This window comes from Papio anubis, chromosome 5 (genome assembly GCF_008728515.1).
Source record: "Papio anubis isolate 15944 chromosome 5, Panubis1.0, whole genome shotgun sequence".
Classification (NCBI taxonomy): domain Eukaryota; kingdom Metazoa; phylum Chordata; class Mammalia; order Primates; family Cercopithecidae; genus Papio; species Papio anubis.
The window spans coordinates 64,037,113-64,159,008 of record NC_044980.1 but is presented as its reverse complement, the minus strand read 5'-3'; the positions used below and the strand labels follow the sequence as shown (position 1 = coordinate 64,159,008).

Here is a 121,896-nt window from a genome sequence, read left to right as displayed (position 1 = left end):
GAAAGAAAGAAAGAAAGAAAGAAAGAAAGAAAGAAAGAAAAGAAGAAAGAAAGAAAGAAGGAAAAAGGAAAGGAAAGGAAAGAAGGAAGGAAAGAAGGAAGCAAGGAAGGAAGGAAGGAAAGAAGCATCCCAAAAATTCAAAGGAAGTTTTCAAGGAAATGCCACATCGTGGGACTGTAGCACGTATGTCCAAAGGGGATGGAAAAGGAATAACAGCTGGGCGCGGTGGCTCACGCCTGTAATCCCAGCACTTTGGGAGGCCGAGGGGAGCAGATCATGAGGTCAGGAGATCGAGACCATCCTGGCTAACACGGTGAAACCCCATCTCTACTAAAAATACAAAAAATTAGCCAGGCGTGGTAGCGGGGGCCTGTAGTCCCAGCTACTTGGGAGGCTGAGACAGGAGAATGGCGTGAACCCGGGAGGCGGAGCTTGCAGTGAGCCGAGATGGCGCCACTGTACTCCAGCCTGGGCAACAGAGCGAGACTCTGTCTCAAAAAAAAGAAAAGAAAAGAAAAGAAAAGCAATACCATTCATACAATTCAATGTGTCCAGGGCAGGCTGGACTATGGGGAGATGGAGAGATGTACAGTCACACTGAAGAAAGACAGGGAGGCCATGTGGAACCCCAGGGGCCACAGAGACACAGGGAAGCATCAGGCTAAGGCCATGAGTTAACACCACAAAACAGAAAGGCACCAGACACTTAGGCTCTTGGTTAAGTAAGTTGGGCTTGCTCATTAAGGACCTTTTCTTGAGACTCATTCTTTATAATTTATTCATTTCACAAACACTTCCGTAGATTTCACAAACACTAATATAGTTCTTACCATATTAGTAACTCCTTTAATTCTAACAACTCTACGAGGAAGGGACTACTATTAGTCCCATTTTACAGAAGAGGAAACGGGCACAGAGATATTAAGCAATTTGCCCAAGATCAGGATGTCTGAAAATGTTGATCTGGGATTCAAATACCTTTCAAGGAAATAAATAACACCTCTGAAAGATGTCACCCATTTTCCCTTAGAAAAATCCTTTAGAAATCCCCTAGGAATTTCTCTAGGAAGAGAAATTTGTCCTAGAAAAATCCTAGGAACCTGCCTGAGTGAAAAAGGAAAAACTAGCACCAGAATTGATAGTCCACTTGCCCATCACACCGCCAGGATACAATCTCTAAAATGATGACACATTTAAATGCGATAGACGAATATGAAATTGGTCACAGATGAACACAGGATTTTTTCCATTCTTAGTAAAGGCCCTTGGTACATCTGAATGTGTTTAAAAATGTCTGAGTAAAATCATTAATGTTGCATACTGGTTAAACCAACTGGAAGCTGATTCGGGAAGCGCTTGCTTACCTACCACAGAGGCTAGCATCAAAAAGGCAGTAAATAAATAGTAAACCTGCTATTTAAAAAAAAAAAAAAGTAGTTCCCCAGCCTGACCAACACGGTGAAACCCCCTCTCTACTAAAAACACAAAAATTAGCTGGGTGTGGTGGTGCATGCCTGTAATCCCAGCTACTAGGGAGGCTAAGGCAGGAGAATTGCTTGAACCCGGGAGGTGGAGGTTGCAGTGAGCCGAGATCATGCCACTGCACTCCAGCCTAGGTGACAGAGCGAGAGTTCATCTCAAAATAAAATAAAATAAAATAAAAAGTGGTTTCAAATAAGGGTTAAGAATAACCTTGTACATCCCAATTCATTACTTTATCATATTCTTGAATTCTTTGCTTTATGTGAGAAAGTTTATTCTTTAGGTAATCACAGCGTTCTTTTTTTTCCAGAAATGTAGGATCCTGTAAAAGAAATATAAGCATTATTTTGGATCTTGGCTTCCTCAGTAAAAAAAAAAAACAGAAACATACATTGTCACACAGGAAATGATCATACACAACGAAAGTCTCTATAGCAGATTCCGAACTCAGAGTAATAGTTAAGCTCTTTACACACTTTTTAAATGTACTTTTTTTTTTAGAGCAGTTTTAGATTCACAGCAAAATCAAACAGAAGTACAAAGAGCTGAGGCACCTTTCATTTTACTATCTGATGTACATAAAAAAGTAAATAAAGCCAGGTACAGTGGCATGTGCCTGTAGTCCCAGCAACTCAGGAGGCTGAGGTGGAAGGATTGCTTGAGCCCAGGTGTCTGAGGCCAGCTTAGGCAACATGCCAAGACCCCATCTCTTTAAAAAAAGTAATAAGTATAGAAAATATTAACAAATGGTCTCTACAGCCTTGACTGATTTTTTTTTTCCTTTTGAGACAGGGTTTCACTTTGTTGCCCAGGCTAGAGTGGAGTGGCGTACTCTGTCTCCCAGCGCAACCTCTGCCTCCCAGGCTCAAGTGATCCTCCCATTTCAGCCTCCCAAGTAGGCAGGGCTACAGGCGTGTGCCACCATTACCGGCTAATGTTTGTATTTTTTTGTAGAGACAAGTTTTCGCCACGTTGCCCAGGCTGGTCTCAAACTCCTGGGCTCAGGTGTTCCACTCGCCTTGGCCTCCCAAAGTGCTGAGATTACAGTCCTGAGCCAGTGTCCAGCCACCTCTACTGATTTTGAGATTAAGTTAGAGCTGGAAAGATGTAAAATCAGTTCATCTTTTTGAAGGAACAGGTGGAGAATTCCTGATCAATGCTCATTTCCCTAGGTTGCTAAATCAGGACACAGCAAAATGTATTCAGAACAGACATGACAAGAAATGGCATCCAGCAGCCATTTTCCCTTAAAAGGAGCATCTCACGAAATACAAAAAGGAACTATGTTAGCTAACAGAATCTAGAGCCTGTCAATGATCACATATGTACCTGGATAAGAATACAGTTTGAGAAAGAAAACTGTTTTACTCACATTCTTTTTTTTCTTAAACTCTTCATGGATTCTTGAAATTCTCTCATGTTCCTAAAAATAATATATTGTATACTTAAGTTAAAACATTTGCATTTACTCAAATCATATCTCAAAGCACACTGAGAATTAGAACAAAAAACAATTTTAACTACGAAAATAATGAAAACAGTGACACACAAAAATTCATTTCACAGGCAAATATTTGAGGGCTTACTATCTGCTAGGCCCAGGCAATAAAAGAAAGGGCCCTGACCACATGCAACCAGACCCAAGCCCCAGGCCCTTAGGGAGGATACACAGCTTGCCCAGGGTCACACAGCTGGCAAGCTCAGTTTCCTTATTGGAAAAATGGAAATAAAACCATAATGACCTCAAAGGGTTGTAAGAAGGTTCACTTATTTGAAATGATCCTTATAAAGTGCTTGCCACATAATAACCACATTAGTTATGATTATGTACATCCTTTTTGGAAAGTTCATCCCCTTTGGAAAGTTCTTTTTCGAGTTATTAGGTGTTGGGGTTAAGCAGTTTGACAGTATGTAACTTTTGAAAATAGCTAATATAAGGCTCCTTGTAACTTTTTCCTAAGTTTTATAATAAATATGAACTTTGTTAAGGAATTGAACGGTCTATCCAAAGGGAACAGATTACTACAGCAATGCCCTCATTCATCCATGCACACCTATGCATAGAGATTGTCAGACAAAGCAAACCTAATAAATAAATATAATAACTTACAGGTTTTTTTTTTTTTTTTCTCCAAGACAGTCTCCCTCTGTCACCCAGGCTGGAGTGCAGTAGCATGATCTCAGCTCACTGCAACCTCCCACGTCTCTGGCTCAAGCTATTATTGAGCCTCAGCCTCCCAAGTAGCTGGAACTACAGGTGTGCGTCACCATGCCCAGCTAATTTTTGTATTTTTAGTAGAGATGGGGTTTTGCCATGTTTCCTAGGGTGGTCTCGAACTCCTGGCCTCAAGTTATCTGCCCACCTTGGCCTCTCAAAGTACTGGGATTACAGGTGTGAGCCACTGTGCCCAGCCAATAATTTATAGTTCTAAAAGCTTGTCCTACACCTGTAATCCCAGCACTTTGGGAGGCTGAGGTGGGTGGGTCACCTGAGATCAGGAGTTCGAGACCAGCCTGGCCAACATGGCAAAACTCCCTCTCTACTAAAAATACAAAAATTAGCCAGGCATGGTGGCTCACACCTGTAATCTCAGCCACTCAGTAGGCCAAGACAGTAGAATCACTTGAACCCAGGAGGCGGAGGTTGCAGTGAGCCAAGATCACACCACTGCACTCCAGCCTGGGCAACAGAGTGAGACTCTGTCTCAAAAATAAATAAATAAAATAATAATAAAATAAAAGCTTGCCCTGAGAACCTTTTCCATCACTGATCCATATCCTTTTCCCAGTATATTTTCTTTCTTTCTTTTTTTTTTTTTTTTGAGACAGGGTCTTGCTCTGTTGCCCAAGCTGGAGTGCAGTGGTGCAATAGCTTACTGTAACCAAAACTTCTTGGGTTCAAGTGATCCTCCTGTCTCAGCCTCCCAAGTAGCTGGGATTATACGGCACATCACCAGGCCTGGCTAATTTTTATTTTCATTTATTTATTTATTTATTTATTTATTTATTTATTTATTTATTTTTTATTTATTTTTGAGATGGAGTCTCATTCTGTCGCTCAGGCTGAAGTGTAGTGGTGCGATCTTGGCTCACTGCAACCTTCCCCTCCTGGGTTCAAGCGATTCTCCTGCCTCAGCCTCCCAAGTAGCTGGGATTACAGGTGCCCACCACTACGCCCAGGTAATTCTTCGTATTTTTAGTAGAGATGGGGTTTCACCACGTTGGCCAGGCTCGTCTTGAACTCCTGACCTTGTGATTCACCCATCTCAGCCTCCCGAAGTGCTGGGATTACAGGTGTGAGCCACCATGCCCGGCTGCTAATTTTTATTTTTTTATGAGTAGACATGGTCTTGCTATATTGCCCAAGCTCATCTTGAACTCCTGGCTTCAAGCAATCATCCTGCCTTGACTCCCAAAGTGTGGGCGTTACAGCCATGAGCCCCCTTGCCCGAACAATTTTAATTCTTCAATCTCTTTTACAGACTGAGATCATCAGTATGTTTGTGTTTTGAATGCTTGCCAGCAGTTTTGAAAATAAACCTGGTGATTTAATTGCAATCTGTAATAACAGATCCTGGACAAGGAATAAACTTACTGCTGGGGTTAGCACTGCTGTGCTGGAGATGCAGGCAGAGATGAGCTGTAACATCCATCTAGATAGAGTCTGTCACTGAATTTAAGGAGTGGTGAGGACCAGAGGGATTGTTTGGGGCAATATTTCTATTTTATGGGCTCAGAAAAGTCATGTGACTATTTTTCAGGGGTGCACAACCATGTCTGTGAGAGAACCTGCCTCCAAACAGGCCCACTGGACTTTGAAATGCCTCACATGCTTCCATGGGGACATGGTGGGAAAATGAATGAGTCTGTGGACTCCTGCCCAGGACAAAGCTCAGCCTGTGGCCAAGGAGAAGCTAACTTTTGTAATACGGTTAATATTTCTACTTTAGATAAGGACTGGAGGATACACTGATAATAATAACCACGGGCCTGCCATTGGGTTACTTACAAGCCCTGTCTTGTTAAAAATCACAGGTAATGGCTGTTGTTGATACTGGGTGGAAACATCATGGGAAGACTTGGTCTCAGCCTGTACTGTCATCAGGACCCTCTTGATTTCCCAACTGCAGACCACGTGCTGCAGCCCTTGTCCATTTTAAAGCACACAAACCAGATACCACTGGGTGTTGGCTCAAAGATTACAGGTTAAGATTTTCTTATTTTTTTTTTTTTTTGGTGAGACGGAGTCTCGCTCTGTCACCCAGGCTGGAGTGCAATGGCACAATCTCATCTCACTGCAACCTCTGCCTCCCAGGTTCAAGCCATTCTCCTGCCTCAGCCTCCCGAGTAGCTGGGATTATAGGCACCCTCCACCACGCCTGACTAATTTTTTGTATTTTTAGTAGGCACGGGGTTTCACTATGTTGGCCAGGCAGGTCTTGATCTCCTGACCTAATGATCCACCCGCCTCGGCCTCCCAAAGTGCTGGGATTATAGGCGTGAGCCACCGCACCCCGACTGTTTTTTTTTCTTTCTTTTGAGACACAGTTTCGCTCTTATTGCCCAGGCTGGAGTGCAATGGTGATATCTTGGCGCACTGCAACCTCTGCCTCCAGGTTCAAGTGATTCTCCCACCTCAGCCTCCCGAGTAGCTGGGATTACAGGAATGCGCCACCACACCTGGCTAATTTTGTATTTTTAGTTGAGACGGAATTTCTTTTTTTTTTTTGAGATGAAGTCTTGCTCTGTCGCCCAGGCTAGAGTGCAGTGGCGCGATCTCGGATCACTGCAACCTACGACTCCCAGGTTCAAGCAATTCTCTTTTCTCTGCCTCCCGAGTAGCTGGAATTACAGGCAAGTGCCACCATGCTCGGCTAATTTTTGTATTTTTAGTAGGGACGGGGTTTCACAATGTTGGCCAGGCTGGTCTAGAACTCCTGACCTCAGGTGATCCACCTGCCTTGGCCTCCCAAAGTGCTGGGATTACAGGCGTGAGCCACTGCACCTGGCCGAGATGGGGCTTCTCTGTGTTGGTCACGCTGGTCTCAAACTCCCAACCTCAGGTGATCCACCCGCCTCAGCCTCCCAAAGTGCTAGGATTACAGGTGTGAGCCACCACGCCCGGACTCGCAGGTCAGGATTTTCTGCATTATTTCTCCCAATAAGCCTGCTCCTCCCAACCTGCACTGATCCAGATTCCTGGGGCCTCATGGCTTCCTGCACTCCTTTGACGGCCTCTAACCTAGGTCACCCTTCTTAGACCCGTGGGCCTTGCTTATTTTCCAAATGGTACTGACATTCAACCTCAATATTTGCTGAATTTCTCTTGCTTCCTGTACTGGTGTCTCTTAGCCAACACCATTCCATTGCTCCAGGGTTAGGAAAACGTCACTGCAATACACATTTGGCTTAGTTAACTCATAATGATAAGTGATTTAAATGTACACTTAACAGAGTCTGTGGTCGAAACAAAGATACCCAACTTCTCAGGTAAAAAAATTATATATATGTGTGTGTGTGTGTGTGTGTGTGTGTGTGTGTGTGTGTTCCCACACATAAATTTGACATTTAGTTTTTTTGGTTTTTTTGATAAATTTGACATTTAGTTTTTTTGGTTTTTTTGGCCCAGGCTGGAGTGCAGTGGCACGATCTCAGCTCACTGCAACCTCCGCCTCCTGGGTTCACGTGACTCTCCTGCCTCAGCCCCCCGAGTAGCTGGCACTACAGCCATGTGCTACCACAGCCAGACCAACATTTAGTTTTTACAAAGTTTTTAAAATTTAATTATACATGTAATAGATTAATACAGCCTCTTTTAAAAAGAGAATATTACACAAATATATTCCCACCAGCATTATTCATAACAGCCAATGAGTGGAAATGTCTATATAGACATTTGGAAAAGACCAAATGTCTATCTCTTGATAAATAGATAAACAAAATGTGGTATATCCATATAGCAGAATATTATTCCACCACAAAAAGGAATAAGTATTGACTTATGCTAAAATATGGATGAACCTTGAAAACATTATGCAAAATGAAGAAGCCAGACACAAAGGATTTATATGAAATGTTCAAACTAGGCAAATCCATTCAGACAGAAAGTAGATTACTGGTTGTCAATGGCTGGACAGAGCTGAGAATGGGAAATAACTGCTAATTATTAGCAGTTATGTAATGGGTAACAGTTTCTTTTTTTTTCTTTTCTTTTCTTTTTTTTTTTTGAGACAGGATCTCGCTCTGGTGCCCAGGCTGGACAACCTCTACCTCCTGGGTTCAAGTGATTCTCCTGCCTCAGTCTCGCAAGTAGCTGAGATTACTCAGCCCGCCAATGCGCCCAACTAATTTCTGTATTTTTAGTAGACATAGCGTTTCACCATGTTGGCCAGGCTGGTCTCAAATTCCTGACCTCAAGTGATCTGCCTGCCTCAGCATCCCAAAGTGCTGGGATTACAGGCATGAGCCACTGCCCCCCGCCAATACAGGATTTCTTTTTGGAGTGATTAAACTGTTCTGGAATTTGAGTGGTGCTGATTGCACCACTCTGTAACTATACTAAAATTCACCGAATTGTATACTTTAAAAGGGTAGATTTATTATATGTGAATGAGATCTCAATTAAAAAGAGTACATCTGGGCCAGATGCAGGGGCTCACGCCTGTAATACCAACACTTTGGGAGGCTGAGGTGGGCGGATCATCTGAGGTCAGGAGTTCAAGACCAGCCTGGCCAAAATGGGGAAACGCTGCCTCTACTAAAAATACAAACATTAGCTGGGCATGCACCTATAGTCCCATTTACTTGGGAAGCTGAGGTAGGAGAATCATGTAACCTGGGAGGGAAAGGTGACAGTGAGCTGAGATTGCGCCACTGCACTCCAGTCTGGGTGACAGAGCAACAGAGCAAGACTCTGTCTCAAAAAAAAAAAAAAAAAAAAAAAAAAAAAGAGTACATCTGATTTAAAAATGGCACAGGTGGCCAGGTGCGGTGGCTCACGCCTGTAATCCTAGCACTTTGGGAGGCTGAGGCGGGCAGATCATAAGGTCAGGAGTTCGAGACCAGCCTGACCAACATGGTGAAACCCCATCTCTACTAAAAATACAAAATTAGCTGGGCATGGTGGCACATGCCTGTAATCCCAGCTACTTGGGAGGCTGAGGTGGGAGAATAGCTTGAACCTGGGAGGTGGAGGTTGCAGTGAACTGAGATCATGCCATGGCATTCCAGCCTGGGCAACAAGAGCAAAATTCCATCTCAAAAAATAAATAAATAAATAAAAATTTAAAAATGGCACAGGTTATAAGGCATTCCTATTTCAATACTCCTATTTCAAAATGTGAAAAATGTGGGGGGTGAGGAAGAGCACTACAAAAAAGCTTAAGTCCCCTCTAACCACCATTTCTACTCCTGGTTTTCCTCTATGTCATAATCACAGCTACCAGTCTGATGTGTGTGCCCAGCAGCTCACATTTGTAGCATATCTCATATCTGCTCTTTTTTTTGTTTTGTTTTTTGTTTTTGAGACATGGTCTCACTCTGTCCACCAGGCTGGAGTGTAGTGGCAAAATCACAGCTCACTGCAACCTCGACCTCCTGAGTTCAGGCAATCCTCGCACCTCAGCCTCCTGAGTAGCTGGGTCTACAGGTGCATGCCATCATGCCTGGCTAATTTTTATATTTTTTGCAGAGATGGGGTTTCACCATGTTGTCCAGGGTCTTGCATGCCTGGGTTCAAGCAATCTGCCCGCCTTGGCCTCTCAAAGTGTTGGGATTACAGGCATAAGCCACTGTGCCTGGCCATTTCTGCTCTCCACTCTTACTCAGTGGGTGCTCTGCCTTTGCGCCTGGAGTGCTAACTGCTGGGCTCTGGCTTAGCAGGGGAATGCAATGCCCCTGGCGGCTTCCCTACACTCACTTTCTGAATAAACCTTTGTGAATTATCCTAGTTTGAATGTGCCATCTGTCTCCTTTGGGACCCTGCCTGACTTGGTATGTATCTTAGGCAAATTTATATTTTACTTAAGAAAATAAAATGTGGGTAAGCACAGAGTGAAAAAACAAAAAGAAAAAATACTGTTTAATAATTAAAGACAAAAGATATTAAGTTACATAATTTGAATTGTCATCTTGACTAGACACCTTGAGGATCTCAAATGCTTTCCTAGACACAGAAAGCACATGTAAATGGTTATAAATTTTTTTAAAAGCCAGATTTTGGGGGCCAGGCGCGGTAGCTCACGCCTGTAATCCCAGCACTTTGGGAGGCCGAGGCGGATGGATCCCGAGATCAGGAGATCGAGACCATCCTAGCTAACATGGTGAAACCCCGTCTCTACTAAAAATACAAAAAAATTAGCTGGACACGGTGGCAGGCGTCTGTAGTCCCAGCTACTCGGGAGGCTGAGGTAAGAGAATGGCATGAACCCAGGAGGTGGAGCTTGAAGTGAGCTGAGATCACGCCACTGCACTCCAGCCTGGGTGACAGAGTGAGACTCCATCTCAAAAAAAAAAACAACCCCAGATTTCATGCTGAATGCAGTGGCTCATGCCTGTGATCCCAGCACTCTGGGAGGCCAACGTGGGTGGATTACTTGAGGCCAGGAGTTGAGACCATCCTGGTCAACATGGCGAAACCACATCTCCACTAAAAATACAAAAAAATTAGCTGGGTGTGGTGGCACATGCCTGTAATCCCAACTACTCGGGAGGCTGAGGCAGGAGAATCACTTGAACCCAGGAGGTGGAGGTTGCAGCAAGCCAAGATTGTGCCACGGCACTCCAGCCTGGCAACAGAACAAGACTCTGTCTCATAGATAAAAAAAAAAAAAAAAAGCCAGGTTGTATTCATCCTCTAGATTTCAGTGCTCCTCCTAGGCAGCTGCACACACTAACCTGTCGGCTTTCCGAATGATGGGGCAATCTGCTCATCACTGCATCCAGCTCATCCAACTTCCTCAGGACGGCCTGAACTTCTGCAGACAGCTCTTTGTACTCTGAAAACTGGTCTTGGAACACGGCTTTATAGCGTTCTCGCTCATCATCTGTCTGAATCACAGGGTATTTTCTGGGGGAAAAACATAAACCAAAGATATAATCGTTTCACTAAAAGAAGCTGAATGGGAAATCGGCTTAGCTTATTCCTTACTGATCATATTGTACCTTCAATTCAATACATTACCTCTCAGGTAACAACTATTTACATACATGATTTCAAGCACAGAGTATTAACTTGGAGACAAACTGGAAAATGAAAGGACCAAATGGGGCCCCTCAACTTCTACCTTGAGGAAGAATTCAGACTGATACTCACGCCACATAGTCGGGCATCACGATAGGCTTAGGAATGTGGCCTGGGGGGATGTGTCCACTCAGTAGTTCAGGTTTCATTTTTGCTGTTCTCAATTCCTTGAAATTAACTTCTGAGTCTCTTTGTCTGTCACCACTGGTGGCCATTTCACACTGCAGTTAGGGAGAAAAAGAGGATTTATTAATAAATATAGGTAGAAAAAAATCCTCTGAATTTATTCTTAGAAAATGGGGAGGAAGATCAGGTGGGCTGTCTCAAACCTATAATCCCAGCACTTCCGGAGGCCAAAGCGGGAGGATCACATGAGGCCAGGAGTTCAAGACCAGCCTGGCCATCATGGCAAGACTCTGTCTCTATAAAAAGTTTAAGGCCAGGCACAGTGGCTCACGCCTGTAATCCCAGCACTTTGGGAAACCGAGGTGGGCGGAACACTTGAGGTCAGGAGTTCGAAACCAGCCTGGCCAACATGGTGAAACCCCATCTCTACTAAAAATACAAAAATTAGCTGGGTGTGGTGGTGGGTACCTGTAATCCCAACTCCTTGGGAGGCTGAGGCAGGAGAATTGCTTGGGCCTTGGAGGCGCAGGTTGCAGTGAGCCAAGATTGTACCACTGCACTCCAGCTTGGGCAACAGACTGAGACTCTGTCCAAAAAAAAAAAAAATCTGGCAGGTGCAGTGGTGTGTGCCTGTAGTCCACTAGTAGCTACTTGAGAGTGTTGGAGGCTGAGGTGGGAGGATTGCTTGAGTCCAGGAGGTAGAGGTTACAGGGAGTTGTGATTGCAGTACTGCACTCCAGCCTGGGCGACAGAGTGAGACTCTGGCTCAAAAAAAAAAAAAAAAAAAAAAGAAGAAGAAAATGGGGAGCAAGACAGGAGGAAGAAAAGTGGAAATAAGAGTTAACATTTCACATCACAACTACATGTTTTATATGAACGTTTCTATAATAGCTAAGGGAAGCACATTTGGGATATGGTAATACACAGTAGGTAAAACACACTCCAGCCCCAATCGTGTACACGTCAAAGGTAGATGATGCAATGCCAGACACACAGTCTTAAGAACTTACCTATTTGGAATTTACACCCCAACTAGCCATAAAAAAATAAAAAATGTAATTCAAAAAAATTCAAGGATAAAAATGGAACAAGGCTACTTAAATAGAAAGAGAAAGTAATGATACTGGCAATTTGGGATCATTTAATTGTAAGTAACCACTGAGTGGATTAGAAAAGGAAATGAGTTGGCCGGGTGCAGTGGCTCACGCCTGGAATCCCAGCACTTTGGCAGGCTGAGGCCAGTGGATCATGAGGTCAGGTGTTTGAGACCAGCCCGGCCAGTATGGTGAAACCCCATCTCTACTAAAAACACAAAAATTAGCCAGGCGTGGTGGTGCCTGCCTATAATCCCAACTACTCAGGAGGCTGAGGCAGGAGAATCGCCTGAAACTGGGAGGCAGAGGTTGCAGTGAGCCGAGATTGTGCCACTGCATTCCAGTCTGGGCGACAGAGCGAGACTCCCTCTCAAAAAAAAAACAAAAACCGAAAACCAAAAAAACAGAAAAGGAAACGAGTTACATTGTTTTCATTATATGAAGAGGGAAGCAAACAAATTTACTATCAGAAAGAAACGCTTCCTGATGTTCAGTATTTTTATAGTATTTTCATTTTTTAGTATCTTTTCTTTCTTCTTTTTTTTTGAGATGGAGTCTTGCTCTGTTGCTCAGGCTGGAGTACAGTGGCATGATCTCAGCTCACTGCAGCCACCGCCTCCCAGTTCAAGCAATTCTTGTGCCTCAGTCTCCCAGGTAGCTATGGTTACATACAGGTGTGTGCCACCATGCCTGGCTAATTTTTGTATACATATTATTTTCTTTGAGATGGAGTCTCGCTCTGTCGCCCAGGCTGGAGTGCAGTGGCGCAATCTCAGCTCACTGCAAGCTCCGCCTCCTGAGTTCACGTCATTCTCCTGCCTCAGCCTCCCGAGTAGCTGGGACTATAGGCTCCCGCCACCACGCCTGGCTAATTTTTTATATTTTTAGTAGAGACGGGGTTTCACTGTGTTAGCCAGGATGGTCTCAATCTCCTGACCTTGGGATCCGCCTGTCTCAGCCTCCCAAAGCGCTGGGATTACAGGTGTGAGTCACCGTGCCCAGCAATTTTTGTACTTTTAGTAGAAACAGGGTTCTGCCATGTTGGCCAGGCTGGTCTCAAACTCCTGGCCTCAGGTGATCTGCCCACCTTGGCCTCCCAAAGTGCTGGTATTATAGGTGTGAGCCACCACACCCAGGCTAGTATCTTTAGGTCATTAAAAAAAAAAAAATTTTTTTTGAGACAAGGTCTTGCTCTGTCATCCAGGCTGCAGTGCACTGACTCGATCATGACTCATTGCAGCCTCAAACCCCTGGGCTCAAGCGATCCTCCCACCTCAGCCTTCCAAGTAGCTGGGACCACAGGCGTGTAGCACCATGCTGGATAATCTGGCTAATTTTTAAATTTTAGGTCTTGCCATGTTGCCCAGGCTGGTCTCAAACTCGTGGGTTCAAATGATCTGCCTGCCTTGGCCTCCCAAAGTGCTAGGATTACAGGTATAAGCCACTGTGACTAGGCTTAAAATTTTTTTTTTTTTTTTTTAGAGACAGGGGTCTTGCTGTTTTGCCAAGGCTGGTCTTCAACTCCTGCTGCCTCAGGCTCCCAAAGTGTTGGGATGACAGGCTTGAGCCACCATGCCTAGGCTAGATTTTTAAATGTAAGGAGGATGTTGCTGGGATCGCAGAGGAAAGGCAGAAGATGTCTTCAATTTGCCCAAGTGGTCCTAACCTGTGATTCTCTGAAAAGGGCTATAAGAATCCTAGATGCAAGAGATGATGGTTTGAGCCATGCTGGTTTCTTTCTTTTTTTTTTTTTTCCTGAGACGGAGTCTCACTCTGTCACCCAGGCTGGAGTGCAGTGGCACGATCTCGGCTCACTGCAGCCCTGCCTCCTGGGTTCAAGCAATTCTTCTGCCTCAGCCTCCTGAGTAGCTAGGGAGTAGAGGTGCACGCCACCATGCCCAGTTAATTTTTGTATTTTTAGTAGAGACGGGGTTTCACCATATTGGCCAGGTTGGTCTCGAACTTCTGACCTCGTGATCCGCCCGCCTCAGCCTCCCAAAGTGCTGGGATTACAGGCATGAGCCACCATGCCCAGCCTTTTTTTTTTTTTTTTTTTTTGAAACAGGGCTTTGCTGTGTTGCCCAGGCTGGAATGGCACAATCTCGGCTCACTGCAACCTCCACCTCCCAGGTTCAAGCAATTCTCAGTCTCCCGAGTAGCTGGGACTATAGGCGCAAGCCACTATGCCTGGCTAGTTTTTTGTATTTTTAATAGAGATGGGGTTTTACCACATTGGTCAGGCTGGTCTTGAACTCCTGACCTCAGGTGATCCGCCCACCTTGGCCTCCCAAAGTGCTGGGATTACAAGCGTGAGCCACTGTGCCAAGTCACGCTGGTTTCTCAACAGCAGAGCTCTTAGAGGCCCTTTTAGTAAAAATTGTGTATTCAAAAGAGAGAAAGAGAACACAAGGTGAAATGGCCTAGAGAGGAAGTCTCAGACAGAAAGGAGATAGGATTGGAAGATCCAGTGGATTCTACTCTAGAAAGGGCAAAAATGGATGCTCAGCTTTGGGGTTGAGAAAAAACTTTCAGGGACTCCATTGGACAGTGCCTAGAACACCAACCAAGTTGATGACATTGGTGGATGCCAGAAGAGGTGTTTCCATTTTATCCATAAAGAAGTGCCAGGCCCAGTGGCTCACACCTGTAATCCCAGCACTTTGGGAGGCCGAGGTGGGCAGATCACGAGGTCAGGAGATCGAGACCACTCTGGCTAACACAGTGAAACCCTCTCTCTACTAAAAATAGAAAAAATTAGCCGGGCGAGGTGGCGGGTGCCTGTAGTCCCAGCTATTCGGGAGGCTGAGGCAGGAGAACGGCGTGAACCCATTAGGCGGAGTTTGCAGTAAGCCGAGATCGCGCCACTGCACTCCAGCCTGGGCAACAAAGCGAGACTCTGTCTTACAAAAAGAAAAAGAAAGAAAGAAAATAAGTGAGGTTGAGGCCAGGTGCAGTGGCTTACATGTATAAGTCTAACATTTTGGGAGGCTGAGGTGGGAGGATCACTTGAGGTTAGGAGTTTGAGGCTGCAGGGCGCTGTGAATGGTCCACTGCACTCCAGCCTGGGCATCAGAGCAAGACCCTGCCTCTTAAAAAAAAAAAATCAAAAACAGAAGTGAGGTTCAGAGAGGTCAAGTCAATTCTCCAAGGTCACGTAACTATTAAGTAGAAAGGCCACAATTAAAACCCAGAACTGGGCTGGGTGAGGTGGCTCATGCCTGTAATCCCAGCAGTTTGGGAGGCCGAGGGGGGTGGATCATTTAATGTCAGGCATTCAAGACCAGCCTGGCCAACATGGTGAAACCCTGTCTGTACTAAAAATACAAAAACTAGCCGGGCGTGATGGTAGGCGCCTGTAATCCCAGCTACTCAGGAGGCTGAGGCAGGAGAATCGCTTTAACCTGGGAGGCGGAGGTGGCAAGGAGCCGAGATCGCGCCACTGCACTCCAGCCTGGGGCACAGAGCAAGACTCCGTCTCAAAAATAAATAAATAAATAAATAAATAAATAAATAAAACCCAGAACTAGACCAGGTGCAGTGGCTCATTCCTGTAATCCTAGCACTTTGGGAGGCCAAGGCAGGAGGATTGCTTGAACCCAGATGTTTGAGACCAGCCTGGGCAACACAGGGAGATCCTGTCTCTACAAAAAAAAAAAATATATATATATATATATGTGTGTGTGTGTGTATATATATATACACATAAATATGTGTGTGTATATATATAGTTTTTTCTTGAGACACAGTCTCGTTCTGTTGCCCAGGCTGGAGTGCAATGACACGATCTCGGTTCACTGCAACCTCCGCCTCCGGGTTTAAGCAATTCTCCTGCCTCAGCCTCCCGAATAGCTGGGACTACAGGTGTACACCACCATGCCTGGCTAGTTTTTTGTATTTTAGTAGAAATGGGGTTTCACCATGTTTCCCAGTCTGGTCTCGAACTTCTGAGCTCAGGTAATCCACCCACCTCAGCCTCCCAAAGAATGGGATTACACGCATGAGCCATCATGCCTGGCCAAAAAATAAAAAATTAACTGGGCATGGTGGCATGCACCTGTGGTGCAGGCTACCTGGGAGTCTGAGGTGGGAGGATCACTTAAACCTAGGAGGTCAAGGCTGCAGTGAAGCCTGGGTGACAGAGTGAGACCCTGTCTCAAACAAACAAACAAACAAAAAACAAAAAACCCAGAACTATTTGGTTCATTGATACTTTTTTTTTTTTTTGAGACAGTCTCGCTCTGCCACCCAGGCTGGAGTGCAGTGGTGAGATCATAGCTCACTGCAGCCTCGAACTCCTGGGCTCAACCTATCCTCCCTCCTTGGCTTCCCAAAGTGCTAAGGTTACAGGTGTGAGCCACGGTGCCTGGCCTGGTTCATTGATACTTTAAATGAATAACATAAAGAAACTTGTTTACTTAAATGTATATTGTTCATATCCTAAAGTTGCCTGAAGTTCTAGTAGCACACTAGAAACAAGCTTGTGATGGACAGGGCAAGCAATGCCATACTGCTACTGGAAAGTAAGATCGTGCTTGGGAACACGATTCCTCTTTGGTGCAGTAACCTCCCTCCCCTCTACTGATCCCTTAAGCCTTCGAGAAATGCTTGCTGAACTAAACTGAGAGAGGCTTGGGAGGGCCCCTACTTCACTGCAAATAAAAAACAAAACAGGATTTTAAAACCTTAATCTTCATCTTGCCAGGAAGCTTTAAAAATCCTTTGTTTCCTGATTTCCTTACCCTGAAACTGGCTTTGGTTTAACATTAGCTCATTCTAAAAACCACTAGCACTTAACTCACTATTTAAATAGCACACCCTTTAGATTGGATTAGGTGTGGAGGCTGCTAACCAGCCCTAGGGGAAGGTTATGAAAAGGAAAAGTTCTCCAACCATGGCTCTAGGTGGGACAGAAGCCAGATCACCTAGACGCAGAAAGCGTGCCTCGCCACTCGGTCCCCAAATCTGCAAAAACATGAGTGGCAAGCAGAGTACCCTGAGGAAATGAAATTAAGCCAGGATATTTTTAGGGAACACATTTTGAAGTTAGTATTTATTCTGCTGTATTTCTTGCTGATTATGATGCCATTTCTTCATCCTAATGAATTCCTATATATTTAGTCTTGAAAATGAATAATGGCATTAAACATTAGGGGGAGCTTTTTTGGCTTGAATAAATGAATTTCTAGTTCTCTTTAACTTCTGTTTTCTTTTTTTTGACCCCCATATGGACACATGGTTTAACTCCTAAATGTTTAACAATCCAGATCTCATGGCACTGAGGAAGCTGCTATGAGTTTGTTGATCCTCTGGATCTCAGCAGCAGCCCCAGCATCAATCTCAGATCTCCTGGTCAAAGTTGCTTTGGGCAGAGGGTCCATCATTAATTTGTTTTCTACGTAACATTTTTTCAAGGAAGAACTAATCATTTTTCTTACTTGCCCATCCCTAATTCTAAGACTTACCTTTTAATATAGAAAGAGACCCTGAAGAAATCAGAATATTTCCATATAGACATTTCATCTGCTTTAAATTTATTTTAATTAACTAATTAATTTTTGAGACAGAGTCTCTTGCTATTGCCCAGGCTGGAGTGCAGTGGTAACGATCTTGATCTCGGCTCACTGCAACCTCTGCCTCCTGGGTTCAAGTCATTCTCCCACCTCAGTCTCCCAAATAGCTGGGATTACAGGCTTGTGTGACCACACCCGGCTATTTTTTTTGCATTTTTAGTACATATGGGATTTTGCCATGTTGCCCAGGCTGGTCTCAAACTCCTGACCCCTGGCGATCCACCCACCTTGGCTTCCAAAAATGCTGGGATTACAGGCGTGAGCCACCATGGCTGGCCTAAATTTTTTTTATTTTTATGGTCTTAATTTTTACTTTTGCTCTTTTTGGATGAACCTTCCTGATCATCGGTTTGGAAAACTCTTATTAGGAAAAAACTTTTTTTTTTGAGACAGAGTCTCACTTTGTTGCCCAGGCTGGAGTGCAGTGGCACGATCTTGGCTCACTGCCACCTCTGCCTCCCAGGTTCAAGCCATTCTCCTGCCTCAGCCTCCTGAGTAGCTGGGATTACAGGTATGCACCACAATGCCTGGCTAATTTTTGTATTTTTAGTAGAGGTGGGGTTTCACCATGTTAGCCAGTCTGGTCCCAAACTCCTGGCCTCAAGAGATCCACCTCCTTTGGCTTCCCAAAGTGCTGGGATTATAGGCGTGAGCCACTGCACCCGTTCTCTATTGGGAAGAAATCTAAAACCACATATGAGACAAAGAATTAAATCCTCATTAGGCTTTTATGGGAAGGCTGCATTAGGCTCCAGAATGGGAAAGGCCACTCTTAGACAGTATTCTTGATGACAGACATGTCAAAGGAGAGGGGAAAATGGCCCAGCCCAGTGTCCCAGAGTAACATGACCATTCTTTGCTTCTAGCAAAAACTAGTCTAAGTAATGTTATGAATATAATTATTAAACTTTTCAACTTAAAAATGGGCTGAATATCTGTCAGGTTAGAAATAGAGAGAACTAAGGGAGGCTGAGGCAGGACAATCACTCAAACCAGGGAGTTGGAGGTTGCAGTGAGCTGAGGTCGCGCCACAGCACTCCAGCCTGGTGACAGCGAGACTCCATCTCAAACAAACAAACAAACAAAAACGGGAAAAGAAATAGGGAGAACTAGCTATGTGTTTCAGTATGCATTTATTTCTCCAATTCTTGATTCTCTCTCCCTTTGAGTGTGTAATATAATAATGCACAGGCCCCTGACCTCAAACCCATACCATCACGTTCCATGCCCACATTAGATTCTCGCTTTTCTAGCTTATAATATAAACCTGCACAGCACTTAAAGCACAGCTTTCAGAATTTGTTGCTGTCTCTATGTGATCTTATCTTCTTTCTATTATTTCTTTTAAAAGTGATCTTACTTGCTTTTAAAAAATTACATTAATTAAAACAAAATAAGAAGGCACCCCGTAGTATTAGACCAAAGAACAGACAGGAAACTGAAGCTCAGAGAAAGCAAACAGTTTCCCCAGGATCACAGAGCTAGTAAGGAGCTGACCTAGTACTCAAATTTAGATTGTCTGATTCTAAAGTTCACTTGCTGGCTGGGCGAGGTGGCTCACACCTGTAATCCCAGCGCTTTGGGAGGCCGAGGCAGGAGGATCACTCAAGACCAGCCCGGGCAACATAGTGAGATCTCTTCTTTACTAAAAATTATTTAGAAATTAACTGGCATGGTGGTGCATGCCTGTAGTCCCAGCTACTTGGGAGGTTACAGTGGGAGGATTGTTTGAGCCCAGGAGTTTGAGGTTGCCCTCAGCCTGGGTGACAGAGGAATAACCTGTCTCCCCCTCCAAAAAAACTAAATAAATAAAATAAAGTTCATTTCCTCTTTGTCATGCTAGTCTGCCAATTCTTTCCTGCTATGAACTAGGAAGGACACAGGTGAGAATCACACCCAGTGAAAAGCTGGAGGTCCTGATCTTTTCTTTTCTTTTCTCTTCTCTTTTCTTTTCTTTCTTTCTTTTCTTTCTTTCCTTTCTTTTTCTTTCTTTCTTTCTTTCTCTCTCTCTCTCTCTCTCTCTCTCTCTCTCTCTCTTCTCTCTCTCTCCCTCCCTCCCTCTCTCTCTTTTTTTTTTTTTTTTTTTTTCTGAGTCAGGATCTCACTCTGTCACCTAGGCTGGGGTGCAGTAGTGTGGTATCAGCTTACCACAACCTCTGCCTGCCAGGCTCAAGCCATCCTCCCATCCGAGCCTCCTAAGTGGGACTACAGGTGCGTGCCACCACACCTGGTCCTGATAATTTTGACAAAGGTTCTCATTGGTGAGTCCAATAGAGATTCGTTGATTAAGTCATGAAGTTCCCTCTTATAGAGGTCTTCTTTTAGGAGTATCCACAGTGATCCATCTCCAGGAAAAGATACCTCTAAAAGGATGCTCTTTGGCTTCAGCTCCCATATCTTGAAAGACTAGAAGTTAACTGGATTGATATGATATCCAGTGGAGTCCTAGGAACGGGAGTTCTCGTATCTGCTAAGGTTATTCCCAATTATTCTGGGACCTCTCAGTATCTGGGAGCCTACAATACACCCTGGACATTCTGAGCACCAACCTTCCAGGGCAGCTGGAAGAGGTACCCGGAAAGAGGTACCCTAGAACTGTCTGGCAGATCCTCCTAATCCTGCCCCACCGATGGAGCCTGCATCAGGTACATGCTTACCAAACAATGACCCTGACCACCCTATCATTTGGGGCAACTTCCTCCAACTGATCCAGGCCATTCAGGTTGACTATGTACTAATCCTACCTAGAGGGAATGCCCAGGTAGCCCATAAATTCCACCCTGGCCAAAAATGACCTCTATTTCCACATCATTGCCACAATGCAGCCCAGTGAGACAGCCCTGTCCAGCCTAGTGCTGAGCAGTCAACATCTACAAAGTGTAGACTTTTAACCTCCTAAAGCAAACAGATTCTTCTCTTCCAACCCAAGGATGTGTGAAACACACTTTTTAATCTTAGTACTCTGGGCTGAGCATGGTAGCTTATGCCTATAATCCCAGCACTTTGGGAGGCCAAGACAGGCAGATCACTTGAGGTCAGGAGTTTGAGACCAGCCTGGCCAACATGGTGGAACCCCATCTCTACTAAAAATACAAAATTAGCCAGGCATGGTGGTGCATGCCTGTAATCCCAGCTACTTGTCAACACATTTTCTAACAAACTGTATTAGTCAGGGTGTGAAGAAACCTGTAGCACTGCTGGAAGTGGAAATTGGTAAAACCTCTATTGGATCGTCTGGCAATCAAAATAAAAAGATACATCCTTCTGATGCAGGAATTCACTTCTCAGGATTTATCTGTCAAGTGTACTTGTACATATATGGAATGAAGTACGTAACAGTATGTATTTGTATGTATAAGGTTATTCACTATAGTGTTGTTTTTAATAGTGAAAGACTGGGCCAGGTGTGGTGGCTTATGCCTGTAATGTCAGCACTTTGGGAGGCCAAGGCAGGTGGATCACCTGAGATTAGGAGTTCGAAGACCAATCTGGCCAATATGGTGAAACCTCATCTTTATTAAAAATACAAAAATTAGCTGGGTGTGGTGGCGGGTGCCTATAGTCCCAACTACTTGGGAGGCTGAGGCAGGAGAATCGCTTGAACCTGGGAGGTGGATTGCAGAGAGCCGAGATTGAGCCACTGTACGCCAGCTTGGGTGATAGAGCTAGACTCTGTCTCAAAAAAAAAAAAAACAAAAAAGACTGGAAACAACCTAAATGCTTATCATGGTTAAATAAGTTATGATACATCCACATAATGCAATACTATACAGTTATAAAAAAATACAGAAACTCTTTACATATTATTAAGGAAACATCTTAGAAATGTACTGTTAAGTAAAAGTAAAACAAACAAGGGCTAGAATGTGTGTAGCATACTACCATTTGTGTAAAAGGGAAGGGAGAACAAGTAACACAGGCAGGGGAACAGGGAAGCTGGGGTGTAGAAATGAGATGATTTTGTATTATAGACCCTTTTGAATTTTCAACCAAGTAAATATGCTCTCTTTTCAGAGAAACAAATTCAAAGATTGAGTTCTCAACTCCTTGCTAAGAAATAATGTCTAGTATCTCAAAAAATGAGGGTAAAATTTTCAATGAGGGTAAAATTATGGTTATTAAAATAATTACATATATGTAAATAATGATAACAGCATCTCACTGAGTCCTCTCAGCAAACTTGCGAGGTAGGAACTATTACTATTGCAATCTCACAGATGAAGAAATGAAGGCATAGAAAGGTTAAATAATTTGTCTACTGCCACACAGCTGGTAAATTGTAGAATAGAAATTCCCCGACACTACAAAATTTGGCATCTTTAAAAAAAAGTATTATTGGCTGGGTACGGTGGCTCACGCCTGTAATCCCAGCACTTTGGGAGGCCGAGGCAGGCAGATCATGAAGTCAGGAGATTGAGACTATCCTGGCTAACATGGTGAAACCTCGTCTCTACTAAAAACACAGAAAATTAGCCGGGCGTGGTGGCGGGCTCCTGTAGTCCCAGCTACTCCGGGGGCTGAGGCAGGAGAATGGTGTAAATCCAGGAGGCGGAGCTTGCAGTGAGCTGAGATCACGCCACTGCACTCCAGCCTGGATGACAGAGCAAGACTCCGTCTCAAAAAAAAAAAAAGAATATATATATATATATATATGTTATTATTATTAATTTATTTTGTAACTGTCCTGTGACTGTCGTAAAAAATTTGGCATCTGAAAGCAAGGGGAGAAGGATACAAAGAACAGCACAGAACTTTAAACACAAGTGAAGAAAGTTTGGGAGAATCACTTTCATTTAAAAAACAATTAAATTTCGGCTGGGCACAGTGGCTCACGCCTGTAATCCCAGCACTTTGGGAGGCTGAGGTGGGCGGATCACAAGGTCAGGAGATTGAGACCATACTGGCTAACATAGTGAAACCCCGTCTCTACTAAAAATAGAAAAAATTAGCCGGGCGTGGTGGCGGGCACCTGTAGTCCCAGCTACTCTGGAGGCTGAGGCAGGAGAATGGCATGAACCCGGGAAGTGGAGCTTGCAGTGAGCCGAGATTGCGCCACTGCACTCCAGCCTGGGCGACAGAGCCAGACTCCGTCTCAAAAAAAAAGAAAAGAAAAAATTAAATTTCAAACATATGTTGGTTTATGTTGGTTCTCCTGAACCAACTTTGTTAACTTGCATAAATTTTCATCTAACAAAATTAAAAGAAGCTATAGATAATGATTGTTTAATTTGGTCCTTTTAGTATCTGGGAAAAAGCTCAAAGTCCTAATATGAACTTGATGTAATTGCTACACTTCCTTTTCTTTTTTTTTAAAGTCTCACCCTGTCACCCAGGCTGAAGTGCCGGGATATGATCTCGGCTTACTTAAACCTTCACTTCCCAGATTCAAGTGTTTCTCATGCCTCACCCTCCTGAGTAGCTGGGATTATAGGCGCGTGCCACCATGCCCGGGTAATTTTTGTATTTTTGGTGGAGACAGGGTTTCACCATTTTGGTCAGGCTGGTCTTGAAATCCTGGTCTCAAGTGCTCCGCCCTCCTCAGCCTCCCAAAGTGCTGAGATTACAGGGGGGAGCTACCACGGCTGGCCAATAGCTACATTTCACAGATATATGATACTACTATGTAGATAAATAGACCTAAGAGAAAAGTATTAATAAATCTAAAGTATAATGTGAAGTAAACTTTATTCTTACCATTTTCCTTTTCGATGACAATGATGGCTCATTTACCTGGAACAAAAAGAGTTCAAATAGTTTTTCAAGGGCATGTGACGCTACTTTGCAAATATTTTCATCCATTTGCATTTATAGCTCAATCCCAATTTTAAGAGGTCGATCCTCTACTTGATGGGTGTTTCTCATCCTCTTTTTGCCTAGGTTTTGAAGGGCCAGTGGAGAACTGAGAAGAGGGATAACTGTAATTCCCTGTCAATCAGGGGCATACAGAGGAGTAGGGAATATGGGGATGGTGGAAACTGTTAGATAAACCACTCTGAATTACCCTCAAATTTTATTTATTCTTGCCTCCCATTACTTTGCATGATTAAAGAGTTAGGACAATTACTCTATAAAATTAACAGAAAAAAGCCCTGGGCTATTACATCTTCTAACCTTTAGGAAGTTACAGCAACATATAGACAGGCACAACTTTCAACATCAGGTGACTGAAGTCTAATTAGGCATTATGAAAAGTCTCATAGACGTAAGTTTTTGTTGAGAAAGGAAGAAGAAATAAAAGTATTATGTTGATCATTCTATTCACATAGAATTTTCAAATATTAAGATTTAATAACTTATGCAACTAGCATAAAATTATGAGGAAGTATGTGAGTTTCACTATTTGGATTTCATATTGATTAGAATTAAAATTTTTTATTTTGTACACAGAGATGTACATTTGAGAAATAAATTGTAACTTTAAGAACAAAAATTTAATATATGTGAAGGTTTGCTACATAAAAAAAAGGTAAGAAATATGCTTAACGTGCTAAGACAACTTTTTAGAAATAACTTGAATCTATGTAGAGTTCCAGCAAGATAAATTATTTTGTGACAATCAAGCTAGGCAAGGTGGCTTATGTCTGTAATCCCAGCACTTTGGGAGGCTGAGGGGAGAGGACTACTTGAGGCCAGGAGTTTGAGATCAGCCTGAGCAACACAGCGAGACCCTGTCTCTACAAAAAAATTAAAATACATATATAGAGAGAGATCACATGGACACATGTCAAAGTTCTTTGTATAACATGTAGCTACTTGTTATAAAACTATTTTTTTCCACCAAGCACAGTGGCTCATACTTATCATCTCAACACGTTGGGAGGCTGAGGCAGGAGGGTTGCTTGAGCCCAGAAGTTCGAGACCAGCCTGGGTAACATAGTGATACCCTGTCTCTACAAAAAATATTAAAAAATAGCTAGGTGTGGTGGTGTATGCCTGTGGCCCCAGTTGCCTGGGAGGCTGAGGCAGGAAGATTGCCTGAGCCTGGGAGGTCAAAGCTGCAGTGAGCCATGATTGTGCCACCGTATTACAGGCTGGGTGACAGAGTGAGACCCTCCCTCAAAACAAACCATCATCAGCAACAACAAAACGATTTGTTTCCCATTCCACTAGGTGTAAAAAGAAAATTTAAGGCTGGGTGCGGTGGCTCACACCTATAATCCCAGCACTTTGGGAGGCCAAGGTGGATGGATCACCAGAGGTCAGGAGTTCAAGACCAGCCTGGCCAATATGGCAAAACCCTGTCTCAACTAAAATACAAAAATTAGCTGGGCATGGTGGCGTGTGCCTGTAATCCCAGCTACTTGGGGGGCTGAGGCAGGAGGATTGCTTGAACCTGGGAAGCGGAGGTTACAGTGAGCCGAGATTGTGCCACTGCACTCCAGCCTGGGCAACACAGTGAGACTCCGTCTCAAAAAAAAAAAAAAAAAAAGAAAATTAAAAACACCAAAAGACGGGCCAGGCATGGTGGCTCACACCTGTAATCCCAGCACTTTGGGATGCCAAGGCAGGTGGATTACTTGAGTCCAGGAGTTTGAGACCAGCCTGGACAACACGGCAAATACTCATCTTTAAAGAAAAAAAGAAAATTAAAAAAATTTTAAAACCAAAGGGCTACTTGTTGTTATGCATCAGATTCAAGCGAAATATTAAAAACAAAATACATATGTCAGTGTATGCTGTTATAAGGACAGGATTTAATTTTTATTTATAGTTTTGCCCAATATATACCATGTGCAACTGTATAGTATCTAAGAAGTCTTAGGAAAAGTGGAAAAGCAAAAATTCATAATATAGTTAACTTAAAATTACAAAAGAAATTTAAGGTAAATACTGAAAATTTCAGTGGCATAGGAGAGTCTACTACACACATCTCCTTGGAAGAAAGCAAAGTATCAACTTACTTCAGAGAATAATGTAGCCAGTGGAACATACTCTAACATTTGCTACTGTTCAACCAAAATAATTTTAGGTAGGGCTTTTATATAATCTCATCCTTCAGTGATTATTATTTTATTCTTATTGTTCTCATTATTATTTATTCTCATTATTATCCTATTAAGTTATAGAAATACAAAAACAACGTAGGACTTCCATTCTCATTTTGGACCATACGTCTTCCCAAAATAAAGACAAATTATCAAAACCACTGGGCAAGTTTTCACAGAGTATGTTCATTACAATTCAATCTCTCAGTACTTAAAAAAATCAAACATGGTTTACCATATTCTTATTTGGCTTCATTCAACTCACTGGGAGAAAGTAAATCATAACATTTAAATGAAAAATTAGGAGTTTTTATTAAGTTTTACCATATTAAAGAATTAAGATTGTTCTCAAACTTACTTTAATGATGAGACACTTATTTTACTGACTATATTCTTCTCCTTTGTAAAAATTCAGTAGCTGTGTCTTTTCCTTAAGCTTCAGACAGACATAATAATGCAGCCAACAAACTATATATCACACATCTGGTGTCTACTTGCAATGTTATATAACAGCCAAACACCAGAGTGGGTTATCCCAGTCAAAGCATGTCAGATATTGCACTAGGACTTTTGAATCTCAAACCATTAAAAAAAAGAAAGAAAGAAAGAAAAGAAAAGATTTCTATGAAAGCTTTCTGTTTTGAGCACTATACTTTAACAAGCGAGCAAATAACAGAAAAAACAAACATACACACACAAATGAGGGATTACGAAATCACTTACCTCTTGTTGTTCCATATATTCTCTATGTCTCCGAGCTGCCTCATGCCTCCATAACTTCAGGCAAACCAAAGCACTAATGAGATAAACTATCATGGTAACAAATAGGAAGATCATTGCAGCTATCTGTCCTCCTTCTACCCGGCAGAACACTGAGTTCACTGGTGTATTAAATAACGGATAGTAGCAGAGGCCACCTCGGTTGGTATCATTCACATAGACTATGGCTGCGGCCATATACAAAATAAACAAGGCAACGTTAATTCCAAATTCAGTTAGGGGCCACCAATTAGAGTCCAGAAGAATGGTCCGGTAATACATGGACATTCCAAGAACCAGAATAATAATGGTGGTGATCCAAGCTAATCCAGCAACCACAAGTATAAAAGGGGTCTTAGGGCCACTGTAGTAATAGCCCCCATACATACTGCCCAGTCCACCAACGCCTCCCATGCCATACGGTTGTGAATATCCAAACAAGTTGTACCACTCACTGTCCTTGTGAATGTAAGCTGTGACACAAGCAAAGACACCGGCCCCCAAAAGCAGCTCCACCACTCCCAGTATTCTCAGCAGGCCTGCCCACGACTTCATGTAGGAGTACCTCAGGTTATACTCCTCCACCTTCTCACTGTATGTTCGCACTGTTTGTGTGTGTCGGTCTAGAGATCCATAGGGATCCTGGGGAAACACTGCGTCAGCCTCTTTCTGGGAACTAAAGGTTCCTCCTGACCCTCCGTAGGGATCTTTGCAGGAGTTGGGGGGCGAATGGTGGTTTGGTCTTGCTGGAGAGGCTGGTGGTGAACACTCCACTCCATCGGAGATGTATCTGATATCAGACACTGGCTTATCCCATTCGGGGTCCTTTTTCTTCCCTCTGAAGAAGTTCTTCCAGGAGTCGGGGACAAAGCGCCTTACTGGTTTGAGATCTGGCACTACAGCTGGTTCCTCTGTGTCACTTGAGTAGAAGTCTGGCCCAAATGGTGGCTGTAATGGGAGAGGGGGTGGTGGCAAGGGATCAGCGCTCACTGCCCGCTCACTGTCGTGAAGAGTTGGGCGGGTTCTTATGGTGCTATCTTGATAGGGCAGGTCGCTTGGGACCGCATCGTAGTGCCTGTCCCGATTCCTGGATCTTCCATCATTTGATGACATTTGTGATTTTCACACCTGTGGCCAAATTTAAAGTTATCACTTATGATTAGTTACTTATCCTCTCAACGATGCTGATTTTATTCACGTAGTAGCAAAAACTATTTAGGAGACCAACAGGATCATGTCTAATTATTATGATATACAAAAATGATAAATATGAGACTGGGCATGGTGGCTCATGCCTGTAATCCCAGCACTTCGGGAGGCCAAGACAGGCGGATCATTTCAGGTCAGGAGTTTGAGACCAGCCTGACCAACATGGTGAAACACTACCTCTACTGAAAATACAAAAACTAGCCAGGCGTGGTAGCATGCACCTGTGATCCCAGCTACTCGGGAGGTTGAGATATAGATCGCTTGAACCCAGGAGGCAGAGGTTGCCATGAGCCAAGATTGCGCCGCTGCACTCTAGCCTGGGTGACAGGGCTAGACCCTGTCTCAAAAAAAAAAAAAAAAAAAGACAAATATGTATATTTTAACACTATAGATTTTCTATATTTTAAACAATTATATTACCTAGGGATACAGTCATCATTCTATGCCATTTTAAATGCAATCAAGATTTAAAATGTTAGGCTGGGCATGATGGCTCATGCCTGTAATCCTAGCACTTTTGAGAGGCCAAGGCAGGAGGATCACTTAAGGCCAGGAGTGGAAGATCAGCCTGGCAACATAGTGAGACCTGTATCTACCCAAAAAATTTTTAAAAATTAGCCATGTGTGGTGCTGTGCCCAGTCTCAGCTACTTGGGAGGCTAAGGTAGAGGAGAGAATCACCTGACCCCAGGAGTCTGAGGTTACAGTGAGCTCTGACTGCACCAGTGCACTCTAGCCTGGGTGACACAGCGAGTCTCTGTCTCTAAAAAGGGAAAAAAAAAAAAAAAATGAAAACTGAAATATTTATAAATGTAATTTATCTGTGAGACCTATTAAACAATAAAATAAAGAACAAAAGTGACAAAACTTTAACAAAACAGAACGCGAACACACTCCCAAGTAGAGTCATTTCCTCAAACATCTAAATCAAAATACTAAGAGTTTGAGTGTAGCGAAATTTGATGGGTCAGCAAATATTCTTCATTTTCACTTGGAATAGCCTAGGAGAGGCAGTCTGTTAAAACAAAGGGAGTGCACAGCCCTTCCCCTTCCTAAATCAACAAAGTCATTTTAGAGGACTTGCTTCTTCCAGTCTAAAATATTAACAATGGAAACTAGATGTAAAAAAAATTGAATCTCAGAGACAACAATCACCAAAGGCTAAGGCTCCCCCAAGGCACAATAGAGAATGGCAGCAATGACCATTAATATTACTCTTTCCAGAGCAATTCAGGTGATTTACTGTCCCCAAGGAGAGACTCAAGTATCTCAGAAGGTATTTAATCCACTTCAAAAATAAAGCAGAAAATGCACTTTTACTAAGCCTATTGATTCATGAAATCAGTGCTCTGCACCCATACACAGGAAGAAAACCATTTGCGAATTAACTACTAGGGTTAAGGTATGCCGAATTTCTCTCTCAAATTGTTTGTAAGTATTTTGCTTGAAGAATTAAAAATTTTTTTTCATTCACACCCTGCCAACTCTCATTATTGAAGACTTAAACTGGGCACATGGTATTGTACTTGATACTACGGTCTCAAAATTAAAATGGATAACCCCATCTTTTTTGTTATTGTTTTACTTATTTATTACTTATTTACTTATTTAATATTTTAAAGACAGGGTCTCACTCTGTTTCCCAGGCCAGAGAGTAGGAGCATAATCATAGCTCACTGCTGCCTCAGCCTCCTGAGTAGCTGGGACTACAGGCGCTGCCACCATACCCAGCTAATTCTTTTTTTTTTTTGAGAATCGCTCTGTCGCCCAGGCTGGAGTGCAGTGGCTCGATCTCAGCTCACTGCAAGCTCCGCCTCCCGGGTTCACGCCATTCTCCTGCCTCAGCCTCCCGAGTAGCTGGGACTACAGGTGCCCACCACCATGTCTGGCTAATGTTTTGTATTTTTAGTAGAGATGGGGTTTCATCGTGTTAGCCAGGATGGTCTTGATCTCCTGACCTCGTGATCCACCCGCCTCGGCCTCCCAAAGTGCTGGGATTATAGGCGTGAGCCACCACACTCGGCTGCTAATTCTTTAAAATTTTTAATAGACATTAAGTATCACTGTGTTGTCTAGGCTGGTCTTGAACTCCTGGGCTCAAGTGATCCTCCTGCCTTGGCCACCCAAAGTGCTGGGATTACAAGCGTTAGCCACTGCACCTGGTCTGATAACCCCAGCTTTATACTGTTGAACAATTTGGAAATTCCTAAGGCTTTATTTTATTTTACTTTGGAAAACAAAGACCCTTCATTTAACCTGCCTTGCACCAGGCATGCTGAAGGTATACTGGTGGACAAACTAGACTGAAATCCTTGCCTTCATGATGCTTTAACTGGGGGAGTGCCGGGCGGATTGACAGATGATAAATGAAATATACAGTATGCTAAAGAACAAAGTTGAGAAATGGGGTAAAGACTGCAATGGTGACAGGATGTTACAATCTTAAACCGAGTGACCAGGGAAATCTTCATAGAGAAAGGGACATCTGAGTGTAGAACTGAAGGTGAAGGAGGAAGCCCGGCCATTATCAGGGACAAGTGTTCGGGCAGATAGAACAGCTAGCGCAGATGCCCTGAGGCAGGAGTGCCTGGTATGTTCAAGAAATATTCAGGCATGGAGGCTACTGTGGCAGCAGCAAAGTGGGTAAGAAGGTGAATAGTAGAACTGAGGCCATCTGAATCATGTAGGGCCTTGAAAACCACTGGAAAGAAAGGACTTTGTCTTTTGCTGGGAGTGAGATGAGAAGCCACTGGAGAATTCTGAATAGAGGAGTGACATGATTTGACTAATTTTAACAGTATCACTATGGATGCTGTGTTGAGAGTACACTTCAGAAGGCAAGAGGTAAAACAGGAAGACTGGCTAGGCCATTGAAATAATCCAATGGATCTCTGAGATCGTGAGAAGAGGTCAAATGCTAGATAGGTATTTAAAATTTTTATTATAGAAATTTTCAAATATAATAAAAAGTAGAAAGAATAGCATTATGAACCCTTGTGTATCCACATCCAGCTTCTACATTTATCAATTTATTGCCAAACTTGTTTCATTTATACTCCCCATACTATTTCCTCTGCCGCTGAGTCCTCTGAAGTAAACCCCAGACATCTGATCATTTTATCTGTCTATACTTCATTCTCCACCCCTCCCGCTTAGCCTTGGGGAGCAGCAGACTGAAGAGTGTTTCAGATGCGTTAAAAATCCAGGAAGAGATGTAAGGGGGCAAGCAAGGCACAGAGAATATGTACAGACTGGAGACAAGAGAATGGGGTGGAACCCTAGGGTCTTCTAATAGGGCACTCTGACCTTAAAGGATTAACTCTGATGGACCCAGCAGGGTGCCCAGTGCAAAGCAGTTCTGTATATTATAACAATCATTTATTTTTGTACCTTTCTCTTTTATTTCTTTCTCTAAAAAAAGTGTAAGTTCTAGAAATGCTATTACGACTCTAGTTTTTGAAACACATTCCTAAGAAATGTAGAAGCAAAAGCACAACAAATGATTTTAGCAAGTTTTACACAGCATTTACAGGATACACCATGCTTAATTCAACTCACTGGTAAAAATAAGATTCACTGTAATGGATTTAACTCTTCACCTGTGAAGTGGCTTATTTGAATCAAATCACCTTATCCATTTTTAAATAAAAAACAAGCAATTATTATAGAGTTGTGGAAAAGCAAGTTAATGTGATTTTTAGAAGGGAATGGTTAGCTGTATTTCATTACATCTTAAATATCTGGATACCCCTACTGTCTTTCAGGATATCACTGAGAGTCCGTTCTGGTCCCGCAGGCCGCGGCAGCGTGTGTCTTTGTCCCGCTCAGGCCCCGGACTCTTACTTCATTCTCGTACACTCATTTTGGAAAGCCGCGGCAGCGGCAGGAGAAATGGCTCCCCCAGCTAAGTGTCACAGGAATCATGCCTGGTCACCTTTCCACAAACAGAACCACCGGTTTACCTGGCTTAAAAGTTTTGCTGGACCCAAGAAAGGGGTAGATTTCGGATACTTCTGCGCTTCCAAGGGATCGGGAAAAGTTCTGTGGTTCTAACTAACCCACGACTGCCCGGGGGTACCGAGCATTTTCGCTGTGGGGTATCCCCCGCGCCAGCCTCTGGGCGCCCGGTCTCACAAATCTCACTGCGTCCTGGGCTCTGCCCGCGCCGGCTGGGCGTTCGTCTTCGCGTTTCTGGCTGAAACCCACTGTCTTTGGAGATTCCGCCCCAACGAGGCCGAAACTAAGCCGGGAGATCTCCCAGGTCAGGAGCACCGGGATCGCCCCAAGGTGCGCGCCGCGCCCCGCCCCGCCTCGCGCCCGGAAGGACGGCGGCTCGGCCGCACCTGCGTCTGCAGAGCGAAACCCGGCGGGACGCGGGCCTCCCCGATCCCTGGCTCCGGCCTCCCCCGCGGGCTATGGCAGGCTGAGTGCCGCCGAGCGCGGGCACCCTTCGGTCCCCGCACACCTGGGCTGGGGGCCGCCGGGCCCTCCTCTCCCGGTCACGTGGCCCCACTTACCTGCGCAGTCCACCCCGGCCCCACTTACCTGCGCAGTCGCCAGGAAAAGCGCGCACGCCGCCCGGGACTCTGAAACCGGTATCTGACTCCGGGGCGGGGGTGGGGCCGGGCGGGACGAGCCCAGCTTTGCCCGCCCAGCTCTGCCCCGCCCGGCTCTATCGGCCCGACTCCCACTCTGGACCCAGGCTGATCGGTGCCACCGGCCGGCACCTCGCGGCAATGACTACACACGGGGCTCTTTTGGAAAGATAGTTACAGTTCTCATCGCAGCTTTGCCGTCCTCTTCCCTATCTTTTGAAAAGTCTGACACGGGATGAGGGAGATTCGTGCACTGTGCCTAAGGATCTAAGGCAGACAGTGCATGCTAGGTAATTTACGTTAAAAGACAGGAGAAACAAAATGAAATTCAACATTTTAATTGTGATATAAATTATGTAAATACTTTCCAAAAAGTATCTAAGATATTCCACTGTACAACACATCAAAACTATATATGAGAAGCTGAAGACAATGAAGTGTAAATAAGGCACACAGTTTACACTCATAATTGCATCCTGAACTGTGGTATAGTTCATATTTACAACCCCCCATAACGTTTTTGCATCCTGAATTAGTCCTTCACATTTTGATATTTGGCATAATGTTGAAACACACTTTATACACACTGACCGCTCCTTAAACCACTCACAGATTTAATAAATACTACAGAAAAAATTCAGAGATTTGAAGGCTTGATCTTCCATTTACTTCAAGATGACAGAAGAGTAGGTTTCTTGTGATGAAATACTACAAGAATGAAGAATTAACAAACTGTTGTGTAATTCATCAGAAAAGCATATTAACTCTGCTGAAGTACCACTGAATGAAACAAAAATGAATCTGTGAAGTAGGAATCAGATTAGCAGGCTGGCTTCTATGTCCCATCACTCTCATAGTCTTCTATTATTATGTTTTCTTCCATGTCTCCTTGGGCTGAAAAGGGCTGGGGCTGGCTAGCAGGCAGTTCACTGGCACTATTCTGACTCAAAGGAAGAGAACAGGTTTCCGGCGCAGTGGCTTGAGTGGGTTCACCCAGAGATTCCTCTGTAGAATGTCCTCCATTAAGCTGGGCTTCATCTCCGCTGTCAGGGTCTATCATTCCATGTTCCCTGTCAGTCAGGGCTTCCATTTTCAATCTGTCACATTCATTGCAGGCATTAACAAGAACCAAAGGAGGAGATTTTTAAATTACACCATGAGTGTGATGATTATGAAGCCATCTTTCATTTACCTACATTGTGCTGTTCAGCTAGTCCCTTTAACTACAAAAACAAAATTACAAGGTAAATGACAAACTGTGAATAAGTTCCTACAACTTAAAATACAAAAAGGAGCTGAACACGGTGGCTCATGCCTATACTATCAGCACTGTGGGAGGCCGAGGGAGGCAGATCACTTGAGGCCAGGAGTTCAAGACCAGCCTGGACACATGGCAAAACCCCATCTCTACTGAAAATAGAAAAACTAGCCAGGCATGGTGGCATGCGTCTGTAATCCCAGCTACTCAGGAGGCTGAGGCAGGAGAATTGTTTGAACCCAGGAGGCGGAGGTTGCAGTGAGCCAAGCTAGTGCCACACTGAACTCCAGCCTGGGCGGCAACAGAGCAAGACTCTGCCTCAGGAAAAAAAAAAAAAAAAAACCAATCCAAACCACAAGAAAACACCTAAAAATAAAAAGAAATAATGTCTTCAGTAAAGATTTTTTCTTTTTTTTATTGAGACTGTCTTGCTCTATCGCCCCAGCTGGAGTGCAGTGGTGCAATCTCAGTTTACTGCAACCTCTGCCTCTGAGGTTCAAGCGATTCTCCTGACTCAGCCTCCAGAGTAGCTGGGATTACAGGCAGGCACCACCACGCCCAGCTAGTTTTTGTATTTTTAGTAGAGATGGGGTTTCACCATGTTGGGCAAGGCTGGTCTTGATCTCCTGACCTTAGATGATTCACACACCTCAGCCTCCCAAAGTGCTGGGATTACAGGCATGAGCCACTGCGCCTGGCCTACTACTGTCATCTTCTAAACTGGCAAAGATACTTTTAAAACCCAGTGGTGGCAAGGGTTAGGAGAAAAGAACATACTGATACACTGTAAGTGGATATAAAATTGGAAAAATTTTCTTGCCAACGATTTGGCAATAAAGAAGAAAAGCCCCAAAAGGTATATACTATTGATTCAGCAATTTCATTTGTAGGAATTCATCCTAAGTAAATAGTATTTGAAGTGCATGATAACTTATCTACAAGGCTAGGATAGTAAAAGTTGAAAAGAAGCTAAATGGGCAAAAATAAGGTATAGGTTGAATTACAGGAAATTAAACATCTATTAAATATTAAGTACTAATATTTAATAAATATTAAATACTAAACATATGATGGTTTTAAATATGGTCTACATAAATAAAAGATAGTACCAGTCATTGTAATATACACCATGGAAAATACTGCCTCTCGTGGCCAGACGGAGTGGCTCACGCCTGTAATCCCAGCACTTTGGGACGCCGAGGTGGGCAGATCATGAGGTCAGGAGATCAAGATCATCCTGGCCTACACAGTGAAACCCCGTCTCTACTAAAAATACAAAAAAAAAAAAAAAAAAAAAAAATTAGCCGGGCGTGGTAGCAGGTGCCTGTAGTCCCAGCTACTTGGGAGGCTGAGGCAGGAGAATGGCAAGAACCTGGGAGGCGGAGCTTGCAGTGAGCCAAGATCGCGCCACTGCACTCCAGCATGGGCGACAGAGAGAGACTCTGTCTAGGAAAAAAAAGAAAAGAAAAGAAAATACTGCCTCTGAAGTCACATCAAGTAGGTAGTTGAACCAATAATAAAATAGTGAAGATTCTCATTCAGTTTAGGCTTGTGTAAAAGTAATTACTTTTGCAGCAACCCAATACAACTCAGGAGCAAAAATGCAATAGAAGATACTTGTCTTTATTTTGATGCCATAAACTTAGGGGGTCAGGGAAAGGAGCCATCAAAGAGATCTGGTCCTGCTTTCATTCAGAGGGATGTGAGAAGAAAAGCAGTGTTTATGAAATGTATAAGCCCTGATCACATCCCAGTGGGACGATGCTTCAAGATCCATCATGGTCTTTCTGTGATAGGAAAGATGGGCTCCGCATAGCTAAGCCAGTAATCAGAAAAAAACATTAACACTACAAAGGACTTAATGAATCTTTGAGGATAGACAGGGGGAAAAACCTCACATCACAAGAGTTTTCCATTTGGGACCAGAAATAGGAGAAAAGGTAGAAGGAGTCAGAGGTGCCATTTCTATCACTTACTTTTGTCCACGCATCCAGTAAGCAAGATTTTTTAAATCTTTTTTTTTTTTTGAGATGGAGTTTTGCTTTTGTGTTGTTGCACCCCAGGCTGGGACGCAAATATGTAATCTTGGCTCAATGCAACCTCGACCTCCCAGGTTGAAGCGATTCTCCTGCCTCAGCCTCCTGAGTAGCTGGGATTACAGGAATGTGCCACCACACCCAGCTAAATTTTGTATTTTTAGTAGAGATGGGGTTTCACCATGTTGTTCAGGCTGGTCTTGAACTCCTGATCTCAGGTGATCCACCTGCCTCGGGCTCTCAAAGTGCTGGGATTATAGGCATGAGCCACCACGCCCGGCTATTTTTAAAATCTTTAAACAATTCCTGAGCGCTTAATTCGATCTTACAAATAAGCTAAGTCAAACTGAAGTATATGTTTTGTGTTAATCACTGATAATGGCACAGAAGCTACTTTCCAATAAAATGAATCTCATATACACACACACACACACACACACACACACACACACACACACATATCTATTTTTTGCTTGTCTACATTTTCTAAAATAAGAATATATCAAGGACACTGCTCCTTCTGAGGCAGTTCCTAGTCATTGCAGGTCTTCAAGCATAGGCTAAGAACATCTCTCGACAGGAAAGCTGGAAAGGGGTTTCTAGATTTGTTGAATTGGAGGATTTTAAAGATTCCTCTGCCTTTGTGATTCCCTGATTCCATTTAATCTGGTATAGTCCATTGGAAATAAGTGAAAATATGCTTTATATTTAAGAAAAGGAAGGGTCTATAATATAATTATGTTTATAAGTTACTAGGTACAGTATGTCTTTCTTGGATGTTACAGATAACAGTTATTAATTCATATTGAACATACTCAGTAGACATTTCATTATCAGCTTTTTGGAAATTGAGATGATCAGCTTACCTTCCAAAGTGTCGCTTCAGAGGGAGCCTTCCAATATCTTGGATAAAAGAAATCTGAGCTGAAACAGATTTTTTAAAAGTTGTAAACAATTTTCCAAAGAAAATATACAAATGGCCAATAAGCACATGAAAAGATGTGCTTATTCTAATCTTTAGAGAAATGCAAATCCAAGCCATAGTGAGATACCAATTCACATCTATTAAGGATGACTGTTATAAAAAACCAGAAAACAAGAAGTATGGGTAAGGATGTGGAGAAAATGGAACCCTTGTGCATTGCTCATGGGAATGTAAAATGGTGTAGCCGCTGTGGAAACCAGTATAGTGGGTCCTCAAAAAATTAAAAATAGAATTACTGTATGATCTAACAATTCCACTTCTGGGTATACACCCCAAAGAATTAAAAGCAGAGTCTCCAAAAGATATTTGTATGCCCATGTTCATATCAGCATTAACAATAATCAATGGGTGGAAGCAACCCAAGTGTCCGTCAACAGATGAATGGATAACCAAATGTGGTAGATACATCTAATTGAGTATTACTCAGCTTTAAAAAGGACACATGCTGTAACACAAATGAACTGTGATAACATCATTCTAAGTGAGACCAGTCACAAAAGAACAAATATTGTATGATTCCACTTATATGAAGTATTTAGAGTCATAAATTCATAGAGACAGAAAGTAGAATGGTGGCTGCCAGGGGGAAGGGAAAAGGGGAATTAATGCTAATAGTTGTAGAATTTCAGTTTTACAAGAAGCAAAAGTTTCGCAAACTGGTTGCAGAACAAGGTGGATATACTTAACACTACTGCACTGTAAAATTCAAAATGGTTAAGGTGATAAACTTTATGCTTTGTATACTTTATCACAATTAAAAATTCATAAAGAAAAAGAATGACATAGTCAACTTTCAGGATGACAGCATAAGCTCTTGTGTACCCACTCCCAGACATAAGCAAAATTGGTGAAAATTTTTAAAAATCAATCATTTAAAGTCTCTGGAAATTGTCCTAATAGCATACAGCAAATGAGAAGAGATCTATTCAAGAAAATCAAACAGGAAGAATCTGAGGCATCTGAGCCACTCCCATTCTCTCCCTCCTATTCCCAATCCTGAGCTGAGAGGGCTCAGCTTGATGAACATTTTATTCCAGGTGGGTGTAGCCAAGAACTAACGACTCCTTCCTACTGGAGTGTAGCAGGGTGATTGGGGCTTCCTTTCTCCACCCAGCCCTACTCACAGGATAAGAGGTTCTAACCCAAAGGCACTGTCCCCTGTCCCAACTGCAGTCTCCCTTATCCCAGTTTGTTACACAGCAGATGGTACACACTGGGAGAGGCAAGCCAAAATAATCAGAGGCTACCTCTGCAGCTGGGCACCCAACCAGAATAAGTGGCTTAGAGATTTTGCCCACAGGAGAGGCAGTCCATAGCAAAAAGCTCTGAAGCTTTCCCCAAAGGAACTGACATTATTTGAAACATAGTGTGGGGAAATTCAAGCCTAAAGGGCACCCCTGAAACCAGCTCCTCTTAAGTAAGAACAAGCTAAACATAAGCCAACTAGTTCATAAGAAACAACCAGGGAAAGAGACAACTAAGAAGAGCCCTCCTGGTTTCAGAACAACCCTCAGAAACTGGCTTGAAAGCCTACAACTGCCCAAATTAAATTGGATCAGACTGTGGAGAAATTTTGTCCTAGAGCACTGCTGAAAACACGGCAATTAGATAGTAATTAGGGAGTAGTCAGGCTCACGTCTGTAATCCCAGCACTGTCAGAGGCCAAGGTGGGTGGATCACTTGAGGTCAGGAGTTCAAGACCAGCTTGGCTAACATGGTGAAATGCCATGTCTACTAAAAATAGAAAAATTAGCTGCGGATGGTGGCATGCGCCTGTAGTCCCAGCTACTCAGGAGGCTGACGCATAAGAATTGCTTGAGCCCGGGAAGCGGAGGTTGCAGTGAGCCATCGTGCCACTGCACTCCAGTCTGGGTGATAGAGTGAGACCCTTCCCCCACCCTCCAAAAAAAAAAAAGTAATTAGGGGAGCCAACAGCATGATACCAAAGGAAGCAGAGAGCTATACAGAGATATCAGGGAAAGACACAAAGTGAGCTCTGCTAAAACCACCATCATCCCAAGTAAACTGTGGGCACAGCCAAGGATGAGCTCTCTGAAGAAAGAGGGAGGAAGGCTTCATATTGCAAAAGACAGCCTTCATTACATGAGTTTAGCCAAGTTGCTAAACAAATAAACAAGCACACAACAATAAAAACAAGCCCCAGAGGAGGAGAATCAATATTCTCCAAAATTGCTACAATATGTTCCCTAAAACATCTAGTTTTCAACAAAAAATTATGACATGTAAAGAAACAGGAAAGTGTGACCTACCCACAAGAAAAATATGGGCAAAAGAAACTGCTTTTGCGAGGGCTCAGACATTAAATTCAACAGAAAAATACTTCAGTAAGCCATTATAAGTATTTTCAAAGTAGAAAAGGAAATCATACTTAAAGTAGTAAAGAAAGCTGTGATGACAATGTCTCATGAAAAAGAGTATCAACAAAAAGACAAAAATTATAAGAAGAACCAAATGAAAATTCTGGAGTCAAAAAGTACAATAACTAAAATGAAAAATTCACTAAAGGGACTCAACAGTAGATTTGAACCAGAATCAAACTTGGACATAGGCCAGGCATGGTGCTCATGCTTGTAATCCCAGCACTTTGGGCGGCTGAGGCAGGTAGATCATCTGAGGTCAGGAGTTCAAGGCCAGCCTGGTCAACATGGCGAAACCCCATCTCTACTAAAAGTACGAAAATTAGCCAGACACAGTGGCATGTGCCTGTAATCCCAGCTACTCAGGGGGTTGAGGCAGGAGAACTGCTTGAATCCAGGAAGTGGAGACTGCAGTGAGCTGAGATGGTGCTACTGCACTCCAGCCTAAGCAACAGAGGGAGATTCTGTCTCAAAAAAAAAAAAACAAAAAAACGATTTGGACATAGATTGACATAGAGAAAACAGAAGAAATATGAACAAAATCTCAGAAAGATGTAGAGCACTTTCAAGTGAACATAACCTAATGAAGGACTAGAAGGACAGAAAGAGGCAGAAAAATATTTAAAGAAATAATGGCTGAAAATGACATAGTAAATAAAAGCGGAAGAAACAGTATAAAAATTTGTAAGAAAAACCAAAACATCTTACTTTTACTAATTTTTATAAACTTTTTAAAGTTTGCACATCTAACACTATGAGGACCTTTGGATACTTACCTGTTAAAAATTCTACTACACAGGCTGAAGCAGGCGGATCACCTGAGGTCAGGAGTTTGAGACCAGCCTGGCCAACACAGTAAAACCCCATCTTTACTAAAAATACAAAAATTAGCTGGGTGTGGTGGTGTGTGCCTGTAATCCAAGCTACTCAGGAGGCTGAGGTAGGAGAATCACTTGAACCCGGGAAGCAGAGGTTGCAGTGAGCCAACATGGTGCCACTGCACTCCAGCCTAGGAGATACAGCAAGACTCCATCTCAAAAAAAAAAAAAAAAGCTACTACAATCAGAGTTATTTTAATTAACAAACAAAATTGTATATATTTACTGTGGGCAACATATTGTTTTAATACATACATTGTAGAATGACAAACTATAGCCAATTAACATATATATTACCTCACAGAGTTATTATTTTTGTGGCAAAGTGGCAAAGACACTTTACATTCACTCTCAGCATTTTTCAAGAATACAATATATTGGTTGGGTGTGGTGGCTCACACCTGTAGTCCCAAGCACTTTGGGAGGCTGAGGTGGGAGGATTGCTTGAATCCAGGAGTTCAAGACCAGCCTGTGTAACACGGCAAAACCCCATCTTTAGAAAAAAAAAATACAAAAATTAGCCAAGTGTGGTGGTGCGCACCTGTGGTTACCAGCTACTCAGGAGGCTGAGGTGGGAGGATCACTTGGGCCAAGGAGGTTTAGGCTGCAGTGAACCGTGATCACACCACCACAATCCAGCCAGTGATACTGTGACTCAAAAAAAGAAACAAACCCCCACCCCACACACAAACTACTACTTATAGTCACCATGTTGTAAAACAGAACTCTTGAATTTACTCCTCCTACGTAACAAAATTTTGTATTCTTTGATCAACATCTCCCCTATCACCCAAGCCATGGTAATCCCATTGTGTGCAGTACTACTATGAGATCAACTTTTTTAGCTCCTATATAAGTGAGAATATGCAATAGTTGTCTTTCTGTGCCTGGCTTATTTCATTTCAAATAAGGTCTTCCAGGTTCATCCATGTTCTTGCAAATGACAAAATTTTGTTCTTTTTTATGGCCAAATAATATTCCATTGTGTATATATACCACATTTTCTTCATCCAATGGACAATTAGACTGACTCCATACCTTGGTTATTGTGAATAATGCTGCAATAAAACATGGGAGGGAGGCCAGATATCTCTTCAACATATTGACTTCATATATATATATATTTTTTTGAGATGGAGTCTGGCTCTGTCACCTAGGCTGGAGTGCAGTGACATGATCTCAGCTCACTGTTATAACCTCCAACACCTGGATTCAAGCAATTCTTCTGCCTCAGCCTCCAGAGTAGCTGAGACTACAGGAGTGTACCACCACACCTGGCTAATTTTTTATATTTCTGGTAGAGACGGGGTCTCACCACGTTTGCCAGGCTGGTCTCAAACTCCTGGCCTCAAGTGATCTGCCTGCCTCGCCTCCCAAAGTGCTGGGATTATAGGCATGAGCCACTGTGCCTGGCCTCGACTTCATATTCTTTGGATATATGTCCAGTAGTGGGACTGCTGGATCATATGGTAGTTCTATTTTTAGGGTTTGTTTTTTGAGACAAGAGTTTTGCTCTTGTTGCCAGGCTGGAGGGCAATGGCGTGATCTTGGCTCACCACAACCTCTGCCTCCCAGGGTCAAGCGATTCTCCTGCCTCAGCCTCCCAAATAGCTGGGATTACAGGCATGCACCACCATGCCCGGCTAATTTTTGTATTTTTAGTAGAGGCAGGGCTTCACCATGTTGGTCAGGCTGGTCTCGAACTCCTAACCTCAGGTGATCCTCCCACCTTGGCCTCCCAAAGTGCTGGGATTACAGGTGTGAGTCACCATGCCCAGCCTATTTTTAGTTGTTTTTTTGTTTTGTTTTGTCCTTTCAGTAGAGACGGGGTTTCACTATGTTGCCAGGCTGCTCTCAAACTCCTGACTTCGTGATCCGCCTGCCTTGGCCTCCCAAAGTGCTGGGATTATAGGCGTGAGCCACCGTGCCCGGCCTATTTTCAGTTTTTTAAGGAACCTCCATACTGTTCCTCAAAACAGCTGTGCTAATTTACATTCTTACTAACTCTGTAAGGATTCCCTTTTCGCCACACCCTGGCCAACACTTGTTACCATTTGTCTTTTTGATAACAGCCATTCTAACTGGTGTAATATGAAATCTCATTGTGGTTTTAAAGTGTTTCCCTGATCATTAGTGTTAAGTTTTAATGTTAAGCAGTTTTTCATTTACCTATTGGCCATCTGTATGTCTTCTTTTAAGAAATGTCTATCCTGTCCTTTGCCTTCTAAGACAGCATCTCACTCTGTGTCCCAGGCTGGAATGTAGTAGCATGATCTCGGCTCACTGCAACCTTCCCTTTCCAGGCTCAAACCATCCGCCCACCTCAGCCTCCAAGTAGCTGGGACTATAGGTGTGTGCCACTACACCTGGCTATTTTTATCTTTTTTTTTTTTTTTTAAACAGAATTTTGCTCTTGTTGCCCAGGCTGGAGTGCAATGGTGCAATCTTGGCTCACAGAAACCTCCGCCTCCCAGGTTCAAGCAATTCTCCTGTCTTAGCCTCCTGAGTAGCTGGGATTACAGACGCCTGCCACTGCACTAAGCTAATTTTTTGTATTTTCAGTACAGGTGGGGTTTTGCCATGTTGGCCAGGCTGGTCTCGATCTCCTGACCTCAGCCGATCCACCCACCTCGGCCGACCAAAGTGCTGGGGTTACAGGCGTGAGCCACCGCGCCTGGCCAATTTTATCTATTTTTTTGTAGAGACAGGGTTTCACCATGTTGCCTAGGCTGGAATTGCCTGTTTTTTAATTGGGTTGTTTTCTTACTATTGCATTCTTTGAGTTCCTTATATATTTTGATTATTAACCCCAATCAGATGTATAATTTACAAATATTTTCTCCCACTATGTAGGTTGGCTCTTCATTCTGTTGTTTCCTTTGCTGTGCAAAGGTTTTCCAGTTTTGAGGTAATCCTATTTGTTTATTTTTGCTTTTGTTGCCTATAATCAGGATCTTTAAAAAATAGCTCTTTGATATGAACAGCTTAGAGATGTGATCCCCGAATCAGAATTTTTAATTAGTGGATAAATGATAACAGTTAACTTCACCAGCAATTTTACCATCAGTTTCTCTTTTGTAATGTGTATTTTAAGGGCCATATTTCATTAATGATCACCTGTCTGTGGTGCTAATCTTCAAAAGAGAAAACAGAATTTGTGTCATATTAAAAATATTAGTAATATACCATATAACTTAACAAAACATCTCAGAAATTTTATTTTATTTTTTTGGAGAGGGTCTCGCCCTGTCACCCAAGCTAGACAGGCTAGAGTGCAGTGGGGTGATCACAGCTCACTACACCCTTCACTTCCCGGGCTCAAGTGATTCCCCTACTCCAGCCTCCCGAGTAGCTGGGACCACAGGTGCAAGCCACCACACCCAGCTAATTTTTAAATTTTTTTGTAGAGACAAGGTATCACTGTGTTGCCTAAGCTGGTCTCAAACTCCTGGGCTCAAGCGATCTTCCCACCTTGGCCACCCAAAGTGCTGGGATTATAGGCATGAGCCGCCATGCCTGGCACAGAAATTTTAAACAGAGTTGACCTTATCAGTGATCAGAAGAAAGGATTAAAGAGTAAATATCTACTTTGATACAATGAAGTGTTTTTATCTTATAGCTTTTGTGAGTATTGATACTTAAAGTGTTTAAAATGTTGTGTATTCATAGGCAAAAATAACGTTTATGCAGTGGACATGATGAATCTGTTGGTCAGAATCCAGATATCTTTCCTCTCCTTGCCATTTTTTTTAAGATCACTTCTGTGGTATTTCTGCCAAAAAAATACATATCCTGAATCCAGTCATGAGGAATCACCAGACAAATCCAAATTGAGGGATAGTATACACCGTAACTGTCCTGTATGCCTCTAAAATGTCATGGACAAAGAAAGACTAAAAAACTGTTCAGATGAAGGGAGACTAAAAACACATGGAAACTGAATCACTAAATGCACGAGGTTATCTTTCATTGGCTTCTGGACAAGAAATGGGGAGTTATCATTTTACAAAGGATATTACTAGGGCTGGGTGCGGTGGCCTGTGCCTATAATCCCAGCACTTTGGGAGGATGAGGCCAGAGGATTGCTTGAGGTCAGGAGTTCAAGACCAACCTGGTCAACATAGCGAGATCCCGTCTCTATTAATTAAAAAAGGACATTATTAGGACAACTGGCAAAATTTGAATGGGGACTATAAAATAAATGGTATTAATGCTAATTTCCTGATTTGATGTGCATACTGTGGTTATGCAGGAAAATATCCTTGCTTTTTAGCAAGGGCAGACTTAAGTTTTTAAGAATAATGGGATATCATGCCTGCAATTTACTCAAAACTAGTTTAGCAAAATAATACATATATGTGCATGCTTATAAAGAGAGAGAATATAATTAGGCAAATATGGTAAAAAATGTAACAATGAGGAAACTTAGTGAAGGATATACAAGAATTTTTTTGTACTATTCTTGCATCTTTACGTTTAAAATAATTTCTATTTTTTTTTTTTTTTGAGATGGAGTCTCGCCCTGTTGCCCAGGCTGGAGTGCAGTGGCGCCATCTCGGCTCACTGCAAGCTCCGCCTTCTGGGTTCTTGCCATTCTCCTGCCTCAGCCTCTCGAGTAGCTGGGACTACAGGCACCCGCCACCACACCCAGCTAATTTTTTATATTTTTAGTAGAGACGGGGTTTCACCGTGTTAACCAGGATGGTCTCGATCTCCTGACCTTGGGATCCACCTGCCTCAGCCTCCCAAAGTGCTGGGATTATAGGCATGAGCCACCGCGCCCGGCCTAAAATTTCAAAATAAAGTTTAAAAACTAGTGGTCGGGTGTGGTGGCTCATGCCTGTAATTCTGCACTTTGGGAGTCCAAGGTGGGCAGATCACTTAAGGCCAGGAGTTCGAGACCAGCCTGGCCAACATGGTGACACCCCACCTCTACTAAAAATACAAAAAAAATTAGCCAGGTGTTGTGGCACATGCCTGTAATCCCAGCTACTTTGGAGGCTGAGGCGGAAGAATCACTTGAACCTGGGAGGCGGAGGTTGCGGTAAGTCAAGATCATGCCATTGCACTCCAGCCTCGGCAACAAGAGTGAAACTCCGTCTCAAAAAAAAAATAATAAAAAGTTTAAAAACTAGTGTAATCTTTTGTTTCCTTCTTTCTTTTTTTTCCGAGCTGGAGACTCGCTCTGTCGCGCGATCTTCGCTCACTGCAAGCTCTGCCTCCCAGGTTCACGCCATTCTCCTACCTCAGCCTCCCAAGCAGCTGGGACTAGGACTACAGGCGGCCGCCACCAGGCCCAGCTAATTTTATTTATTTATTTATTTTGTATTTTTACTAGAGATGGGGTTTTACCATGTTAGCCAGGATGGTCTCGATCTCCTGACCTCGTGATCTGCCCGTCTCGGCCTCCCAAAGTGCTGGGATCACAGGCGTGAGCCACCGCACCCAGCCAAAAACTAGTGTACTCTTAAAGCAATTGGCAAGGAGAAGGGAAATCTCTGGATTCTGATCAACAGATTTATCATGACCACTGCCCAAAAATTATCCCATTTTTGCCTATGAATGCACAACATTTTCAAAACGTATCCAGGTGTATACTGCCACAGGCATAGTAATGTTTGTAGCATTATAATTTCATAACATAGAAACATAATGAAAATATACTATTAATAGGCATTTTTGTAATACTGAAATCAACCAAAATACACATCATAAGGTTAAATAAAATGTTTATAAATTTGGAAAATATGAGTTAGATTTCAATACACTTTAGCATACTGCTCTGACATTAACTTATAAGATATGAAAGGCTATCCACAGTAAGTGATATAAGCAAATGAAAGCTTGCCTCATTCTGCATGTCTCTACATTCACAGAAGAGTATCTGGAAGAGTTTACATTAATCTGTCAAAGCAATGTCAAAGCAACCTGTGGTTGTAGGGGAAGTACTTTCAATTTTTACTTTAGGAAGTTCTTTTTTTTTTTTTTGAGACAGAGTCTTGCTCTGTCGCCCAGGCTGGAGTGCAATGGCCCGATCTCGACTCACTGCAACCTCTGCCTCCCGGGTTCAAGATTCTCCTGCCTCAGCCTCCCGAGTAGCTGTGATTACACACGCATGCCACCACACCCGGCAAATTTTTTGTTTTTTTTAAGTAGAAATGGAGTTTCCCAGTCTTGGCCTCCCAAAGTGCTAGGATTACAGGCGTAAGCCACTGTGTCCAGCCCTTTATATATTTCTGTATCGTTTGATGCTTTTTGTTTTTTTGAGACAGACCTCACTTTGTCACCCAGCCTGGAGTGCAGGTATGCGATCTCGGCTCACTGCAGCCTCCACCTCCTGGATTCCAGTGATTCTCCTGCCTCAGTCTCCTGAGTAGCTGGGATTACAAGCGCGTGCCACCGCACCTGGCTAATTTTTGTATTTTTAGTAGAGACAGAGTTTCGCCATGTTGGCCAGGCTAGTCTCGAACTCCTAACCTCCAAGGATCTGCCTGTCTTGCCCTTCCAAAGTGCTGGGATTACAGGCAAGAGCCACCGCAGCTGGCCTGTTTGATGCTTTTTTAAAAAAAACATAAAGGATGCAGAATTATGTGGATCAAAAAATAAAAGGAAAAAAAGTATCTCACTGCATATAGCAATAAGTTGGCCCACAAAAAGATACTGATATAAAACCCTAGTTCTGGCCATGCGCGGTGGCTCACGCCTGTAATCCCAGCACTCTGGGGGGCCGAGGCAGGTGGATCACAAGGTCAGGAGATCGAGACCATCCTGGCTAATATGGTGAAACCCCGTCTCTACTAAAAATACAAAAATTAGCCAGGTGTAGGGGCACGCACCTGTGGTCCCAGCTACTCCGGAGGCTGAGGCAGGAGAATCGCTTGAATCCAGGAGGCAGAGGTTGCAGTGAGCCAAGATCATGCCACTGCACTCCAGCCTGGGCGACAGAGCGAGACTCCATCTAAAAAAATAAAATAGGCCGGGTGCAGTGGCTCAAGACTGTAATCCCAGCACTTTGGGAGGCCGAGACGGGTGGATCACGAGGTCAGGAGATCGAGACCATCCTGGCTAACACGGTGAAACCCCATCTCTACTAAAAAAAAATACAAAAAACTAGTCAGGCGCGGTGGCGGGCGCCTGTAGTCCCAGCTACTCGGGAGGCTGAGGCAGGAGAACGGCATGAATCCGGGAGGCGGAGCTTGTAGTGAGCCGAGATCCGGCCACTGCACTCCAGCCTGGGCGACAGAGCGAGACTCCGTCTCAAAAATAAAAAATAAAAAATAAAATAAAATAAAATAAATCAATGAAAAACCCTACTTCTTAAAAGAAAAAAAAAACTTATGTTATTACCTTGATTTCTCATTGGAATGGTTAGTAGAGCAAGGTATGGCAATAGCTGAGTTTGGAGGCATAAAGCTGGCAGGCAGAAATCAGGAAAAAGTGCTTTTGCTGCCAGGCAATTTTCCCGATACTGTATAGAAAAGAAAAAAAAAGATGAAAGGAAAAACGAAATTAAAAATATGTATTCCTAGACAAACTAAGTTTACTATATAAACGTACACAGTAAGTTTATATTAACTTGTAGGTTTATATACCACAAATATACTTTTAATAGCTTATATAAGTAGTCCTTTATAGTTTGTCTAACATTGTCTAATAGAGTATTTCACCTACATAACTATTTCACATTTGATAAACAAGAATTTTTAAAAGACATTGAATGTATAAGAAAACCAAATTTAAAACTCAAAGGAATTATTTATGAGCACACACACATCACAAATTACATGAAAATATTATTTTTAATGAAATAATTTGTTTTCTGTAGTCAACATAATGTTACGCTGAGCAACAGAAAAGCACAATCCCTGCCTTCCAGAAGCTAACAGTCTCAGATAATTTATACGTAGCTACAAGGCAAAATTAATATATATGCTATAAAAGACAAAGCAGGCCAGGCACGGTGGCTCACAGCACTTTGGGAGGCTGAGGCAGACAGATCACGAGGTCAGGAAATCGAGACCATCCTGGCTAACATGGTGAAACTCTGTCTCTACTAACAATATAAAAAATTAGCCCAGCCGGACGCGGTGGCTCAAGCCTGTAATCCCAGCACTTTGGGAGGCCGAGACGGGCGGATCACAAGGTCAGGAGATCAAGACCATACTGGCTAACACGGTGAAACCCCGTCTCTACTAAAACTACAAAAAAATTAGCCGGGCGAGGTGGCGGACACCTGTAGTCCCAGCTACTCGGGAGGCTGAGGCAGGAGAATGGTGTGAACCCGGGAGGCGGAGCTTGCAGTGAGCTGAGATCCAGCCACTGCACTCCAGCCTGGGCGACAGAGCGAGACTCCATCTCAAAAAAAAAAAAAAAAAAAAAATTAGCCGGGCGTGGTGGCATGCGCCTGTAGTCCCAGTTACTCGGGAGGCTGAGGCAGGAGAATTGCTTGAACCTGGGAGGTAGAGCTTGCAGTGAGCCGAGATCGCGCCACTGCACTCCAGCCTGGGCGACAGGGCGAGACTCTGTCTCAAAAAAAAAAAAGACAAAGCAAGTCAATGAGATATAAATTGCTTAAAAATGATTAAATTCTCGAAGAAATCTGTTGGAAAAAATGTCCTAGGTAATAAATTATAGGGTAATTTTCAGCTGTATAACTTTAGAATCGGAAGACATCTCAGAGACGACCCAGTCCAGGGGTCATGAATTCAGATATTACAGAATTCAAGCAGGCAATATAAGTGAATGAACCAGCTGGGGACAGTGGTACCTACTACTCTCATCTCAAAGGGGCAGATGCTACATGGCGAGGTGATTGCTGCCACGCAGAAGTATGAGCCAGTGTTATACTTCACTTTCCTTTTGTTTTTTTGAGAGATGGGGGTCTCCCTCTGTTGCCCAGGCTGGAGTGCAGTGGCACAATCATTGTTCACTGCAAACTCTGCCTCCCAGGCTTAATCAATCCTTCCAATTCACCCTCTCAAGTAGCTGGCACTAGGTAGGAAAAACAAAAAAAAATTTTTTCTTTTTCCTGTAGATTTGGGATCTCACTATGTTGCCCAGGCTGGTCTCAAACTCCTGGTGTGTGCCACCACACCCAGCTAATTGTTTTATTTTTTTTTATAGAGATGGGATTTTACCATATTGCCCACGCAGGTCTCAAACTCCTGGGCTCCAGTGATCCTTCCACATCAGCTTTCCAAAGTACTTGGAATACAGGTGTGAGCCACTGCACCTGGCCTTTTTTTTTTTTTTTTTTTTTCCTACCAGGAGATTCCAGAAATTCTGAAGCTAGAAATTCATATCTAACTTTTTTTTTCCCTGAGACAGAGTCTTGTTATGTCACCCAGGATGGAGTACAGTGCTGTGGCATGATCTTGGCTCACTGCAACCTCCGCATCCTGGGTTCACGCGATTCTCCTGCTTCAGCCTCCTGAGTAGCTGGGATTACAGGAGCGCACCACCATACCCGGCTAACTTTTGTATTTTTAGTAGAGATGGGGTTTCACCATGTTGGTCAGGCTGGTCTGGAACTCCTGACCTCGTGTTCTGCCCGCCTTGGCCTCCAAAAAGTGCTGGGATTATAGGCGTGAGCCACCGCGCCCAGTTGAAATTTGTATCTTTTAATCATTAGTCTGATTTTTAAAGATTGGCAATTCATTTTGAAAACTTTGTTGTGTATTTTGTCTTCAACTTGTGTGCCACCCATTTTTTACCTCTAAATAATTGAATCATCTACATTTTTTGCTGTGGAGAGTAAGAACACATTAGGTAAATACCTTGTCCACATAGAGGCAAGGCCAAGATTTCCTCTCCTTTCTTTGATTAATTTAAATTGACAAGCTCTCTATTTATAGTATACAATATGATGTTCTGAAATATGTATATATGGTAGAATGGCTAAATCAAGCCAATTAACATATGCATTACCTTACATACATATATTTTTGTGTGTGTGGTGAGAACACTTAAAATCTACTGTTCTAGTGATTTTCTTTCTTTTTTTCTTTTTGAGACGGAGTCTTGCTCTGTCTCCCAGGCTACAGTGCAGTGGCGCGATGTCAGCTCACTGCAAGCTCCACCTCCTGGGTTCACACCATTCTCCTGCCTCAGCCTCCAGAGTAGCTGGGATTACAGGCGCCCGCTGCCACGTCCAACTAAATTTTTGTATTTTTAGTAGAGACAGGGTTTCACTGTGTTAGCCAGGATGGTCTTGATCTTCTGACCTTATGATATGCCCACTTTGGCCTCCCAAAGTGCTGGGATTACAGGCGTGAGCCACCACACCCGGCAGTGATTTTCAAATACATGATACATTGTTATTAATAGTCACAATGTTATACAACGTATCTCTTGAACTTAAAACTTATTCCTCCTGGCCGGGCACTGGCATGGTGGCTCATACCTGTAATCCCAGCACTCTGGGGGGCCAAGGCACGTGGATCATGAGGTCAAGAGATCTAGACTATCCAGGCTAACATGCTGAAACTTTGTCTCTACTAAAAATACAAAAATTAGCTAGGTAAGGTGGCGCACACCTCTAGTCCCAGTTACTAGGGAGGCTGAGGCAGAAGAATTGCTTTAACCTGGGAGGCGGAGGTTGCAGTGAGCCAAGATTGCGCCACTGCACTCCAGCTTGGCACAGAGCGAGGCTCAGTCTCAAAAACAAAAAACAAAAAAAAAACTTATTCTGCCTGCCTAACTGAAATTTTATATACTAGGGATTTCTATTTTCCAGTCAGCATTCTCAGGTTGAACTAGGGTTTATTTATTTATAATTTTTTTCTTTTTCTTGTAGATATGGGATCTCACTATGTTGCCCAGGCTGGTCTCAAACTCCTGGGCTCAAGTGATCCTCTTGTTTTGGCCTTCCACAGTGCTGGGATTACAGGTGTGAGCCACCATGCCTGGCCCTAAAGTTTGTTTTTAATTGAAACTCAAATATAACTATGCAGCTGGGCGCAGTGGCTCACGGCTGTAATCCTAGCACTTTGAGAGGCCAAGGCAGGTGGACCACTTGAGGTCAGGAGTTCAAGAAGAGCCTGGCCAACATGGCGAAACCCTGTCTCTACTAAAAATACAAAACTTATCTGGGCATGGAAGCACATGCCTGTAATCCTAGCTACTCGGGAGGCTGAGGTGAGAGAATTGCTTGAACCTAGGAGGCAGAGGTTACAATGAGCCGAGATGGCACCACTGCACTCCAGCCTGGCGACAGAATGACTCTGCCTCAATTAAAAAAATAAATAAATAATAAAATATGGCCCGGCACAGTGGCTCACATTTGTAATCCCAGCACTTTGAGAGGCCGAGGCAGGAGGATCACGAGGTCAAGAGATCGAGACCATCGGCCGGGCGCGGTGGCTCAAGCCTGTAATCCCAGCACTTTGGGAGGCCGAGACGGGCGGATCATGAGGTCAGGAGATCGAGACCATCCTGGCTAACACAGTGAAACCCCGTCTCTACTAAAAACACAAAAACTTAGCCAGGCGAGGTGGCGGGCGCCTGTAGTCCCAGCTACTCGGGAGGCTGAGGCAGGAGAATGGCGTGAACCCGGGAGGCGTAGCTTGCAGTGAGCTGAGATCCGGCCACTGCACTCCAGCCTGGGTGACAGAGCAAGACTCCGTCTCAAAAAAAAAAAAAAAAAAAGAGAGATCGAGACCATCCTGGCCAACATGGTGAAGCCCTGTCTCTACTAAAAATACAAATAATTAGTCAGGCGTGGTGGCTGGCGCCTGTAATCCCAGCTACTTGGGAGGTTGAGGCAGGAGAACTGCTTGAACCTGGGAGGCGGAGGTTGCAGTGAGCCAAGATCGTGCCATTGCACTCCAGCCTGGGCAAAAAGAGCGAAACTCCATTTCAAAAAATAAAAAAATAAAAAATAAAATAAAATGTAACTATGCTTTGATTCCAATAAAACTGAACTAATAAAAAATGTATATGTTCTCAAATTTTGATGGTCTTTTTTCCCTTAAAAAATTGTACAAGCATTTAAGAGTAACCTTTTTATGTTTAATAAAAACTCAGAATTGTGGACCTTAGCAACTATTTCATTAAAAATGACACTTTTTTTCCTTTGTTATGTTTTAAAGAAAATAACTGCTTTGAGTTATAATTCATATACTATAAAGTTCACATATTCAAAGTATACAATTTTTTTTTTTACCTTTTTATTTATTAGAAACCACTGAGGTTTGTGCAAGGGTCGAAAACTTGATCCTCCTCCTTGGCAATGAGCATATCCTCGGGCTTTGTTGGAATGTATCACACCTCTCGTAGCTATAGATGTGCTATATTCCCTGAGTAAAGAGCATGTCTAACAAATGAGACAAGATGTGAAAGAAAATAGATTTATAAAAGAGCATTACTGGTATTCCCGATACATACAAAATACTAACCGTATTTAGTTTCTATGTGTTCACTTTCTTCAACATCACTACAGCCTTATAAATAACGGCACTATAAATTTATCTAAAGCAAATTCCACTGAGACATATCAATCAAATTAAATGTGTAAACCCTGAGTGGATCTTGGACAGGGGTAGGGGAAACAACTTTGAATACATTTTTTAGGCAAATGAGGAAATCTGAATAGGGAGAATATATTGCTAGATTAGTGTTAACTTTCTTTGGAAAGTTAATTATATAACTTATTAGTTAACGTAATTAGTTAATATAATTAAAATATAATTGAAACTAAAATATGACTATGCAGCCAGGCACAGTGGCTCATGCCTGTAATCCCAGCACTTTGGGAGGCCAGTTATATTAACTAGTTATAGTTTAGTTTCAGTTGGGTATGATAATGCTATGGTAGTTGTAATAGAACAATGTTCTTATGTTGCTTAAGTATTAAGTGCCATGATGTTCACAATTATTAACACTTTCCAATTATTCAGCCAGAAATAAATATGTAAATATACAGATTAAGAAAAAGTGGCAAAATATGCAAACTGCCAAACAAAAGTTAAGGATATGCAGCTATTCATTGAATTATCATTATTTTTTTCAATTTTTAATTTGTGAGGGTACCTAGTAGCTGTATATTTATGAGTTACAGGAGTTATTTTGATACAATGCATAATAATTACCTCAAGGTAAATGGGGTATCCACTACCTCAAGCATTTATCCTTGGTGTCACAAACAAGTCAATTATACTCTTTTCGTTATTTTGTATTATTATTTAAAACAGGGTCTCGGTCTGTTGCCCAGTCTGGAGTGCGCTGGCACGATCACAGCTCACTGTAACCTCAAAATCCTGGGCTCAAGTGATTCTACCACCTCAGCCTCCCAAATAGCTAGGACTACAGGTGCCTGCCACCATACCTAGCTAATTTTTAAAATCTCTTCTAGAGATGCGGTCTGGCTGTGTTTCCCAGGCTGTTCTCAAACTTCTGACCTCAAGTGATCTTCCTGCCTTGGACTCCCAAAGTGCAGAATTAGTGGCAGGAATCACTGCTCCTGGTTCACTGTACTATCCTTTTAATTTATTTATAGGTTGGAAAATTTCAAAATAAAAAAGAAACAATTATTTTAAACGTTAAGCAAATGCAACTGCTGAGTAATGAAGCTCTATATCATAAATGGTTTTTCTGTGTCTTTCCTAATTTTACTTATTACTGTTATTTCAATGTTTTAATTTTTTGAGACAAGGTCCAGCTCTATTGCCCAGGCTGGAGTGCAGTGGTGTGATCTCAACTCACTGCAGCCTCTGCCTCTCGGGCTCAAGCCATCCTCCCACCTCAGCCTCCTGAGTAGCTGGGACCACTACACCCAAGCAATCTTCTTGGCATTTTTTGTAGAGATAGGGTTTCGTCATGTTTCCCCAGCTGGTCTCAAACTCATAAGCTCAAGTGATCCACCTGCCTCGGCCTCGTTAAGTGCTGGGTTTACAGGTGTGACCCACTGAGCCCAGCCTTATTTTAGTATTTATAACACACAGAAATATTAGCATATCAAAACAGTGTTGTCCAACAGAACTTCCTGCAATGATGGAAATGTTTTGTATCTGGGCTGTTCAATAAAGTAGCCATCAGCCACATGAAGTTACCAAGTACTGGAGATGTGGCTAGTATGACTGAGGAACTGAATTTTTAAGTAAATTTAAATAGCTACATGTGGCTGGTGGCTATTGTACTGGTAAGGGCAGTTTTAAGACGTTAAGAACAAAATACAAATTTTATAGTAAATAGTTTAAAATATGTAAAAGAAATAAATTTTAAAAACTAGGCCGGGCGCGTTGGCTCAAGCCTGTAATCCCAGCACTTTGGGAGGCCGAGACGGGCGGATCACGAGTTCAGGAGATCGAGACCATCCTGGCTAACACGGTGAAACCCCGTCTCTACTAAAACACAAAAAAAATTAGCCGGGCGAGGTGGCGGGCGCCTGTAGTCCCAGCTACTCGGGAGGCTGAGGCAGGAGAATGGCGTGAACCCGGGAGGCGGGGCTTGCAGTGAGCTGAGATCCGGCCACTGCACTCCAGCCTGGGCAACAGAGCCAGACTCTGTCTCAAAAAAAAATAAATAAATAAAAAAAACTAGCAGAAAGTGTAGCAACATGTACGGTTCCTTCTCTTGTATCTACTTTTCAATGGTTGTCATATTTTGAGTATGTATTAATTTTAAAATCAGAAAATAAGCTGAGGCCACGCATGGTGGGTCACGCCTGTAATCCCAGCACTTTGAGAGGCCAGGGCAGGCAGATCACTTGAGCTTAGGAGTTCGAGACCAGTATGGGTAACATGGTGAAACCCTGTCTCTACCCCCCAAAAAAAAAAAAACCAGCTAGGGATAGTGGTGCTTGCCTGTAATCCCAGCTACTGGATGGGGGAGTGCATGAGGTTGGAGGATAGCTTGAGCCCAGAAGGTCAAGGTTGCAGTGAGCAACCACTTTGTACCACTGGACTCCAGCATGGGCAAAAAAGTAAGATACTGTCTCGAAAAAAAAAAGAAAATAAGCTGGGCATGGTAGTGTGTGTCTGTATTTCTAGCTACTTGGAAAGCAGAGAGGAGAGGATCCCCTAAGCCCAGTAGTTCAAGACCAGCCTGGGTAACATAGCTATAGCTAGAGCCTCTTCTCCAAAAAAAAAAAAAAAAAAAAAAAAAACCATAACCACAAAACCAGAAAATTTAGAGACAGGAGTGGTGGTTCACGCTTGTAATCCCAGCACCCAGCACTTTGGGAGGCTCAGGCGAAAGGACTGTCTGAGCCCAGGAATTTGAGACCAGCCTGAGCTGGTCTAGTGAGACCCTGTCTACACACACACACACACACACACACACACACAGAAAATAACTTTAGAAACAATTGGTACTATATTATCAGCAGAAAAATCAGATTTGCTACTGAAGCTTCATTATAAACACTGAGTTGGATACATTAACTTTAGCATAGTTATGAAGAAGAGTCACATAAAACAATGTCAGGCAATTAGGGATAAAAGTAAACTTTCTTTTCTTAATTCTAAGGAAATACCTATAAGCATTTTAAGTCAAATGTCAAATGGTCTTACATTCCAGTCACCACTGAGGATATCTGCAAAACTTAGAAATTCACTGGCTCTCACAATATCATCAATATCCATGAAGAAATCTATGTAGTTTTGGTGAAGATATAAATTAAATAAGTCTCCAGGCATGTGTGACATTTCTACTATCTCCTATAAAAACAAGCATATATACTTAAATTTGGCAAAAATGTAATGGTCAAATATATATGCACACAAATAATATATCCTTTGTAACCTGTACTAAGTGTCATTAAAGAACTTACCTCAGGTTCAACAAGTAATGTATCCCGTTCATATTCTGATAAATGAGAGGGCAACCGAGGTGAGTCTAATTCTGTTAAAGATGCTCCTATAAAAAATTGCTGAAATTATTAAAGATAATACCTTCTTTATAATTATATAGCACCACTCATTTGAAGAGTCTGAAAATTTTAGACATACAATACCAACATAGTAAGCAAACTGTTCAAAAATAATAAATAAAAACAACTGGAAGCATCTGTTTTATCCATATTAGCAAGAACTAAATTAAGAATTCTGATGCTTAGATTACGGCTTTTCTAGACTTAAAATATTCCACTTCCTAATGCACTCCCATTTCACCTTTTCCAGCTTTGGGTTGCTTTCTTCCCTTGATCTCTCATCTCAATACAGTGGTCTTTACTCTTATCTACTATGTACGAAGACGTTGCTCTCTACATGAAAGAATACGAACTCCATTTGCTAATGCAAGAGACGATGAACGTATGTTGGAGAGGAAAAGAAAGGAGAGAAAGAAAAGAATCAGGTGGGAATAGTCACTCAAGTTCAAAGTAAGAGGATCCAGTGACAGAGGAATGTCCTCACTGCCATCTAAGTGATGCCCATTTTCCTCAGATGGTATGGAGGTTTCCATTTAGAAATCCCAATTTCTTTCCTTCAGGATCATCAGACTGAATACAGGCATTTGCTATCAAAAGGAGGGACTATTTGGGACACTAAAATGGGCAATAGGGAGTGAAAGAACTGAGAGGGAGCAGTCATCAAAAAAGACAGAAAAGGCAATAAACATCTCTGGTTGGGGAGTCAGAAAGCTTGTAAACTAGAGAAATACAAGAGGACTGAAAGAAACCTTAAGCTACCTGGTAATTTGTCTAAGGCTCTGTTGGCTGGAGCCCAGTATTAAGAGGGCTTTAGTCTACCAACACTTGCCACAAAAGTCTAGATGATCTGCTGTCTTATCTTCTGCAAACTATAAAGATTTACACACATGGATATGGCCTGCAATAGCATGTTTTTACTTTTAATCCTGCTCATGGTCAGAAAATATTCTATTTTCCTACTATGTCTTAGGCCTAGGCAAACAGTATCTGACCTAGCTCTAACTCTTAGAGCAGAACCAAACTACATGACATTTTTTTAGAAGTGACATTTTATTTCCATTTTAAGACTACGTGATATCCAACAGATTTAAAAAATGTAAAAATTTCTTACTTTTACAATACAGAATTTTCCCCAAAGCTCTGAAGAGAAACAGAGAAACATCTTTGCCACCAATAGCTTGGACCTCTTGATTTTCAAAAACCCTATCAGGTTTTTTTCTTCGTTTTGATTTTGACAGCACAGCATCCGATTTTAAAGACATTCCTTTTTTCCTTGGCCATAAGTTGTTTTCTCCTGAATAATATACACCCAAGTGACAATATTTAAATTAAAATATGAAAATTAAAACTAAGAACACTTCAGATATAGTTACACTAAATATTCTAATTAAAATATGTTTTCCTAATAAACAAAAATTACAAACGACATTAACCGAGTCAGAATCCTCTTTGGGTTACAAACATTAAAATGGAATAAAATGTTATCTGCAAGTTATTTCATAATGCAGATTTCAAACTTTCACATGCACAACAGCACAATCTCCAATATAGGTTGACATTCGTGATCCAAAAATTCAAACTCCAAAATGCTCCAAAATATGAAACTTGCAGTGCCAACAAGATGCTCAAAGGCAATGGTCATTGGAGCACTTTGTATTTCAGATTTTCAGACGAGGGATTTTCAATTGGTATAATGCAAATATTCCAAAATCTAAAAAAAAATCTGCAATCCTTCTATTCCCAAAAATTTCAAATAAAGGATATTCAACCTGTACTGTCACATCGCCTTGGTTTCTCATCATGTTATGTGCAAGATACTGTTCCTGGCATGTGATACATTTGAATTTTTTTTTTTTTTTTTTTTTTTTTTTTTTTTTGAGATGGAGTCTCACTCTGTTGCTCAGGCTGGAGTGCAGTGGTGCCATCTCGGCTCACCACACCCTCTGCCTCCTGGGTTCAAGCAATTCTCCTGCTTCAGCCACCCAAGCAGCTGGGATTACAGGCATATGCCCGGCTAAATTTTTGTATTTTCAGCAGAGATGGAGTTTCACCATGTTGGCCAGGCTGGTCACGACCTCCCAACCACCCGACTTAGCCTCCCCAAGTGCTGGGATTACAGGCGTGACCCGCCATGCCTGGCCTTTTTTTTTTTGACACAGGGTCTGGCTTGCAGTGAGCCGAGATCACACCACTGCACTCCAGCCTGGGCGGCAGAGTGAGACTCCGTCTCAAAATAAATAATAATAATTTCAAAAGTATTATTAAACTGATTAATGGCTGGCCATTTATTGAGCACTTAATATGAATCAAGCACTGTAAGAAGCACTCTGGAAGTATCACCTCACATATTCTTCATAGGACCCTAAGAAGTAAGTGCTCACATGAAAGGTGAGAAAACAGAGGCACAGAAACATAGAGTCACCTGCATAGGACTATATAACTGGTAAGTGGCAGAGGCAGAATTTTTATCCAGGAAATCTCGTTCTAAATTAACTTTGAAAGGTAAACTATCTCAAACAGAAACAAGGATATATGCTACAACATATTCATAGAAGGGTATATATGCATGAGGATATATTTAATTTTAAGCCACTGTCTCAATAACAAAGAAGGATAAATAGGTATAGACCAAATATAAGTTAAAATGTTTGATTACATTGAATGAATTAAGAGAAAGTCGGCCGGGCGCGGTGGCTCAAGCCTGTAATCCCAGCACTTTGGGAGGCCGAGGCGGGTGGATCACGAGGTCAGGAGATCGAGACCATCCTGGCTAACACGGTGAAACCCCGTCTCTACTAAAAATACAAAAAACTAGCCGGGCGTGGTGGCGGGCGCCTGTAGTCCCAGCTACTCGGAGGCTGAGGCGGGAGAATGGCGTGAACCCGGGAGGTGGAGCTTGCAGTGAGCCGAGATCGCGCCACTGCACTCCAGCCTGGGCGACAGAGCGAGACTCCGTCTCAAAAAAAAAAAAAAAAAAAAAAAAAAAAAGAGAAAGTCAGTCACCTATATAATGCCACATGACTGTATCTTCCATAGTTACCTTTTGAAGAAGAAAACTGGAGGCTGTTTATTGCACTTCTGATATCACCAGAACATCCTTGACAGAGCAACTCTAGAGAAGTTTTGTCAGGGACAGTAATTTTTCCTCCATTCTAAAATAAGAAAATTAAATTTTTAAAAAAGTATTTTCTTAAAAATAACAACAAAAAAAACCCCCAACCTATTTTCTAAACTTAATTAAAGTAAATTAGATTCTTTTAAACTTAAATACTAAAAAGGGCTGGGAACGGTGGCACATTCCCATAATCTCAGCAATTTAGGAGGCTGAGGTAGGAGGATCACTTGAGCTCAGGAGTTTGAGACCAGCCTAGGCAAGGTAGTAAGACCTCATCTCTACAAAAAATCAAAACAATTAGCTGGGCATGGTGGCATGCGCCTGTATTCCCTGCTACTCGGGAGGCTGAAGTGGGAGGATCACTTGAGCCCTGGAGATGAAGGCTGCAGTGAGCTATGATCTTGCCACTGCACTCTAGCCTGGGCTATAGAGCCAGAAAAAAAAACTTATCTGAAAATAATAATAAAAAACTAAAAAGCTTCCATGTTAAACACTGGTCTATGAATGGTACAAGCTTCAATGACTACTACAGTTTAAGGTATACTTTCAGGAAATATTAAATAATGTATTGTTTTACTTTTTCACTTTGACCAGGTTGTATTTTGAAGTTTTTACTCTCTCACTATATACACACAAATATGTAACATATATATGTACACACACACACACACACAAACCCTCAAAATGCAATAGAATGTGATAAAACTAAATATACACAAAATAATCTGACAAATTTATGAAATTTACATGAAAATTCCTTTACTAAGGTTTTCAACACATTATACAGTCTGGTGAGGATGAAAAAGCCACAATTACACCAATTATTTCTTCTTCTTCTTCTTTTTTAAACCGGAGCCACTTGAACTAATCAATTCACTAAAAAAAAAAAATTTTTGTTTTGACACAAGGTGTTACTATATCACACCTGGGCTGGTCTTGAGCTCCCTGGCTCAACTAATCCTCCCACCGCTGTCAGCCTTTGTAGCTGGGACTACAGGCATGCACCATGGCTCAATTTGCAGTTCTCACGCTTATAGTAGAGAATGTAGATTTTCTTTTAGAGACAGGGTCTAGGTCTGTCCACGACAGACTACAGTCATGTCATCTAGATCACTGCAGTCTCAAACTCCTAGGCTCCAGTGACCATCCTGCCTCAGGCTTCTGAGTAGCTGGGACTACAGGAGCATACCACCATGACCAGGTAATTTTTTTTTCTTTTTTTTTGGGTGGGGGATACGGAGTTTCGCTCTTGTTGCCCAGGACGGAGTGAAGTAGTGCAATCTCGGCTCACTGCAACCTCCACCCCCTGGGTTCAAGAGATTCTCCTGCCTCAGCCTCCTGAGTAGCCGAGATTATAGGCACCTGCCACCACACCCGGCTAATTTTTATATTTTTATTAGAGATGAGGTTTCACCTGTTGGCCAGGATGGTCATGAACTCCTGACCTCAGGTGATACACCCACCTCAGCCTCCCAAAGTGCTAGGATTACAGGCGTGAGCCACTGCACCTGACCCATTAAATATTTTCAAAACACTAATGGCATAATAATTCATCACAGTAATTGCTTCCTGTATTACAGGACTCAGTTTGTTTCTCATTTTTCACTATTAATATCTGTTATTTATTCAGTTAGGTGCTCTACACTAATGTGTTTAATCCTCAAAACAACCTCTCCCTTGGAGACTTCCCCCAGTTCCTGTGGTCCTAGCAGTGCAACAAAAATTATGTTTCATGCAAGATTTGGTTGATTTATATCAGTAGGATTCCCTAGAACCATGATGCTGAGAGCAGAAGGTCCATCAGTTTTTTTTTAACATCATCTTGATTTGAGATATAGAAAAAAATGACATACTAAAAGTGAAACAAGGCCGGGCACATGGGCTCATGCCTGAAATCTCAGCACTTTCAGAGGCTGAGGAGGGAGGATCACTTGAGCCAGGAATTCAAGACTAGCCTGGGCAATACAGGGAGACCCTGTCTCTAAAAAAAAATTTAAAAATTAGCCAGGCATGGTGGTACCAGCCTGCAGTCCCAGCTGCTTGTGAGGTTGAGGTGGGAGGAACACTTGAGCCCAAGAGGTCGAGGCTGCAGTGAGCAATGATTATGCCACTATAGTCCAGCCTGAGCAAAAGAGTGAGACCCTGTCTCAAAAAAAAAAAAAAGTGACAACAGCTGTATATGAATGTAAATATACTTTACTGAACTGTATCTTTGAAAATGGTTAAGTTGATAAATTTTATGATACATGTTTTTCACTACAATTTAAAAAAATGTCAAAATTAAAAAGTGACAATAGGATAATAGGAAGAGTTGAATTGTTGATAACTACCACACCTACATGCCAGAAAACATTTTCTTGATGATAGACACAATTTAGAACAGTAAACCAAGCAAAAGAAAAATTTACCTCAATGTGAAAGTGAGAGTTTAATAGAAAAATATTAAAGATTTTGAAAATCAGTATTTCCTACATTTGCTAAAATGACATGTATGCCTTATGAATATAATAAAATGCTTTAATTCTAAAAAATTAAAATAATACATGTTTCCAACTCCTTCAGTTTACATAACACTATTTAAGCTGGGCTTTCTATAGTTATCAAGTGAGGTTTAATTAATCAGAGACTTACTTTGTTAGCTTCTATAGTCACTATTCGATTAAGAAATTTCATCATAATTGTTGGTGCCACAGGGTTGAAACTAAAAGTTTTATAAAGAAAGACAGCAGTTAAATGATTAATTTAAAAATATAATACGTATGTGACCTTTATAAGCAGAAATTTCTTTCTTACCTAATATTTGAGATAGAACACTCTTCCTGAATTTCTTTGGGAAACAATAACCTTTGATTATTATCTCCACTGAGACTGTCCGAGATTACAAATATAAGAGGACATCGACCAATCCTCACATACTTCCTAAAATAACAAAATACAGCAATGTTGAAATTTAAGCCACTTCTCATTTAATTTGGAGTTTTAGAATACTTCACTGAAACCTACCTTAGAACTTCATGTAAAGTATGAGAATCCCGATAAAACTGGTTAGGTAAATCCTATTGAAAATAAAAAATAAATAATAGTATAGTTTTATTCCATTGCAAATTTATTTTTCAGATTCATATTTATTGAGATAGGCAAAAAAATATTTATTCAATGTATTTTAAACAGAACTTTCATAGAAGTGAAGGGAAACATGAAATAGATGATACCCCAGGAATGATACCCTCAGGAATGCAAGAGCAGCCTGGGCAACATGGTGAAACCCGGTCTCTACAAAAAAATACAAACATTAGCCAGACGTGGAGGCTTGTGCCTGTAGTCCCAGCTACTTGCGGGGCTGAGGCGGGGGGAATAGCTTGAGCCCAAGAGGTAGAGGTTGCAGTGAGCCGAGATTGTGTCCAGCCTGGGTGACAGAGTGAGACCCTGTGTAATATACATCAAAGGGGATCCCAATTTTTAGACCAAATTTCTTACGGTTGCTTTCCAGTTACAGTATTTTCACTAGGAAGTAATTTTCCAAACTTTTCTTTTGTTTTTCTATACTTAAACCATTAAAATTTTAATGTTCCTTATCCTACAGCTATTCCATTCAAGTTTACTAAAAAAGACTTTAGGTTTCTATTACAAAGCCTTTGTGTTGTATTTTACCAATATCACTACTATAGAGACAATTAACATTATCATGTAAGCTATATCTCACAATTGTTTAGTCAATACCTACAGCAAGATTTTAAAAGTTGGCTGGGTGCAGTGGCTCACATGTGTAATCCCAGCACTCGGGAGGCCAAGGCAGGCAGATTACCTTGAGGTCAGGAGTCCGTGACCAGCCTGGCCAACATGGCAAAACTCCATCTCTACTAAATATACAAAAATTAGGCCGGCATGGTGGCAGGTTCCTGTAATCCCTGCTACTCGGGGAGGCTGAGGCATGAGAATTGTTTCAACCCAGGAGGCGGAGGTTGTAGTGAGCCAAGACTGCACCACCGCACTCCAACCTAGGGGTTAAAGCAAGACTGTCTCAAAAAAAAAAAAAAAAAAAAAAAAAAGATTTTAGGCCGAGCACAATGGCTCATGCCTATAATCCCAGCACTTTGGGAGGCCATGCGGGCAGATCATGAGGTGTCAGGAGATCGACATCATCCTAGCTAACATGGTGAAACCCGTCTCCACTAAAAAATAGAAAAAATTAGCCGGGCATGGTGGCGGGCGCCTGTAGTCCCAGCTACTGGGGAGGCTGAGGCAGGAGAATGGCGTAAACCTGGGAGGTGGAGCTTGCAGTGAGCCAAGATTGCGCCACTGCACTCCAGCCTGGGTGACACTGACAGAGCAAGACTCCGTCTCAAATAAAAAATAAAATAAAATTAAAAAAAGATTTTAAAATTTGTCCTTACTTCAACCAGAATTATCTTCTTATCAGTTCTCAGATCATCTCCAAGCATTTGTAACTTGTTATACTTTGTCGCTCTTAGTAGAAACTCTTTGAAAACTGCTATCTGAGACTGATAGGGAAACATATGGAAGCTTGATTCTGAAAGGAAACACATAACCACTTTTATTTTCAACAAATTATGTACATTAATATTAAACAACTGTATGCACACACACACACATTTGATGCATCTCACAATACTGTAGACTGTTTCCTAATTAGGAAAAATCATTTAAATTTAAAATAGGATATTCCTTTCAAAAGACAAGAGTCAACATGTAGCCAGGTGCAGTGGCTCACGCCTGTAATCCCAGCACTTTGGGAGGCTGAGGCGGGTGGATCGCTTGACCTCAGGAATGCAAGAGCAGCCTGGGCAACATGGTGAAACCCAGTCTCTACAAAAAAATACAAAAATTAGCCAGGCGTGGAGGCTTGTGCCTGTAGTCCCAGCTACTTGCGGCGCTGAGGCGGGGGGAAAGCTTCAGCCCAGGAGGTAGAGGTTGCAGTGAGCCGAGATTGTGTCCAGCCTGGGTGACAGAGAGAGACCCTGTGTAACATGGAGTTAACTGACCTAAGAACACAGCCGTCAGCATAACATTCATACAATTGGTAAAAATATTTATGACTTTGGCCTACCCAATGAAGAATCTCTAAAGGAGTTCAAGCCTATTAATGAATTACTTTCAGTGATAAGGGTTTGGTTTGGTTTGTTTGTTTGAGACAGAATCTCACTCTGTCGCCCAGACTGAAGTGCAGTGGCACAATCTTGGGTCACTGCAACCTCCGCCTCCCAGGTTCAAGCGATTCTCCCGCCTCAGCCTCCTGAGTAGCTGGGATTACAGGAACGCATTGCCATGCCTGGCTAATTATTGAATTTTTAGTAGAGACGGGGTTTCACCATGTTGGCCAGACTGGAGTGATAAAGGTTTAACAACAAAAACAGAATGACTGGCCGGGCGCGGTGGCTCAAGCCTGTAATCCCAGCACTTTGGGAGGCCGAGACGGGCGGATCACGAGGTCAGGAGATCGAGACCATCCTGGCTAACACAGTGAAACCCCGTCTCTACTAAAAATACAAAAAAAAAAAAATTAGCCGGGCGTGGTGGCGGCGCCTGTAGTCCCAGCTACTCGGGAGGCTGAGGCAGGAGAATGGCGTAAACCCGGGAGGCGGAGCTTGCAGTGAGCCGAGATCGCGCCACTGCACTCCAGCCTGGGCGACAGAGCGAGACTCCGCCTCAAAAAAAAAAAAAAAAAAAAAAAACAGAATGACTGACTGATTAGTGAACTTGAGAATGACGGAAGCTCTCTGAAGGCATGTTTCATATGGAAGACTGTTTAAATTAAGGCTTATCAGACTGTCAAAAGTAATGCTACTATTTAGAAAGCAGTAAAAGCCAGGTGCAGGAACACATGTCTGTAGTCCAGCTACTCCAGAGGCTGGGTCATGAGAATCCCTTAAGTGCTTAAGAAGTTCAAGTTCATTCTGGACAACATAGTAAGACTTTGTCTCTTAAAATAATAATAATAATAATGGGCTGGGTGTGGTGGCTCACGCCTGTAATTCCAGCACTTTGGGAGGCCGAGGCAGTTGGATCACCTGAGGTCAGGGGTTCAAAAACAGCCTGACCAACATGGTGAAACCCCATCTCTACTAAAAAAATACAAAAATAAGCCGGGCATAGTGGTGGGCGCCTGTAATCCCAGCTACTTGGGAGGCTGAGGCAGGAGAATTGCTTGAACCCAGGACGTGGAGCTTGCAGTGAGCCAAATCACTGCACTCCAGCCTGGGTGACAGAGTAAGATTTTGTCTCAAAATTAATAATAATAATAATAATAATAATAAGGAAAAGAAAACAGCAAAAGCACCAGCAGGAAGGAATACTAGTAGCATAAGGGAGTGCATTAAAGAGTCCAGACAAGGGATTTTGAGGAACACTCCACATTAAAATAAAATTATCCTTCCACAAGTCGGCCGGGCGCGGTGGCTCATGCCTGTAATCCCAACACTTTGGGAGGCCAAGGTGGGCGGATCACGAGGTCAAGAGATCGAGACCATTCTGGCCAACATGGTGAAACCCCATCTCTGCTAAAAGTACAAAAAAAATTAGCTGGGTGTGGTGGTCTGCAGTCCCAGCTACTTGGAGGCTGAGGCAGGAGAACTGTTTGAACCCGGGAGGCAGAGGCTGCAGTGAGCCAAGATCGCGCCACTGCACTCCAGCCTGGCAACAGAGCAAGGCTCCATCTCAAAAAAAAAAAAAAATTATCCTTCTACAGAAACCTTTCCCTTCAAAATGGCCTAGGAGATCCGGCTGTCCCTAGTGTTTCACCACCTAGAGTTGCAATATGAAAAACTATGAAAGATAAAATGATAGTGCTAAAGTACATAAGCATATGCATGAACTTATAACGTATTACATCTTTAAACTGGTACTATTGCCGGGCATGGTGGCTCACGCCTACAATCCCAGCACTTTGGGAGGTAGAGGCGGGTGGATTGCTTGAGGTCAGGAGTTCGTGACCAGCCTGGCTAACATGGCAAAAACCCCATCTCTACTAAAAATACAAAAATTATCTGGTTGCGGTGGCCTGTAATCCCAGCTACTCAGGAGGCTAAGGTATGAGAACAGCTTGAGTCTGGGAGGTAGAGGTTGCACTCCAGACTGGGTGACAGAGTGAGACTCTGTCTCAATAAATAAATAAATAAATAAATAAATAAGATTGTTACTATTATCAATTTTTAAATCGTTATCTTAAGGCCTCCTTCCAAATTCCAAAGACATCTCTGTTCTTTTGCTTTCATTTGATATTGTTCTAACAGGTATTTACTGATCTAAGCTATCTTCTTGGGGGGCAAGTTCTTTTTAACACATCTTAAGGCTTGATTTAACAAATAAAATACCTTAGTTAATACTGTCTAACCTCCTAGCCAGATCTTAGTAAAAAGTAGATAAATAATGCAAATGGAACATGTTAACAAAACAGTTAAGACTTAATCTTCAAAAAATTCCATTCTCTTCCACTGGAGACATGCTTTCTTTCCTTCTCCTGAAATAACTTTTATTTATTTATTTTTTGGGACAGTGTCTCACTCTGTTGCCCAGGCTGGAGCACGATGGCACAATTATAGCTCACTGCAACCCTGAACTCATAGGCTCAACTGATTCTCCCACCTCCCACCTCAGCCCTTCAGTAGTTAGAACTACAGGTGCACAACACTATACCTAGCTAATTTTTTTATTTTTGCAGACAGGCCTTTGTATGTTGCCCAGCCTGGTCTTTAACTCCTGGCCTGAAGCAATCCTCCTGCCTCAGCCTCCCATGTGAAAGCCATCGCACCTGGCCTGTGAAATTCCATCCCTCTGAAAGTGGGAAGTACGGGAAAAAATGCACTCATAGAAGTTTATCTGAAAGCTCCCTTAAGCATGGGTTTTTCCCACTACTTCCACTACCTTCACAGCCAATCTTACCAGTATTAAATATCTCCCTGAAATCATCTTTTTGGAAATCTGGTAAAACTGGATTAATCCACTCTTGTACTTGAATACCATGCTCCTTTGATAGTACTTTTATGGTCGTCGTCTTTCCACATCCAGGAGGACCTGTTATTAATAAAATAGATCCACCCTAAAATCAAATACAAATTATTAATTAAAAACCAAAATCACTGGAATGCTAGCATATTATTTCTGACTTTTCATTCTAAATATCATTTACTTCTATAAATATTTGCTGAATGTCTCATATAAGCAATTAAAATTTCATAATAATGCTTGCTGGAATAAACCAACTTTATTTTTTCTTTTTTTAATTGTTTTTTCCCCCATTTTCCATACAAAAACATCTGCAAATATGGAAATAAGAGAATCGTAATTCTTCAACTCTAAATTCTGCTTCTGATAATTTCTCAATTTTTGCATTATGTCCCTCCCAAGGACTACTTAGTAGCCAAATTAAAACCACCACACTTTGGCTAAATTAGGGAGGTGATGTCTAAAACAAAGATTTTTAGAGGTTACCTGAACTCTTTTTTTTTTTGAGACGGAGTCTTGCTCTGTCACCCAGGCTGCAGGGCAGCGGCGCAATCTTGGCTCACTGCAAGCTCCGCCTCCTCGGTTCACGCCATTCTCCTGCCTCAGCCACCCGAGTAGCTGGGACTACAGGCGCCCACCACCACGCCCGGCTAATTCTTTTGTATTTTCAGTAAAGATGGGGTTTCACTGTGTTGGCCAGGATGGTCTCAATCTCCTGACCTCATTATTTGCCCACCTCAGCCTCCCAAAGTGCTGGGATTACAGGAGTGAGCCACCGTGCCCAGCAAAATTTATTCTTAATATAGACATCTCATTGGATGATATAATTTACTGTTATACAAATACAATATTCTCATGGAAAGACTTCAGTTTGGTTACTAAATTCTTTAAGAAATGCATATTAAGATACATATTCGGGAAGAGCACGGTGGCTCACACCTGTAATCCCAGCATTTTGGGAGGCTGAGGCAGGTGGATTCTTTTGAGCCCAGGAATTTCAGACCAGTCTGTTCAACATGGCAAAACCCTGTCTCTACAAAAAACATACAAAAATTAGCCGGGCATGGTGTGCGCCTATAGTCCCACTTGGTCAGGAGGCTGAGGTGGAAGAATCGCTTCAGCCTGGGAGGTGGAGGCTGCAATGAGCCAAGATTGTGCCACTGCACTCCATCCTGGGCATTAAAGTGAGATCCTGTCTCAAAAAAAAAAGAAAAGTAAAGAGAAAAGAAAAGAAAACAAACGTATTTACTAGAGATAGGACTCTAATGAGAGACTAGAGATTGTTAATCCCAGTAACATTCCCTGATACTGTAAATTTGATTTTTTTAAAAAAAGTTAAAGCTACAGAAATATCAAAAGATTTCCTACATACTATGGCAGGCTATAATTCTTGCTTATTTGTTTTCCTTTAATAAGAACCTATGTACCTTGGACAAAGAGAGCCTGTTCCACTTTTGAAAAGGGCAGTGTGTGAGTTATAGTGCTGTTCACTATGAGTTCAAATTATATGGATCAACAATATACAGTCAGGTGCCAGATAATCAACTTTCAGTCAATGATGGACCACATATGAACAGTAGTCCGATAAAATTATAGTGGAGTTGAAAAATTCCTAGTAATAATAATGCAAAACATCACTCACGTTTGTGGTAATGCTGGTGTACACACACCTACTGTGCTGTATAAAAGTGTAACACGTATATCTCATTATGTGTAATATATAATGCTTGATAATTATAATAAACAACTATGTTACTGGTTTATATATTTACAGTGCCATATCTTTATTATTAGAATCTACTTGTTCTTATTAAAAAAAAAACACAAAGTTGGCCGGGCATGGTGGCTCACGCCTATAATCCCAGCACTTTGGGAGGCCGAAGCAGGTGGATCATCTGAGGTCAGGAGTTCAAGACCAGTGTGGCCAATATGGTGAAACCCTGTCTCTACTAAAAATACAAGAACTACTTGGGCGTGGTGGCGCACTCCTGTAATCCCAGCTACTCAGGAGGCTGAGGCAAGAGAATCGCTTGAACCAGGGAGGCGGAGGCTGCAGTGAGCCGAAATCGCGCCACTGCACTCCAGCCTGGGCAACAAGAGTGAAACTCTGCCTCAAACAAAACAAAACAAAACAAAAGTTAACTATAAAACAGCCTCAGGCTGTACTACAGGAGGTACTGCAGAAGAAGGCACTGTTGTCATAAGAGACGACAGCTCCTTACATGTTGCTGCCTCTGAAGACCTTCCAGTGGACAAGATGTAGAGGTGGAAGACAGTGCTATTAATGACCCCAACCCTGTGTAGGCCTAGGCTAATATGTATGTTTGTGTCTTCATTTTTAATTTTAAAAGAAGCTTAAAATTTTTTTTAATACAAAAAAGTTTATAAAGATATAAAGACAGAAAATATTTTTGTACAGCTGTACCATTTATTTGTGTTTTAAGCTAAGTGTTATTATGAAGGAATCTAAAAGTTTAAGTAAAAAAGTTACATAAAGTCCTTAACATGGCATTTACAAAAAGTTCCAGTAAGTGAAGGTTTATTAAATAAAAAATTTTTTAAGTTTAGTGTAGCCTAAGTGTACAATGTTTATAAAAGTCTACAGTAGTGTGCAGTAATGTCCTTAGACTGTCACTAACCACTCACACTCACTGACTTAACCGTCTTCCAGTCCAAGCTCCATTCATGGTAAGTTCCCTATATAAATCTATAATAGCATTTTTTATCTTTTATAACCATGTTGTTACCAAATTTTTTTTATTTTATTTTTTTGAGACACAGTCTCGTTCTGTTGCCCAGGCTGGGGTGCAGTGGCACTATCTTCAGCTCACTGCAACTTCCGCCACCCGGTTTCAAGTGATTCTCGTGCCTCCCGTGTAGCTGGGATTACAGGCACACACCACCATGCCTGGCTAATTTTTGTATTTTTAGTAGAGATGGGGTTTCACCATGTTGGTCAGGCTGGTCTTGAATTCCTTACCTCAGGTAATCCACCCACCTTGACCTCCCAAAGTGCTGGATTATAGGCGTGAGCCACTGAGCCTGGCCTTTTTACTGTACTTTTTAATGGTATGGTTTAGGTATGTTTATTTACACATATAGTTCCCACTGTGTTATAACTGCCTACAGTATTTAATACAGTAACATGCTATACGAGTTTGTAGCACAGGAGCAAAATATAGCCTAGGTGGAGAGCAGGCTATAGGCTATACCACAGGTTTGTGTAAGTACATTCCATGATATTCTCACAACAATGAAATCACCTAATGACGCATTTCCCAGAATGTATCCCCATCATTAACTGAAGCATGACTGAACATTAAATAACTTTAAACAAAAACACATATACAACAAGGCTATATATTGATGGGTTGACAAAAATGTTGTAACCAGAGGTTTGCAGAAACCTAATTTAGTGTTTTTCTTAGAAATAATGGTTCAGTATTTGCTAATTCAGCAACTTTACAGAACATAACTACCTTGAATAATGATAACTATAATACCAGACAGATCACTTCTTTACAAAGAAAAAGAAGCCTATGCACAAGTACTATACATTTTTCTCATGTAATAATATACTTACGTGTCTGTTTTCTGACAGAGTGGGTATAGGCACATAGCAAGTTTCCCTTTCAGTAAGAGAACTAGTAGGTAGTTTCTTATCAGCACATTATAACGTGAAGTCTTTTGTTAATCCCATTTGTCTACACTGTAACAGAGTTTTACTGAATTCTGAAGGAAAGAAGTTGTCCTGAAAAATTAAACGCTGCAAATATTTGGTATATTGTACTTAAAATAAATTTTGAAAAGTAAATTTAGTTTGCCCATTGATAAATCTAGATCTTCCCAATTTTTTTGAACAAAACCGTTTTCTAATTACTGACATCACTGAAACTTCTGTAAAATAAAGGGTAAGTGATTTGGGCCAGGCATGGTGTGGCTCATGCCTATTAATTCTCGCACTGTGGGATGCCAAGGTGGGAGGTCTGCTGGAGGCCAGGAATTCAAGACCAGCATGGGCAACACCGTAAGACCCCATCTCTACAAAATTGTTTTTAAAAATTAGCCAGATGTGGTGGCACACGCTTGTAGTCCCCAGCTACTCGGGAAGCTGAGGTGGGAGGACTGCTTGAGCCCAGGAGTTCAAGGCTGCAGTGAGCTATGACAGCACCTCTGCAATCCAGTGTAGGCAACTGTCTTTAGCAAGACCGTGTCTAAAAGGTTAAATAAACAAATAAATAGAGTATATGATTTATACTCCTTAGGGGGAAAACTTTTGAAACCATAAAATACTTTTCCCAATACATATATACACACACACACACACACACACATATATATGTACGTAAGTTTATCCAACTGGTAGAATAGTAATAGTAACACCAACTGGTAGAATAGTAATAGTAACACCAACGTAGGTTTATGACATGATAATGTTTATACTGACAGAGTATTGCTAAGTGAGAAAACACAATAGACACTGAAAAATAAAAACTATTAGCTGAGCTCACCAAAAACAAATCAATGAGGAAAAGCCTGGATGTAAGAGGTGTGTCAGATAGACTGCCCAAAAATCTGTATTCGGAGAAGAGAGATGAGATTTCTATGAATCAGAGGAATACCAATGCTGACACTTAAAATCCATCTTGAATTCATGATCTTAGCTCTAAACCAAAAGGTTTAGATCCACAGGCCAGAGAGAAAGGAGCTTGGTTCAAGAGAGAAGGATCGGCTGGGTGTGATGACTCACGCCTGCAATCCCAACACTTAGGGAAGCCAAGGCAGGTAGATCACCTAAGGTCAGAAGTTTGAGACCAGCCTGGCCAACATGGTGAAACCCTGTCTCTATTAAAAATGCAAAAATTAGCTGGGTGTGGTGGTGCACACCTGTAATTCCAGCTACTCCGAAGGCTGAGGTAGGAGAAATGCTTGAACCCAGGAGGCACAGGCTGCAGTGAGTCAAGATCACGCCACTGCACTCCAGCCTGTGCGACAAAGCGAGACTCTGTCTCAAAAACAAAAAAGAAAGAGAAGGATCTGTTACCATCAAAGTAACTAAAACACCAACTCCTTCATCTCAAGGTTGAAAACTAAAGGAAAAACCTAACGTAAACAATGGACTCTAGGTATTAGTGATGTGTCAATGTAGGTTCATCAATTTTAACCAATGTACTACTCTGGTAGGGGAAGGTTAGTAAAGGGAGAAGGCTATGCATGTGCCGGGGCAGGGCATATGTGGGATATCTCTGTACCTTCTACTCAATTTGGTTGTGAACCTAAAACTGCTCCAAAAATAAAAGCCTATTTTTTTTTTTTTTTTTTTTTTTGAGACGGAGTCTCGCTCTGTCGCCCAGGCTGGATTGCAGTGGCCCGATCTCGGCTCACTGCAAGCTCCGCCTCCCGGGTTCACGCCATTCTCCTGCCTCAGCCTCCGGAGTAGCTGGGACTACAGGCGCCCGCCACCACGCCCGGCTAGTTTTTTGTATCTTTTAGTAGAGACGGGGTTTCATCGTGTTAGCCAGGATGGTCTCGATCGCCTGACCTCGTGATCCGCCCGTCTCGGCCTCCCAAAGTGCTGGGATTACAGGCTTGAGCCACCGCGCCCGGCCAAAAGCCTATTTTTTAAAAAAGAAAAAGATATAAAACTCATCCTACCTTTCTAGTTGGAAATGTATTTCAAGGTAACTAAACAACTCTAGCTAGTGATGGCAAACTTTTCTTTGTAGAAAAATGTCAGTAATAACTGTAGAAATAACAGAACTACAAGAAAGTCACTGTTTTACAACTCTAATAAAATAAGTGATTCAGGCAAGGGTTGAAAATTGAAGCTACAGCACTTAGGTAGACGACTGATGGAGAACTGGGCATTCACATGCTGCCACAGTATCTCCCCATGGATTATGTGCCAGTTGTGAGGGAAAGTTACTCTACAATGAAGATTTTAGACGGTCACCTCTTCAATCTAGTGACCAAACTTAAGACAGCAGGAGAACCACAAATACTTTCCAACTTGACACACTATACAACATACACCATGACCTTTATTCTTCCAAAAATGTTCAACTTGAGTCTAATCAAGCCCTTGATTCAAAATTTCAGGTTATAGGACATGCAGGATAGAAGAACAAGTTAATCATCATTAGGAGGAAACAACCTAACAAATGCAGCGTGAGACTTCCACAAGTCAACCGGCCTGGTCTCCTTCATAAGTCAGTGCCTTGGAGAAAAAGAACGGGTTAGTAAACTATTACTAGATTCAGGGGGGAAAAAAAGGCCTAAGAGATATAACAACCAAACGCAAGGTTTGATCCTTGATTACAACCTGTTTGAAACAAACCAGCTACAAAAGACATTTTGGGGACAAATGCAGAAACGTGAATATGAATTGATCATTAGATAGCATTAGGGCATCCTGGTTAATTTTGTTAGAGAGAATAACGGTATGCATAATTAATTAGGAAAATAATTTTTTTTTTTAAAACACAGAGACATACTGAAGTCTCTAAAAGTCTAACTGAAATGTCACAATGTTTATAATTTACTTTAAAATACTTAAGTGGGAAAGAATGAGTATATTCTGTATATATGAATATTTTTATTATTCTATTTTCTTTTATGCTTGAAAAATCTCAAAATAAAAACATTTAAAAAGAGAGATAGGGCCGGGCGCGGTGGCTCAAGCCTGTAATCCCAGCACTTTGGGAGGCCGAGACAGGCGGATCACAAGGTCAGCAGATCGAGACCATCCTGGCTAATATGGTGAAACCCCGTCTCTACTAAAAAACACAAAAAACTAGCCGGGCGAGGTGGAGGGCGCCTGTAGTCCCAGCTACTCGGGAGGCTGAGGCAGGAGAATGGCATCAACCTGGGAGGCGGAGCTTGCAGTGAGCTGAGATCCGGCCACTGCAGTCCAGCCTGGGCGACAGAGCAAGACTCCGTCTCAAAAAAAAAAAAAAAAAAAAAAAAAGAGAGATTGATGGAAGGAGAGAATATTTTACCTTGGAGGTTCAGGGTAATTGTACAGTAAGGAAGTGAAACAAAAAATATCAGTCTAAAATAAATAATGACTGTTTTGGGCTATATTTAGTAGAGAAACTAATATGTAATTTGCCTGCTTTCCTCAGCCTGAGATAATCTGATGTGCTAAATACACTAGTACCCTAATTGGTTTACTGATTCTTTATGCTAACAATAAGACATAAAGAAAAAGAGTTACAAATAAAGGGGAAAATTCAAAGTCTCTGAGTCTTTTAGTCAAGTTGGAAGTAGTAAAGTCAGGAAGCTTTTTTTTCGTTTTTTGTTTTGTTTTGTTTTTTTATGGTTTTTGGTATTGCTCTGTTGCCCAGGCTAGAGTGTACTAGTGTGATCACAGCTCACTGCAGCTTCCACTTCCTGGGCTCAGGCGATCCTCCCACCTCAGCCTCCCAGGTAGCTGAGACCAGTGGCATGCACAATGCCCAGCTAATTAGCTGTAGAGACAGAGTCTCCCTATGTTGCCCAGGCTGCTCTTGAACTCCTGGGCTCAAGTGATCCTCCCGCCTTGGCCTCCCAAAGTGCCGGGATTACAGGCATGAGTCACCACGCCCCAATAGGGAGCTTTCCACTGGAGGAGATCTAGACTTGTTTTGAGCAAAATCATCATAAAACTTTAACTTCTAACAACACACTGTAAGAAAAATATTTGATGTTAAATATTTAAAAACACATTTCTTACCTGTTTTGGTTGCCTTTCTAAGACTTGAGCTTTTAACCAGGTTTCAACTTCCTCAATTTTCTTTTTATGCACAGCAAGTTCATGCTACAACAAAAATTTCAAATTTAAAACAAAACTTCTTAACTGAAGATTTTTTTGGTACATCAGCACATATGAACCTAAGCATTATTAACGAAAAGAAGTAGCAAATCAGTAACAATCTATATAATAAAATGGTCCTTTTGATTATACTTGAATTTTTATACTATTATGGAAAAATTATATTCTTAAGTTGATAACTCTGTATGATAATTTTGGCAAGTTTGTTGTTATAACATTTTTTAAAATTCAGAAATACATTTTGAGAAGACAGTAGAGAGGAGTATTACATTTAGTACAAAAACTTTTAAAAAGATCAATTCTATGTTGGGATTAAATTAAATCTAAGATAACTAATAATACAACTTTAGAGTAACTATTGAGAAAAATCTGAGCCTTGGAAAATAAAAAAATCCAGAATTTTTTCTAACCCTTAGAAAGATTCTTATGAGTAAAAAATCTGAAAATGTGCATCTCTCTGCTTCCCATCCACCCTTATGCACCCTGAAATTAAATTATGTAGACATGTCTGCATGCTTTTCAGTACCTGAGTTTCTGGTTTATATTTATCCACCCATGGTTCATTTTCAGACAGAGATTCTTTTGAATTTTCTAAACCATAAATCTGTTCTAAGGAAGACAGATTTCCTCTTTTTCTCGCTGGAAATTTACTACTTTCTAATGTAGAAGGTCCATTTTTTCTTCTATGACTTGAGTTATTCACACCTAATGACGTGGCAGTAATAGTAGAGATGTCTCTACACTCTAGAAAATCATCAAATGATGGGTCGACCCAGTCTGTTACCTGAAAAAAAAAAGAAATCATGTAAATATAATCACATTTTCTCCCATCTATTCCCCTAAATAACTGAACTACTCTGGAAACAGCATACTCATAAATTTATAACCTTTAAAACTAAAAAAAAAAAAATTTTTTTTTTGAGACAGGGTCTCGCTTTGTCGCCCAGGCTGGAGTGCAGTGGTACAATCTCAGCTCAAGCAATCCTCCAGCCTCAGCCTCTTGAGTAACTGGGACTATAGGCATGCACCACCATGCTCAACTATTTTTTTGTACTTTTCGTAGAGATGGGTTTTTGCCATGTTGCCCAGGCTGGTCTCAAACAATTCTTGGGCTCAAGCGATCCTCTCACCTCAGCCTCCCAAAGAGCTGGGATTACAGGTATGAGCCAAGACACCCGGCCTAAAAATCTTACAAATTAACTATTTTTAAATTAAACTCTCTCTGTAATAGTTGTTTTTCTACTTTACAGTAAGTGCAAGTGCATACTTGTCTACTTGACCTTAAAGGAGTAAAGAACACAAACTTATTTTTATTAATTGTAATCTTCCCAGCATAAAGACTAGAATGATTTTTTTTAACTCTCTGTAGGACTGAAACATAAATATTAAAATTACCTATTAAAAAAAGCAAAACAAAAGAAAAAAATGATAATATTTTAACAGAAATAGCAATAAAAGTAACACATCTGCCTTGGCCAGGTTAATACATTCACAAACTAAGAACCATTTCATATATCCAAATAATCCATATCAGCTTTAAGACTTAGTGAAGACATAGACCAAGGATCATAACGTTGCAATCTGTAATTATGACTGGATTATATTTTTCTTCAGTGCAAGAAGCAACTAATATTTTTATAATTGAGACAGGCTTTTCACGGGGGAACTGTCACTCAGAAACGCCTAGTAATGGTTGGGTGTAGTGACTCACACCTATAATTCCAGCATATTCAGAGATAGAAGCAGTAGGATTGCTGAGCCCAGGAGTTTGAGAACAGCTAGCATAACACAGGGAGACCCCAACCCTACAAAAAATAAAAAATTAGCCAGGCATGGTGGCGCACACCTGTATTCCCAGCTACTTGGGGGGCTAAGGTGGGAGAATCACTTGAGCCTGGGAGGTCAAGGTTGCAGTGAACCATGGTCACACCACTGCACTCCAGCCTGGGCAACAGAGTGAGACCCTGTTTTTTTTTTTTCTTGCTAAAATTTAGAAATTATTAGTTAATTATTACAAATAATTAGAAATTAGAAAGTTTTACCAGATTTTTTAACACTCTAATAGCATTAATCTAGAAAAACATAGCTTCAGATCTGGTTGTAGAATCTACTGCCTGGCTAACAAAAAGAAACCAAGTTATGTTTTCCTTCAAGAATACTCAGCCATAGCTGTGAGCTACCAATTAGACAATGTTCCTCTCTTGAAGAAAACGAACCAGAAGTTGGAGCTGAAAGTAGGCTTAGAGGAGGTAATTTAGGGCTTACAAATACTTTACAAATGCTAAGTCACACTTCACTCTTCTTTTAAGACAGAGAGTTAGGAATATTATTGGCAGTGGATTAAAAAAGGAAGACCACTGGAAAAAATTTCAGTCATAGCTACCTGATTCATTTCGTCCTCATCAAAAGATTGTGACTGGTACTATAATTTTGGCCCCTTTCCTCTATATTTTTGAGTGTATGAAAATATCTTTCATTATAAACCTTTCGACAGCAATTCTGATTTGCAAATTATTTATACATTTTATAGTTTCATTTCTTACATAAATGTGGACTCCCATATACTAGAAAAAAGAGAAAGATAAACAGCAAAGTTAAGTAATTTACTTAACATCAAAGAAAATTTAGAGCCACCACTTAGGGAAATAGCTACCCGGCATGCACGAAACTGTCTGACCCCCATCCCACTTTAACCCCTATCTTGCTGAGAACTGACACACTGAATCACATTACTTGTAAGAAGTAGGGCTTTTGGTTAAGCTATAACACCAACTACCACTCTTATTTCTCTCTTCTATGTTCTTCCATTCAAATGTTTTCAGCCTTTGTGACTGGGACTGTAAAACACTTTTTCAAAATTAAGGTTGTACTTTTAGAGAACATTTGTTTCACAACTTACTACCAGACTTGCTGAAATCATTAATTACAATAGATACTGGGCTCTATTACTTTGATAGCAGTAATAAGTTATTAAGAATATGTATAAAAATTTATAATTATTTTAAGGCAATTATTACATGGCCATTCTAGTGTATCATACCTTTGTGGAAGATACCTTTGGTCTAAGAAAAGTTTTTGACATTATAAACTGTAATAGTTCCCATCCGTAGTTCAGGACCTGTAGTACATTAAACTATAATTCACCTAGGGGGGAAAAAAAGAAGCCCTCAAATGAAGAAAAACTGTAATTGCAGAATTATAGTAATAAATGTATACTGATATAATCAACAACACAATAAAGGCTCAAGAACTAGTGAAAAGGAACAGTAAATTTAAGTGGATACAAGAAATCAAAATTCGAAAATAATTTTACTTTTAATGACTATAACCGTATCAAATAATCTACTTGTGGTGTTACTATCGGAGTTTTTCACATGAACTCAATGATGTATCAGAGGAAAAACAGAAAAAAACCACACATACTATGTACGTACCTTTTGTCATTAAAATTAGGCAATTTTATTTGAGCAATTTTTATACTGAAAATTAAAGTTTTCCTAATTTCAAATTACAGTTGCAGTTCTTCATTTCCAATATTTCCCAAAAAAGTAAAATACCATGAATTCACTTGCTGTGGACGAAGAATTTAAGTCTTACTGTAAAATTTTTGTTTTCATTTGAACACGTTATTAGAACATTTCTTGGTAACACTGGTTTTCAACCGTGTTTTCAAATGCTTAAACGTTTATGCAAAACTAGCGAATTCAACAATTTTAAGTTAGCCAGAAGAAAATTTTAAGGCCTACAAACTTATACCCCGGAAAGTATACCGGACTATTTTACAGTTTGGAGGCACACATAGCCTATAAGCACCCCGACACACTAGAAAACACATTGTTCAGCCCTCCGCCCCAAATCGTTCACGATTAGAGACTGTGACGTTTCAACAGGTACACAAGTGGAAAAAAAACACCTATTTGAGTAAATATAGTTTGCAGCTCAAAATAAAAGATGCAGACCAGGGGCCGGGCGCGGTGGCTCACGCCTGTAATCCCAGCACTGTGGGAGGCCACGGCGGGAGGATCACCTGAGGTCAGGAGTTCGAGACCAGCCCGGCCAAAATATGGTGAAACCCCATCTCTACTAAATATGCAAAAATTAGCCGGGCGTGGTGGTGGGCGCCTGTAATCCCAGCCCTTCCGGAGGCTAAGGCAGGAGAATCACTTGAACCCGGGAGGCGGAGGTTGCACTCCAGCCTGGGCGACAAGAGTGAGACTCCGCACCCCCCCCCAAAAGAAAAGAAGACTACTGTCACGATCAGGGCTCTATTCACCCTTGAAAACAAGATTGACAATTACCTCCTTTAAAAAGCAAGTAACTGTCCCTGAAGATGCCAGGTTCCTGAAATAAGATGTCAGAGGCAGACCTTCAAGACTATTCCTAGCCGACCCACCACCACCCCACACAGTGAACAGGGTATACCAAGCTCAAATATTCGTTCAACGTAATCCTATAATCAGTGGGGTGCCGGGTTGAGCTCGCAAATCCCCGCTGCAGGACAGGGCTTTGCACCCTCAATCTTCTCATCCCCAGATGGGATGGGCGGGTCGGGAGGAGGAGCGACGCGAACCCAGGAAAGCTCGAAGGCAGAGATAGACTCGCGTCTCTAAAACATACACATAATATAGCCGCAACCGCGGCGGCCTTACTTTCCCGGAGTTGCATCCCCTTTTGGGCAAAGAGCTGAGGCGACCAGGGTCTAACCTACGTGAAAGGGCAGCCACCTGGCCCTACCCGGGCTCAACGCCGAGCCTCTCGGAGGTACGGCCTCCCGGGGACCTTCCAGACTGGTCGGCGCATCAGCGACGCAAGCGAAGGGCGGGGACCTCCGAAGGAGTGTGTTACTTAGACATCCAGCGCACTGCCTGACCCGAAGTACCGACCCGAGTTACGCCCACCCTCCAACTTTGCGATGGAAATGTGTCATCGAAAGCCAGGTAACCAGTAGGCCGCGGCTGGGTCGCAGGGACAGGCTAGGGGCGCCGCGGTGGGCCTCGAGGCCCTTGGGGCCGTGGGCTTTTGCTGCCGCCCGCCCCTTCCGGCTCCTCCCCGTAGAGCAAAGGGCACGTGAGCTAGGCGCCCGGAGCCGTCGCCGCGGGGACCATGTTGCTTCCGAACATCTTGCTCACCGGTCAGGGCGCGCGGCCGGGAGGGGCTGGGCGGGGGCAGGTGAGGGGCGCGGAGTGTTCTGGGCATCGGGCGCCCAGGTAGGAGTTTCTCAGTGCCGTCCTCGGAGGCCGGCAGAGGGCCACGAGGCGGTTGTCAGCGTCCCGGGAGCCGACCCTCACGGGCGTTGCGGCAGGCGGGGGAGGGGACGCGGAACGTTATTTCCGTTGGCCCGAGGCTGCCGGGGGAGGTGAAGAGAGGTCGGCAGATCAAGCTCTTCTGCTTGGCAACCTGCTTAGTCTTTCGGAATCTGGTATTTCGTTTGTAAAATGGATTGTTAATTCTTTGGCAGGGTAGGCTTTGAAATTTTCAGGGAAATAAGGCCATATCTGCTTCCCGGTAGTGCCATTAATGGTGGATTCCTCACTCCTTAGGCCTCCGTGGGCCGTATTTTATTTTTTCCTTTGCTTCTGATAAACGCCTCAGATTAGATTTCGGTAAATGAGTTCAGATGTTTGTGGCGTGACGAAATTACTGTATGCTTTTGTTGAGTTACATCAGAGGCTCCCCCCGCCCCTTAAAAGGAAGGCATCTAGTGAGCATTTCGGGTCGTTTCTCGCGTAGGAGTGGGTCTTTGAAGCCATACTCAGGGTGCGTGTTATCAGTAAAGGGAACTAAAATGCTGCAAAACGACTTCAACGAATATTTTTGCTAGCCGTTCAGTCCTGAAAGTGTTTAATTATTAAATTGTAGGCCATTCGTGGAAAAATCTAATGCATGTAGATTTTATTGCAGCGTACAGAAAAATTAAGACTATGGAAACAGTACAGTTACATCATTCACCCAAACGTAAGATTGTTGGCAGCGCACAAGACATGTCTGTTTCTGAGAGATGCAGATTAACCACCCCACAAATAATGTTTAGCATTTTAGATTCCTTAAGCAGAAGATTTTACATCTTTTTGTATGGATTAAACATAGTGCCCTGGTTATTAAGTCATTGTCAAAACATTTTATTGAAAATGTTTTGACAACAAAAGTGAGCATTTTATTGAAAACATGTTGAGTCCAGACTTCAGACTTGGTGTATTATAGTGGACTTGGGGTGACTGTTATACTCCTAGATAAGGGAACTGGATTATCCCTGTTATCTTTATGCTCAAGTTTAATTTCAGGGATGTTAAACCTGAATAGCTGAAAATTATGAATTTGATGATCTTGAAATGTAATTATAATAGGTATCAGAAGAGGAAGGTAAAGAACAATGTATATAGTATTGTCATTTATGTACAAGGGAATGTATATTGTATTTATTACAAAGAGTATGTACATACATACATGTACATTTATATGCAAACATATATAGGGTTTTTTTGGGAATATATACCTGTATAGGAAACTGGTTTACAGTGGTTATCTCTAGGGAAGGGTGCAAGGGGTCAGTAGAGGTAATACGGTGTCTTTCAGACTGCTTAAATTTTAACATGAACAGTTTTTGTTTTTGTTTTTGTTTGAGACAGTCTCATGTTGGCCAGGCTGGTGTCGAACTCCTGAGCTTAAGTGATCCTCCCACCTTGTCCTCCCAAATTGTTGGGATTACACGCGTGAGCCACCACACCTGGCCATGAACAGTTTTTAAATCTTTTTAAATTAAAGCAAATAGGCCAAGCAAACGAGCCTGTAAATTAAAGCTCATGCCCGTAAATCCCAGCACTTTGGGAAGTGGAGGTGGGGGGATGGCTTGAGCTCAGGAGTTTGAGCTTAGCTTAGGCAATATAGCCAAATCCCGTCTCTACAAAAATTAACCAGGGCATGTTGGTGCATACCTGTGGTCCTAGCTACTGGACAGGCTGAGATAGGATTTGAGCCCAGGAGGTGGAGGCTCCAGTGAGCCAAGTTCCACTGCACTCCAGCCTGGGTAACAAAGAGATATCTTGACTTTAAAAGAAGAAAAAGGTAAATAAATTATTGTAATTGATTCGAGGTGGCTAATTTTTTTTTTTTTTTTTTTTTGGAGACGGAGTCTCTGTTGCCACGCTGGAGTGCTGTGGCGCGTCCTTGGCTCACTGCATCCTCCAACCACCCGGTTCAAGGGATTCTCCTGCCTCAGCCTCCTGAGTAGCTGGGATTACTGGCATGTGCCACCACGCCTGGCTAATTTTTGTATTTTCATAGAGATGGAGTTTCACTATGTCGGCCAGGATGGTCTCGATCTCCTGACCTCATGATCTTCCCGCCTCGGCCTCCCAAAGTGCAGTGATTACAGGCATGAGCCACTGCGCCCAGCACGAGGTGGCTAATTTTATTCTGAGTAGTTCCATGGTAGCAGCAGGCAGTTTGAATTGGCGTCAGAATTTGCTGAGCCCCACCCCTGGAGAATCAATACACTGGGTAATATTCTGACATTCAATTAGCTTTGGAAAATTTTTATTAGATCATAGTACATGCTGATTTACATATGGCCAGGCATGGTGGCTCACGCCTGTAATCCCAGCACTTTAGGAGGCCTAGGCGGGCAGATGACGTGAGGTTAGGAGTTTGAGACCAGCCTGGCCAATATGGTGAAACCCTGTCTCTACTAAAAATACAAAAATTAGCTGGGCATGGTGGTGGGCACCTGTAATTCCAGCTACTCAGGAGACTGAGGCAGGAGACTCGCTTGATCCTGGGAGGTGGAGATTGCAGTGAGCCAAGATCGCACCACTGCACTCCAGCCTGGGTGACAAGGGCGAAATTCCATCTCAAAAAAAAAAATTATTTTTACATGTTATTGCTAATTAGGAAATTTTTCATTTCAGTCGTCAAGATCTTTAAGGGCAGAGGCCAGGTGAGACTCTGCCTCAGAAATAAAAAAAGGAAGGGCACAAGGTGGGCTGCAGTGTGATAAGTAGTATTTCACAAACAGTATTTTTCTGTGGCTTGTCTTACAGGTACACCAGGGGTTGGAAAAACTACACTAGGCAAAGAACTTGCGTCAAAATCGGGACTGAAATACATTAATGTTGGTGATTTAGCTCGAGAAGGTAAGGGACACTTTGGTGTTAGATTTGTTTTGTTTTGTTTTGTTTTAAGTCTGATAGTGGAGTGTTAGTGCTGGGTATTGTCAGAAGGTACAAAAAACAGATTGCCATTAAAGAATATATACTCTTTTAGGGAATCCACAGAAATATTAAGTGTCTAATGCTATGTCCTGGTTATTTTGAGCATTTTCCCTTCCTCCTTGAAAATGGCTAGCAATTCTTGTGAATAGTTGGGAAGGCTCCTATGAAGAGACTGGATTTCGGAGAGGTAGAATGTGAATAAGGAGAATGTTTTCAAGTTGAGCAAACAAAGGTTTGGTACTGCTGAACATATATATGAGCACAGTGAGTGTATTGGTCTCACTGGAAAGAGATTGTTTTGAGCTCAGGTGTAGGACATGACTATGCTATGGTATCTTAGTGTGAGGTTTGCATGCAACTGCATATATTCTAAGATGATAGAAGTTTTTATTTATTTTACCCTGTTTTCCCCTAATCTTTTATCACTCCCTTATTTGTGTCTTCATCTTTTTATAGTTGACAATGATTTGTACATGGTAGGAACTCAATAAATTAAAGGGACTTTAAGTATGCCTCATTAAAATTAAGAAAACATATGGTTTAAATTTAAAATTTTTTTTTACAGTTTAACATAGATTAAAATTTTTTTTAAGTTCCTGACAGTTGCTACTAAAGTAACTATTTCAGATTGATCTAATGTACATATTTTTTTCAAATGATCTAAAGTCTGATCATCGGATATCATGGAGTCTGGCAAGATGGCTTCTCCCAAGAGCATGCCGAAAGATGCACAGATGATGGCACAAATCCTGAAGGATATGGGGATTACAGAATATGAGCCAAGAGTTATAAATCAGATGTTGGAGTTTGCCTTCCGATATGTGACCACAATTCTAGATGATGCAAAAATTTATTCAAGCCATGCTAAGAAAGCTACCGTTGATGCAGATGATGTGCGATTGGCAATCCAGTGCCGCGCTGACCAGTCTTTTACCTCTCCTCCCCCAAGAGATTTTTTATTAGATATCGCAAGGCAAAGAAATCAAACCCCTTTGCCACTGATCAAGCCATATTCAGGTCCTAGGTTGCCACCTGATAGATACTGCTTAACAGCTCCAAACTATAGGCTGAAATCTTTACAGAAAAAGGCATCAACTTCTGCGGGAAGAATAACAGTCCCGCGGTTAAGTGTTGGTTCAGTTACTAGCAGACCAAGTACTCCCACACTAGGCACACCAACCCCACAGACCATGTCTGTTTCAACTAAAGTAGGGACTCCCATGTCCCTCACAGGTCAAAGGTTTACAGTACAGATGCCTACTTCGCAGTCTCCAGCTGTAAAAGCTTCAATTCCTGCAACCTCAGCAGTTCAGAATGTTCTGATTAATCCATCATTAATTGGGTCCAAAAACATTCTTATTACCACTAATATGGTGTCATCACAAAATGCTGCCAATGAATCATCAAATGCATTGAAAAGAAAACGTGAAGATGATGATGATGACGATGATGATGACGATGACTATGATAATTTGTAATCTAGCTTTGCTGCATGTAACATGTATACTTGGTCTTGAATTCATTGTACTGATACTAAACATGCATGCTGGATGTTTTCAAGTTGTGTTTTAGAAAACTTTAATAATAATTAATGAGTAAATACAGTTACCATACTTTTCAATTGAAATGAAGGTTTTTCATCAGCCTTAAAAGTGTAAGAAAAATAAAGTTGTCATTCATTACTTTGATTGTTGGTGCTTTGGCAGTTATGTTTTTAAAAGCAATTTTCTCCCTGTTGTCACCAAGAGGAGTAACAGTTGACAGTTGCAGCAACTTGCAGTAGTCTATTGTTGACCACTAGAATGTCACCTCAAGTGTCTTCACATATGTAGATCACAGTATGATCTCTGGTGTACGTCACTCTTGTGATCTGTTCTCTCAGTTGCTGAAGTATAACCATGACTCCTCTTTGGAGAGACCAGTTGGTCAGAATTTTTATTCATAGTGAATTCTTAACCTGCTTTGATTATCTTCCTCAATTGTCCAACTTCTAGTTCCCATTTTTCTGTCCCTTTGGTTATATTAAGGACCGTTAGTGTTTCCCAGTATGTCTCCACTTTTTAAAAAAAAATTTATCAGTGTCTCTTTTTGCAGGTTAATTTTGAGCATCTTTGTTTTTCATATTGCTGATACTATAAGCCAGTATCATGTTCATTTTTGATCCAGGGCTGATAATTAGGTTATAGTTTATATTTTTTTAATTTTTAAAATTTTTTTGTCCAAAAGAACATCAATTTATCAAGGTTATAGTTTCTGAAACCTAGATCTTTATTTGCTATCATACAAATACTCATTTTCCATTTCATTTTATTTCCTGAAACAGAATCTCATTCTGTTGCCCAGGCTGGAGTGCAGTGGCACAATCTCAGCTCACTGCAACCTCCATGTCCCAGGTTCCAGCGATCTTCACACCTCAGCTTCCCAGTAATTCCAGTAGCTGGAATTACAGGTATGCACCACCACACCTGGCTCATTTTTATATTTTTAGTAGAGATGGGCATTTGCCATGTTGTCCAGGCTGGTCTTGAACTCCAGGCCTCAAGTGATCTGCCCACCTCGGCCTCCCAAAGTACTAGGATTACAGGTGTGAGCCACCGCACCTGGCCTTCCTTTCTTTCTTTTTTTTGAGACAGTCTCACTCTGTTGCCCAGGCTGGAGTGCAGTGGTGCAATCTCAGCTCACTGCAAGCTCCACCTCCCGGGTTCATGCCATTCTCCCGCCTCAGCCTCCCTAGTAGCTGGGACTACAGGTGCCTACTACCACGCCCAGCTAAGTTTTTGTATTTTTAGTAGAGATGGGATTTCACCGTGTTAGCCAGGATGGTCTCAATCTCCTGACCTCGTGATCCACCCGCCTTGGCCTCCCAAAGTGCTGGGATTACAGGTATGAGCCACTGTGCCCAGCCCAGCCTTTACGTTTTATATCTATGAAATCTGGTTTTGTTCCTCATTGTTGAACACCACCATTTTGACAAGTGATTTCTGAGTCACATAATAGTCAATTTCATTCATGCATTCTAATGTTACTTTCACTTAATTTAACACTTCTAAGCTAATTAGAGCATTAATAGCATTGAGAGCAATGGTAACACTAGACCAAGGACAATCCAGTATAAGGCACTTGTCTTCCTCTTCTTTAGGTCCTCTCCTACCAGTACTCACACCATTTCATTTGGTTAAGACAGAGTCTTGCTCTGTTGCCCAGGCTGGAGTGTGGTGGCCTGATCATAGCTCATTGCATCCTTGAACTCCTGGGCTCAAGTGATCATCCTGCCTCAGCCTCCCTTGTAGCTGGGACTACAGGCACACACCATCTTGCCTGGCTAATTTAAAATTTTATTTGCAGAGACAGGATCTGGCGTTGTTCCCCAGGCTGGTTTATTCCTTGGCTCAAGTTGTCCTTCTGCCTTAGCCTCCCAAAGTGCTGAGATTACAGACAAGAGCCTCTGTACCTCGAGTACTCAACACCATTTTAGTCAGTTGTGTATAGTCCCAACCATTCTCTTTGTTATTAGGGAGATTATTTCATGAAATGGGATCTAAGTCTTAAAGGAAAAGTGTGGGTTTTTTTTCCCGCCTATAATGCCAGATAAAAGATTTCTGGTCTGACTTGACATGGAGTTTGATGGAGGTACTTTGTGGGGTTTTTTTGTTTGTTTGTTTGAGACAGGGTCTTGCTCTGTGGCCCAGGCTGGAGTGCAATGGCACAATTTCCCTTCACTGCAACCTCAGCCTCTGGGGCTCAAGTGATCCTCCCACTTCAGCTTCCCCAGTAGCTGGGACTACAGACACAAGGCCTCACTGTGTTGCCCAGACTGGTCTCTAATTCCCAGGCTCAAGTGATCCTCCCACTGTCACCCCCCAAAAGTGCTGGGATTACCCACGTTAGCCATCGCGCCTGGCCTGATGAGGTACTTTGTAAAGTTTGACATCCCAGTTTTTTTAACCCAAATCTTGTTTGAATATATCTGGAAATATTCTGAGGCAGCCAACCTCATTTTTGTTTCAAGTGGTGATATATTTTAAGGGAAACCAGGCAATCATCTATAATGCAGTGATTCTCAACTAGGTAATTTTTGCCCTTTGTGGGTATAGCAATGTGTGAAGACGTTTTGGGTTGTCACATGGAGGGGGAGGTGATGGCCAGGTTTACTACTAGCATCTAGTGATCAGTGACCAAGGATTCTACTAAAGATCCTATAGTTCACAGGACAGTTCCCTGTCTCCCCTAATAACAATTACCAGACTCGAAATGTCATTAGTAACAAGGTTGAGAAACCTTGCTGTAAAGAAATGAGGCTTATTCTGATGCTCACTAAAGTCAGAAAAAAAGAAACAAGGCTTTAAGAAAACCCTAGTTTTAAACATATTTCTGAAAGTTTAGTATTATCCTAGTGATCATGTGGAATTGCAGTAGTAATTGAGAGAGGTCATCTTTACTCCCAAAACCAAGGCAAAAAAAAAAATTAGGTGGGGAAGTAAGTTTAAGAAAACTGGCCGGGCATGGTAGCTCATGCCTGTAAATTCCAGCACTTTGGCCTAGCACGGTGGCTCATGCCTGTAATCCCAGCACTTTGGGAGGCCGAGGCGGGTGGATCACCTAAAGGTCAGGAGTTCAAGACCAGCCTGTCCAACATGGTAAAACCCCATCTCAACTAAAAATACAAAAAATTAGCCAGGTATGGTGGTGGGCCCCTGTAATCCCAGCTACTTGGGAGGCTGAGACAAGAGAATCACTTGAACCTGTGAGGCAGAGGCTGCAGTGACCTGAGATCACACCACTGCACTCCAGCCTAAGCAAGACGGAGCGAGACTCCGTCTCAAAAAAAAAAAAAAATCAGTCCAGCGTTGCTGAGGGCGCCTGTAATCCCAGCTACTCGGGAGGCTGAGGCAGGAGAATCACTTGAATCTGGGAGGCAGAGGTTGCAGTGAGCCGAGATCACATCACTGTACTCCAGCCTGGGTGACAGAGAGATTCCGTCTCAAAAAAAAAAAAGAGAGAAAACTATTAGGAGTCTTACTGTGGCCCGGGCGCGGTGGCTCAAGCCTGTAATCCCAGCACTTTGAGAGGCCGAGGTGGGCAGATCACGAGGTCAGGAGGTTGAGACCATCCTGGCTAACATGGTGAAACCCTGTCTCTACTAAAAATACAAAAAATTAGCTGGGTATGGTGGCGGGCGCCTGTAGTCCCAGCTACTTGGGAGACAGAGCTTGCAGTGAGCTGAGATCACACCACTGCACTCCAGCCTGGATGACAGAGCAAGACTCCATCTCAAAAACAAAAACAAAAACCATGAGTCTTACTGTGGTATGACTATAAGAATGCTTCTCTTATCCCTATTCTCCTAGTCTCAAGACTCCTCCTCATTTGACATCCTTTCCTATATGCAATCATTTTTTATACTCTTACTAGCATCCTTAATTTTCCTGGCAGCAGTTTTTCAGTCTTCAGCCTCTTCCTAACTGCAGGATACCCATAGGTCTAGACAAAGTAGTATATTGACATTGGATCCATTTCCAGTAGAAACTGTAAAGCATAGCTTGGCTTTGAACACTTAGGATCTTGATATATCTTTTAACCTAGGGGTTGGCAAGCTACTGTTGTTTTTGTATGACTTCTGAGCTAAAGACTAGCTTGCAAAGCGTAAGGTATTTATGATCTGGCCCTTTACAGAAAAAGAAAAAAAATGCTGATCCCTGTTCTATCCTTTTCTGAATCCCATTTTTCTCTCCCCTTACCAAGTCCCGCTGGACGCCTTGGAAACTAACTCCTCTATTGGCCTCTCTGACACTGCTCTCTCCCCATCTTTGCCTCTGATCCTTCCCCTTCCACTCATTTCCCCCGTGATTTCATTGCAGTCATATTGTGATTCTGCCCCTCCCACTAGTAATCTCACTCATTCAGGACTATTCACTCCCTTGTGCTGATGACTTAAATTTACAATTAAAACAGCCCAATTTCTAGAAACCTATTAGACATAACCATGTGGATAGTTCCCAGATGTTTACACCTCTAAAGTAATATGTTTAAAGCACATGCTCTGACGTCATCCTTGACTGTACTTGCCCACTCTGATTTCTACCTCCCAAGCATATAAATACACATTCACTCTCTCACAAAGATCCACTTGGCCTTTAAATCTTGATGGTTTCTCCAACACATCCCTGCAGTACCCCTATTTCATCAAGACCACTGGTGCTATGCCTAGAATCCTACCTAGAATCTTTTATTTGACCTCTTCAGTAACTCTTTCCTCCCTCTTCTACACTATCATTTTCTTAAAAGCAGGGAAGGAGAATGACATGATTTGAATTTTTTACTCACATAGTCCATCCTACTTAAGGAAATATAGCAGACTCTTTATAAAATGGCCACAGTTTACCTGCAGCCATTCCCCTGTGTCCCCTTCAGTGTAGCCATCATACCCTGTTGTTCTCAAACACTAGGAATTTTCCACCTCGAGTATTTATGCATGCTGTTCTCTTTATCTATAGGTTTCCTTATCTTCCTTGCAACTCCTTAGCGGCCCAACTCCAATGTCGTATCTTTAGCTTTCTAACTTCACTATGCAGAATTAATTGCCCTTTTCTTTTTGCATAAAAAAACAGGTATTTTATTTTATTTCTGAGACGGAGTCTCACTCTGTCGCCCAGGCTGGAGTGCAGTGGCGAGATCTCAGCTCACTGCAAGCTCCGCCTCCTGGGTTCATGCCATTCTCCTGCCTCAGCCTCCTGAGTAGCTGGGACTACAGGCGCCTGCCACCACACCCGGCTATTTTTTGTATTTTTAGTAGAGACGGGGTTTCACCGTGTTAGCCAGGATGGTCTTGATCTCCTGACCTCGTGATCCGCCTGCCTCGGCCTCCCAAAGTGCTGGGATTACAGGCGTGAGCCACCGCGCCCAGCCAAAAACAGGTATTTTAAAGGCACCCAATCACTTTAAACCAGTTAATGTCTTGTTCTAATTGCTTTAGCGTTACCAGCTTCTTGTTGAGTTGAGGTAAATGTGGTGAATATGTTTCAAAAAGAAGAAATACGAAAATAAAAATTTTAAGTATTGGCAGCAGTATCAAAATAACTAGCATCCCAATATGATTAAAGAACAGCTTTCACTTGAGTGCATATAAGTTCTAGGATGGCAGTTAAACATAATGTCATGATTTTACAGTTTGACAAACAGCAGCAGCTGGGAAGGTTTTTTAAGGTAAGAATGAGCTTTAAAAAATTTTTGGTGGGGCCTGGTGCAGTGGCTCACGCCTGTAAACCCAGCACTTTGGGAGGCTGAGGCAGGCGAATCACCTGAGGTCAGGAGTTCAAAACCAGCCTGGCCAACATGGTGAAACCCCATCACTAAACATACAAAAATTAGCCAGGCTTGGTGGCGAGCGCCTGTAATCCCAGCTACTTGGGAGGCTGAGGCGGGAGAATCGCTTGAACCCAGGAGATGGAGGTTGCAGTGAACCAGGATCATGCCATTGCACTCCAGCCTGGGTGACGAGTGAAACTCTGTCTCAAAATAAAAAAAATAAAAATAAATTTAAAAAAAGGTTTTTTTTGAGACAGGGAATCAATGTCACCCTAACTGGAATACAGTGGTGCAATCGTGGCTCACTCCAACCTCAAGCAGTCCTCCCACCTCAACCTCCAGAGTAGCTGAGACTATAGGCTGGCACCACCATGCTGGGCTAATTTTTTTTTCTTTTGGTAGAGGTCAGGTGTTGCTGTGTTATCCAGGGTGATCTCGAATTCCTAGGCTCAAGCGATCCTCCCACCTTGACCTCTGAAAGTGCTGGGATTATAAGCATAAACCGCCATGCTAAGCTTTTTAACTTTGGCCCCACAGTTGATTTTTTTTAGAAAGTAATATATCTGTACCTAGAATTTTAACCACAAAACTTTCTTTAGAAAATTGATTTAATTTTCTAATTTCTCAGTCATTTAAGCAAATCAACGTTTTTGATCTTTGCTTCAGATCCTATGTATAGGCAAGTATAAATTTGGCTTCCAATTGAAACTTTCTAAAGTAGCATAAAATTTATTCTTTTTTTGAAATTTGAAATGAAGTTTAGGATCCATTCATTTCTCTGGTACAGGCTACAATCATCACTTACCTAAAAATCTGTGGTAGACTTGATAAGAAGTCCCTGCTTCTGGATTTGGTTCCTTCCAACTCATTCTGCATTAAAAAAAAAAAAATGATTTTTTTGAATTTGGAATTCATCATGTCATTTAATGCTGAAAATCCTTTAATGATTTTCCTTGGCCTTGGGATAAAGTCTAAACTCCTTCATGCAGCCTTCAAGGCCCTTTTTGATCTGGCCTCAGCTTACCTGACCCCTTACCACTTATTTTCTCATTGTTCCGACTTTCCCTCACTTGAAAGGGCCTGCTCCTTCCTAGTCTCTTACCTTTGAATATCTTGTTTTCTCTATTTAGAAGAGTCTTCCCTAGTGGTTTTTTTTTTTTTATGTATCTACTACAAGTCTATGCTTAGAGGTCACTTCCTCCAGGAAGCCTCCCTTAATATCCCAAGTTTATGTTAGGTGCCCATCCTTATTGCTCCCATATCACCATGAACCGTAACATTAAAATATTATATTTCCAGGTGCCTTGTCTGTCCTCTCCCATTTTATTTTAAACTCTTTGAGGGAAGGATTATTTGTCTACTTGCTCACTTTATAAATTATGTGCTCATTATCCCTTAGGTCACTGGTATATGGTGTTTGATAAATGTTTTTTGGAATGAGTGTTTAAAAGTGTGGATTACAGCCAGGCACGGTGGCTCATGCCTGCAGTCCCAGCACTTTAGAAGGCCAAGGCGGGCAGATTGCTTGAACTTAGGAGTTCGATTCAGCCTGAGCAACATGGTGAGGCCGTGTCTCTACAAAAAGTAAAAAAATTAGCCAGACATGGTGGGACACACCTGTAGTCCCAAATACTGGGGGGAACTGAGACAGGAGAATCACCTGAACCCAGGAGGCTGAGGCTGCAGTGAGCTGAAATCGTGCCACTGCACTCCAGCTTGGGTGACAAAGTGAAACCCTGTCTCAAAAATAAAAAAGTAAAAGTTTAGATTACACTATTTTATTAAAATACATTAACATGGCTGGGCGCAGTAGCTCACGCCTGTAATCCCAGCACTTTGGGAGTCTGAGGCGGGCGGATCATTTGAGGTCAGGAGTTTGAACCCAGCCTGGTCACAATGGTGAAACTCCATCTCTATTTTAAAAATTGGCTGGGCGTGGTGGCTCTCGCCTGTAATCCCAGCACTTTGGGAGGCTGAGGCAGGCGGATCACAAGGTCAGGAGATCGAGACCATCCTGGCTGACACGGTGAAACCCCGTCTCTACTAAAAATACAAATAATTAGCCAGGCATGGTGGTGGGCACCTGTAGTCCCAACTACTAGGGAGACTGAGGCAGGAGAATGGCGTGAACCCGGGAGGCGAAGCTTGCAGTGAGCCCAGATGGCAGCACTGCACTCCAGCCTGGGTGACAGAGTGAGACTTGATCTCAAAAAAAAAAAAAAAAAATTAGCCAAGCATGATGGCACACACCTGTAATTCCCGCTACTTGGGAGGCTGAGGCTGAGGCAGGAGAATCACTTGAGCCCAGGAGGCAGAGGTTGCAGTGAGCCAAGATTGCACCACTACACTCCAGCCTGGGCGACAGAGCGAGACTGTCTCAAAAATAAATGAATGAATGAATGAATAATATATTAACATGATTTAAGAAATTCTGCACTTCAGCATTAGTATAAAGACTTTAATCCTGTCTGGGCATGGTCTGTAATCTCAGCACTTTGGGAGGCCGAGGCAGAAGGATTACTTGAGCCCAGGAGTTCAAGACCAGCTTGGGCAACATAAGGAGACCTCGTCTCTATAAAAAATATAAAAATTCACCTCTACAAAGAACGGAACAATTAGCCAAGTGTGGCGGCACACGCCTGTAGTCCCAACTACACGGGAGGCTGAGATGGGAGGATCACTTGAGCCCAGGAGGTCGAGGCTGCAGTGAGCTGTGATTGTGCCACTGCACTCCAGCCTGGGCCACAGACTGAGACCCTGACCGTATACAAATAAAGACTGGACTTTGGGAGGCCGAGGCAGGCAGATCACAAGGTCAGGAGATTGAGACTATCCTGGCTAACACGGTGGAACCCCGTCTCTACTAAAAATATAAAAAAACAGCCCGGTGCGGTTGCGGGCACCTGTAGTCCCAGCTACTAGGGAGGCTGAGGCAGGAGAACGGCGTGAACCCGGGAGGCGGAGCTTGCAGTGAGCGGAGATGCGCCACCGCACTCTATCCTGGGTGGCAGAGCGAGACTCCGTCTAAATAAATAAATAAATAAATAAAATAAAGACTTTAATCCTGAAAGTTAACACATCTATTTTAGACAGCATATATTGGTTCAAGTCTTTTTTTTTTTTTTTTTTCTGAGACAGAGTCTTGCTTTGTCACCCAGGCTGGAGTGCAGTGGCATGATTTCGGCTCACTGCAACCTCCGCCTCCCGGGTTCAAGCAATTCTGCCTCAGCCTCCCAAATAGCTGGGATTACAGGCGCCCGCCACCACGCCTGGCTAACTTTTGTATTTTTAGTAGAGACGGGGTTTCACCATGTTGGCCAGGCTGGTCTCAACTCTTGACCTTGGGTGATCCACCCGCCTCAGCCTCACAAAGTGCTGGAATTACAGGCATGAGCCACCGCGCCCGGCCAGAGCCATCTTTTAAAAGGCAAAGATTTAGGCCGGGCGCGGTGGCTCAAGCCTGTAATCCCAGCACTTTGGGAGGCCGAGGCGGGTGGATCACGATGTCAGGAGATCGAGACCATCCCTGGCTAACATGGTGAAACCCCGTCTCTACTAAAAATACAAAAAAAAAAAACCTAGCCGGGCGTGGTGGCGGGTGCCTGTAGTCCCAGCTACTCGGAGGCTGAGGCAGGAGAATGGCGTGAACCCGGGAGGCGGAGCTTGCAGTGAGCCGAGGTCACGCCACTGCACCCCAGCCTGGGCGACACAGCAAGACTCCGTCTCAAAAAAAAAAAAAAAAAAAAAAAAAGGCAAAGATTTAAAATATAAAGGAACCTCCATGTTTATCTATTCAAGATTACCACATAGTACAGAATCAGCTATAGGTATTCTTAGATTTTGTGGTACTGTTAAAAAAAATACAATATTGTAAAAATAGTATATGGAAAAATACTCCAAATCTTTTTTCTTCTAATCTTTGTCCCTAGTAAAGACAACTTTGAATTCTGCTTTTTATGTTTTACACTTGTATATGTGAGCATTTATGTTGCTATACTACATGGTTTTTAAAACTATATTAACTATAATACTATAATACATATTTAATTTTAATTACATAATTATTACAAAATTAATTACATAATTTATAAAGTTGGTAAATCAAGATTTAACTATTATTCGGCATTTTTTTAAATTATTTTCTAATTTTATCTAATTAGAAATTAAATGGTAGTGTAAATTTCTGAATGAATTGAACATATAACAGGCATAAATACAGACTCATTTTAATTTGCATCTCTTTAATAGCTAGGAAAGTTCAATATCTTTTCATGTGTGTTTACTGATTTTTTTCTACTTTTTCATCTTGTGTGAATTATTTTCTTGTTTATTGAGCAATTTATTGTTATTTTGGTTTTAAGGTCTTTTATATTATCTACATTTCAGTCCTTTGTTATTTCTCCCATTCTGTTACTTTTCTTAGAATTTTATTATTTCTCAAGGAACAGAGAGTCAACATTTTAAATGACTGGATCAGTCTTTATTTCTTCTGCCACTCAACAAACTCAAATGGCCGGGCGCGGGTGGCTCAAGCCTGTAATCCCAGCACTTTGGGAGGCCGAGACGGGCGGATCACAAGGTCAGGAGATCGAGACCATCCTGGCTAACACGGTGAAACCCCGTCTCTACTCAAAATACAAAAAATTAGCCGGGCGTGGTGGTGCGCGCCTGTAGTCCTAGCTACTCGGAGGCTGAGGCAGGAGAATGGCGTGAACCCGGGAGGCGGAGCTTGCAGTGAGCCAAGATCAGGCCACTGCACTCCAGCCTGGGTAACACAGCAAGACTCCGTCTCAAAAAAAAAAAAAAAACAACAACAAACTCAAATGAATCATTCCTTTGTAGCTCCATCTGGAGTTTGTAGTATAAAGTAAGGATTTAGATTGTTTTCTAAAATGTTAACCAGTTTTCTTCACACCAAGACAGTTTAATTGTTTAGGTTGATAGAGTTTCTGGTAGGTGAGCAATAGCCCAAGGAGGCAGAGGCCACACTAGGGTGCTAGAAAGGTGGTTTATGTGCCCAGAATCAGTCCACAGACCCTCCAGGCAAGACAAGGAGTTACAACTGCTTCTGTGCCCCCAGTGACCATCAGACTACTCCTGTGTCCCTTCAGAATTTATGTTCACTTTAACCTCATTTCAACCTGTACCAAAATATTAAGGGGAAAGAGGTGGGAAGACTGCTATGTAACATGCTCTCAGAGATGGTGAGTGGACGATCTAAGCCTGCCTTAGATTAATACCTCCTAGGGGCCGGGGCTAAGGGTAAGATGGGGTGTGTCTTACCTCCTGAAAGAAAACTTATTTTGAAAGCCAGCTGCGATTTATTGGAAAGTTCTGTTAAATTTAAATTTGCCTCCCTTGTAACTTTGAACGTTATTTTTGTTTTGTCTTCTGAAATAAGACTATTTGACTCTTATGAGGAATGGCAGTTTGGGATGCTGGAAATCTAGAAGTAAAGATACTGTTCAGAAGCATCTGGGTCCTGACCCTTCTCAGTCCCCATTGAGGATGTGAACTCAGTGACAGAGGGTTCATTTCTGAAATCAAGAATCTGTTGCTGCTTTTTTCTTCCCTTTTTTTTTTTTTTTCTCGAGACAGGGTCCCACTCTGTCGCCCAGCCTGGAGTACAGTGGTGTGATCTCAGCTCATTGTAACCTCCGCCTTAAGCAATCCTCCCACCTCAGCCTCCCAGGTAACTGGGACTACAGGTGTGCACCACCATGCCTGGCTAATTTTTTTTTTTTTTTTGTAGAGACAGGGTCTCAACATGTTGCCCAGGCTGTCTTGAACTCCTGGGCTCAAGAGATCCTCCTACCTCATACTGCCAAAATGCTGGGATTACAAGCATGAAGTCACCACACCTGGCCTGTTACTGCTTTTGATACATTAATCTGCTTTTAAATGTATGTGAGTGTGTTTGTATCTGTTCAGGTATTTCCTCTTTCCACCAATCTGTAGTTCAACAAAAATAGTGTAGTCCTCTTCTAATAACCCCACAAATTCTGAAGTTGGCTATTCACTCTTTTTAGTTGGTTTCAGTTTTGATATTTAAAGCAGTTTCAGAGATATTGCTATCCAAGTTTCCCTCTAGACAAAATTCCAATTTATCAGTTAGTATGACTCCTTTGTATTTGGTGTCTATATGACATTTATTTTGTTAGTACACACCCTTGTATCTGAAAGAATAATTGATGATACATTTCCTTTCCTAAAGTCTAGAATTAATTGAAAATTACTTAAAGTTACTTAGAAAATATTATTTCAACAAGCAATTCTCAATCTCTTTTAGAGCAATTGTATGATGGCTATGATGAAGAGTATGATTGTCCCATTTTAGATGAAGACAGAGTAAGTATGACTTTTTCATAAAGTATGCATTTGTTGAATTTCATAGGAAAGTTGACTTCAGTTTTCTTAAGAAGCATTTTATTTTTTTAACTTTTCTTGCAGGTAGTTGATGAGTTAGATAACCAAATGAGAGAAGGTGGAGTTATTGTTGATTACCATGGTTGTGATTTCTTCCCTGAACGCTGGTTTCATATAGTTTTTGTGCTGAGAACAGATACCAATGTATTGTACGAAAGACTTGAAACAAGGTAAGAAAGGAGAAACATCAGATTCTTAACGCATAATATTAACTTTTATTCAGATTCCTGAAATTGGCCAGTAGTACCATGATAAAGGGTTTTTGTTTTTTGGGTTTTTTTATTGTTGTTTTGAGACAGAGTCTTGCTCTGTCACCCACGCTGGAGGGCCGTGGTGTGATCTCGGCTCACTGCAACCTCCACCTCCCTGGTTCAAGCAATTCTCGTGCCTCAGCCTCCTGACTAACCGAGACCACAGGCACATGCCACTATGCCTGGCTAATTTTTATATTTTTTGTAGAGATGGAGTCTCGCCATGTTGCCCACACTGGTCTCGAACTCCTGGGCTCAAGCAATCTGCCCACCTTGGCCTCCCAAAGTGCTGGGGTTACAGGTGTGAGTCATAGCACCCAGCTAATAAAGGGTTTTGTTTGAAAATATGACTGCTTTAAAATATGGGCAGTACTTTTTGAGTAAATTGATATCTCAACTGACAGTCTGATTGAGTAAAATGTACTGTGTAGAAATCCAATTTAGCCGGCCAGGCGCGGCGGCTCAGGCCTGTAATCCCAACACTTTGGGAGGCCACGGTGGGCGGATCATGAGGTCAGGAGTTCAAGACCATCCTGGCTAACATGGTGAAATCCCATCTCTACTAAAAATACAAAACAAAATTAGCTGGGCGTGGTGGTGGGTGCTACTCGGGAGGCTGAGGCAGGAGAATGGTGTGAAGTCAGCGGGCGGCGGCAGGGGGCGCAGAGCTTGCAGTGAGCTGAGATCGCGCTATAGCACTCCAGCCTGGGCAACAGAGCGAGACCCTATTTAGCTATGCTTTTTTTTTTTTTTTTTTTTTTGATGTAAACCTTTGCTAGGAAAACAGTCAAGCCCCTAACATATTCTTTGCTTACTGACTGAACACTACCCACTCAAATTATCCCTGCATCAGGAATAGGAAAGCTTATGAAAAACTAACAAAATAAACCAGCATCTCACAGTCTTTAACAGATACCCAAGTTAAACCCACAAATAGAGCATCAGATTTAATGCGGAAGAACCAGTAAAGAGAAACTTTCAGGAAAGTCTTTTTTCCCCAGTGTCTTTTGATCAAAGCTGTGGGAGTATGGGGATCCTAGAGAAATTAGAGGGCAATCTCAGAAAGGAAAGCTCCAGAATTTTGCTTAAGGTCGCGGTCAGAATTCGTGGTTTTCACTGATTATAGTCAACTCTGACTAACCACTCTTGTTTGGGATACTTGTAAATCCTTGCACGGACTAGTATGGCACCAAATATACACATAGAAAAGGTAAAATTGGGGCTAGACCTAAAACTTTTTTTTAGGCAGTGAAAAGCCATTAAAAGTTTTGGGGCAGAGAAGTAATAGGGACTATATGGTACATATGCTTTTTTTCAATCAAGACAATTTAAAATTTTGATTTAAAGATTACTGTTTTACATATATAGCCAAGTCATACCAAGTATGACTAAGGTATGAAAAAACTATGAGAGAGCTAGTTAGTATTTTTAACTATTGAAAAGGTTATAAAAAAGTAACAGCTTTAGGCTGGGCATGGTTGGGTGGTGAGGGGGAGGCAGGATGGCTCATACCTCACACCTGTAATCCCAGCAATTTGGGAGGCTGAGGCAAGGTGATTGCTTGAGCCTAGGAGTTTGAGACCAGCCTGGGCAACCTAGCAAGATCCTGGTCTCTACAAAAATAAAAATAAAAAATTTAGCCAAGTGTAGTGGCATGCACCTGTGGTCCCAGCTACTTTGGAGGCTGATGTGGGAGGAATGCTTGAGCCTGGGAGGTTGAGGCTGCTGTGAGCTGTGATTGCACCACTGCACTCCAGCCTGGTGCCAAAGCAAGACCCTGTCTCAAAAGCAACCTAAAAACAAAAATATCCTCTTTATTGAAATGTAATTTACATTCACCCATTTAAAGTACATAATTCAGGTTTTTTTTCCAGTTTTGTGGGTACATAGTAAGTGTATATATCAGTTGCTCATTTGTGTTTTTTTTTGCATATCAAAAAGTTGTACAGTCATTACCACAGCCAATTTTAGAGACTCTTGGGGCCAGGCACGGTGGCTCACGCCTATAATTCCAGCACTTTGGGAGGCTGAGTTGGGTGGATTATGAGGTCAGGAGCTGGAGACCAGACTGACCAACATGGTGAAACCCTGTCTCTACTAAGAATACAAAAATTAGCTGGGCATGGTGGCGTGTTCCTGTAATCCCAGCTACTGAGGAGACTGAAGCAGGAGAATTGCTTGAACCCAGGAGGCGGAGGTTGCAGTGAGCCAAGATCACTCCAGTGCACTCCAGCCTGGGTGACAGAGCGAGATTCTGTCTCAAAAAAAAAAAGAAAATTTTTGTCACCCCAAAAAGAAACCCCATACCCAGTAGTAGTCACTCCCCATTTACGCTCAGTTCCCAGCCCTAGGCAACCAATAATCTACTTTCTATCTTTATGGATTTGTCTATACTAGACATTTCATATAAATGAAATCATACAGGATGTGGACTTTTATGCCTATCTCCTGTCAATTAGTTTGTTTTCAAGGTTCATTCGTATTGTAGCATATACCAGTACTTCATTTCTTTTTATTGCCAAATAATATTCCATTGTATGGATATATCATTTTTAAATACATTTATCAGGTTGTGGACATTTGGGTTGTTTCTACTTTTTGGCTGATATGAATTGAATATTTGGTTATGAGAGTTTTGCTAATTTACTAATTCACTGGGAATTTATTGAGTAGCTGACAAATTGTGGGCAGAAAAATTCAAACCTAAATGCTGGTCTCGTGATCTTTAGTTTAACCCTAGTGTCAAGAAACTGTCATATAAACAGGTACCAGTCATTCCTCTCTAGGTGAAGAGACCATTTCTGTAATTTTTCACGTATTGAAAAGTGTCCAGTTTCTGGTATGTTTCTAAAACTCCAGTTAATGCCATTTATTTTGCTTTTTGTTTGCTTAACCTCCCTGCCTTCTAGGGGTTATAATGAGAAGAAACTAACAGACAATATTCAGTGTGAGATTTTTCAAGTTCTTTATGAAGAAGCCACAGCATCCTACAAGGAAGAAATCGTGCATCAGCTGCCCAGTAATAAACCAGAAGAGCTAGAAAATAATGTAGATCAGATCTTGAAATGGATTGAGCAGTGGATCAAAGATCATAACTCTTGACTTATAAGGCTAGCTACTTTATAATCACTCTTGTTGATATCTCTGCTGACATCATAGAAATTGTTCAAGTATCAGTAACACTTGATTAAAATCATGTTGCAGGACCAGCAGGTGGATAGTGTATAGGTTTATGCCTGTGTTTCTTTTTCTCCATGAGAAAGCTAAACATCTGAAATATAATGAATATAGTATTATTAAGGATTGAGACAAAACTTGTGATTTTGATACTTAAATTGCTAAAGAATAAATAAATCTAACAAAATGGGTGGATATCTTTTAAGTTTATTACAGAAAAAAATGCAGATGATCTCTTCAAATAAAACTAAAGAAAAAGCAACAGAGTATTCCTTTTCTCTTTCTTTAAAGTAGAAAAAAAGTTAAGTGTTGTACTCGATACAAAGTTCAAAAGGTACGAAAAAGCACGCTGAAAAGTTAGGTCTCCCTTCCGGACCACCCTATCCCCAGGCACCCCAGGTTCCTTCCTTTTAGGAAATAATGTTACTGGTTTCCCATGTCTTTTTAGAGGTTTTATGCCTGCACAGTGTGTATATATATGTGTACATTTTTAAAAGAATATAATAGTATAGGCCGGGCGCGGTGGCCCAAGCCTGTAATCCCAGCACTTTGGGAGGCCGAGACGGGCGGATCACGAGGTCAGGAGATCGAGACCATCCTGGCTAACACGGTGAAACCCCATCTCTACTAAAAAAAATACAAAAAACTAGCCGGGCGAGATGGCGGGCGCCTGTAGTCTCAGCTACTCGGGAGGCTGAGGCAGGAGAATGGCGTAAACCCGGGAGGCGGAGCTTGCAGTGAGCTGAGATCCGGCCACTGCACCCCAGCCTGGGCGACAGAGCCAGACTCCGTCTCAAAAAAAAAAAAAAAAAAAGAATATAATAGTATATTGTGCACACTATTCTGTACCTTTATTTTTTCACTTAATATATTTGGAGATTATATCATCTCAGTACAGCTCTCCCTGTTCTTTTTTTTAGTTGAGATATACCTATCATACAATAAAATTGACTATTTTGAAGTATATAATCAGAAGCGAGTATGGTGGCTTATGCCTGTACTCCCAGCAACTGGGGAGGCTGAGGTGGAGAACCGCTTGAGGCAGGAATTCAAGACTAACCTGGGCAACATAGTGAGACCTTAGACTCTAAAAATAAACATAAATGAAATTTATAATCCATTGGTTTTTAGCTTATTAACAAGGTTATGTAACTGTCACCACTGTGGGGGAAGCAGTGATGATAAAGGGAAATCCTATACCCTTTAGCAGTCACTTGCTATTCTTTCCTTCTCATCCCCTTGCAGTCACTAGTCTACTTTCTGTCTCTATGGATTTGCATATTCTGGATATTTCATATAAATGGGATTACACAATATGTGGCCTTTTGTGTCCAATTTCTTTCACGTAGCATAATGTTTTCAAGGTTCATTTAAGTTGTAGCATGTACCAATATCTCATTCCTTTTTATGGTTGAATAATATTCCATTATATGCATATACCACATTTTGCTTATGTTTTCTATCACTTGCACAATTGGGTTGTATCCACTTTGGGTGTTGTGAAGTTGAATACATAACAGTAGCATACTGTGAGCATTCATGTACAAGAATCCATGTGAATGTATGTTTTCAGTTTTCTTAGGCATATACCTGGGAGGGGAATTGCTGGGTCATAGGGCAACCATGTTTAACTTTTTGAGGAAATGCCAAACTGGTTTCCAAAGTGGTTGCAGCATTTTATATTCCCACCATCAATGTATTAGGGACTCAGTTTCTTCACATTCTTGCCAACACTTGTTACCATCTATCTTTGTTGATTTTTACCATTTTAACGATTTTTATTAGGGTAAGTGTGTGTATGTTCTGTAACTTACTTCACTTGCAGGCATGACGGGGTGAGGTCTCTGTCTCTACATGGGCCACTCCGGGGTCTGGTCACAGTATACCACCACAGGGGGCAAAGCTTCAGTCGTAGACCACCAGGTAGGATTTCTTCCTCCCGGCTTTCCCTCTGCAGTTTCTTCCACTGCTCTCTCTTGGCTAAGTAATCAGGGTACATTGCCTTCTCAGAAGGATTCCAGTCATCTAAGCAGCACTCCAGAGACTTGTAGCATATCACTCGTATCTCTCATAGGAAGTACCCCCAGAGAGTCAGGGAAGACAGTGGCTCTGAATGCTGACGATACCAGAATTCTTCTGCCTCCCTCAGCAGCGGGGTACCTCCATCATATCCTTTTTTTTCCTATGCTCTTCAAACCAGGCTCTCATCAAACAGACAAAATAAACCATTATTTATCTCTGGATGCACCGTGGCTTGAGGTGGTGCAGCACCTGGTTACAAAGCAGCAACACTAGGCCGGGCGCGGTGGCTCAAGCCTGTAATCCCAGCACTTTGGGAGGCCGAGACGGGCGGATCACGAGGTCAGGAGATCGAGACCATCCTTGCTAACCCGGTGAAACCCCGTCTCTACTAAAAAATACAAAAAAACTAGCCGGGCGAGCTGGCGGGCGCCTGTAGTCCCAGCTGCTCGGGAGGCTGAGGCAGGAGAATGGCGTGAACCCGGGAGGCGGAGCTTGCAGTGAGCTGAGATCCGGCCACTGCACTCCCGCCTGGGCGACAGAGCGAGACTCCGTCTCAAAAAAAAAAAAAAAGCAGCAACACCTTCAGGTGATGGGTCAAGTAGGCCCTCCAGTATCGAGAACACCATGACTGCCTGCTCCCATATTTTTTTTTTTTTTTTTTGAGACAGAGTCTTGCTCTGTTGCCCAGGCTGGAGTGCAGTGGCACAATCTCGGCTCACTGCAAGCTCCTGGGTTCACGCCATTCTCCTGCCTCAACCTCCCAAGTAGCTGGGACTACAGGCGCCCGCCACCATGCCCGGCTAGTTTTTGTATTTTTAGTAGAGATGCGGTTTCACCATGTTAGGCAGGATGGTCTCGATCTCCTGACCTCATGATCCGCCCACCTCAGCCTCCCTAAGTGCTGGGATTACAGGTGTGAGCCACCGCTCCCGGCCCTTTTTTTTTTTTTTTTTGAGACAGAGTCTCGCTCTTGTTGCCCAGGTTGGAGTGCAATGGTGCGATCTCAGCTCACTGCAGGTTCAAGACTTCAACCTCCACCTCCCAGGTTCAAGTGATTCTCCTGCCTCAACCTCCCAAGTAGCTGGGGTTACAGGCACGTGCCACCATACCTGGCTAATTTTGTATTTTTAGTAAAGACAGGGTTTCTCCGTGTTGGTCAGACTGGTCTCGACTTGCAACGTCAGGTAATCTGCCCGCCTTGGCCTCCTAAAGTGCTGGGATTACAGTCGTGAGCCACCTCGCCCAGCAACTCCCATCTTTTTTATTATAACCATACTAGTGGGTGAGTAGTATATCACATTTTGGTTTTGATTTACATTTCTCTAATGATTTATGATGAGCATCTTTTCATGTGCCTATTGGTTTATCTTCTTTGGATCCCTCATCTTTTTAATGTTTGCATAAAATGCCATTAATGAGGCTGGGCCCAGTGGTTCACACCTGTAATCCCAACACTTTGGGAGGCCGAGGCGGGTGGATCACCTGAGGTCAGGAGTTTGAGACCAGCCTAACTAACATGGTGAAACCTGGTCTCTACTAAAATACAAAAATTAGCCGGGAGTGGTGGCAGGTGCCTGTAATCTCAGCTACTTGGGAGGCTGAGGCACTTGAACCGAGGAGGTGGAGGTTGCAATAAGCTGAGACTGCACCATTGCACTCCAGCCTGAGCAATAAGAGTGAAACGCCCATCTGAAAAAAAAAAAAAAATGCCATGCCATTAACGATATGCCAAGTACCCAGGCACTGTGGCTCACACTTGTAATCCTAGCACTTTGGGAGGCCAAGGCGGGCGGATGGCTTGAGCCCAGGAGTTTGAGACCAACCTGGCCAACATGGTGAAACTCTGTTTCTAAAAAAAATAATAGTAATAAATAGGCCAGGCCGGGCACAGTGGCTCATGCCTGTAATCCCAACACTTTGGGAGGCCGAGGTGGGTGGATCATGAACTCAGGAGATCAAGACCATCCTGGCTAACACAGTGAAACCCCGTCTCTACTAAAAATACAAAAAATTAGCCAGGCGTGTTGGCGGGCGCCTGTAGTCCCAGCCACTCGGGAGACTGAGGCAGGAGAATGGCGTGAACCTGGGAGGCGGAGCTTGCAGTGAGCCAAGATCGCGCCTCTGCACTCCAGCCTGGGCGACATTCCGTCGCGGAAACAACAACAACAACAACAACAACAAAAAACATAGGCCAGGCGCGGTGGCTCACTCCTGTAATCTCAGCACTTTGGGAGGCTGAGGTGGGAGGATCACTTGAGCTCAGAAGTTCAAGACCAGCCTGGGCAACATAGTGAGACCTTGTCTCTATTTAAAAAAAGAAAAAAGGCTGGGCACAGTTGCTCATGCCTGTAATCCCTGCACTTTGGGAGGCTAAGGCAGGTGGATCACTTGAGGTTAGGAGTTTGAGAGCAGCCTGGCCAACATGGTGAAATCCCATCTCTACTAAAAATACAAAAACTAGCCAGGCATGGTGGAGCATACCTGTAATCCCAGCTACTCAGGAGGCTGAGGCAGGAGAATCGCTTCAACCCAGGCAGTGGAGGTTGCAGTGAGCTCAGATCATGCCACTGCACTTCAGCCTAGGCAGCAAAGTGAGACACTGTCTCCAAATAAATAAATAAGTAAATAATAAAATAATAGCCAGGCGTGGTGGCATGTGCCTGTCATCCCAGCTACTCAGGAGGCTGAGGCAGGAGGATCACCTGAGCCTGAGGAGGTCGAGGCTGCAGTGAGCCGTGATTGAACCACTGCACTCCATCCTGGGCGGACAGAGTGAGAACTTGTCTCAAAAAAAAGACATGCCAAGTTTGATTTCATCAGTCCTCTACTGATGGACATTTAGGTTGTTTCCAAGTTTTTACTATTACAATGATGCAAGAATAATAAAGAGTAAATATATTACTATGCCACAAACTTCTAAACACATTTCAAAAGTGAATTCTTTATCCACATGACCACTCCCTGAGGTAGGCATTATTATTTCCATTACAGGAACCAAGGCACAGATGAGTTAAGTGGCTTATCCAAGATAATAGCTAAAACGTATTAGCTTCAGGGTTCTATCTTAGGCAGGCTTTCACCCACTAAGTTGTGTTCCCTAATGCATATGCAGTCATGCATATGAGCAAGTATATCTGTTGATTGAGCAAATTCTCAAAGACATATTGTACGCAAACTTACCATTTAGTAGACTCTTTTTTTTTGAGACAGGCTCGTGCTGTGTCACCCAGGCTGGGTGCAGTGGTGCCATCATAGCTCACTGCACCCTTCACCTCCTGGGCTCAAGGGATCCTCCGACCTCAGCCTCCCAAGTAGTTAGTGAAACCTTGTCTGTACAAAAGATACAAAAATTAGGCCAGTGATTTGTGCCACTGCACTACAATGTGGGCAATAGAGCGAGACTCCATCTCAAAGAAAAAAAGAAAGAAAACCCAACAAAAATTAGCTGAGTGCGGTGGCATATGGCTGTAATCCCAGCAACTCAGGAGACTAAAGCGGGAGAAGCGCTTACACCCAGGAACTCAAGGCTGCAGTGAGCTGAGATTGCACCACTGCACTCCAGCCTGGGCAACAGAGACAGACCCTGTCTTAAAAAAAAAAGAAAGAAAGAAAGAAAAAAGAAACAAAGAAATCCACATATATGGGCACATTTTTTTTTTCTAATGTTTTCTTTTTAAAGTTTTTTCTTTTTCCCCCACGAACCTGAGAGTAGTTGATGGGCCTTTTATTTTGAGACAGGGTCTTGCTCTGTCACCCATGCTGGAATGCCATGGCATGCTGTTTGCTCACTGCAGCCTCAATCTCCCCAGGCTCAGGTGATCCTCCCACCTCAGCCTCCAAGTAGCTGGAACTACAGGCACTCACCAGTACACCTGGCTAATTTTTGAATTTTGTGTAGAGACGAGGTTTCACCACATTGTCCAGCCTGGTCGGGAACTCCTGGCCTCAATCAATCCTCCTGCCTCAGCTTCCCAAAGTGTTAGGGTTACTGGCGACAGCCACTGAGCCCTGTGGCAATTTTTGATGGAAGTCCAAAGGCAAATCAATGGGGGAAAGAATAATCTTTCAAAAAGTGAAAAATTTTAGTGTCTTGGATTAGGTAAAGATTTTTCTGATAGGACATAAAAAGCACAAATCATAAAGGGATTGATACACAGGACTTCAGCAAAATTCATAACTCTCTCTCTCTTCAAAAGACAACGTTAAGAAAATGAAAGCACAGCCGGGCGCAGTGGTTCAAGCCTGTAATCCCAGCACTTTGGGAGGCCGAGACGGGCTGATCACGAGGTCAGGAGATCGAGACCATCCTGGCTAACAGGGTGAAACACCGTCTCTACTAAAAAATACAAAAAAAACTAGCCGGGCATGGTGGCGGGCGCCTGTAGTCCCAGCTACTCGGGAGGCTGAGGCAGGAGAATGGCGTGAACCCGGGAGGCGGAGCTTGCAGGGAGCTGAGATCCGGCCACTGCACTCCAGCCCGGGGACAGAGCGAGACTCCGTCTCAAAAAAAAAAAAAGAAAATGAAAGCACAAAGATCCAGGGCAGTGGTGCTCACCCTAGTCCCAACTACTCCCAGCTACTAGAGAGGCTGAGGTAGGAGGATCACTTGAGCCCAGGAGTTGAAGATTGTAGTGAGGTATGACTGTGCCTGCGAATAGCTACTGCATGCCAGCCTGGGCAACACAGCAAGACTCCATGTCTACAAATTTTCAAAAAGAGAAAGAAAATGAAAGCATAAACCACAGATTGGAGAAAATGCAAAATGAATATCTGATATCAGGTATGTATCTAGAATATGTACAGAATTATCAAAATAATAAGAAAACAACTTGATTTTTAAAAATCAACAACATTGGCAAACCTTAATCTAGATTAACAAAAAAGAGAAGAGAAGGGCTTTGCCTACTGACAGAAATCAAATGGATTATAAAGGAAAACTATAAACTGTATGCCAACAAATTAGATAATTTATATTAAATGGACACATTCCTAGAAATTCACAAACTTCTGAAACTGATTCAAGAAGAAACACAAATTATGAATAGACCTATAACAAGAAAAGATAAATTAGTAATTTTAAAACTTCCTACACAGAAAAGTCCAGGCACAGATGGCTTCACCAGTGATTTTCTTTAATTAATTAATTAATTAATAATTATTATTATTTTAGATGGAGTTTCGCTCTTGTTGCCCAGGCTGGAGTGCAATGGCACCATCTCGGCTCACTGCAACCTCTGCCTCCCGGGTTCAAGTAATTCTCTTGCCTCAGACTCCCGAGTCGCTGGGATTACAGGCTCCCGCCACCACACACAGCTAATTTTTTGTATTTTTAGTAGAGATGAGGTTTTACCATGTTGGCCAGGCTGATCTTGAACTCCCGACTTCAGGTGATCTGCCCGCCTTGGCCTCCCAAAGTGCTGGGATTACAGGTGTGAGCCACCACACCTGGCGATTTTTTTTTTTTTAATTTATAAAGAAAAGAGGTTTGATTGGCTCACGGTTCCACAGCTTATATAGGAAGCAAGGCTGGGGAGGCCTGAGGGAACTTACAATCATGGTAGAAGGCTGAGGAGAAGCAGGCACATCTTACATGCCTGGCGCAGGAAAAAGAGCCACTAGCAAATTTTATTAAACGTTTAAAAAAGAGCCAATACCAATTATTTTCAAATTTCTCCCAGCAAATAGAAGATGAGGGAATAATTCCCAACACGTATTGAAAAGTTTCCATTAAGGATGAATTGCTGTTGGCCGGGCGCGGTGCCTCATGCCTGTAATCCCAGCACTTTGGGAGGCCAAGGCGGGCAGATAACCTGAGGTCAGGAGTTCGAGACCAGCCTGGCCAACATGGTGAAACTCCGTCTCCACTAAAAATACAAAAATCAGGCCGGGCGCGGTGGCTCAAGCCTGTAATCCCAGCACTTTGGGAGGCCGAGGCGGGTGGATCACGAGGTCAGGAGATCGAGACCATCCTGGCTAACATGGTGAAACCCCGTCTCTACTAAAAATACAAAAAAAAACTAGCCGGGCGTGGTGGCGGGCGCCTGTAGTCCCAGCTACTCGGAGGCTGAGGCAGGAGAATGGCGTGAACCTGGGAGGCGGAGCTTGCAGTGAGCCGAGATTGCGCCACTGCACTCCAGCCTGGGTGACACAGCGCGAGACTCTGTCTCAAAAAAAACAAAAAAAAAAAAACAAAAAAAACACAAAAATCAGCCAGGCATGGTGGCGGGCCCCTGTAATCTCAGCTACTCTGGAGGCTGAGGCAGGAGAATTGCTTGAACCCGGGAGGTGGAGTTTGCAGTGAGCTGAGATCCTGCCACTGTACTCTAGCCTGGGCGACAGAGCAAGACTCCATCTCAAAAAAAAAAAAAAAAAAAAGAAAAGGGATGAATTGCTGTTAGGTTGAAAAATAAACAAATAAATAAATAAGGCTGGGCATGGTGGCTCATGCCTGAAATCCCAGCACTTTGGGAGGCTGAGGTGGGCAGATCACCCGAGGTCAGGAGTTTGAGACCAGCCTGGCCAACGTGGCAAAACCCCATCTCTGCTAAAAATACAAAAATTAGCTGGGTATGGTGGTGGGAGCCTGTAATCCCAGCTAGTTGGGAGGCTGATCCAGGAGAATTGCTTCAATCCAGGAGGTGGATGTTGCAGTGAGCCAAGATTGCCCCCGGCCGGCGCAGTGGCTCATACCTTTAATCCCAGCACTTTGGGAGGCTGACTGAGGTGGGTGGATCATGAGGTTAGGAGTTCAAGACCAGCCTGACCAACATGATGAAACCCCGTCTGTACTAAAAATACAAAAATTAGCTGGGTGTGGTGGCGCATGCCTGTAATCCCCGCTACTCAGAAGGCTGAGGCAGGAGTATTGCTTGAACCTGAGAGGTGGAGGTTGCAGTGAGCCGAGACTGCGCCACTACACTCCGGTCTGGGCAACACAGTGAGACTCTGTCTCAAAATAAAAGAAATTAGCTGAGTGTGGTGGTGCATTCCTGTAATCCCACCTACTCGGGAGGCTGAGGCAGGAGAATTGCTTGAACCCAGGAGGCAGAGGTTGCACTGAGCCAAGATTGCACCACTGCACTCCAGCATGGGCAACAGAGCAAGAATCCATCTCACACACAAAAAAGAAAGCTATCCCATCTTCATGGATCAGAAAACTTAATATTGCTAAAATGGCAATACTTGCCAATTGATATATAGTATTAGCACAATCCATATCATAATGCCCAGCTGGCTTCCTTGTAGAAACTGACAAGCTAATCCTAAAATACATATGGAAATTCAAGGGACTCAGAACTGCCAAAACAAAGTTGCAGGACTCACATTACTTGATTTTCAAACTTACTACTAATGCCCCATTAAGACAAGGGAGTACTGGCATAAGAATAGACATATAGATGAATGGAATATGATTAAGAGACCAAAAATAAGCCCTTATATTTATGACCGATTAATTTTCATAAGCCAGGCCAGGTACGGTGGCTCACGCCTGTAATCCCAGCACTTTGGGAGGCCGAAGTGGGCGGATCACGAGGTCAGGAGATCGAGACCATCCTAGCTCTCATGGTGAAACTCCGTCTCTACTAAAAAAAAAAAAACAAAAAATTAGCCGGGCATGGTGGCAGGCGCCTGTAGTCCCAGCCACTCGGGAGGCTGAGGCAGGACAATGGCATGAACCCGGGAGGCGGAGCTGCAGTGAGCTGAGATCGTGCCACTGCACTCCAGCCTGGGGGCAGAGTGAGACTCTGTCTCAAAGAAAAAAAAAAAAAAAATTCATAAGCTTGCCAAAACAACGGAATGTAGAAAGAACAATATTTTTTGTTCGTTTGTTTTGTTTTGTTTTTGTTTTTTGTATGTCTTTTTTTTTTTTTTTAATTATACTTTAAGTTTTGGGATACATGTGCACAACGTGCAGGTTTGTTACATAGGCATACATGTGCCATGGTGGTTTGCTGCACCCATCAACCCATCATCTACATTAGGTATTTTTCCTAATGCTATGAAAGAACAATTTTTTAAACAAATAGTGCTGAAACAATTGGATAACTATACACAAAAGAATAAAGATGACATGGGGTGTGGTGGCTCACGCCTGTAATCCCAGCACTTTGGGAGGCTGAGGCAGGCAGATCACCTGAGGTCAGGAGTTCAAGACTAGCCTGACCAACATGGAGAAACCCTGTCTCTACTAAAAATACAAAATTAGCTGGGCATGGTGACACATACCTGTAATTCCAGCTACTTGTGAGGCTGAGGCAGGAGAATGGCTTGAACCCGGGGGGCGGAGGTTGTGGTGAGCCGAGAGTACACCACTGCACTCCAGCCTGGGCAACCGGACCAAAACTCTCAAAAAAAAAAAAAAGAATAAAGATGATTCCTGTCCTCACACATACAGAAAAAGTAACTCTAAAGGATCACAGATCTAAATGTAACAGCTAAAACAATAAACTCTTAGAAGAACACATAGGAGTAAACCTTCATCAGCCTTTGTGAGGCAAAGCCTTCTTAGGTATGACACCAAAAGCATAAGCAACTAACGAAAAAAACAGACAAATCAGACTTCATCAAAATTTAAAAACTTTTGTGCTTCAACAGACACCATTAAGACTGTGACGAGACAACCTACAGAATGGTAGAAAATATTTGCAAATTATATCTGATTAGAATCTAGTAGTAGTAAGAACTCTTACAACTCAATCATAAAAAGATAAATAACCTTATAGAAAAATGGACAATGAAATGTAATGGACATTTCTTCAAAGAAGATATGCAAATTGCCAATAAGCACATAAAAGATGCTCAATATCATTAGTAATTAGGGAAATGCAAATTAAAACCATCATGAGAGATTGTTTCACACCCACTAGAATGACTAAAAGCAAAAAGACAAACAATAACAGGTGTTGGTGAAGATGTGGATAAACTGGAACCTTATACATAACTAGTGTTAATATGCAATGGTGCAGCCACTTTGAAAAACCACTTGGCAGTTCCTCAAAATGTTAAATATAGAGTACTATATGGCCCAGCAATTTCACTCCTAGTTCTATACCGATGAGAAATGAAAACATACACCCATACAAAAACTTGTCCATGACTGTTTATAGCATTATTCATAATTGCCCCAAATTGGAAACAATCCAAATGTTCATCAACTGATGAATGGTACAATTCTTTTTTTTTTGAGACGGAGTCTTGCTCTGTCACCCAGGCTGGAGTGCAGTGGCGTGATTTCTGCTCACTGCAAGCTCTGCCTCCTGGGTTCAAGCAATTCTTCCACCTCAGTCTCCTGAGTAGCTGGGACTACAGGCACTCGTTCACACCCAGCTAATTTTTGTATTTTTAATGGAGATGGGGTTTCACCGTGTTAGCCAGGATGGTCTCAAACTCCTGACCCTGTGATCTGCCTGTCTTGGCCTCCCAAAGTGCTGGGATTACAGGCGTGAGCCACCACAGCCAGCCTGAATGGTATAAGTTAATTGTGGTATGTCCATAAAATTAAATATTATTTGGCCACAAAAATAATACAGTATTGACTGGGTGCTGTGGCTCACACCTGTAATCTCAGCACTTTGGGAGGCCGGGGTGGGCGGATCACCTGAGGTCAGGAGTTTGAGACCAGCCTGACCAACATGGAGAACCCCATCTCTACTAAAAATACAAAATTAGCCAGATGTGGTGACGCATGCCTGTAATCCCAGCTACTCAGGAGGCTGAGGCAGGAGAATCACTTGAACCCGGGAGGCAGAGGTTGCGGTGAGCCGAGATTGTGCCACTGCACTCCAGCGTAGGCAACAAGAGCAAAACTCTGTCTAAAAAAAAAAAAGAAAGAAAGAAAGAAAAAAGAAAAAAGAATGCAGTACTGATATATGCTACAACATAGATAATCCTTGAAAACATTATACTAAATTAAATAAGCCAGTCACGAAAGACCATATATTGTACAATTCTATTTATATCAGTGGTCCCCAACCTTTTTGACACCAGGGGCCTGTTTTGTGGAAGACAATTGTTCCACAGACAGGATGGGGGTTTGGCGGGGAGATGGTTTCAGGATGAAACTGTTCCACCTCAGATCATCAGGCATTAGATTCTCATAAGGAGTGTGTAACCTAGATCTCTCACATGCGCAGTTCACAATAGCGTTTTCTCCTATGAGAATCTAACGCTGCCACTGATTTGACAGGAGGCAGAGCTCAGGCAGTAATGCTCACTCACCAGTTGCTCACCTCCTGCTGCGGCCCAGTTCTTAACAGGCCATGGACTGGTACCGGACTATGACCCTGGGACTGGGGACCCCTGATTTGTATGAAATTTCAAATATATATAAATATACACAGATGACAGTAAAGACTCGTCTTGGGTTGGGGCAGTTGAGGGGAAACGATTATGGCTGCTAATGGATAGGGGGTTGCTTTTTGGGAGGATAAAAACGTTCTAAAATTGCTAGTGTGATGGTTGCACAGCTTTCTGATTATACTAAAAAGCATACTTTAAATTGTGTGCTATGTGGATGGTATCTTGATTAAGCTGTTAAAAACATACCAGGTTTGAAATGTACTCAAATTGTACATACAGCTTTTAAAGACTTTCAGTATATATTTGTTAAGTAATAGTTTAGCAGCACTGTACACGTATTTTTTTTTTTGTTACCTGAGCACATGTTTTTTAAAAATAAATTTTATTTTATTCTAATTTTTTTTGAGACAGAGTTTTGGTCTGTCACCCAGGTTGGAGTGCAATGGCATGATCTTAGCTCACTGCAACTTCCACCTCCCGGGTTCAAATTCTCCTGCCTCAGCCTCCCAAGTAGCTAGGATTACAGGCACCTATCACCATGCCTGGCTAATTTTGTATTTTTAGTAGAGACAGGGTTTCATCATGTTGGTCAGACTGGTCTTGAACTCCTGACCTCAGGTGATCCATCCACCTCAGCCTCCCGAAGTGCTGGGATTACTTGCGTGAGCACCACACACGGCCCAAAAATACATTTTATATCCATGCCTTCGCAGTTCTACATTTTGGAAAAATTCTGACAAAGAAAATAGGGTTATCGTAAAGTTTTTTTAGGGGGGACAGGTGGGAGCAAGCCTTGAAGTATTTTTAGGGTAAAGATTGCTGTTTTAAATACTTGTCAGAGTTTAAGTGAAGAAAAATTGTTTTTGGTTTGCAAAAGCTATTTAATGTGCCTACTCTAACATAATAGATATTAGGCAAAGTGACTCTAAAGTTACAAATGTATCAATCTTTTTTTTTTTTTTTTTCTGAGACAGAATCTAGCTCTGTCACCCAGGCTGGAGTGCAGTGGTGCGATCTTGGCTTACTGCAACCTCCGCCTCCTGGGTTCAGCCTCCTGAGTAGCTGCGATTACAGGCACCCGCCACCACGCCCAGCTAATTTTTGTATTTTTAGTAGAGACGGGGTTTCACTGTGTTGGCTAGGCTGGTCTTGAACTCCTGACTTTGTGATCCACCTGCCTTGGCCTCCCAAAATGCTGGGATTACAAGCGTGAGCCACTAAGCGCAGCCTATGTATTAATCTTTTAAAATAATCTTAAATCCTTGAGTATCTAATGTGCACATAGCATTGATCTTATTTATAATCAGGAGAAATTTTAAAGCCTAAGTTTCGTATATTTCCCAGCATATCTAGATATGTTTACTTTTGGGGTATAAGTGGGTAAAGCATAAGCGGTTAAGGTATAAGTGAATCTGGAGAAGAGAAAGAATAAAGAAGTTTGCCACTGCGAGGAAAGTGTTGATTACTTGTCTTTGTCCTTAATGCAGAGTGGTCTTTAGACCCAGCAGATTTTTGACCACTACCACGTCCCTTCAGTTATTCTAAGGTTGTGGGATATTAGGAAATAAAACCAAAATTATTTCACCAAGGTAATGAAGTTATGATGAAGCATGTTTTCATGGGGTTATAGGTAGGTAGCACGCATCTCAGAAAACCACCAGGAATAGGTAACAGTCCCCAGTAGTAGCTTTCTAAGCCCACAGGGCCATTCCCTCTTGTTGTTTTCCACTTCCATGCCTTCGCTCCAGGAATTCCGTTGGCCTACAATGCCTGCTTGATTTCTCAGTACTGAAAGCCTGCTTTTCTTTTGTTCTTTTTTTTTTTTTAAATTGTCAGGGATTTTATTGATTTTACAAAGGATGAAGTAGTTTCACTGAATTAGTATAAGAAATATAACAGCAAAAAGATACTGCCTCCTACCTCCCCCAACCCTGAGAACTTTCAGTAATGGAATTTCAGACTAAACCTTTCCTTTTCTTATTTTCTCTTCCCTTCTCTTTTCTATCTTTCTTTCTTTCTTTCTTTCTTTTTTTTGGGGGGCAGGGGGAAACAGTCTCACTCTGTCGCCCAGGCTGGAGTGCAGTGGTGCAATCTTGGCTCACTGCAACCTCCAACTCCCGGAGTGATTCAAGCGATTCTCCTGCCTCAGCCTTCCGAGTAGCTGGGACTACAGGTGCGTGTCACAACGCCCAGCTAATTTTTGTATTTTTAGTAGAGATGGGATTTCACCATGTTGGCCAGGCTGGTCTCAAACTCCTAACCTTAGGTGATCAACTCACCTTGGCCTCCCACGGTTCTGGGATTACATGAGTGAGCCACTGTGCTCATCCAGACTAAACTTTTCTAAATGTCATGTGGAGGATAAAATTATTTGTACAAATGTTTTCATAAATATGTTAAAGCATTTCAACACCTAGTAATCCACTACTAAAGACATTAATTTTTAAAAAATTATTGTGATATTTGGTGCCATTATATGATGGAAAGTAAGGTAAACATGCAGACTGTAGTCTAATTCAATTAACAAATATAAGGAAAACCTACTAGCTCAATTTCTGGCATTTTTGAAAAAACCAAATCAAGTTAATAGCACCCCATGGTGTCAATGTAACAGGAAAGGGAAGGGGTTGCTAAAACCCACCTCCTTTGATAACCTCCAAGTAGATGACCAACTGGTTTGATTTGCCTGGAACTAAGGGTTATCAGGATGTGGGACATTTAGTGTTAAAACCAGGGCAGTCCTGGCCCAGTACGGACAGCTGGTCCTCTTCACCCCTCCAGTTCTTTTAAAAATGTGTGGAGTATCCACATTGCTTTATCCTGGGACTTTTCAGCTTGCATGTAAGGCTCTCCAGGAAGTCACAAAGCTGCACAATGGCAGGGCTGGAGGAATCAGCCACGTCTCCAGGGCATCCACCTCTTGCATTAGAGGTGTCTTCAACTCTTAACTTTAGGTGTCCAGGCTGCCACATGGTAGCTAACAAAGAACTATCCTGCGTGACTTTTGTCTTTGGTACTCTGTGTTTTCCCTGTTGACATCCTCAGCTCCTACCTCCACAGGTCTTGCACTGTATTCCCTGTGGCTCATGCCCGTGGACACTCACTACAGGGACTTGCTCTCAGCACACTGTTAACTAATTGACAAAAATGCCAGCTATTGGCTGGGCACGGTGGCTTACGCCTGTAATCCTACCAATTTGGGAGGCTGAGGCGGGCAGATCACCTGAGGTCAGGAGTTTGAGACCAGTCTGGCCAACATGGCGAAACACTGTTTCTACTAAAAATACAAAAATTAGCCAGGCGTGGTGGCGGGTGCCTATAACCCCAGCTACTTGGAAGGCTGAGGCAGGAGAATTGCTTGAACCCAGGGGGCTGAGGATTCAGTGAGCCGAGATCGCGCCACTTCACTCCAGCTTGGGCAAGAGTGAAACTCTGTCTCCAAAAAAAAAAAAAAAAAAGGCAGCTATTGAAGCTCAAAGTGTGACCTCTTCCAAGACTGTTGAGGTTTTAAAAGGGCATTCTTAGACCTCAAAAATCTTTCAAAGACACAAAGCTAGACAGTAAAAATTGTTAGCTCTGTGAAAACCAACGAGTAAAGCACTTAATAATAGCAATAGTTCTTTCTTACTGTGAACCATGTGTCAGGCATCATGCTAAATATTTCACAAACATTAATTCATACAGCAGCCCTGTGTGGTAGGTACTGAATCAAGCCCATTTCACAGCTAGAGACGCTGAGGCTGAGTTTGGTAATGGTCAGAGCTTGATTTGAACCCAATGTCGTGCTTATATACCTCCAAAGTCAGGCTCTTTTTTACTTCACGATGAACAGTTTTTTTTTTTTCTGATATCACACACACATACACACACACACACTAAAACATATATATATATATATATATATATATATATATATATATATATATGATTTTTATAGAGAGAGACAGGGCTCACTCCATTGCCCAGGCTGGATTGCAGTGGTGCAATCATAGCTCACTCTAACCTCAAACTCCTGGGGTCCAGCAGTCCTCCTGCCTTAGCCTCCCAAGCAGCTAGGACTATAACTATGCCCAGCTAATTTTTTTTTTTAAGAGACAGGGTCTCACTATGTTGCCCAGGCTGGTGTTGAACTCCTGGGCTCAAGCAATCTTCCAGCCTCAGCCTCCCAAAGTGCTGGGATTACAGGTCTAAGCCACGGTGCCGGGCCTCACATGTTAGGTTTTAATGAGGTCTCTTAGTTTGCAGCGAGGATCAAGTCCTCTCTCTTTTTGTACTTTTTTTTTTTTTTTTTTTTTTTGAGACGGAGTCTCCCACTGTTGCCCAGGCTGGAGTGCAGTGGTGCGATCTCAGCTCACTGCAACCTCCGTCATGCAAGTTCCAGCGATTCTCTTGCCTCAGCCTCCCAAGTAGCTGGGATTACAGGCACATGCCACCATGCCCGACTAATGTTTTGTGTTTTTAGTAGAGACGGGGTTTCACCGTGTTAGCCAGGATTGTCTCCATCTCCTGACCTGCTGATTTGCCCGCCTCGGCCTCCCAAAGTGCTGGGATTAGTCATGAGCCACCGTGCCTGGCCTCAACTCCTTTTACCTCTTACTGATTCAGCCATGTACAAATATTTTGATCACCTGCTATGCACCCATGGTATTCTTGGCACTAGGAATCCTGCTGTGAGCGAAGCTGAGCTCCTGCCTGTGTAGAGCCTGGGCCACATAGGTCTCCCAGCTTTGCTTTGAAGTCACTGTCAAAAGTCCTGACACTGGAGAGTTTCATGTGTCTGATGCTAGGGCAAGATGCCAAATTCCACATTTGCTTCCAACTGGAACAAATGTCAGTTTCCACCAAGCCCCACCCTGTTCAGGTGACTCCTATTGTGAGTCTTTTCATACCATCTCCCCTTCACCCACAAGTGCCATCAACAGGCAGAGGTGGGGAGCTGAGTTTGGAAGCACTGGTCTGATCCTTAGGCGAACTCCTCTCCCCTGATGTTGCAGGAGAATGGGTGCTCAGATGGAGAATCAGCACTCTTCTCAGGATTGGAAGGTGCTGTGGCTGCGGGTGTCTACATTATATTCTGGGCTATGAGCTTTTCCAGAATTCTGCTCCACAGGCATACGTCCGTGTGTATGTATTTCTTGGTATAAATTAGATGTCCCTGACTTCTCTAGTCTTGAATGTCTATGTAAAAAGTGTCTAGCCCCATCTGAGGATGCTGGAAGTCTAGTCTGTTAGGAGGCCCCTGAATATGTGCTTGTCCCAGTGACCTTCCAGGAGGTGGTGTAACATCTCAGTTCTCTTTTGTTCTGTGTTTCTTGCTCTAGGCTATTGCTCCATTTTTTTGTAGGTCATCTCCTGCCACCTTTTCTCTAGGGTAATGCTGTTTGCATTACACAGTTCCTGGTCTTGGTTTCCCAAGCATCTTAGTTCTGAAGCTGAGATACTGGCTTGTCTGGGACTTGGGGGACAAAGACCAGGTGCCTCCACAAGTGACTCTCCGCAGCCCCCAGCCAGCTGACAACTGCATGAACTGACGGTCTCTTTCTTTCCTTATCTGCATGCTGATTTCCAGGCCTTTGCTCACCCTGAAGGAGCCTCATATGACCCAGTACTCTCACTCCTAGGCAGCTTTTATGTCTTTTATCATTTTTCTAAGCTTAAGACACCTTTGGTCGGGCACAGTGGCTCATGCCTGTAATCCCAGCATTTTGGGAGGCCAAGGCGGGTGAATCATCTGAGGTCAGGAGTTTGAGACCAGCCTGACCAACACGGAGAAACCCCCTTTCTACTAAAAATACAAACTTAACTGAGTGTGGTGAGGCAGGAGAATCACTTGAACCCGGGAGGCAGAGGTTGCAGTGAGCTGAGATCCTGCCATTGCACTGCAGCCTGGGCAACAAGAGCAAAACTGTCTCAAACAAAACAAAACAAAAACTCCTTTTCTTTCTTCATTGATTTGCGACCACGTCTGTCCGGAACTTGTGGGACATCTTTGTCTTCATCAGGTTGGCAGATACTCGAGCATGGCCTGCTGGCTACAGAGGCCACCATCCACAGGCTCAATGGCTCCGTGGTGGCTCCTTCGGGCTCCGACTTCCAGAGGGAGCCAGACAGCCGCATCTTTGCAGTGGACGCCGCCCGCCCCCCAAAGTCTGTTTTTCAATGACAGGCTCTACCTCTGAACCTCAGCTTAGATCCACCTTTCTCTCCCTCTCTCTCTCTCTCTTTTTTTTTTTTTTTTTTAAGACAAAGTCTCACTCTGTCACCCAGGCTGGAGTGCCGTGCCCCGATCTCGGCTCACGGGGAACTCCACTTCCCGGGTTCAAGCGATTCTCCTGCCTCACCCACCCGAGCAGCTGGGAATACAGGCACCTGCCATCACGGCTGGCTAATTTTTGCATTTTTAGTGGAGATGGGTTTCACCATGTTGGCCAGGCTGGTCTCAAACTCCTGACCTCAGGTTATTCACCCACCTCGGCCTCCCAAAGTGCTGGGTTAACAGGCCTGAGCCACCGCGCCCGGCCCGATCTACCTTTCTCTGACAGGATTCCTAGAGACTTAATATGTGGTTTTGGTTTTTTTTTTTTTTTTTTTTTTTTTTGAGACGGTCTCCGCTCCGTCGCCCAGGCTGGAGTGCAGTGGTTACTGTAGCTTCGATCTCCCAGGCTCACGGGATCCTCCCACCTGACGGCCTCCCGGCCTCCCCAGTAGCTGGGAGTACAGGCACGCACCACATCCGCTACTTTTTATTTATTTTATTTTATTTTTTATTTTTGAGATGGAGACTGCTCTGTTGCCCAGGCTGGAGTGCAGTGGCGAGATCTCGACTCACGGCAAGCTCCGCCTCCCGGGTTCACGCCATTCTCCTGCCTCAGCTTCCCGAGTAGCTGGGACTATAGGCGCCCTCCACCATGCCCAGCTAATTTTTTTCAGTAGAGATGGGGTTTCACTGTGTTAGCCAGGATGGTCTCGATCTCCTGATCTCGTGAACCGCCCGCCTCGGCCTCCTAAAGTGCTGGGATTACAGGCGCGAGCCACCGCGCCCTGCCCTACTTTTTAAATTTTTGGTAGAGTGGGGTGTCATCATGTTGGCCATGCTGGTCTCGAATTCCTGGCCTCAAGCGATCCTCCTGCCTTGGCCTCCCAAAAGCTGGGATTACAGGTGTGAACCACCGCGCCAGTATGAGCCTCAATGTTTGAACCATCGAATTCTACATGTATTGACACACGCCCCGTCTTGTTTCTCTAAATCTCATGTCATCGTTTGTATATTGGTTACCCGTAGTTGACTTTGGAGCTGAGGGTGGACAGAGCTAACATCAGGTTGCACACAGGAACCGAGTGAGGTCAAGAAAAAGTAGCGCGAGCCGCCTCGATGGCCCAGGGCGACCTCACTGGCGTTTCCTGTCTGGGACTGCGCCCACGCGGTCACGTGGCCCGGAGGGCGCGCGGCGGCAGCGGCGCGCGCGCACAGAGAGGAGGCTCCTTGCCAGGTGAGCTAGCAGACGGGGGCGCCGGGGCGGTAGGAGGGCGCTGCTCGCTGAGCCGGTCACGGACTTTGAGAGGGTACCCGGGGTCAGACCTGGCAGGTGGGAACCGGGAGTGGGGAGGATCCAGGGCGGGGGCGGGATGCGCATATTCGTGGAAACGCTGCAGGTTGTGGACAAACTGCCCCAACTGGCTCCTTTTCCCCGAATGCCAATTTAGTGGCCTCGTCTGATAAGAAAAAAATGAGAAATAGATTTCAGAGACCCTATTTCTCTCTCTCACCCTCCCGACCTCCTTTATTTTTTTTCTTTTCTGTTAATTTTGAGCCTTATAAAACTGTAGCGTCAGTATCCTGGTTTGGATCCTGCAACAGAAAAAGAACATTAGTGGAAAAAATAATAAAGGCTGTGGTTTAGTTAATAGCATGTACCCATGTTAATTTCTTAATTTTGACAAATTGTACACAAATGTTAACATTAGAGGAATTTGGATAAAAGGTGTACAGGAATTCTTAGTACTATCTTTGCAACTTACTGTACATCTAAAATTATTCTGAAATGAAAAGTTAAGAAACAAAATCCTAAAGCAAAGTGCAGCAGGCCATTGTTCACCAGGGAGGGCTCAAGTTAGTTCCTCTTTGTCAGGGAGTTAGGCATGTTTGACCAACTTGTTTGCTAAGGCAGAGTTGTCAGGCTACTGAGTGTAGATTCTTCTGTCCAAAGGTTTCTGGGCAGGAGTCGGTTTTCTCTTTCGATTCTATCAGATATCTTTGGAACACCTGTTGTGCATAAGCAAACGAGACACAAAAAGTCTCTGCACAAGAGAATATACAGTCAGTCTAGGTCAGGTAGGAAGTAAGCGCTATTAAAAAGATTCAGTAAAACCTCCCAGAACTGGGAAGACTCAGATGTGGAAGAAATCACATCTGGTCCAAAGGAGTCAGGAAGGCTACTGGAGGGAGTGCTGTCCTGAACTGAGGTGGGTCTGAGAGGAGACAGCATTTCTGGGGTGAAGAATGGCACCAACAGAGGCTTGCAGGTGACCAAGCTGAGCTGAGGGAGGAGCCCTGGGAGCAAGTGCAGTTCCTCTTATGTGGAGGCACAGGGTACATCCAGGGAGTACTGCCAGATGAAACTGGAGCTTTGTTGTAGAACACAGGGTGACACTTCAGTTGGATACATTATTTTCATTTTTATGTTTTTGAAACGGAGTTTCGACTGGACACAGTGGCTCACGCCTGTAATCCCAGCACTTTGGGAGACCAGTCGGCAGATCTCCTGAGGTCTGGAGTTGAAAATCAGCCTGGCCAACATGGTGAAAACCTATGTCTACAAAAATACAAAATTTAGCCGGGCGTGGTGGTGGGCGCCTGTTATCTCAGCTACTGAGGAGGCTGAGGTGGGAGAATCGCTTGAACCCGGGAGGTGGAGCTTGCAGCGAGCCGAGATTGCACCATTGAACTCCAGTGTGGGCGACAGACAATGGTGCTCTCTCAGCACCAATGTCACCATTGAACCTCAACCTCCCAGGTTCAAGCGATTCTCCTGCCTCAGCCTTCCAAGTAGCTGGGATTAAAGGCACCCGCCGCCATACCTGGCTAATTTTTGTATTTTTAGTAGAGATGAGGTTTTACCATGTTGGCCAGGCTGGTCACGAACTCCTGACCTCAGGTGATCTGCCCTCCTCAGCCTCCCAAAGTGCTCGAATGACATGCGTGAGCCACTGTGCCCAGCCTAAATTTTTTTAAAAAAGGAAAACAGGGTGACATGGACTCTAATTATACATGCCATGGGAGCCATGGAACGTTTTACAGCAAGAGAGAGATGTCATTCGGTTTGTGCTTGGATATTATTGACTTGGCAGCAGTATGTAGGTTGGCTTGAAGTAGACCAATTAGGGAATTATCAGGCTAGCCTTGGGGAATTAAAGACAAGTTCCACCAGGGCAGTGAAATTAATGTGCGAAGAATGACATGGTTTGGGGAGGTTTTTGTGGGTGTAGAAGACCTAGCAACTGAAGGCATGTGAAGAACAAAGAGGAAAAACAATTCCAAAGTTTTGCTCCTGAGTGTTCTGGAGCATGGTTGAGGCATTTGCAGAAATAGAGGACTCAGAGGGAGACCTGGATTGGGGGCTGAGAGGATAGTGAATTTTGTTTTTAGATGGAGTCTTGCTCTGTCGCCCAGGCTGGAGTGCAGTGGTGTGATCTTGGCTCACTGCAACTTCTGCCTTCTTGGTTCAAGCGATTCTCCTGCCTCAGCCTCCCGAGTAGCTGGGACTACAGGTACGCACCACCGTGCCCGGCTAATTTTTGTATTTTTAGTAGAGATGGGGTTTCACTATGTTGGCCAGGCTGGTCTCGAACTCCTGAC

The 121,896-nt window shown here is 42.7% G+C and overlaps 5 protein-coding genes across 29 annotated transcripts in view; 3 read left to right on the top strand and 2 right to left on the bottom strand.

Moving 5' to 3' along the window:
• Window positions 1-402: 402 nt before the first annotated feature.
• On the bottom strand, window positions 403-32,097 carry MARVELD2 (MARVEL domain containing 2). 4 transcript variants are annotated; one of them, XM_009208578.4, is made up of 7 exons: window positions 31,428-31,960; window positions 26,222-27,385; window positions 23,208-23,243; window positions 10,796-10,944; window positions 10,378-10,549; window positions 2,855-2,905; window positions 403-1,804 (listed from the first exon to the last, which is right to left on the bottom strand). In XM_009208578.4, the coding sequence occupies exons 2-7, from the start codon at window positions 27,368-27,370 to the stop codon at window positions 1,682-1,684; spliced, it is 1,680 nt and encodes a 559-aa protein (XP_009206842.1). In that variant the 5' UTR covers window positions 27,371-27,385; window positions 31,428-31,960; the 3' UTR covers window positions 403-1,681. The 4 variants fall into 4 exon arrangements, with proteins under 4 accessions (XP_009206842.1, XP_021795115.1, XP_021795114.1 ...); XM_003899770.5 differs by lacking the exon at window positions 31,428-31,960 and adding an exon at window positions 32,011-32,096 and having other exon boundaries at window positions 1,283-1,804; XM_021939423.2 differs by lacking the exons at window positions 23,208-23,243; window positions 31,428-31,960 and adding an exon at window positions 32,011-32,097.
• A 287-nt stretch (window positions 32,098-32,384) lies between these two features.
• Window positions 32,385-79,170, bottom strand: RAD17 (RAD17 checkpoint clamp loader component). Of its 15 annotated transcripts, none has more exons than XM_021939419.2 (18): window positions 79,062-79,128; window positions 77,788-78,694; window positions 77,394-77,497; window positions 74,880-75,137; window positions 74,255-74,338; window positions 66,478-66,634; window positions 62,973-63,109; window positions 61,582-61,634; window positions 61,372-61,497; window positions 61,210-61,279; window positions 58,504-58,615; window positions 56,575-56,757; window positions 55,365-55,450; window positions 55,105-55,251; window positions 51,759-51,908; window positions 46,943-47,063; window positions 36,221-36,278; window positions 32,385-33,157 (listed from the first exon to the last, which is right to left on the bottom strand). In XM_021939419.2, the coding sequence occupies exons 3-18, from the start codon at window positions 77,433-77,435 to the stop codon at window positions 32,896-32,898; spliced, it is 2,046 nt and encodes a 681-aa protein (XP_021795111.2). In that variant the 5' UTR covers window positions 77,436-77,497; window positions 77,788-78,694; window positions 79,062-79,128; the 3' UTR covers window positions 32,385-32,895. The 15 variants fall into 15 exon arrangements, with proteins under 15 accessions (XP_021795111.2, XP_009206834.2, XP_017815106.2 ...); XM_009208570.3 differs by having other exon boundaries at window positions 78,652-78,694; XM_017959617.2 differs by having other exon boundaries at window positions 77,788-77,924; window positions 78,652-79,118.
• Window positions 79,171-79,413: 243 nt separating this feature from the next.
• Window positions 79,414-84,213, top strand: TAF9 (TATA-box binding protein associated factor 9). Its single transcript, NM_001285790.1, is given in 3 exon segments — window positions 79,414-79,484; window positions 82,390-82,482; window positions 83,227-84,213. A coding segment is annotated over 1 exon segment (795 nt). The 5' UTR covers window positions 79,414-79,484; window positions 82,390-82,482; window positions 83,227-83,243; the 3' UTR covers window positions 84,039-84,213.
• On the top strand, window positions 79,414-99,935 carry AK6 (adenylate kinase 6). Its single transcript, NM_001285789.1, is given in 5 exon segments — window positions 79,414-79,484; window positions 82,390-82,482; window positions 96,155-96,213; window positions 96,316-96,461; window positions 99,452-99,935. Coding segments are annotated over 5 exon segments (519 nt in total). The 5' UTR covers window positions 79,414-79,456; the 3' UTR covers window positions 99,645-99,935.
• Window positions 99,936-119,152: 19,217 nt separating this feature from the next.
• Window positions 119,153-121,896, top strand: part of CCDC125 (coiled-coil domain containing 125) — a 54,268-nt gene continuing 51,524 nt past the window's right edge. Inside the window, exon 1 of one of the 8 annotated variants that reach the window (XM_021939414.2) lies at window positions 119,153-119,530. In XM_021939414.2, coding sequence (XP_021795106.2) covers window positions 119,413-119,530 — 118 coding nt within the window. In that variant the 5' untranslated portion in view covers window positions 119,153-119,412. Of the gene's footprint in view, window positions 119,627-121,896 lie in introns of all 8 variants that reach the window. The other 7 variants (XM_021939416.2, XM_021939415.2, XM_021939417.2 and 4 more) reach the window with 7 other exon arrangements.

Excerpts from the sequence above, each read along its gene's own strand:
- MARVELD2 (XM_003899770.5), bottom strand. The coding sequence starts at position 27,370 with ATGTCATCAAATGATGGAAGATCCAGGAATCGGGACAGGCACTACGAT. Across the intron at positions 10,550-10,795 it reads GTGATGCCCGACTATGTGGC|AAAATACCCTGTGATTCAGA; the intron begins GTGAGTATCAGT and ends TTTTTCCCCCAG. Across the intron at positions 1,805-2,854 it reads AGTTTAAGAAAAAAAAGAAT|GATCCTACATTTCTGGAAAA; the intron begins GTGAGTAAAACA and ends TTTCTTTTACAG.
- RAD17 (XM_009208572.3), bottom strand. The coding sequence starts at position 77,435 with ATGTCAAAAACTTTTCTTAGACCAAAGGTATCTTCCACAAAG. Across the intron at positions 61,280-61,371 it reads TGTTCTATCTCAAATATTAG|TTTCAACCCTGTGGCACCAA; the intron begins GTAAGAAAGAAA and ends TAAAACTTTTAG. Across the intron at positions 33,158-36,220 it reads CTGAAGCGACACTTTGGAAG|ATTGAAAATGGAAGCCCTGA; the intron begins GTAAGCTGATCA and ends TGAATGTGACAG.